At 52.0% G+C, this 137,092-nt stretch overlaps 7 protein-coding genes across 27 annotated transcripts; 4 read left to right on the forward strand and 3 right to left on the reverse strand.

Annotated features, from left to right (window-relative positions):
* Positions 1–339: 339 nt before the first annotated feature.
* Positions 340–15,797, forward strand: BAK1 (BCL2 antagonist/killer 1). Of its 4 annotated transcripts, none has more exons than XM_014872719.2 (6): positions 340–470; positions 4,011–4,104; positions 8,621–8,756; positions 9,193–9,339; positions 12,132–12,312; positions 12,763–15,797. In XM_014872719.2, exons 2-6 carry the CDS (start codon positions 4,029–4,031, stop codon positions 12,865–12,867), a joined length of 645 nt encoding a protein of 214 aa, XP_014728205.2. In that variant the 5' UTR covers positions 340–470; positions 4,011–4,028; the 3' UTR covers positions 12,868–15,797. The 4 variants fall into 4 exon arrangements, with proteins under 4 accessions (XP_014728205.2, XP_014728206.2, XP_088036423.1 ...); XM_014872720.2 differs by having other exon boundaries at positions 9,196–9,339; XM_088180297.1 differs by lacking the exon at positions 340–470 and adding an exon at positions 3,736–3,858.
* Positions 15,798–23,666: 7,869 nt separating this feature from the next.
* On the forward strand, positions 23,667–28,765 carry TSPO2 (translocator protein 2). Of its 7 annotated transcripts, none has more exons than XR_015808737.1 (5): positions 23,668–23,822; positions 25,041–25,249; positions 25,827–25,965; positions 27,181–27,436; positions 28,214–28,765. XR_015808737.1 is itself a non-coding variant. In XM_088180287.1 (5 exons), the coding sequence occupies exons 2-4, from the start codon at positions 25,077–25,079 to the stop codon at positions 27,361–27,363; spliced, it is 495 nt and encodes a 164-aa protein (XP_088036413.1). In that variant the 5' UTR covers positions 23,668–23,822; positions 25,041–25,076; the 3' UTR covers positions 27,364–27,408; positions 28,214–28,765. The 7 variants fall into 7 exon arrangements, 5 of the variants coding, with proteins under 5 accessions (XP_088036415.1, XP_088036413.1, XP_088036412.1 ...); XR_015808738.1 differs by lacking the exon at positions 28,214–28,765 and adding an exon at positions 28,022–28,212; XM_088180287.1 differs by having other exon boundaries at positions 27,181–27,408.
* Positions 28,766–35,248: 6,483 nt separating this feature from the next.
* On the forward strand, positions 35,249–42,401 carry APOBEC2 (apolipoprotein B mRNA editing enzyme catalytic subunit 2). Its single transcript, XM_014872880.2, has 3 exons — positions 35,249–35,469; positions 40,956–41,503; positions 41,867–42,401. The coding sequence occupies exons 1-2, from the start codon at positions 35,342–35,344 to the stop codon at positions 41,494–41,496; spliced, it is 669 nt and encodes a 222-aa protein (XP_014728366.1). The 5' UTR covers positions 35,249–35,341; the 3' UTR covers positions 41,497–41,503; positions 41,867–42,401.
* Positions 42,389–46,816, reverse strand: OARD1 (O-acyl-ADP-ribose deacylase 1). 3 transcript variants are annotated; one of them, XM_088180536.1, is made up of 6 exons: positions 46,538–46,816; positions 46,041–46,108; positions 45,230–45,374; positions 45,064–45,122; positions 44,264–44,376; positions 42,389–43,955 (listed from the first exon to the last, which is right to left on the reverse strand). In XM_088180536.1, exons 2-6 carry the CDS (start codon positions 46,074–46,076, stop codon positions 43,853–43,855), a joined length of 456 nt encoding a protein of 151 aa, XP_088036662.1. In that variant the 5' UTR covers positions 46,077–46,108; positions 46,538–46,816; the 3' UTR covers positions 42,389–43,852. The 3 variants fall into 3 exon arrangements, with proteins under 3 accessions (XP_088036662.1, XP_088036663.1, XP_014728360.1); XM_088180537.1 differs by having other exon boundaries at positions 46,575–46,730; XM_014872874.2 differs by lacking the exon at positions 46,538–46,816 and adding an exon at positions 46,392–46,493.
* Positions 46,817–47,013: 197 nt separating this feature from the next.
* On the forward strand, positions 47,014–62,826 carry NFYA (nuclear transcription factor Y subunit alpha). 9 transcript variants are annotated; one of them, XM_014872717.2, is made up of 10 exons: positions 47,014–47,128; positions 49,243–49,330; positions 51,226–51,312; positions 53,420–53,566; positions 55,512–55,643; positions 56,305–56,410; positions 56,847–57,013; positions 58,041–58,214; positions 58,812–58,913; positions 59,653–62,826. In XM_014872717.2, exons 2-10 carry the CDS (start codon positions 49,256–49,258, stop codon positions 59,704–59,706), a joined length of 1,044 nt encoding a protein of 347 aa, XP_014728203.1. In that variant the 5' UTR covers positions 47,014–47,128; positions 49,243–49,255; the 3' UTR covers positions 59,707–62,826. The 9 variants fall into 9 exon arrangements, with proteins under 9 accessions (XP_014728203.1, XP_088036676.1, XP_088036680.1 ...); XM_088180550.1 differs by having other exon boundaries at positions 51,226–51,309; XM_088180554.1 differs by having other exon boundaries at positions 51,229–51,309.
* Positions 62,827–69,333: 6,507 nt separating this feature from the next.
* On the reverse strand, positions 69,334–74,969 carry LOC106851018 (triggering receptor expressed on myeloid cells 2-like). Its single transcript, XM_014872711.2, has 4 exons — positions 74,841–74,969; positions 72,436–72,777; positions 70,935–70,989; positions 69,334–70,039 (listed from the first exon to the last, which is right to left on the reverse strand). The coding sequence occupies exons 1-4, from the start codon at positions 74,878–74,880 to the stop codon at positions 69,826–69,828; spliced, it is 651 nt and encodes a 216-aa protein (XP_014728197.1). The 5' UTR covers positions 74,881–74,969; the 3' UTR covers positions 69,334–69,825.
* Positions 74,970–76,262: 1,293 nt separating this feature from the next.
* LOC106850921 (polymeric immunoglobulin receptor) lies at positions 76,263–84,875 on the reverse strand. Of its 2 annotated transcripts, XM_088180278.1 has the most exons (9): positions 84,702–84,874; positions 83,111–83,437; positions 82,527–82,787; positions 80,885–81,208; positions 79,825–79,879; positions 78,979–79,094; positions 78,219–78,268; positions 77,640–77,758; positions 76,263–76,578 (listed from the first exon to the last, which is right to left on the reverse strand). In XM_088180278.1, the coding sequence occupies exons 1-9, from the start codon at positions 84,766–84,768 to the stop codon at positions 76,500–76,502; spliced, it is 1,398 nt and encodes a 465-aa protein (XP_088036404.1). In that variant the 5' UTR covers positions 84,769–84,874; the 3' UTR covers positions 76,263–76,499. The 2 variants fall into 2 exon arrangements, with proteins under 2 accessions (XP_088036404.1, XP_014728071.2); XM_014872585.2 differs by lacking the exon at positions 76,263–76,578 and having other exon boundaries at positions 77,309–77,758; positions 84,702–84,875.
* Between the last annotated feature and the right edge of the window lie 52,217 nt (positions 84,876–137,092).

Consider the following 137,092-nt stretch of genomic DNA (forward strand, 5'->3'; position numbering starts at 1 on the left):
AAGAACCGAAGATCTCCGGGAGAGCCCGGCAGGGAGGGTGGCACGGGGTGTGCGGTGCCAACCCCGCACCGGGCACCCCTCGAGCAGCTCAGAGCACCGGGACCGGGCGATGCTTCATCATCCCCCGAGCCCCTCAGGGAACCCCCAGAACCCCCCAAAATTCCGCCGGTGCTCCGCGCTGTCCCGCGCCCAGGTTGGTGCCTCTAGAGGGAGCTGAGTCCTGCACGGCTCCGCGCTCGCGTCTATCTATGGTCAGCGGGGTTGGGTTTCTAGTTGACTTTTTTTTTTTTTTTTTTTTTTTCCTTCTTCTTCTTTTCCCTCCTCCTCCGCCGCCTCGCGCGCTTCCTTTGCCCGCGCAGCGCTCCGGGCAGGAGGCAGGAAAAGGGAGCGGCCAGAGGGATGGAGCGGATCCTGGCAGGGATGCAGTAACTGCCGGGATACCCCGACCTGCTGTTCCTCTCCCGGACGCGGTGAGTGGCGAGGACAGCCCTGTTTCCCCCCTCCCCAAACTCTCCTGGGATGGGTTATCCGTGTTCTCCGGGCCTGGCCGGGGCAGGGATGGGCAGGGATGCACCGGCAGCCGCGGGGTGCGGGGGTTCCGGGGGTGCGGGGAGGGTGACAGCGACAAAGTTCTTCAAAGTGCGAGAAACCCCCGCGCCAAGACTGGAGGTCCCGCTCCGGGCGGGTTGCTGCGCCAAAAAGAGAATTTACCTCCCCCAAGAAGGGAATTTCCCCTCGTTTAACCGAGTTTTCTCCAGTTTTGTACGCGGTGATAGCTGCCCGCGCCATCACCCGCGCAGGGCCCGAAGGGCTCGGGGAGGGGACATCGCGCAGAGCTGTCCCCGCTGAGGAGCGGGTGACACCTGGCCCGCCACGCCCGGGCTGTGACCTGGGCACGGGCATGGCTCGTGTGGCTCTGCTGTCCCCGCGGGCACGGCATTGGGAGGGGACCTTGGCTGGAGGGATGCTGGGGGTCGTTTGCCCACCCTGGGGCCGTGCTGGGTGGGCAAACCCCAAAGTGGGCAAATCCCAAAGTGGGCAAACTGATCCTGTGGGATCTCTGTCCTGAGCGGGATCGGGCAGGGATGGGATCAGGAATCCTGTGGGATCCCGGATGGGATCAGGAATCCTGTGGGATCTCTGTCCCAGGAGGGATGGGATCAGGAATCCTGTGGGATCTCTGTCCCGGGAGGGATCCCTGCTCTGCCCAGCCTCGTGGAGTCACTGGCACGCACCAGAGCTACCAAAGCGTCCCAGGGGATGCTCCATCCATTTCCATGCATTCATAACATGTCAGGAGATGATTCCAGAACCCCGTGGCTGGGCTTGGATATAGGGATATATTGGATATAGGGACTGCAGCTGCTCCTGTGGATCCTCATGGATCTGCTTCCCTCCCCCACCATCTTCCCTGAACCCAGGGCTCAGGAACTTTGCTTTGGAGAAAAGCTGGGAGGAGTGATGAGTGTGACTTAAGACACCCAGGAAGTGTTTGAGACTTGTGAGAGGAGGAGACGAGAGGGAAATGAGGAGCAGTTGAGGCAAAGGTCTTTGTTTGTTTGACGAGGGGTGGGGGTTGCAGGAAGGTTCATTCGTGGCATGGCAGGTGCTCCTGATAAAGGTAAGAGCCCTGTGCCACCTTGGAGCTGCAGCTAAATCCCATCCAAAGTTCTGGCTGCTGCTTTTAACCCCTTGAAGCCTCCTGCAAGATCCTCGTAGGGTGGCTCAGACCCTGCAGCTTCCCTGACACTCTTTCTTGAGCCCTGACTCAAATCCTGGAGGGTTTTCATTTCCTGCAGCCCTGGGCTGTCTCTGGGTGTCATCTCCTCCTTCACACCCTCCCCTGTTCTCCAGCGTGGTGTTCCCATAACAAAGGGGGAAGGGGGAAGCTGGGAAGCAGGAGGAGAACGGGCAGCAGCTCTGGAACCTGGACAGAACGGTCTGAGCACTGTGACCCCTGCAGAGATGGGCAGTGAACTCTTCTGGGAGCCCACATGGGCATTTGGGGCCGGCAGTGGCTGGGGACAGCAGTGACAGGGCTGCAAGTGTCTCGTGTCACAGGGGCATATCCTGTGTCTTCCAGGGCCCAGAAGGAAATCGAAAACAAAAGTTCCTGCAGTGTTTGAAATGAAATGAAAGTTAAAAGTCATGAGTCATCCGCCTCTGGGTTCCCGTACTGCCCAGCCCACGCTCCAGGGCTCACTCCTCACAGCCCTCACCCCTTCTGGGCAGGAAAAGTCCCTGTCACCCATGGGCAGCCCTGGGTCACTGTGGGACACAGCCCTGCTGCCCCACAGGCCGAGCTGGAAAAGTTCCAGAGGCTCCTTGAGCTCTTGGCTGGGCGCACCCACACCCTCCCAGCATCCTGTGGCACTGTGGGGCACAGAGACAATTCCCACTGGTGCCAGTTCCCACAGCTCCAAGGGGCTGCTCCCAGCCTGGGAACAGCTCGGGGTCCTCCCAGTGCAGGTGGGCTCAGCCATGGCCTGGGGTGGCAGAGGATGAAGCACAGGAGGCTCCTCAGTGGAGGAGGAGATGGACACCACCCCAGGGGATGGAAACCATCCAAGGGATCTGCACATCCCAAGGGATCTGCATATCTCAGGGGATCTGCACCACCCCAGGGGATGAAATCCAAAGGATCTGCACCATTCTAGGGGATCTTCACCATCCCAGGGGATGGACACCACCCCAGGGCAGGGAATTCTGTGATTCTGAGAGCCAGGAGAGGCAGCTCTGGAGCTGGTCTGGGTGAGTGGCCAGCAGCTCTCCCCAGGGATTTCCCCTGGCCCCAGCTGATGATCCTCACTGTGTTCTCAGCTCTTCCTTGCATGGGGATGTTTGAGTTTGGGGAGGAAGGAGGAAATCCTGTCCTCCCATCCTCAGAGTGTAGGAAAAAGCAGCATTTCCATCCTGCTCACCAGGCTCAGGCCCCAGTGCAGCTGTGCCAGGACCTCGTGGTTTTCTAAGCCAGGCAGAGCCACTTTGCACTTCCAGCCCCATCCCAAGGAAAACGGGCTGTACTTCCTGTGTCACATTTATTTTTCCTTCTGAACAATTTCCTGTGTGATGCCATGAGCTTGAACCACGTTGTGCACTTCTCTCATAGCCGTGGATGGTTATTTATCCCTACACAGAGCTTCCTTTATTTTTGTCCAGGATGCAATTTAAATTTCGGGGTTTTAGGAATTGTGTCTCATCTCTGAGTTCAGGCTCGGAGCAAATCAGGAAAGCCCCCAACTCAGGCCTGTGGAACTGTGGGCTGGGAATATGCTCTGGAATGTCAGGCAGCAGAGAGGAGCTACCCTGGTGCCGTTAATCCTGACAGGAACTTCAGCCTCACCCCCAAACCCCTGGGGGTGAAGGAGCTCTGATGAGCCCTGAACTGCAGGTTTGGGATACCTGTGAACTTCAGGGGAAAGATGAGCTTTGTGTTTAGTGCTCATTTAATCTTCTGGTTTTTTGAGAGGGGAAATGTAAATAATTACATTACATTACATTACATTACAAAGGGGAATTAGAGGAAATTGGAGTCCTGGAGGAAACCAGGGCTCATCTCATGAAGATGTTGTCATGGCAGCTCGGTGTGGTCACAGCCAGGGAGTTGCAGAGATGCTGGAATTTTTGTTCCAGCCTTTTATGAAGCTCTGTGGTCTTGGTTGAGGAAGGGGTGGTGCAGCCCACACCTCTCTGAGAACAGGATGAGCAGAAACAGGAAGGAAGTCGATCAGTATGTGTGTGTGAGAGGTGAGGTGTGGGGTCCCTTTTTGTGACAAATGGTACCAGCAATGAGATCCTCCAAGAGGGGGAATCCAGGGAGGTGGAAGTGGACCCGGTGCACGCAGGACTCTGCATTTTGTGGGTACAGAATGAGCGTGCCAGGAAGGGAGGAGCCTGGCGTGGCAGAGATAAATCAGCTTTTTTGAGCAGTGGGCTCTGCCAAAGGGGATTCCTGGGGCTGTGAGGGACCACGGGGCTCCGGTCACTCACCATCTCCATCACTCTTCCAGGCGACAAACCTCTCTGCAATGGCCTCAGGGGATGAGGGGGACCCTCCACGGCTGGAGGGACGCCGGGGGAGCCACGGGCGCAGGCTCAGCTCAGGTAAAAGGTTCTGGGGTGCTCAGGGGAGGGAGCAGCTTCAAACCTTGACTTTTTTATTCATTGCCCTGCTGTGTTCCTTTGGCAAGATGGGATTTCCTGTCTCCAGGGCTTTTTGCAAGGCTGGGATAAAGTGAAACTGAATTGAACTGGGAGGTGGGAGATGCCAGGGACTTGGAGCACCCTGGTCTAGTGGGAGGTGGAATGGGGTGAGATTTAAGATTTAAGGGTCTTTTCCATCCAAAACAATCAAGGATTGTGTGCTTGGCATTGGATGGTCAGGGTGGGCAGCAAGGTGGGGCTGGAAGGCACAAGCAGAACAAAGTGCTGGGAGCCTGTGTCGTGTATTTCCTTCCTGAGCACGACAGAGCAGGAGGTGTTTGGGGTTTAAATCACAGAGGAAAGCAGATCTCGGGCAGTCTGGGTGGCCTTGGGGTGACACCAGGTCCCGTGTGCCCTGGCAGGGCAGTGTGACGAGCTGGGTCACTGTCCCCGTGTGAGCCCAGCCCAGCCCTGCCCCGGTTAATGGGTGAAACTGGGAACGGGGCCACAGGAAGCTGGAAAAACCCTGAGCTCCAGCTCATCCCAGCAGGATGAAATGTGACTCCTGGTGCTGCTGGGCAGGTGAGGAGGCTAAATCAGCTGAGTCAGCTCTGTCAACATCGGGATTGGGCCAGGGGAGCTCAGCCCAGCTCAGGGCTCTGCCCTGACAATGGGATTTCTGCTCTGCTCTTGCCTGGGCTCCTCTCCCTCTCTCAGTGCCAGGCCCTGTGGTGGCACTGGAAGGAAAATACCCATCCTTGCCATGCCAGAGTGCAGGAGGTACAAAAATCCACAAACAGGAGCAGCTGTTTGCTGATTTCCTGTCGAGGTCAGTGAGATGCTGATGTAAAAACCATTAAGAAGTCAGATTCTGAGCTCACAGTCCCAGTTCCTGTTTTCTTAGACACTTAGTGGCAGTCCCAGCATCCCTCTGTCAGGAGGAGCCAGGAGGAATGCCACCTCTAGAATTTGGCAGCAGCCTCGTGGGCCCCAGTGGGAGCAGGGATGTGCAGCTTTCACTGTGGGATTGAGGGGTGGAAAGAGGCTTTGTGGCAGGGATTGAGCCTGGATTTCATCTGGGGCTCTGCTTGTTTGCCTCTGGATGCAGCAGAGATTTCTCTCCTGCTCAGGGATTTGCTCAGGCATGGCCAAGGTGCTGCTGTTTGTGCCAAGGCCGGGGGGCACCTTCCTCCCCTGGTGTTTTTAGGATGAAGGCAGTGTGTGATGGAGCAGGAACATGAGCTCTGCTCACGAACACCAGAATCACAGCAGCTTTCCTGAGCCCAGTTCAGGACCTGGAGCAGAAAATCTCGCTCTCTGAGGGATGAGTTCCTGTCTCACAGCTCAGCTCTGCAGGGAGGCACTTTGGGGATGCTGCTCCTGCTCAGGCTGGGAAGGTGCTGGTCCTATAGAGCAGAGGGAGGGGAGGTTTTGTGGGTTTTGTGCTGTGCAGATTCCTCAGGTGTGGCCGGTGTCCTTCCCCCTGTCTGGAATCTCTGCTCCCCAGCAGGATTACACCAGCACAGTGCAGTGCTCACCCTGCTCACCCTTGGATCCTTCATGGAATCACTGTTAAAGGATAAAAGGAACCACCAGGGGCTGCCCAGCTCGCTGGGATCAACCCCAAACCCAGCTGCTCATCCCACACTGAAATTGCAGCTGCAGTGAGTGAGCTGGGCTTCCCTGGGGCAGGAATCTCCTCTTGCTTCCTGGGCCTGTTTTTTGTTTCCAGGCTGGAATCTCCCTCTGCAGGGAGTTGATCCCTGTCTCCTGGGCTCCAAGGGATGGGGTTTCACTGGTTTCACCCGTCCCTGTCACTGCCTGGAGTGGGTGTTTGGGGCTGATGGAGAATTTTGGCCATAGCTGCCAGTTTTTCCCACAGCACAGCTGCTCCTGGGAGATGGGAGCAGTGAGAAATGCAGGATTTCACACGGGAATGCAAGTGTTGGATGTTTGGGGCTCTCTGGGTCCGGGTAGTGCTGCCTGTGCTGTGGGCCCAGTGCTGAGGGAGCAGATCTAGAGCAGACAGGGAGCAGACATGGAGCAAACATGGAGCAAACAGGGAGCAAACGTGGAGCAAATAGGGAGCAAACAGGGAGCAGTTCCTCCCTTCCACAGATCCTGAGCTGCTCCAAACCTCCCCTGGGCGCTCCTGGCAATGGGAATCCACCAGGCAAACCCTGATCCAGATCCCTTGAGTGGGAGAAATCCCAGGACAATCCCAGTGGGTGCTGGGGGTAGCACCTGTGGGAAGGGAGGGGTGTCCTCCCGTCTTGGTGTTACTAAAAATAGCTCCCGGGATAAGCAAACCCAAGAATTATTTTTGTGCAGAGATTTCCTCTTCTGTCTGGCCGAGTGTTTGCCCTCCTCTTCCTGAAACTCTGACTCAGTTGGTTTCGTTTTCTGGCTCTCCTTGGAGCGTCACTCCCGGTTCCCAAAAAGGGAAGGATTTGTTTGCCACCAAACAAACTCGTATCTGAAAACAAAAAACAACCCCTGGAAACAGTGACAGGAGCTGTCCTTTCCCTTCAGCTCTGCTGGTGTCACCTGAGCATGGGACAGGGAGGTGGGACCAGCTGGAGAACCCTGTGAGGAGGATTTGATGGGATTTGGGGATTTTGGGGATGCCAGCACAGCTGTGCCTTCATTTCCCAGCCCTGGGCAGGAAGATCTCCGGTTGGAAATGCAAATTCTGGATTTATGGGATGGTGGGACAGGGTTTGGCTGCCATGGAGCTGCTGCTGGAGGTGCTGTCCCCTAAGGATGGGGAGATCCCCCAAACCCACAATCCTGCAGGATCCCCCACTCCTGCCCCTGCCCTGGCACCTCCTGTACCTGGGCAGTGTCTGGGTGCACCTGGAGGTGTCTGGGTGTACCTGGGCAGTGTCTGGATGTACCTGGAGGTGTCTGGGTGTACCTGGAGGTGTCTGGATGCACCTGGGCAGTGTCTGGATGTACCTGGAGGTGTCTGGGTGTACCTGGAGGTGTCTGGATGCACCTGGGCAGTGTCTGGATATACCTGGAGGTGTCTGGGTGCTCTATGAAAGGAGCTGATCTCTGATCCTGCCCCACCACTCCTGTCCCCGACAAATTTTTATATTGGAAAAGAACCTGGGAAGAGCAGTGTCCCTGTGGAGTCACTCACTGGGGCTGTGGGAGCCACTGTCCCTCTCCAGGTGCTTCTGGAGCAGCTGGAACCGAGCTCTAATCCAGAGCAGGTTCTTTCCCCAGAGCCATGGGATGTGTGTGATGAGGGATTGGTCACCGTGGGGCTGGGACACCTCTCTGGGGACTCCCTGCTGCAGGGGGGACACTGGGCATGTCCCTGAGACTAAGGGGACGGGGACACGTGTGTGGGGCTGGAGATGGTTCTGGGGGACAAGGACAAACGTGTGGGTCTGGAGAGCGTTTTGTGGGGATGTGTGTGTGGGCTGTGAGGGGACAGGGAGACACGTGTGGGTCTGGAAATGGTTATGGAAATGGAAATGGGCACATGTGAGGTCTGGAGAGGGTTGTGTGGGGACATGTGGGGTCTGGAGAAGGTCGTGAGGATGCAGAGACGTGTGTGGGTCTGGAGAGCATTTTGTGGGGATATGTGTGGGTCTGGAGAAGGTTATGTGGGAGCAGGGATGTTTGTGTAGGTCTGGCGGGCATTGTGTGGGGTCAAGGACACAAATGTGGGTCTGGAGATGGTTCTGTGGGTGTAGGGACACCTCTGGGTCTGGAGGAAGTTACGTGGGAACAGGGATGGGTGTGGGCCTGGAGAAGGTTGTGTGGGAACAAGTGTGGGTCTGGGAAAGGTTATGTGGGGACAAGGACAAATGTGTGGGTCTGGGAAAGGTTGTGAGAGTGCAGGGACTCCTGTGGGACTGGAGACGGTTCTGTGGGTGCAGGGACCTCTCTGTGGGTCTGGAGAAGTTGTGAGGGCACAGGGCCACGTGCGTGGGTCTGGAGAAAGTTGTTTGGGGACAAGGACATGTATGTGGGTCTGGAGAAGGTTGTGAGAGTGCAGGGACTCCTGTGGGTCTGGAGATGGTTGTGTGAGGGACGAGGACAAATGTGTGGGTCTGGAGAAAGTTTGGGGACAGGGACATGTATGTGGGTCTGGAGCTGGTTCTGTGGGGACAAGGACAAATGTATGGGGTCTGGAGAAGGTTGTGAGAGTGCAGGGAATCCTGTGGGTCTGGAGACGGTTCTGTGGGTGCAGGGACACGTGTGTGGCTCTGGAGCTGTCACATGAGCACATTCTGGAACTGGAATTCCTGGAGTGCCGAGCGTGACTGGATTCCAAACGAATTCAGTGAGGACTGATTGAGGCCGGGGATTTTTTGGGATTGCCGCAAAGAGCTGGCGTTGACACAAACAGCACAAACTCGGGGTGACAATGAGGGAACGGCCTCTCCCAGGTGTGAGAGTGGAGGGAGAGGAGGCTGTGCCATGAGTGCTGTCCTTGAGTGCTGTCCCTGTGTCTCTGCAGAGGGCCAGGTGGCGGAGGAGGCCGAGGAGGTTTTCCGGAGCTTTGCCTTCCACCGCTACCAGCAGGAGCGCAAGGAGCAAGGGGCAGAGCTGCCGCCCGACCCCGAGATCGAGCAGATCCAGCTGGACCTGAGAAAGTAAATCCCTGCTTCCAGCCCTCACCCCCAGCCAGGCTGTGCTCCTGAGCCAGGCCTGACTCTCCTGAGCGGGGCCTGACTCTCCAGAGCGGGGCCTGACTCTCCAGAGCCAGGCCTGACTCTCCAGAGCCGGGCCTGACTCTCCAGAGCTGGGCCTGACTCTCCAGAGCGGGGCCTGACTCTCCAGAGCGGGGCCTGACTCTCCAGAGCTGGGCCTGACTCTCCAGAGCGGGGCCTGACTCTCCAGAGCTGGGCCTGACTCTCCAGAGCGGGGCCTGACTCTCCAGAGCTGGGCCTGACTCTCCAGAGCGGGGCCTGACTCTCCAGAGCCAGTCCTGACTCTCCAGAGCGGGGTCTGACTCCCCTGAGCCGGGTCTGACTCTCCAGAGCCAGGCCTGACTGCCCATAGCCGGGTCTAACTCCCTGCTCTCTCCAGCAGCACCAACAGCCAGGTGGGGAAGCGCTTGGCCATCATTGGTGATGACATTTACCGGCGCTATGATGCCGATTTCTGCACCATGCTGGCGGGCCTGCAGCTCACCCCCAGCAACGTCTACAAGCACTTCAAGGAAATCGCCTCCAGGTAAAGCCTCAGGGCCCTTATGTCTTAAAATACAACCCACAGAGCTCCTTTATTAAGCTTAGAACTTCCTAATATCTTGCTGGATGTACTTTTCTGCAGGTTAGGGAGTGATTCTAGCCAAGCGTTAATACACATATTTGTTTTATTTGTCCGTGTTTTCCACATCTCCTAGAACTTTTCTGCTGGCAAATCTTACGGCTCTAATTGCAGTTCTGCTGTTTCTGAGACCTGCTTTTCATAGCTTTCTCAAAACTGTCTAATTTTAAGGATTCCCACGGAGAAGGGGACGGGAGGTCAGGTGTGGTCAGTGCTGTGGGTTAAACCCACGCTCTGTCTGTTCAAGCTTCACCCTCCAGCCCTGCCTGAGCTCCCAGCGAGTTTCCCGGGATGGTTCTTGTATTTTCTGCCTGTCTGCTCCTCCTCCTGTGCACTGCTCGTGTCATTGTCCCCTCCCAGGCATCCCAGCAGGCTGGGGTCCCTCAGGGGATGTCCCTGGGACACCTGGCCCACCTGTCCCAGCTCCCCTCAGGGGCACTGATGTGGCCAGGGCTCTGTTGGTTCTACCTGGAATGCCACGACCTTCCCAGAGAGAGGGTCCCATAAGTGTTCAGGGGTCTCTGGCGGGGTCCCATAAGTGTTCAGGGGTGTCTGGCAGGGTCCCACAAGTGTTCAGGGGTCTCTGGCAGTTCTCTGGCCACTGGGTAACCTCAGCAAGGTGGGCAGCCCATGGTCAGCTCTCAGTGGTTTCAGCTCAGTGATTTCAGCTCTGCTTTTGAGGTTATCCCAGGCCGACTCAGGGACAGAGAGACAGAAGTGTTGATTCCACTGAGATTCCTTTATTATCCAGCAGCTCTGTGAAGGGGGCCAGGGATGACAGCTCCCCTGAGAACTGGGGGGAAAACTGGGGTTTTTATGGGGGAAAGCAAGGGTGGTACCAAGGGGAAAGAGCAATGGGTTACAAAGGATTACCATGGGTAGCAGGGCATGGTGGGATCACTGAAACCTTTGGGATTGCTCACCATGATAAGGGAGAATGTTCCCACTTAAGGGGCATCTCTCCAGGAGGGTTGAGATGAGTTAATCACAGCCCGTGGAAGGGACATCCCTCCAGGGCAGGGCTGGGGCAGCTGATCTGCCTCCACAGGGCACAGCCAGCCCTGCCCCTGCTGCTGCTCCTGCTGCCCCTGCCCCGGGCTGGGACAGCCCAGGGAACAACCCCGGCCGTGGGCTCTGGAAGTGGGGTGGTCACAGAAATCATGGAAACATGGAATGGTTGGGTCAGGAGGGACCTTGAAGATCGTCTCACTCCAAGCCCTGCCATGGGCGGGATGCCACCCATGGGACCAGGTGGCTCAGAGTCCCCATCCAACCTGGTCCTCATGGACCACCTCGGCGTGGGGGCTGCCCCACGGGCTGGCAGAGCCTGCAGGGGACACACAGAGAGCCTGCAGGGGACACACAGAGAGCCTGCAGGGGACACACAGAGCCTGCAGGGGACACACAGAGAGCCTGCAGGGGACACGCAGAGTCTGCAGGGGACACACAGAGAGCCTGCAGGGGACACACAGAGCCTGCAGGGGACACACAGAGAGCCTGCAGGGGACACACAGAGCCTGCAGGGGACACACAGAGAGCCTGCAGGGGACACGCAGAGTGTGCAGGGGACACACAGAGCCTGGTGCAGGTGACAGAGCCTGGTGCAGGTGACACACAGCGCCTCATACAGGTGACAGCCACCCCAAAGCACAGTGACAGGTGAAGAGTGAGGGCACAGAGCTGGAAACTTCCTGCCAGGACTTGCCAAGGATACCTGGATTGAGGAGGCACCAAGGGGATCTGTCTGCAGGGAAATGTTTAGGTCAGGCAGTCCCTGGCACAGCCAGGACAGGTCCCTGGGTCCCTGTCCCTGGGTCCCTGTCACTCCTTCAAGCACCTCTGGCGGTGACAGCCCTGTCCCTGTGCCCTCCTCTCGGTGTTTGTGTCTATTCCCTTCTCCTCTCCAGTATTTGTGTCTAACTCCTTCCTTTCTGTCCTTTTCCTGCTCCCCTGTCCGGGAAGCAGCGCTGGCTGAGGCAGCAACACATGCAGGTAAATTAAATTAACCCTGTCCCTGTCCCACTCAGGTAAATTAAAGTTGGGGCTGTTTCCTCTTGTCCTGATCATGTTGCTCGAGATCTCCTGGGCTGGGCAACCTTTGCAGTGAAAATATTTTCCCAAATACCCAAACTCAATGTTTTGTGGTAGAACTTGGGGCTGTTTCCTCAATCCTGATCATATTGCTCAAGATCCCCTAGGCTAGACACCCCTTCCAGTGAAAAGATTTTCCCAAATATCCAAATGAAAGTTCCCTGGTGCAACTTGGGGTCATTTCCTCTTGTCCTGACCCCACTGCTCAAGATTCCCTGGGCAACCCTTCCAGTGAGAAGATTTTCCCAAATACCCAAACTGAACGTTCCCTGGTAGAACTTGGGGCTGTTTCCTTAAACCTGATCATTTTGCTCAAGATCCCCTGGGCTGGATACCCCTTCCAGTGAAAAGATTTTCCCAAATACCCAAACTCAATGTTTCGTGGTAGAACTTGGGGCTGTTTCCTCAATCCTGATCATATTGCTCGAGATCCCCCAGCCTGGGCAACTGTACCCAGAGGAAAAAAAAAAATCCTGTAATACCCAACCTAAGCTTTTCCTGGTACAATTTGGGGCCATTTCCTCAATCCTGACCCCACTGCTGGATCTCCCCCGGGCTGGGCAGCTCCGGGCAGGGATTCAGGACTCACCTGGGTTTTGTTGCAGCCTTTTCGACAGCGGCATCAACTGGGGCCGGGTGATCGCCCTGCTGGCCTTTGGCTACCGCATGGCCATGCACGTGTGGCAGAGCAGGGTCGGCGCCTTCCTGCGCCAAATCGCGCGTTACCTCGGGGAATTCATGCTGCAAAACAGCATCGCCAGCTGGATCGCACAGCAGGGAGGATGGGTGAGTGGGGCGGGGGCAGGGGAGGGGGGTTTGGGGGCAGAGGGATGGGTTTGGGGAGCTGGGGGGCGGGGGAATGGGATTGGGGGCAGAGGGATGGGTTTGGGGGCAGGGGAATGGGTTTGGGGGCAGAGGGCAGGTTTGGGGGCAGAGGGATGGGTTTGGGGGCAGGGGTCAGGTTTGGGGTCAGGGGGAAGGTTTGGGGCCAGGTCTAGGGGCAGGTTTAGGGTCAGGTTTGGGGTTAAGTTTGGGGTTCAGGGGGCAGAGGGATGGGTTTGGGGGCAGATTTGGGGGATTGGAGAGTCAGGGTTTGGGGGCAGGGTTTGGGGGTAAAGGGGCTCAGGGGGTCAGGAGTTGGGGGTCAGCAGGCTCAGGGTTTGGGGCTCAGGGTTTGGGGGTCGGGGTTTGGGCACTCGAGGGCACTGCCAGGACTGACCCCACCGTGTCCCGCAGAGCGCTGTCCTGCTCCGGGAAAAGAAACTTGTCACCGTATTCCTGCTGGTGGCAGCCGTTGGTTTGCTGGGACCCGTGGTGGTGCGGCGCTTCTTCACCTCCTGACAGGGCTGGGGACAGCGAGCACCCCCTGCTCTGCCCCACATCCCCCAGGAACCGCCAGGACAGAGCCTGGCTTGGGGCTGGGACCCTCCTGCTGCAGGGTCTGGGGTCTCTGCACCCCCAGGAGAGGACTGGAGGGGGGAGGGGGGGGCTCTGCTTTGTTGTTTGGTGCCTCAAAAAGCTGCTGAGGAGGGGGCAGCTCTGGGATGGGGACATCTTTGGGGTGGGACATTTTTGGGATGAGGATATCTCTGAGATGGGGCATTGCTCTGAGAGAGCATCTCTGGGATGGGAACATCCCTGGAATGGGGCATTGCTCTGAGGGCACATCTCTGGGATGAGACATCTTTGGGATGAGACATCTCTAGGATGGGACATCTCTAGGATGGGACATTTTTGGGATGAGGCGTCTCTTTTTGGGAGGGAACATCTCTGGGACCCCCAGCCCCTCTGGAGGAGCAGAGGGATGTGACGATGCCCCAGTGGCAGTGTGTGACAATGCCACTGTTGTGTCCTGCACCCCTGGGGCAGGAGCAGAGCCCCCTCCCCATCACTGGCAGCCCCATCCCCTGTGTTTGAGGGGTGATCCCAGCCCCGACTGCTGCTCCCCTGGAAATCCCAGCAGGGACAAACCAAGCGGGGCTGCTCCAGCTCCCCCTGCTCCCAAACCCAGCCCTGCAGCCTTTCCCAGCCTCTCCATGGATATCCCGACCCTTTTCCATGAAATCCCTCCTGCCCAGTGTTCCCTGGGAGGCACCAGCAGCTCCCCCAGCACTGCAGTGCTCGGACCCTGCCCTCCCCTGCCCACCAGTTGGGCTCCCTGGCTCTTACTGGGAGGCACTGGAGCTGCAGCCCATCCCTGGAGCAGCTCCATGCAGGACCAGGCTCCCCTGGTTCTGTTCCTGACTGATGCTTGAGTGATTTTGGGCTGAGGAGGGGACCAAGCTCCTCTCTCCCATCCCAAACCTTCCTGATTTTTGCCAGCCAGGGAATTCAGGGAATTATTCCCTGTCCTGCCCAAGCTGCAGGTGAAGGATCCCTCCCTCTTCTCCCCTTGCAGCTGCCCAGGCTTAGCAAGACCAGCCTGAATTTTTTAATACTCACATTTCTCCTGGCCCTGCCTCTTCTTTAACAGAATAATGAACTTTTGTTTGCATATCTGAACTTGTCATTTTGCTCCTGGCTGTTCCTGCAGGATCCCTTTTCCCTGATTGCAATGCTCTGGGCTGTGCTTAAGAGAAAAGCATTAAAATATTTCCTGTATTATTCCCACTCCTGCTTGCATGTGTTTGCCCCATGCAGGGCAGCACAGCTTGGCCATGCTCAGGTTTTTGTGGCCACAGCTCAGGTTTTGTGGCCACAATTCAGATTTTGTGGCCACAATTCAGGTTTTGTGGCCCTGCTGGCTCACCTGAGCTCCCCTGGCTGCTTTGTCCCCTCGCAGGTGCATTTCTCCACACAAAATTCCCTTTTCCCTTCTCTCAGCTTGGGATTTCCTCGGGTTTCAAGCCCTTCCTGTGCTGTGAACCAGTTTAACCAGTTTAACCAGTACGATATCCCCCAGCTCCTTTTTTGGGTTTAAACACCACCAGATGGAGCCTTTTGGCCACATTGAGTACGAACCACTGGTCGTTATTTCCTTTTTTTCTGCTAATCATCCCCTTGATTGACTTAATTATCATCGGTTCTCTGCTTGGGTTGTGTGTCAGGCAGGACTTTTCAGAGTCCTTGGAAAAAAAAAAATAAAAATCAATGCATCAGCTTTAATTCACTACTTCAGACACACTCCTGGAACTCCAATGGATCAGGGAGAGCTTTTGCTACTCATTTATTCTCATTTCCCAGCTAAAGCTTCCCCTTGCAGCTGTGAAGCCATAAAGGATATTTTCCAGATTTATGGGAAACGATTGAGCCATAGTGAAGTCCAGGACAGAGGGGAGAACTTTTCAATAGGTGCTGCACAAAGAAAAAATTCCATTTTATCCGTTTTTCTCAGGGGATTTGCAGAGGGAGGAAACTCTCAGGATGTCGGTGCCTCTCCTCCCTCTGCTCTCAGCTCTTCCTGGCAGCCGTTCCTGGGTGGAAAAAAGCTTGAACTGGGACTGTGCCCCAGCCCTGAAGGAGAAAAGGGCCTGGGGGGATTTCCTGATGCCAGGGGCTGCCCAGCAGGGGAATTCCTGGAGGGGGCTGGCAGGAGGAATTCACCCAGGGGGAGTTTATCTGGGAGGATTCATGGAAGAGGAATTCATCCAGGAGGAATTCACCCAAGAGGGATTTATCCCGGAGGAATTTATCTGGGAGAAAGCGCTGGTGCATGGAAAAGGGGTGAGAACCCAAGGGAGTCTCATTTCCTCCTCCTGAGCCATTTTTACACCTTCTGAGCCTCTTTGAACTCCAACTGAGCCCATTTGAGGGTGGTTTTTAATCCCAGCCTCTCCCAGCTCCTCTCTCCTGGCTGGAGGAGTCTGTCCCAGCTCTCTGAGCCCTTCCTGAGCCAGCCCAGGTCCCCAGGACGCTGCTCCATCCCTGAGCCCACCCTGCCACTGTCACCTCTGCCCCTTCCTCGCCCTCCTCCCAATGTCCCAGTGCACGGTGTCCCCTCCCCAGCCCTCCAGGAGGGGGACAGGGCAGTAAGGGACACTTTGTGGTGGCTCTGGGAGGGTGGGACAAGGACACGAACCTTGTTTTTCCAGAGGGAGAAAAGGGGAAATCCACAGGTTGTCCCAGCAGGAGCAGGGAGTGGGGAAGGAGGGACCTGCAGGTCACCTTTGGGCTGTCTGGGACACGCTGGGGTGGCTTTGACCTGAAAAAAAAAAACCAAACCCAACCCAAAGCAAACCCATTTTTTTTTACAAATAATCTGTTTTTAAATGATGTAATATATAAAAAATCTCTATGTCAAAATAAAAATGGTACACAGAGTGCAAACTCCCCAGGCTGTGTGCAGGGTTTGCTTCTAGAAACTTCCAGGAGTTTTGCTCCTCCCTCCACGAGCTCTCCAGACTCAGCTGCCTCCTTAATTTCAGCATCCCAGGTCTCCTTTCGATTTTTTTTTTTTTTCCCAGTGTGAAGAGCTAAGAGGGAGAAAAATGTGCTGCTGCTGCAGCTTCTTGTGCCATCCCTGAGCTGCAGAGCCTTCCTGGGAGAGGGGAGAATGTGGGGATGGAAAAGGGGAAATTGGGATGGAAGATTTTGGGGATGAAGAGGGGAATTTGTGGGCACGGAGAGGGAGAGATTTTTGGGATGGAGAGGGGAAATTGTGGGGATGGAAAAGGGGGATTGGGATGGATTGGGGGACATTGTGAGGATGGAAAGGAAAGGTTTTAGGGATTGAAGGAGGAAGTTGTAGAAGAGGGGAGTTTTTAGGGGGATGGAAAAGGGAATTGTGAGGATGGAGAGGGAAATCGTGGGGATGGAAGAGAGAACATTTTGGGGACAGAGAGGGAAATTGTGGGGATGGAGAGAGGAGGTTTTTGGGATGGAGAGAGGAGGTTTTTGGGATGGACAGAGGAAGTTTTTGGGATGGAGAGGGGAGGTTTTTGGGATGGAGAGAGGAGGTTTTTGGGATGGAGAGGGGAGGTTTTTGGGATGGACAGAGGAAGTTTTTGGGATGGAGAGGGGAGGCTGTGGGGCTCTGCTGTCCGAGCAGCTGCTCCACCTGCCCAGAACTGAAGATCTTTGATGTGTCCACACCCCCCAACAAGGACAGGAAATACCAAAGGAAAAATTCATCCCAGGGCAGGAACAGCGGGGTTCTCTGCCATAAAACACTCCAGGAAAGGTGTCCTGGGCAGGAAAACCCACGAGGTCCAGGAGCCAGCCTGGGCTGGGACAGCTGGGACCTGTCTCCTGTCACTGACCCCAGCAGCCACCCCAGCTCTGTCCCCTTCCTGCCCCACTCTGGGGGAGTTTTGGGGCCGGGCTGGAGCTCCCCGTGGGGCCCAGGGTCGTGGTGAGACCTTGGAGGCACCGAGCATCCATGGGTGCTGCAAACATGGGACACCTTCCACGGTCCCTGTGCCAGGAGCTGTCCTGGCTGGGAGCCAGGGCGGGATTTGGGGACTCTGTGGGACGAGGTGGCTGCCCCAGGGGGTGGCTCTGCTGTCCCCAGGCAGGACAGCCCAGCTGTCCCCACATCCATCCATCCCCAGGGCAGTGCCAGCACCCCAGGGCTCTCTGGGCTTGGGTTTCGGGATGCCAGGGATGGAACAGGGGGCACAGAAGGGGCAGAATTCCTGCCTGGATGGGTGGGACCACAGGGGCTGAGCCCAGAATGGATCCCTGGGAATTCTGAATGAATCCTTGGGAATTCTAAACCCATTCTATGCAGAATAAATCCATGGGAATGCTGAACCCATTCTGTGCAGAATTAAACCCTGGGAATGCTGAACCATTCCCAGGATGAATCCCTGGGAATTCTGAGCCCCTTCTGTGCAGAATGAATCTTTGGGAATACTGAACCATTCCTAGAATGAATCTCTGGGAATTCTGAACCCATTCTGTGCAGAATTAAATCCTGGAAATGCTGAACCTTTCCCAGAATGAATCCCTGGGAATGCTGAACCCGTTCTGAATTCCTGGGAATGTTGAATTCATTCTGTGCAGAATTAAACCCTGGGAATCTTGAGCCCATTCTGAGTAGAATTAAACCCTGGGAATACTGAATCCCTTCTATGCAGAACGAATCCCTGAGAATGCTGAATGAATCCTTGGGAATTCTGAGCCCATTCTGTGCAGAATTAAATCCCTGGGAATCTTGAGCCCATTCTATGTAGACTTAAACCCTGGGAGTTCTGAGCCCATTCTGTGCAGAATGAATCTTTGGGAATGCTCAACCATTCCTAGAATGAATCTCTGGGAATTGTGAACCCATTCTGTGCAGAATTAAACCCTGGGAATGCTGAACCCGTTCTGTGCAGAATAAATCCCTGGGAATGTGTTTGGGGCGTTGGGAGGCCAGGACAGAAGGAGGCTCTGGGTATAAATTGCTGCAGGAGGAGCAGGGGGCTCAGGCTTTCCACAGAATCCGCCAGCAGCAGATTAAGGATTGGAATCCAAATAAATATTTACCCCCAGGCCCCGGGGCTATAAATAACCTCCCCCCAGCTCTGCCAGTTTGGGATCTCTGGGATTCTGGAGGATTCCCAGTGCCTGGAGCTGCCTCTGGGAGAGCAAAGGGTGAACATAAAGGGAGCAGAAATGGCACTAATTAAAGAGGCAGCTGCTCCCCTAATCCACTTTGTGCCCTGCCCCAAACCCAGATCCCGCTCCTAATTAAATCACCAAAAAAATAATTAAGGCCACATTATCACTGCAGTGTTTGCCTTTGGCCATTCAGAAGGGATTGACCCCAAAGCAGAGCCAGGATCTGGTGCCAGTGTAGATCTGGAGCTGGAATTTGAGTCAAGTGCCTCTAAAACTGGGTCACACCCCCAGACCCCCGAGTTTGGTGGGAATAAAGGTTTTTCAGACTCCAAAACCCCAAACTTTTGTGGGAATAAAGGTTTTTCAAACCCTAAAACACCCAAGGTTTATGAAAATAAAGCTTTTTCAAACCCCAAAATACCCGAGTTTTGTGGGAATAAAGGTTTTCACAACTCCAAACCCCCCCAAGTTTTGTGGGAATAAAGCTTTTCCTAGGAGATTTCCAGGACACCAAGTGAATGGGAGTGGGCAGGAGCTGGGAGAACGCTCCTGCTTTGATCATTTCCCTTTTTAAAGCAGAATCCTGCCCTGCCAGGCACGTTTCCCTCATTGGCACATGCCTGGAATCCTCAATCCCTGGCTGGGATCCCACGGCAGGATCCCCTCCCTCCCCAGGGTTTTTTCCTGTCCCTCCATCCCATGTTTTATTTCTGCCCCCAATATCTGGGATGTGCTGCAGGGAGCTGACCTTGGGCTCCCATCCCGGGGGAACACGAGCCTGGGACTGCCCAGGACTGGGATCAGCCCCTCTGGAAGCAGCAGAACCTTCTGGGCATCCTCTGAGAACAGATTCCAGCAGCCCTTCCCTGAGCCAGGGGGGTTTTTTCCATCCTCTGAGCTGGCAGACAGAGGCTTCTCCTCAATCCTTTATTCCTAAAATTTCTCTGGAATCACGCAGGGCGAATCCAGGAGGAGAAAGCCCTGGAGATAAATCTGTCAGAGGGACAGAGGCTCGTTCAGGGCAGCTCCAGGGTGACAGGGATGGGGCTGGGCTCTGCTGGAGCAGGATCCAGGCTGGAATGTGTCCATGGATCCCGAGCAGCTCCATGTCTGTGCTCCCAACACCGCCCAGACCCTGGGGAATGCTCGGAGCTGCCTGCCCTGGGATGGAGCAGCCCTAAAGGCAAAACCTCGGCGATTAAAACCATCCCTGACTCAGCACAGGCCGTAAATTCACTTTTGTGCTCCCTGAAGGAGCCCGAGCCGTGCACGAGTCATCCCCAGTCCCCAATTCCCTCTCCAAAAACCGCGTTTCTGTTAACAAATCCCACTTTTCTGCAGGATTTTAAGCTTTATTTCCCTTTGCCAAGAATTCCCTGCCATCCTCGTGCTCCTTTTCACTTCCCATTTCTGCTCCAGCCCATGGGTCCCTGCCCATCCCTGTCCCTTGGGGAGGACCCTGGAATTTCCCCGTGGTGATCCTGGGATCCCATCCCGTGCCCGTGCGCCGTTAATTAGCGTGCGCCGTTAATTAGCGGGGCTCAGCTGCACGGCGCTAATTTGTTAAACTGCAGAGCCGCGGTCCGGCGGGGACAGAGGGGACAGAGAGGAGCTCCTGGAATTCTCGGGGCCTTTGGAATTCTCTCCTTTGGCTGCACAGGGGCGGCTCCTGCGGGGAGATCAGGGCGAGCCCCGGGCCTGTGTTATCACACCGGGCAGCTCCTGCCAGCCCCTTCCTGTCCCCATCAGTCCCTTCCAGCCCCATTCTGTCCCCTGAAACCTCTTCCAGCCAGCTCCAACCCCTTTTCATCCCTCGTTTTCCATCTCCCCCTTTTCCATCTTCTCCCCCCTTTTCCATCTCCCCCCTTTTCCATCCCTCCTTTCCCTCCCCTTCCCTCCATTTCCAGTCCCTGTGCATCCCAGCCCAGCCCGTTCCTTAGGCAAGGTTCCAGAACACACCAAAGCTGAACTTTCATCCCCAAAACTCATCCGTTTAAAAAATTCCCTCTAGCGGGGAGAAGCTGCAAATCCAATTCCCTGCTCGTTCCACATCCAGCCTGAAAGGCTGCGGGCTCCAGCCCACATGGAAAAAAAAAAAATAAACCTCAACTGGCCAGCTGGAAATTCCTGTATCCCTTCGTACGATCCAGGATTTTTATGTCAGCATCGCCAACAAAAAACAACAACAACAACAAAAAGTTAAAAATAGGGTGGTGCTTCGGGTCTGTTTTTATTTTTCGTGCCGCAGTGGTGTCGGGGCTGACAGGTCACAGGGATGGCCACGAGGGTCCTGCCTGTCCCCTGCCCGTCCTTGGTGGCAGCCAGGCGTGTCCCCATCCCTGCAGCCGATCCAGACCGCCTTTATTGCCGGTGTAAATCAGGGAAGCTCCACTGGCTTCCAGGAGCTCTGCAGATTTATGCCAGGAGCTGACCCGGCATCTCTATTTTCAAATCTAGGGCGGATTGAAATATGCTGGTTTTCAATAATATATTCAGGTTAACAGGGCCTTTCTATTTGAGCAATTAATCTCGCACGGAGCGAGCACCTCCGGGGACAACGTGCGGGGGTTGCTAAGAAGAGGAAAACAAACAGCGTTGTGTAACCGAGCTCGGCGTGTCCCACACTCCGCACGGAGCCGGGGCTCCCAAATCCCGAATGTCCTGAGCCGTGGGATGGGAGAGGGACAGGTCCCACTGCAGAGCAGCCTCGGCTCAGCGGGGTCACTGTGAAGGGACCCAAAGCAGAAATATTGGGGTGTAAATGCATGGGAGCAGGGGAAAGGCTGGAGGAAACATTTCCAGAGCATTCCCAGGGCTGTTCCCTGCTCCAGCACATGCCCAGGGCAGGAGGAACCCCAAAAGCACAAAACACATCCCTTGGGGTGGCTGTGCATGGATTCCTGCCACAGGTAAACCCAGGCTGGCTCCAGAACCCAGAGTGCCCCCAAAGAATTCCCAAAGCTGATCCTGCTCTTCCCTGAGCCGTGGGATGGGGACAGGTCCCACTGCAGAGCAGCCTCAGCTTGGTCTGGGGAAGTGAACCCAAAGCAGAAATATTGAGGTGCAAACGCTGTGCTGGAGGAAACATTTCCAGAGCATTCCCAGGGCTGTTCCATCCTCCAGCACATGCCCAGGGCAGGAGGAACCCCAAGGACACAAAACACATCCCTTGGGGTGGCTGTGCATGGATTTGTGCCACATAAACCCACTCTGGCTCCCCACAGACTTCCCAAACCCCATCCTGCTCCTTCTGCCTCCCCCTCGCTGTCTCCTGCCCAATCTCAGCTCCATCACCACCCAGTAACCACTGGCAGAGAGGCTCTGCCCAGCTCCAGCCCAGCCAGGACCCACAGCCTGGTGCCCAGGAGGGAACAGGAACCAGCTGGGAGCTACCTGGGGGCAAATCTCACCTTTTTTTTCTGTGTGAATCGGGAAGGAATTGTTCCTGGGAGGGACAGGGTGCCCAGAGCAGCTGTGGCTGTCCCTGCATCCCTGGCAGTGCCCAAGGCCAGGCTGGATGGGGCTGGGAGCAGCCTGGGATGGTGGAGGTGTCCCTGTCCATGGCAGGGGGTGGCACTGGGTGATCCTTCCCTTCCAAACCATTCCGTGATTCCCTGATCCCTTTCTTTACCCCAAAGCTCAGCAAAGACACAACTTTTAGGCCTGGAACTGCCCCTGTTATTTTCCCTTCTTCCCATTTTCTCTCCCCCCATCACCAGCAGCATTCCCAGCATCACAGATTCACAGAGCCTTGGGATTTGTCCCTCAGCTTCTCATTCTTCCAGCACATTAAATTCCAAACCAGCCTGGGCACACTGCTGCCAAGCCATCCAGTAACCACGGGACCGAGCTCATGCCCAGGGGGAGAAAAATCTCCAGCTGAAAATTGTCAAATTTTGTGCTTTTTGCTAGAGCTGCCCGGGGGCTGTGGAGGCAGCAGGGGCTGAGCTCTGCAGCACAGCAGGGCCTGACTCTCATGGAAACCATTCGGGCTCTTTTAGGAGCTGCATGGTTCCATGACACAAATTTCCAGTCACAAATAGCAACAGGCTCTGGGAGGAGATGCAGGTGGCCGGGCTGTGATTAATGAGCTGCATCTGTCACTGGAAGAGGGAATTCCACTGGACCAACCCATGGCAGGGCAGGATTCAGGCTGGCTGAAATTTTGGCTTTTTACAGAATTTTTTCCCCTCTTTTCTTTCTCCTCCCATGAATAAAACAATTTCCTTGGGAGCCCAGTAAAAGAGGAGATTTTCCTGATTCCTGTTGCAGCAGCAAAATCCCAGCGTGTGAGGAGCCAGCCCAGCTCCTGCCTCCATGAAATCCAGGTAATGACCCAGAACTGCTGGGAATTAGTGTTTCATTTTGGCAGCCCTGGCAGACAGCTCCCTAATGGAAATTGATTTCTGGCTTTGCCCTGCGCCGTTTCACACGCCCGTGGAACAGCTCCTTTCACCTGCCACGGCATTTCGGCCACAGGGCTGCACAGGGGGAAGCACCTGGTTAATTAATGGGGTGTTAATGAGCGCCTGGGGGCATGGGGAGGGTAGGACAGGCCAGGAGTGGGGCAGGGACACCCCATGAGTGTGACAGTGACACCCTGTGAGTGTGACAGGGACACCCTGTACATGCAGCTGGGACACCTCTGAGTGTGACAGGGGTGCCCTGTGTGACAGTGACACCCCATGAGTGTGACAGGGACACACCAAGAATGTGATGGGGACATCCCATGAACATGGCAGGGACACCCCTGAAGGTGACAGTGACATTCCATGAGTGTGCCAGGTGCTCCCCGCAGTGCAGCAGCTCCTGCCCTGTGCCCACCCCAGGGACACCCCGGGGCTCTGGGCTGTCCCCTCAGGTGGGGTAACCCAGGTGTGGAGCCGGGTCCATCCCGGTGGGGACAACCCCGAAGCCACCGTGCCCCTGCCAGGCCCCAACACTCCAAATTCTGGGTGGTTGTCCCTGGATTCCACCATCCCGAATTCCCAGTGATTGTCTCGGGGTTCCAGCACCCCAAATTCCCAGCAATTGTCCTCGGGCTCCAGCACTCCAATTTCCCAGGAACTGTTTCTCTGGGCTCCACCATCCCAAATTCCCAGTGATTGTCTCGGGGCTTCACCACCCGAAATTCCCCATGGTTGTCCCCGAGTTCCAGCACCCCAAATTCCCAACGGTTGTCCCTGGGCTCCACCATCCTCAATTCCCCGTGATTGTCCTCAGGCTCCACCACCCCGAATTCCTGGTATTGTCCCCGGGGTCTTCCATCCCAAATTCCCAGTGATTGTCCCGGGGTTCCAGTACCCCAAATTCCCAGCGACTGTCCCCAGGCTCCACCATCCCGGATTCCCAGCGATTATCCCGGGGTTCTACCATCCCAAATTCCCCATGGTTGTCCCCGGGCTCCAGCACCTTAAATTCCCATTAATTGTCCTGGAGCTCCAGCACCCCAAATTCCCAGCGATTATCCCAGGGTTCCACCATCCCAAATTCCCAGCGATTATCCCGAGGTTCCACCATCCCAAATTCCCAGCGATTATCCCGAGGTTCCACCATCCCAAATTCCCAGCGATTATCACGAGGTTCCACCATCCCAAATTCCCAGCGATTGTCCCCGGGCTCCGCCACCCCAAACTCCGGGCGATTGTCCCCAGCGGAGCTCCCACTTTAATCTGATGCAGCCCCGCCGCACCGCCCAGTTTGGGGTTTTTGGGTCAAAGCCCGGTTCCACCTGCGGCACTCGGGGACGGGACGCGCCGGTCCTGGATGTCCCAGCCCTTCCCTCGGCCAGGAGGAGCGAGGCACTGACCCAGGTAAGGCTTGGGCAGCTCCAGGAGCAGCAGCTGCGAGGCTAAAGGAAAATTTTCAACCCTCCTTCACCTCTGCAGCAGCAAAGAAATTGGGGAAAATCCGCTTTTTCCCGTATTCCGCTCCTGCGGTGCGCGTGGGAAGCAGAACTCGGCGGGGCTGGGTCGCGTTTAAAGCAGAACTGAATTTGGTTTTTTCAGTTTTTTTTTTCAGTTTTCAGTTGTTTCCTGGTTCTGTGGGTACTTGGAGAGTGCCATAAATTGTCAGGTGAAGTTGTTGGTTGAGGTGGAGCCCGGGGTGTTTGTTCTCGGTGAGGTATCGGCTTGTGGTGTGCTGACAATAATAACAATTAGCTGAACGTGCAGCAGAGTGTTAATTATGACCCGAAATCCCAGGCAGAGCCTGTTCGGGTCAGTGCCATCCTCAATTCCCGGCTCCGGGACATTTCCCTGGCTCAGAAGCTGCTCCGTGCCCGCTCTGCTCCTTCCTCCTGCATTCCTAAATCCCAAACCTCCCCAGGTGCATTTTGTGTTCGTGCTGACAGCTCAGAACTGCGCTCCTGGCGGCTCCTGCGAGCCATTCCTGACGAATGTTAATCGGGATTTAATTCCTGGATGGATCCAGAGGGAAGGGGAATTTGGGGAGGACGGAAGAGTGGCAGGTTCGGAGCTCTGCAGGGGAAGAGGCAGAACAGACACTGAATTCTGGACGTGTCCCGGTGTTCCCTTGCATTGTGTGGGAACATTTTTATTATTAAAGAAAATTTTCCTTGGTTTTATACAAAAGGAAATCCGTGAACAGATTCAGAGCCTCCCCCTGTGCCTCAGCTCCAAATTTGCACTGCTGAGAGTCCCCTCTGCCGTGGGTTCCTGCAGGGTTTTTCTGTCATAGACCTCTTTTAAAATAGAAATTAAAATAGAAATCCACGGTAAAAAAAATCATGGGGAAGTCTGAACGGAGTTTGGGTTTTCATCCTCAGGGCAGCAGAGGAGGGGGAGCAGCCCCCAAAATCCTCCCACCTGGCAGGAATATTGCAGGGAACTGTGAAAGAGTGGAAAACGTCCCAGCCAGGAATAATTCCCATTTCAGAGAGGGGCAGAGAGAGCTGAACACATTAAATCCTTTCCTGCCTTAGAGGCTGAAGTGGAATATGGAATTAGAGGACAGAAGTAGAGGGGGGAAAGTCCTTTAAAAGCCACGCTGTGACTTTGTTTTTAACTTAGAGCAGCAAATCAGCGATTTCAAGCCCCTGAGGGAGGATGTGGGCTTACACCGTGGGCTTCACCGTCCTGCCGCACGTCGGAGGATTCCTCGGCTGGTTCCTCAACAGGAAGGAAATCCCGGCGTGGTACGAGAAGCTGAAAAAACCTTCCTGGTGCCCATCGCGCAGGGTGTTCCCCGTGGCCTGGACCATGCTGTACACGGGCATGGGGTGAGTGTGGCACCGCTCCTGCCGTCCTGCTGGCCCTGGCACAGCCAGAGCGGCCCTGGCAGGCTCTGCCCTGGGCTCTGGGGTCACCTGGAGCAGCCAGGTGTGAGCCTGGCACGGGGGAGATGCCACAGCCAGCCGTGGCACTGGGCAGGGGGCAGGAGCCACTCAGGTGTGGTTTGGGAGGAGGGAGAGACATGGAATTATGGAATAGCCCGAGCTGGGAGGGGATCACCCAGAGCAGCTCCTGCCCCTTCACAGACACCCCAAAATCACCACTCTGAGCATCCCTGCAGCGGTGTCCAAACTCTCCTGGAGCTCTGGCAGCCTCGGGGCTGTGCCCATTCCCTGGGGAGCCTGGGCAGTGCCCAGCACCCTCTGGGGAAAGAAGAACCTTTCCCAAAATCCAACCCAAACCTCCCCAGAGCTGTCCCAGCTCTCAGAGGGCAGCTCAGCCGTGGGTGCTGCTGTGGTGCAAACTGCCCTGCAAACAAAGCCCCGGTGGGGAGAACACTCGTGCAGGGGGGACCGTGTCCCTGCCGGGGGTGGGTGCGGGCACTGACCCTGTCCCTCCTCACAGCTACGCCTCGTACCTGGTGTGGAACGACCTGGGCGGCTGCAGCAGCAAGGCCATCGTGCCCCTGGGGCTCTACGGGGCTCAGCTGGTGCTCAACTGGGCATGGCCCCCCTTGTTCTTCGGTGCCCGAAACCTGAACATGGTAATGGGGCTTCCCTGCCGGCTTTGGGGCGCTTTGGGGCTGCGCTGAGGGGAATTGTGTGGCTGGACAGGGAGTTTCAGCCCAGCCGCAGCCGCTCCTGCTCACACACAATGGTATCGGTCCCGTCCAGCCCCCGATAGCCGGGGCGGGGGATGCGGGGCCGGGCAGAGCCAGGGCTGCACCCCCCAGTTAAGGGTCCTGGCTGGGAGATAAAGTCCTTTGTGGGGTCACACCCTGAGTGACAACAGCGCTGTGGCATCGCTGGGGGATGGGGGGCAGCTCCCGGGGACTTATCGGGCACAGCCAGGGCGGGGCTGGGGCTCTGCCACACCCGGGCTGGGCCACCAGGCTGTGCCTCAGGTGCCAAGGGCTGAGGTGGCAGAGGCACCGATGGGGATTCGCGTTCCCACCTGAATTTTGTCACTCTGGGGGCAAAAGGAAAGTTTGTCCAGTGGCCACCACCACGAGCAGGCTCTGTGTGAGCGAAGGGGACACCCGCCATGAGCAGGGTGTTAATCTGCGGGGTTCGATAATGAACGGAGAACATTCATTAGGGTCGGCTGGTGGTGTGACACACTCCGATGTCGCTGATTGGAGTACGGGGACAATGCCCTGGGGTTTGGGGTCACTCCAGTCCCAACATCCCCATCCCTGTACAATGCCCTGGGGTTTGGGGTCACTCCTGTCCCATCTCCCCATCCCTGCACAATGCCCTGGGGTTTGGGGTTGTTCCAGTCCCTACATCTCCATCCCTGTACAATGTCCTGGGGGTTGGGGTTGTTTCTATCCCAACTCCCCATCCTTGCCTCATTTCCCCATCCCTGTACAATGCCCTGGGGTTTGGAATTGTTCCTCTCCCATTTCCCCATCCCTGTTCAATGTCCTGGGGTTTGAGGTTGTTCCAGTCCCATTTCCCCATCCCTGTTCAATGTCCCGGGGTTTGAGGTTGTTCCAGTCCCATTTCCCCATCCCCGTACAATGTCCCGGGGTTTGGGATTGTTCCTCTCCCATTTCCCCATCCCTGTTCAATGTCCCGGGGTTTGGGGTCATTCCTCTCCCATTTCCCCATCCCTGTTCAATGCCCTGGGGTTTGGGGTTTTTCCTCTCCCATTTCCCCACCCCTGCCCCATCTCCCACGCGTCCCGGGATATTTTGGCAGGCGGGGCGGGGCGGTGCCGTGGCCAGCCGGGAATCACCGAGCCGCGTTCATTGCAGGCTCTGCTCGATATTCTGTGTCTGGACGGGCTGGCCGTGGGCACCCTGTGCTCCTGGTACCGCATCAACCGCGGGGCAGCGCTGCTGCTGCTGCCCTACCTGGGCTGGCTGGCCATGGCCACCTGCCTCACCATCCGCATCTGGAAGGACAACCCCGAGCACAAATCGGGCAAGAGCGACTAAAGCGAGCAGTTCTGCCGGGATTTATTCCAGCGAAACCGGCCGGAGGTGAAGAGAGGTGGAAAAAAATCGAGGGGTTGGTTTTGGGGTTTTTTTTTTTTTTTTTCCTCTTCCTCCTTTCTCTCATCTCCATCGTGAGAGCTTGGTACCGTCCCCTCCTTGAAATTTCAGTGGTTTTGGGGCTCCAGCTGTTCCCTTCATGGTCAAATTCCAGCAGGGAAATGATCTGGAATAATTCAGGCTGGGCACCCCTCACCACTGCCACCATCCCCCCCCACCTCGAGGGCATTAATTACTGGCTGTAATTAATTGGTCACACACTCAAATCTCATCTCCTCTGCTGGGACCGAACCAAAATGGCCTTCACCTCTGCACACCCATTTTTAAAAAACTTACTTGATTTTTTTTTTTAGATAAATGGATATTTCTAAAAGAAATTACTCATTTTTTAATAAGTTACTTGATTTTTTTAAAGAAGTTACTCGATTTTTTTAAAAGAAATTACTTGATTTTTTAAAAGAACTTGACTTTTCAAAATTACTTGATTTTTTTTTTAATTACTTAATTTTTTTAAAGAAACATCTCCTTTTTTTTTTTTTTTTTTTTTTTTGCTCTTTGTGCTGTTGCTTCGTGTTCCTGTATTCCCTGGTTTGTGCTTCAGCTCTTTATCTGCCAGCAGGGATGGGCCTTGCTCTGCTGCTGGATGGAGATTGGGAGCATCCCCAAATCCTTCCCAAATGCTTCTCCCAAGAGGAAATTCCTCCCTTCCACCTCAGCAGAAATGAAAAACTCACACCAGTGCCTTGGAAGAAAACATTTCATTTAATTCTTTTTTTTTTTTTTTTTCAACTAGAGACACGAGAGTTTGTGAAATTTGTGAGCCTGCTCCCAGTGCCTCAAGGTTGTAATTAATTACAGAATTGGCAAAAAGCCCCCACTCAGAATCTTTAAATTAGGTGCAGTGAAATGCCTCATCCTGCAGCATTTCCATGCCATTGTTAATCAAGAAAAGTAAAATTAAAAGTAAAATTAAAGTAAAATAACAGAATTCCAAAGGAATGGGATGGAATCAGACACAAGGGGTGCATGGACTCATCCTTGGATTTCCATTTTCCTCAAAACCTGAGCTCTGGTTCTAAAAGAATTTAGATTCAGATTTAGAGCCAGAAATGTAAAAGAATTTACATGATTTTTAATTGCTAAAAGCATTAAATGCAAAGAGAAGGGGCATGTGGATTTTCTTCCTGGCACTGGCTGTAATTAATTGGGGCTGTAATTAATTTGGGTTGTAATTGAGGGTACCCCAAAGGGGGTGGGAAGGCTCAGCTGGGGCTGTAACATAAATTGTATTTGCTTTGAATAAAACAAGCCATTGTTTTTTTGGAGAATAAATAAATAAAAAATCCGAGTTATTCTCGCTGTACTGCTTTGGGGTGAGGTTCCCAAAAACTCAAGGGATGAAGGGAGGAGATTTGGGAACCCAAAATGTCCCCAGGGTCCCTCTGGGACACCCTCTGTAAAGGGGGGAGCTGCACCATGTAATGAGTGCCTTGTCTTCATTTTCTTCTGTCTTCACTCAGAGTCAGGATTAAAAACACCAAGGAGATGAATTTTCTCGTGCTCAGGCTTGGTTGTTTATTAAATTTTATCTAAAGTACAGAGAGTTCTGTAGCCACCAGCTAAAGGTGAGCAAAAAAAGGAGGTGAATTTAGCTACAAGGTCTTTTAAAGCTAAACAGTCCAACAGAGAATTAACACCTTTAATATTTATACTTTTAACCTAAGAACCAAACTCCTGTGACCCACACTGTGGGATTTTCTATCTAAAAAGTGGCACTGCCTGAAAGAATGAAGAAGGAAAAAAGAGACAACAACCCAAATCCTCCATCTTGTCCCATCCCTATTATTATATTCGAAAAATCCCAAATTCCAAACCCTTCACCACGGGACATTTCACACTTGTGTTTCACTCCAAGGCCTCGGGTCAAAAGCAGAGTTCTTCTGAGGGTCAGAAAGCTCCAAATTCCCTCCCTTGGGGACATCCCTGTGCCAAGCTCCTCTGTGCCACCACCCCAGATCCTCCCCGGGCTCACACCCAGCTGGATTTTGGGAGATTCTGAACCTTCCTGGATCCAACCCGGGCAGAGCTGGGGGCTCAACACGACAGAGAAACAAACCCTGGCAGCTGAGAGCGGCTGGAATTTGTAATTCCTGCTAAAATTTGGTGGTTCTGTCATTTTGATCCATTATTTTATCCCCCCTGGTTTGGGCTTCTTTGCCCAGGGCTGTGCTGTCCCAAGGAAAAGCTGCAGGAAAAGGTTGTGGAGCAGGAGCAGCCCCACAGAGCCCTGCAGCACCACTGGTGACATCAAAAGCTGCTGAAAAATTAAAAATTAAAAATAAGAAATAAAAAGAGAAATCCTATAACACTTCAGGGTTTTGTTTTTTTTCTGCCATGCCACTGCACTTATTTACAGCTTCTGTGTCTCCCAGGGAGTCTCTCATGCCAAAGGACAAATGTAAATTATTTCCCTCTCAAATGAAGGTGGGGTCTGGTTAATTTGGGGGAATTCAGGGTGATTTTGGCTCTGCCCAGCCTGTCCTGAGGGAACAGGGATGAGCAAGGCCATCCAGAGAGGCCAGGAGGGATTAAAGGATTCTTTATCTCCTTTTGGAAAGGGGAGAGAATTATTTAAATCACATTTAAATTGGTGGCTCTAGATCTGGCTCATACCTGCAACTCTTTAATAACATTTCCAATTAAATAGATGAATGCATATTTGATCAGCTTTCATAAATTGGGTCTATTTCCTCTTCCCACTTTTTCTCTGCAGGCAAAGGAAAATCTGAAATTAAGATTAATAGATTTTTTTTTCCACGTTTGCCCTCCCCATTTTCCCAGCTGCTGGGACTGGCTGCCTTGTTCTTGTTTTCCTTCCAGTTTCTCCTCCTCCCAGCCTACCTGGAAGTGCAGAAAGAGCTTTTCTTTGCCTCCTGCCTTTTCTCACAGGCAGCAAAAATAGCAAATATTCCTCCCTGTGCTATCCAGAGCAGCTTGAAATCAATTGGGAAAATTAAATTCAGTGAGACACCCTCCTGTATTAATATTTAAAGCATCGTTTGGTGCATTTGCTGTTTAAACAAATAGACTGAACCCCTTTGCATAAAAATAACTGTAATGACATTTCAAAGTCATCTGCAGGGTTTCTTGTGCAGTGCAGCCCCAAACCAGCCTTGGCTTCACAGAATCCTGGAATGGTTTGGGATGGGAGGGAACTTAAGGATCATCCCATGATCCCATTATCCCAATCCATCCCATTATCCCATCCCAATCCCATGTTTGCCTTTGGGATGGGCACTGTCGCACCCCAGGGATGTGCCCGGGTCCCCCTGGTTCCCAAGGGCTGTGGCACCCAGAGCTCCCTCTCTGCTGCTGCCCCTCACTCCCAACTCCAGCAGGACATGGAGGAATTTCCCATTAAACCGAGGGTGCCCCTCGGGCCCAGCAATCACTCCCTGGCTGCTGCAGCCACAGGATTTGTGCACAAACAATCCTTTATTTTCCTTTACTTTTCCCTTTCCTCCTTTCCTTTCCTTTCCTTTCCTTTCCTTTCCTTTCCTTTCCTTTCCTTTCCTTTCCTTTCCTTTCCTTTCCTTTCCTTTCCTTTCCTTTCCTTTCCTTTCCTTTCCTTTCCTTTCCTTTCCTTTCCTTTCCTTTCCTTTCCTTTCCTTTCCTTTCCTTTCCTTTCCTTTTTCCTTTCCTTTTCCTTTCCTTTTCCTTTCCTTTTCCTTTCCTTTCCCCTTTTTTCTCTCCCCGTTTCCATCCCCTCCTGTCACCCCCCAATTCTCAGCAGTCCCAGCTCTCTGGACTGAGTTTTCCCTGATTTGCTGCAGCCTGGAGCTGTGTTAAGGCACCCACGGAGGTGCCAGCCAGGTTTGTCACCTCCCTGCAGGTGACACAGCCACCCTGCCAGGCCGTGCCCCAGCTCTGGGCGCTGCAGGACAGAAATTCCTGTGCTTGGAGCTCTCTTTCCACCAGAGCTGCTCTCGGGAAGCTGCAGCAGGAGCTCCAGCCCTGCTGGGAGCTGTCATTAACTCCCAGTTGGGTTTGGGATTAATTGGGGAGGCAGCAGCGCCTGCCAAGGCTCCGCTCCCGTGAGCCAGGCTGGGAGTGAGAGCCGGGGGGGTTTGGACGGGAGGATGAGGCAGGGACAGAGGTGAGAACATCCCTCACCTGGGGCTCAGGACAGCTGGAGCATCTTCCACCAGGATTTGGGCACTGCCCAGGTGGGACAGGGAAGTTTCCAGCCCTCCTTGAAACCTTTTTGGTGCTGAGGGCAGGAGGAGAGGGACAGGTGAGAACAAGGAAGGAAGGATTCCAGGAAGGATGGAAAAATTCCAGGAAGGATTCCAGGAAGGAAGGAAGGAAGGATTCCAGGAAAGAAGGATTCCAGGAAACAAGGAAAGAAGGATTCCAGGAAAGAAGGAAAGAAGGATTCCAGGAAAGAAGGAAGGAAGGATTCCAGGAAAGAAGGAAGGAAGGATTCCAGGAAGGAAGGAAAGCTGTCGGTGTTTATTTGTTTGTGCCGTGGTTACAGCTGGAAAAAGCAGGAGGGGCTGGCTGCCCGGCAGTGTCTCTAGGGAGACGTTTGTTGGTGCCACCAGCTGTCCCCTCGGCATGGGGAGCGCGGCTGAGCCGTGACTCACCCGCCCAGGCTCTTATTTCACTCTCACATCTATCCCAAAATGTTCCTCCGGCCCCACAATGCCATAAAAGCTCCCTTTTCCTGGCACGGCCTGTGGCAGGCAGGTGTGGGTGATGGGAGAGGGAAGAGCCAGGTTAACTGCAGGAATTCCTGCTGCAAGGACAGGGACAGCACACCTGTGACCTGCAGGGACAGGGACAGCACACCTGTGACCTGCTGGGACAGCACACCTGTGACCTGCAGGGACAGGGACAGCACACCTGTGACCTGCAGGGGACACTGGCACAGGGACACAGCAGAGATCCCTGTTTGGGGATTAAAAAAAAAAAAAAGTTTGGGGATGAAAGCGCTCCAAGGTGCCTCTAAAGTCACTGAAGAAGCTGCTCTGGACTTGCAGGATCCCCAAAATCCAAAACTCCAGCAAAGCCTGGAAGCTTCTGTGGGGCTGTCCCTCAGCCCTGTCCTGTGTGTCCCCTGTGGCTGAGCCGTGATCCCCCCGGGAATGGGTGGGGGAATCTGTCTGTGAGGGGCTGAGGGAAATGGGGAAGGGTCTGGAGAATCCTGAGGGAGATGGGGAAGGGTCTGGAGAATCCTGAGGGAGCTGGGGAAGGGTTGGAGAATTCTGAGGGATTTGGGGAAGGGTTTGGAGAATCCTGAGGGATTTGGGGAAGGGTTTGGAGAATCCTGAGGGGAAGGGGCTCAGCCTGGAGAAAAGGAGGCTCAGGGGGAATTTGTGGCTCTGCACAACTCCCTGACAGGAGGGGCCAGCCGGGGGGGATTTGGGATCTCATCCCAGGGAACAGGGACAGGAGGAGAGGGAACGGCCTCAGGCTGGGCCAGGGGAGGCTCAGGCTGGAATTTCCTCATGGAAAGGGTTGGCAGGGGCTGCCCAGGGAGGTTTGGAGTGCCCGTCCCTGGAGGTGGCACCTGGAGGTGGCACTGAGCGCTCAGGGTGGGGATCGGGCACAGCTCGGGCTCGATGATCCCACAGGGATTTTCCAACCTCAGTGATGCTGGGATTTTATGAACTAATTCAGAGCCAGCTGGATAAAATATGAAATCAATGGGGACGGGGACAAGAGGACAATACAAACTCTGGTGGGCAGGTGCCCAATTTGGGGTCCCCTGAGCTCTGCTGGGAACCCCCTGGGGACACGTTTGGGGTCACAAAGAGGCAGCAGAGCCCTCACCCACCCCCAGCTCCAACGCAGCAGCTCCGTGGTGCCCTTTTATATTTTTGGCTGCAGTGGGGGGAGGATCGTGGCCGGTCCAAGCACTGCCCTAGAAGGAGCTGGGGAGCAGCTGGGAAGGGCTGGAGAGAGGGGGAGCCTCGGGGCCACATTCCCCAGATTAGATTAGAGCTCGGCCCTCGGTGGGGCCAGGCTAAAGCTGCAGCAAAACTGGGAGCCCAGCCATGAAGAGCTTCCAAAAATAAAGCAGAGTGGGTCAGAGGGACTGGAGAGGGGCTGAGATGCTGCTTGAAAATATCAGGATTAGGAGGAAATGAGCTGTCAGTCACTGGGAGAGGATTCCCAGCCCAAAAGCAGCCCCTGAAATGTCAGAGGTGACAGCAATTGGACAGGGGAGGTGGAATTTGAGCGTTGTCACCACACAGGAGGCAAAACATCACCCCTGGCCTGCAGGAAAGTATTTCAGGCTTAGAAATAAATAAAATCCTGCACCGTGGAAGATATATGTTCCATGGATAGGATGTCTTGGAATTTGTCAAATCCTTGGTTGGGGCTGTCACCACTGCTGGCTTTATCACCTCAACAACACCACCTAAACAACAACTCATCCAAGGGCTGCTCTGTCCCCAAAAATCTGCATCCATGGTGGCACTGGGGAAAAGCTCCAAAGGATACCCAGCACAGCAAGGCAGGGTGATGGCAAAGGGGCTGGGAAGAGCAGCCAGAATTAATTATCTGTGATAATTTGTTATTCATTTTCTCTGATGATAAAGGACCTGCCCGATGGTGTGGATTTATTTCATTTTGTGATGGTGCAGCCTCATCCCACAGCTCTAAAGAGCTGGATTTAACAGAGTCACAAAGGCTGCTTGGCTCCAAAGCAGATATTCCCAGTGATTTGATTTTTATGGAATAGCTCTTCTCCTCCTCAAACTAAGAGCAGGTTTTTCCACTAATACTGAATGAATATTCCATCAAATTCAGCTGAATATTCCATCAAATACAACTGAATATTCCATCAAATTCAGCTGAATATTCCATCAAATACAACTGAATATTCCATATTTACTCAAAGTTTGCTGCTGGTGGGTGCTGAGCAAAGTGCAGAGCCCACAGTACTGGAGGTTTGATTTCCAGTGTGCTTTGATTCCAAAATCCTGCACAGCCACACTTTTCCCACCTCCTTTGCCCCATGGCATTGGTCCCTGGGAAAACCTCAGCCAGGTTTTTATTAAACTCAGCTCAGGCAGGATTGATACAAACTGTAAAGGATTGAAATTGAGAGTGAGGAACAAAAAAGAGAGGGAAAAATCCCCTCAGACCTGGATATACCCCAGTGCTCTGGGAACTTATGGAACACTCAGGAATGGGGAGGAAATGCAGAAACATTGGAATTCTGCAGAAAATGCAGAACAGTGGGAGAAGCAGCACTGCTGCCCACTGGGAATTCCAGCTGGATTTTCAAATATTTGGGAGAAGGTTCTGGCTTGGATTTAGAGCTCCAAGGAGGAGAGACCTGCACGAGCAGGGTGGGAGGAATCACAGATCTCCTGCTGGGGTTCTCCAGGTGATCCAGGAAGCCAAACCCACCAAACCCAGGGATTTTCCAGCAAAACAACCACGACTCCTTCCCCCTCTCGCCTGAGGCAGGCCAGGCTGGGCTGGTCCTTCAAGGTCAGCCATGGGATGCAGGGGCAGAGGAGGGAGAGGCTGTGGGAGCAGAGGGAGCCCCGTGCCAGCCGTCAAAGCCAGGGGATGAATACACACCCGAGCTTCCAGGATTTTCCATCAGGGAAAATGACGGGCTCGTCCCACCCGCCGTGAAGTTGTCACTTGGTTTGAAATTAAAAGAGGAGCAAGAGGGAGCTGAGAGGAGCTGGAGAGGGGAAGGAGGTGACACCTGAGAGCCTTGGGTCACCCAACCCCATCCAGCCCCTGCCGCTGCCGCTTTGTTCCATATTTAGTTCCCGACAACTGTGCCTGGGGCAGGAACTCCCAGCTCTGTTTTCTCTCCTCCCTCAGCTCCCAGGGCTCTCAGAAATTGCTCTTTCTCTCTCCCAGTGGCCACAGCTCGGTCCCGGGGAAGATGGCAGAGAAGCAGGAGGAGCCCAGCAATGCCCAGAACGGGGAACCCGACAACGCCGAGGAGGGCGAGGGGAAGAAGAAGAAGAAGGTGAAGAGGGAGGACCTGCCACCCTTTGAGATTGTGACAGGGTAAGAGATTGGGATTGAAAAATGGAGTTGGGGGAGTCCAGAGAGCTCTGTCTCAGCTTTTGGGTCGGGCAACACAAGCGGCATCTTCTGCCCGCGTGTTTCTGAAATGGTTTGGATTTATTGTGGGATTTTGTTCTAAGTTTTCCTGACTTTTAGAGGATGGACTCTCAGCAGGCAGGCACAGAAGTGCACTTGTTTTATAGGAACAGCTCTGTTCCTGCAGTGCTGGTTCCCTCCCAGCCTGCTGATGGGATGGGGATGGAGGGGCTGGCTTTGATGAGAGCTCGCTATCGATTTCTTGCTGTGATCAATGGCTCTTGTCTGAGAGTTTCTCCACCTGTGGATCAGGAAAAACACCCCTGCTATGGCTGATTGGCTTGATGGGCCTGAGGGACAGATTTTTTTCAAGAGACCTAAAGGTTCACATTTTCAAGAGCTCCACAGCCACAGCTGGAACCTGACTTTCATAAAGAAACCAAAAAGCCCAACTTGCAGAAAAGCTCCAAAACAAGAGGCAGTTTTGAAGGCAGCAGGGCAGCAGGGAGCCTGGCCTTTGGAAAAGTGGGATATCACAGGGATCTGGGGGGAGTGAATTCTCAGCCATAATTGACAGCTGCAAGTAGGAAAAACCCTGCTCCCTGTAGGAACAGCAGGATGAGTCCTTCTGCCCTAAAATTTCTCTTATCAGTCACCAAAGGAATGTCCCAGCAAATAAACCAAACCCAGATTTCTTCCTGCTACTTAAAAGTAAAGCTCAGACCTCCAAAATATCCCCTGGAATTTTTCTGCTCTGCAGGTGAAATCTGGCTGCTGGTTCTGACCAGGATGAGTGAGGCAGGACAGCACCCCGTCACAAAATTGGTTTCCATTCCTGCCCAGAGGAGGAATAAAATCTCCATTCTCTTCTCAAAATGTGACTGCTGTGAAAAAAAAAAAAAAAAAAAATCCCTTTTTGGGGTGGTCTCTGTCACATATAATCATAGAAATAAATGATTGGCTTTTAAGGAGAGAACATCCCTCTGCTAGGAATGGAGCTAAGGCACCAGAATTTGTGGATAGAAACCACCAGGCCAAGTTCTGAACACTTAAAACCTGTTCTAAAATGAATTTTAACGAGGAAATTGGGTATTCCAGCTTTGGAGCCCTCAGCCTGCAGTGAGAAATGCTGAAGGACTGAGCAGGATGTCCAAACTTCCCTGCTAAGCACAAAGCCCTGGGCTAACCATGGCTGAAAATCTCCCTCAACACCATCCTGCAATTAAATCCTTTCTTGGAATGCCAAGGGTGTTCCAGGATTTAACAAAATTTTCCACCCTGCAAAGGGGAGAGTGAGGAAGCAAAGTAGAAATCCTAAAGGATCCCCAAAGAGCTACAGAAACCCCAGAGACTGTTTTATTTATTTATTTTCATTTTAAGGGGGACACCAGGAACTCAGGCCAGGCCTTGCCCTGGGATCACCACGTGGCTTTTCCCAATGATTTACAAATTCCAAGCCAATCAAGGCAATTATGGGAGTGATGAGGAAACACAACTGCAGCCAGGGAAGAAGCACTTAAACCCAATTATGCTGCATTTCAGTTTTAGCCCTCGGATTAGGGGCATCTCAGGACTCCCAGCCAAGTTCTCACTCAGCTGCTCCAGGAGGAGTCTGGCTTCCAGGAATCACTGGGAAGCCAATTACTCTCTTTAAGAATATTATCTTTTTTTTTTTTTTTTTTTTAGCTGAACACAGCCTGTAATCCCAATCTGGGAGCATTTCCTGCCACATTTATTTCCATTTTTCCCCAGGCATAAATGAGGCTCCTGGTAGGAATAATTCCTTGTTGCTTTTTAAATAATCCCCATTTTTATTGCCTCATTAGATGTTTTCCTTCTCTCCTGTGTGACAGTGCCAGGGTCACACTGGGTAACTGCTCTTTCCTCCAGCCCACCTGATTTCAGCAACTTCAATCCCAGACTGAAGATTCTGCCTCAAAATTTCAATTTATTTTTGCTCTCAATATGATCTATCACTTTGCCACCCAGGGAAAACTGATAAATTAGGTTGGAGCATTTAGAAATCCCCCAAAAATATCATTTAATGATGCTTTTCAGGGACGGTTCCAATTTTGACCTTTCCTATCCTCAGGTGAGCTGTGCCACCTCGGGGGGTTATATTGGGAATATTGGGGAATTCAGTGCCTGTGAACAGTTTTAAAATGATTTCCATAAACATTTTCACTCTCCACACCCCCTGAGAGGAGGCTGGAGCCAGGTGGGGATCAGCCTCTTCTCCCAGACAATAGCATGGGGGGAAATGGCCTCAAATTGTGCCAGGGGAGGACATCAGAGGGAATTTCTTCCCAGAAAGAGTTGCCAGGCATTGGAATGAGCCCTGAGTGCTGTTTCTATTCCTTATTGGAACATTATTAATTGAGCTAACGCAGATTCCAAATGGCTGGGAGCAGAACTGAGGTGAACATCCCAGCTAAGCTCAGGCACACGCCGAGATAAGCAATAAAATCCATCTGGAAGGGCTGGTAAATGCAGCTCCCAGTCAATCCAGCCTTCAGCTGTTCCATGAAAACCCAGAGCCAACCTGGTCACTGCTGTGACCCCTTTGCTGTCAGAGTTAAATCAGGGATGAAATTCCCTGTGCCTCTGATGTATTTAAAAAGCTGATGTTATTGTGAAACCACTCATTGCAGGCATCGCTCTGGAATGGGTGTCTCATGTTTGCCCTTCCAAAAAATCATTAATTAAAGAATCCTTAGGCAAAGAGGCAGTGATTATTCAGGATACCAAGCAGGAAAAGTGCTATTATTGGAAGCACATGCATTTTTTCCCACTCTTTTCCATCACTTTCCCTTCCCATCTCCAGAGCCATCCCATGAGATGTTCCATCACGAGGTGATCTTGAAATCACAGAAGGGACAATAAATTAAAAGAGTAGGTGAAGTGAAGTTTTTCAGTAGGGACTCCAGCAGGAAATCCACTTTTTCACAGCAAAGTTGGATTTGATGCTGGATATTTTATAACCTAAACCTTGGAATACAGAGAAATTCAGGGCAATGCAGTGATTTGTGCACGGTCCCACAAGAGTGTGACCCTTCCCAAAATCTGCCTCTGAGCCTCCTCTCTGCTCTGTTTCCAGGCTGAAGTTTTTCAGGAGGGACTCCAGCAGGAAATCCACTTTTTCACAGCAAAGTTGGATTTGATGCTGGATATTTTATAACCTAAACCTTGGAACACAGAGAAATTCAGGGCAATGCAGTGATTTGTGCACGGTCCCACACAGGGCTGAGCCACAGTGTGACCCTTCCCTGCTGGAACCCTGAGAGTTTTAAACTTTCTGACCCTCAAAAAAAAAAACCCCACTGCTTTTGACTTGAGGCCTTGGAGAAGGTTCCAAGTTTAAGTAATGGAATTAGAATCACAGGTGTGTAATTTGTGTAAAAGTGTGTAATATCACATGGTGAAGGGTTTGGAATTTGGGGTTTTAGAATATAGTAATAGGTATGGGACAAGATGGAAGTTCTTAAATTGTCTCTTTCTTCTTTCTTGTTCCTTCTTCTTCTTAGTTTCAGGCAGTAGGTTTTGGTTGGTTAGAAAATCCCACAGTGTGGGTCACAGGTGTTTGGTCATTGGGTCAAAAGCATAAATAATATAAATGTTAGTTTTTAATTGCATAATTAGGCTTTAAAAGACCTTGTAACTAGATAGATCTCCCAATATTTTCTTGCTTTAAGCTTGTTAGCTAGAATTGCTGCAGAACTCTCTGTACTATAGGTAAGAATTAATAAACAACTGAGTCCAAACAAGAAAGTCACATGGTAAAGGGTTTTAAATTTGAAGGTTTTATAATACAGTAATAGGTATGGGACAAGATGGAGGATTTTGGGTGCTGTCTCTTTTGCTGTTCATCTTCCTTTTTCTTCTTAAGTTTCAGGTTGTAGTTTCTGGTTGGTCAGTCAGTGTCACACTGAGAGTCATGGGAATTTAGTTTTTAGGTTAAAAGGATAAATAATATAGGTGTTAATTCTCTGGTTAGCTTTAAGAGACCTTGTAGCAGTTGGATCTTTCTCCATTTTCCTCACTTCTAGCAGGTAGCCAGAACTGCTGTTGAATGCTCTGTATTTTACATAAGATTTAATAAACAACCAAGCCCGAACACGAGAAAATCCATTTCCTTTGTGTATTTTTTAATCCTGGCTCTGAGTGAAGGCAGAAGAGACTGAGACAATGCACTAATTAAGTGGTGCAAAACTCCCACTGCTGTTACACTTCCCAAAATCTGCCTCTGTGCCACATGTCTGCTCTGTTCCCAGGGAGAAGTTTTTCAGCAGGGACTCCAGCAGGAAATCCACTTTTTCACAGCAAAGTTCGATTTGATTCTGGATATTTTATAACCTAAACCTTGGAACACAGAGAAATGCAGGGCAATGCAGTGATTTGTGCACGGTCCCACAAGAGTGTGACCCTTCCCAAAATGTGCCTCTGAGCCTCCTCTCTGCTCTGTTCCCAGTGTTATAAATGAGAGACAAAAGCCTCGATATTCAGCAAAATTTAGATTGTTTTATTTGATATACAAAGAGCAAAGCAGTGCTGGGGAACGTGAGGGGTCACTGCTCACTCCACGCCCCACCCAACCTCGGTTTGCAGCCTCTTCTTACACTGTGGGCTCTCGGTGTGATCAATAATTTTTGGGGTTTTTTGTTGTCATAAGCAGTGGTGGTTGAATAAACATCCTTGTAGAGAACCACCAGAGTTCTGGGAGTCTGGTCCTTGAGATGAGCAGCATTGATCAGACAAAGGCAGGAAGGGCTGTTGGGAAGGCTGATTTTGGCTATTGGGAAGGCTGAGTTTGGCTATTGGGAAGGTTGATTTTGGGCTATTGGGAAGGCTGAGTTTGGCTATTGGGAAGGCTGAGTTTGGGCTATTGGGAAGGCTGAGTTTGGCTATTGGGAAGGCTGAGTTTGGGCTATTGGGAAGGCTGAGTTTGGCTATTGGGAAGGCTGAGTTTGGGCTATTGGGAAGGCTGAGTTTGGCTATTGGGAAGGCTGAGTTTGGGCTATTGGGAAGGCTGATTTTGGCTATTGGGAAGGCTGAGTTTGGCTATTGGGAAGGCTGAGTTTGGCTATTGGGAAGGCTGAGTTTGGGCTATTGGGAAGGCTGAGTTTGGCTATTGGGAAGGCTGAGTTTGGGCTATTGGGAAGGCTGAGTTTGGGCTATTGGGAAGGCTGATTTGGGGCTGTTGGGAAGGCTGAGTTTGGGCTATTGGGAAGGCTGAGTTTGCAAGCTGGTAGCCAATACAACTTATTTGGAAAACATAATATAAGATAACATAACATAATGTAGCATAACAAGGTGATTTTAAACAGAATGATTTTATCATATAATTTCCTTTATCTAGTGTCCATGCTTCACTTCAGAGCTTAGCATTCTGGTTTATACAAACCCCGATGCTTTTGTGATCAACACCAATCTTTTATCAATTATCACACCAGGGAACGCCTCCCAGCCATCTTCTTCAAATTCCAGTTCAGGAACGTGGAGTACAGCTCGGGCAGGAACAAAACCTTCCTGTGCTACGTGGTGGAGACGCAGGGCAAGGAGGCGGTGACGAGCCGGGGTTACCTGGAGGACGAGCACGCGGCCGCCCACGCGGAGATGGCGTTTTTCAACACCATCCTGCCCACCTGCCAGGCCGGTGCCCGCCACGATGTCACCTGGTACGTGTCCTCCAGCCCCTGCGTCACCTGCGCCCAGAGGATCTGCGAGGCCCTGCGCAAGAACAAGGGGCTGCGCCTCACCATCATGGTGGGCAGGCTCTTCATGTGGGAGGAACCCGAGATGCAGGCGGCCCTCAGGAGCATGAAGGAGGCCGGCTGCAAGCTGAGGATTATGAAGCCTCAAGACTTTGAGTATGTGTGGAAGAACTTTGTGGAGCAGGAGGAAGGGGAGGAGGCCAAGTCCTTCGTGCCCTGGGAGGATATTCAGGAGAATTTCCTGTACTACGAGGAGAAGCTGGCTGAGATCTTGCATTGAGGCTCAGGTGAGTCACTCATTAATTCCCCTCTAATTGAGTTTCCAATTTCTCTTAATATTGCTGGAGTTCTCCTTCCACAGCAGTGTCCACAGTTTGTTGGACAAACACATTCCCAAGGGATTCAGTGCTTTTCTATATTCTCCTCCAGGAATAAATAAAAAGGTTCCAGGATCACCCTGCTCCTCACAGGGATGAAGCTCAGGACAGCAGAGAGAGGAATGGAGATTGGAGGGGATTTTACTCACAGCCCAAAGTCTAACCCTAAAAAACACCATTAAAGGAAACCTCAGTTGTTGCAGAATTCCCTTTTCTGTGAGGTACTGAAGAGTCACCTCTGAGTCTCCAGGATGTCTCTTTTTCCCTCCCCAGGATCAGAAAGGATCCATGAAGAGATGTGACAGACCTGGACACGTGGGACAGTCCTGCTTCCCCAGGCTTTGATTCCAGCAGGATGGAGAACCAACCTCTGGGAGACAAGGCCCTGTGGGACTCCAAACACACACACACACAACACAGACCTCTGGTGTTTGGAATTTTTTGGGTGTTTTTTGTTCCTCCCCCTCCCTGCCCCAACCAAACCCATGCTGTGGTGAAAGGGATGGCAGTGATCCACAGGCAGGCTGTGGGATCACATTCTGGGAATATTTCATGGGAAGAGATCTTAGAACAAAGCTGCTGGTTAGATAAATGCATTAGAAAGGGGAAAAGAAAGGGATTTAAGGTGAAAAAGAAGTTTTCTCCCTTTGTTGTCCTCAATAGTCAGAGCTGTGATTTAACTCAGGGCCAACAGCTCTCTTCCAAATCATGATGGAGCCCAAAAACTCGGTATCAAACAATGATGTTTGGGATATAAACCTGGGAAAAGCAAAGTGAAATAAAATGGGAAGCCACTGCAAAAACCAAAGCACTGTTTATTCCTTCTTCTCTACTTGCAAGAAGTCCTAAATTGAACCTGACAAGTCTGAGTTCAAGGACATCCCAGGACAGCCACACAGGGAATATTTTGTAGCTGGGAAGGGAGAACTAAATGCCAAAAAAATTTCCAGAGTACACACGAGTGTTGGAGAGCAGGATCGTTTTCCATGTAAAACAAAGCTCATGGGGATGCCATGAATAAGGAACCAGAACAAAAACCCAGACACAAATAAAGGGAAAGGACTGAATCCATGAGCAGCCTCAGTGCCTGTTCTGGATCAGCTCATTGCTCCAAATTCCTCTTTGTCCAAGGTTGTTTTTCCCAGCTAAAGCAATTCCCCACCAAACAGATTTACAAAATATGGGCAAGGAACAGGGAGAGTAAGGACAGGGAGATCTTAATCAGGATTTGCAACAGCAAAAAGCCCCACAGAACTGAGTAACCAAGGAAATCCCATTGGGAACCCTGTCATGCTACAAATTTCCCAACTCTCATGTCCCATTTTTATATTTCTTCAACACACCTGGCACTTTTCTGAGCATTCAGAATGACAGAAGTCCAAAAGATTTGTTATTGTGGGAGGGTAGGAAAGCAAACACGAAGGAAATGTCTGTGGCAGCTCCTCAGTCCTGGAACAAACTCTTCCAAATCAGTTTTCCATGCATCTCAGGAACCAGGGGTGGTACTGATTTGTTTTTGTTTTGGGTGACAAACACCAACCTTAGTGTAACACCTGGACTACAAATGCACCGAACAAAGAAATCCCACCTCAAACTCCATCCTGTGAGATTTTAGAGCACACCAACCTGTTTGGATCCTCACCAAACCAAGCTCTGCAGATTATAAATTATAGAGCTGCTGTATAAACACACCCACCAGATGTATTCACTCCCCTCCAGCATTCCCTGCAATGCCAGCCTGTCCCCAGAACAGCCACAGGTACCAGTCCAACAACAGGGCACTGTTTATTTAAACATCACACCATGATCCTGAGTGAGCACGATCTCAACAAACCCAATTCGTGGCCAGAAGGGAGAAAGGAAACCGTTCCTCCTGTGAGAGCAGCTGAGTGACCCGAGTGCCAGGCAGGCAGGACATGGCAAAGAGAACAAAGCAGAGGTGGCAGCGCTGCCTGGGGCAGCTCACCAGCACCAAGCCAAGCAGAAACCCCGAGGCAGCGGCTCCGTGTGACTGCGTGGAGCCCCAGTGACACCTGGTGGCTGCAGGGACACACTGGGAGCTCCCCGAGGGTGTTCACAGCGCCGCTGCCTCCTAATTAACAGCCCCAAATGAGCTTCTCTGGAGCTTGCTGCTGCTGGAAGCCACTGTCACTGTCACACACGTGAGTGACACCAGAACGTTCTCCCCACACAGGTCCCCCGTTGTCAGTTCACAGGTTCTGCTCCCAAAATTGGGGGAAATGGGGATCTTTGTTCTGCTCACAGGCTGTAAACTGTGATCTTGATGTCAGTGTTGTCAAACACTTCCTCAAGGATGGCTGACACCTTTTCCCACTGCAGGCCATCGAGTCCACATCCAATCCTGGAAGATAAAGCAGCAAAAGAGCTGATGGAGCATTGTGCTGTGCCCAACCAGCTGCACTTTGAGGAGGCCCTGCCTCAGCTCCCCATAAACCCTCAAAACATGAGGAGAACAAGGAAACAACTCCAATGTGCTTTGCTACTATTGAAATGCACAGGGCAATGCAAATTAGATTTGCCCAACTGAACAGGGGAGTTGGATGGAGGTGGATGCTTGAATTCTTATTTCACAGCAGGAGATCATCCCCCAGATATCCTTCTGGAAATTAAACACCCCAGCATTGGCATTCCAGCTCCTGAGCCCCTCACCTGGGCATGGAGATGTCAGTGACTCCATTGTTCAGGCAGTGAGCTTTCATGGCTTCCAAACTCTTCTGCATGTTCTCATACGTGGGCTTGTGAGAAACCTTCTGCTTTGTAATCTACAGAAAAATAGAGAAGCTCAGCAGTGCCTTAGGCACGACCTCTGCAAACTTCTGTCTGTTATAAATGCTGTTACAAAACACACATTCCATGATAGCCAAAACTCCATGCCCAGACTTGTCTCTGTGGAAAGACCTGAGCAAAGAACTAACGTTTCTTAGCTTAAAACACTCTAATTTAGCAGCCAGTTCTGTCCAGGTAAAGGTGAAATGCAGATGCACAGAACAGCTTGGCTGCTCCTCACCAGCAATGTCTGAGGGTACATCTCTTATTGAGAAGAACATTGCAGTGCCCAAAGGGAGCCAACAAGACACAGACAATTTACAAGGGCCTGGTGTGATAGGAGAACAGGAATGGCTTCACATTGCCAGAGGGAAGGGTTAGATGGGATATTAGGAAGGAATTGTTCCCTGTGAGGGTGGTGAAGCCCTGGCACAGGGTGCCCAGAGCAGCGTGACTGGCTCAGCCCTGAAGTGTCCAAGGCCAGGCTGGACAGGGCTTGGAGCACCCAGGGATAGGGGAAGGTGTCCCTGCTCAGGATGAGCTTTAAGGTCCCTTCCCACCCAAACCATTCTGTGATTCCCTGATTCCATGAACATGACCAAAACCCCCACAGCTATTAATGCCTGATATGTGACAGAGTTTAGCTCCAGGTGAGTGCCACCCAGTGCCACCCCAGCCCTTACCAGGTAATAAATGTACCGCTCGTCCCTCTGCAGAACTGCCACCTCCCCCGTCTTCTTCTCTAAAGCACAAAAATCAAGGTGTTTTTAAAAGAGCCACACTCCATAACCCAAGCATCTCCAACACCCTCCCTGCTGGAAATCAGGAGCTCCTTCAGGCACCACTCACTTTGATCCAGGAGCTCCTGGACGCCTCCAAACTTCTTCTTGAAGAGCACGGCGATGCCGGCGCCCATGCGGCAATCCTCGCTGATGCAGTGAGCCAGGGCATCCGTGCTCGGGCACGAGAACAGGTCCCCCTTCACACACCTGATCTGCACAGCAGGGGCAACAAAACCTCCTCAGACAGCACACCTGGGCACACAGGGCTCTGGGGAGCAGGGACTGGGCAGCAATAGGGGCAGGGTTTGAGTACGCTGTGCAGGGTGCAAGCGTTTGAGCTGGCACGGGTTACAAACCCAATATAGAGAATTACAAACCCCACAGGCAGACTTACAAACCAAATTCACAGCACTACAACCCCAACTCATAGAATGGCAAACCCAATATAGAGAATTACAAAGCCACTACAGAGAATTGCAAACCCACTACAGAGAATTACACATCCCATACACAGAATTACAAACCCACTACACCTTCTCAACAAGATCACTAAGGAGGACCACGTGCCAGCTCAGCAGGTAATTTTACAAAATCAAAGCTTATAAGGGTAATTATGTGGCAGAGAGCACAGCTGGATTAGTGAAACCCCTCCAGCAGCACCAGTCTGGAGGTGCTCAGGCAGGCAGGTGAGCTCTGTGCTGCTGCACAGATTCTGCCCCACTGACATTACACACAAAAAGCACACAGAATTCAGCACCGACAGCCACTTTGCTCCCAAAAGCTGCAGGACGCAGGCAGTGCCGTGCTGTCAGGGCTGTGATGAGGGGAAGGCTCTTTGCACAGACAATAATATCCCATGTAACCCATTTCCTACGCACTCTCTCCTCCTGATCCTTGGAGAAGTGGGTGGCCATGGTAACGTGGGGTATGGAGAAGGCTCCTGCGGCTGGAAAGATGAGAGAAAAACAATTATTAGGAACCTCAAGCTAGGCAGTAAGTGTGTTAGAGGGGGCGAGGGTAAGCCTGATTGATCTGTGACAGCGGGACAACCATGACACCCCTGAAGATACCAGTCCCACTGCGCCTACAGCTCTGGCCCGGGAGGAGGCCCCAGCCCTGGGTCACCGCACAATAGGCACCGCCAGGCTGCTGCCCTCCTCCTCATCACCATTATCACCCTCCTCCTCCTCCTCCCCCTCCCACCCCTCAGGGCCGCTCGGCCGCCGCACCCGCGGGGCGCACAGCGATCAACCGGGCCGGGCCCACGGCCTGCGCCACGCCGAGCCTGCCCAGCAACGCCCACATCGCTCCGGCCGAGCCGCAAGGGCGGCCCCGCCTCACGGCCACACGGCCCCGCCTCACGGCCACACGGTACCGCCTCAGCCCTCACGGCGGCTCCGCCTCGGGGGGACCTTGGCGGTATCGCCTCAGCGGCCCCGCCTCGCGGCGAAATGGTGGATCCGCTTCTCGGAGACTTGGCGGATCGTCCTCAGCCAGCACGGCGGTATCGCCTCACACAACACGGCAGTAAAGCCGCACACTACACGGCGGTATGGCCCCACACAACAAGGCGGTATGGCCGCACACAACATGGCGGCTGCACCCCACACAACATGGCGGCCGCGCCCCACACGACATGGCGGCGGCGCCGCTCCCCGCGCGCGCGCGGGCGGGCGGATCCTCTCCATGGTCGCAGCGCGGAGCGTTCCGGCCGGGGGGCGGAGCCCAGGGCTGGGCGGGGCCCGTCCCGCGCCTGCGCGCCACGACCCCCGCGCAGGCGCAGCGGCGTCGGGCAGGCCGAGGAGCGCGGTTGGGCAGACGCGGCCGGGCGGGGCCCCGCCCCTCGCCCCCTTTGTCCGCGGTTGGGCGCCATTTTGCGCGGCGGGCGAGTGCGGGCGCTGATTGGGCTTCGGGGCCCCGCGGCGGAGCCAATCAGCGCGGGGCGCGGACCGGGCAGCGCGGCACGGTGAGCGCGAGCGGCCAATATGGAGCCCCCGCGCGCCGGGATTGGCGGGGCCGCGGCCACTCAGGGGCTGAGGGGGGAACCGGGGCCGGGCCGGGCTCGGCCGCGCTGGGGCTGCGAGCAGCGGGCTCGGGGACGCCGCGGTTGGGCCGGGGGCGCGGGGTCGGGCGCCGTAGCGGGGCCCGGCCTTTTCCCCCGGCGGTCCCGCAGCGCCCCGCCCTGCCCGGGAGCCTCCCCGCTGGCAGAGGGGCCCGGGCTGCCCCGTCCGGTGTCGCTGTGCGCGGTGCCGCCTCCCTGATGTGTCCGGGCACGCGGTGCTCCGGCAGCAGGGCCGGGCCGGGGCTTCCCGCACTGAGACGACGGCGCTGGGTTATCCCTGCATTCCACAAGGAGTCAGGGCTAAGCTGGGCTCAGCGTGTCGTGCTCAGCCCGCCCCCGTTAAAGCCCGGCCTAGGGGTGGGCGTGCGGCTCGGCGGTGTCCTGCGAGCAGCGGGACACGGCAACAGAACCGGCTGTGCCCGTCTGGGGCTCTGCTCCGGGCTGGACACGGGCACGGGGATGCTCTGCACATCCCGGGCTGCTCATGGCTCTGCTTTGCTTTGGTGTGGGGTTGGTTGGTGAGGGAACTGTTCCCGCTGCAGCTATATTTGTAGAAATATAAATTATGTATCTATATATAAATATTTGTATTTTTGGAGCTCCAGGAATCTGATGATCCTAATGAGTCCCATAAAACTCAGTATATTTTTAATATATAAAAATATGTACACTTACAGTCTCTATATATGTGTATATTTAAACTATACATATATAATCTATATAAATATGTGCTGCTGGAACTGGAGCAGTCCGTGGTTCCTGGAGCATTCCCGGTGAGGAGGAGCTGCCCATGAGCTCACTGGGGGAGGAGCTGCCATCCTCTGCCATTGATTGATCCCTGATCTTTAATATTTAACTTGGCCACTCTCTGTTTAATGAAGGGATGAGATAATCCCTCGGAGCGTGAGGATCCAGCACTGGTAGAACCTTGTCCAGAACTTGCTGGGATTACAGAGCCGTTAATGTTTTAATTAAAGATTTTAATTTAAGGCAGAAGTGAAGTATCCGGTGTGAAATTGAAATGAGCAGCATTTTCAGAAGGAATATTTATCTTCTTTTATTCTGGCTGTGAAAAAGTGTCAGGAAATGGGCAAAGGATGGAGCTCAAACAGCAGCAGTAACCACAGCAACGGGTACAGAGAGTCTGGGACTTAATCCTGCCAGCATTCCTTGAAAAACTGAGGGAGCCAGAGGTTTTGTTGCTTTAGATTTGGAAAATTAACGTTCCAGGCTGTGTTTTCTTTCAGCAGAGTAGCAGGAACTTGTTCAGTCGTGGCATAAATCAAACACCTCACTCGAGCAGGAATTCTGTTGTCGTTGGGCCAGTGAGGAGAGAAGCAGTGGCAGGGAAAAGATGTTTTTATTTCAGCACAGTGTCGTTGATGAGTGCAGGGAAAGGGCCAAGGAGTGAGAGGCAGCAAGAGGATGGAGGTGCTGGGAAATCTGCTGGTGGTTCCTAAAATCCACGAAGGATATATTTGAGTATATAAATAGTTCTTTAGAGAAGAAATTCCTCTCTGTGAGCGTGGGGATGCCCTGGGTTAGGAGCTGTGCCTGCCCCTGATCCCTGGAAGTGTTTAAGGCCAGGCTGGAGCAGCCTGGGATGGTGAAAGGTGTCCCTGGCCACCCAAACCATTCCATGAGAGCAGGAGGAGAGGGAAGAAGAAGGAGGAGAGCGTGGTGTGCAGTGGGAACCGAATTCTTGAAGTGCAGTTTGGTTTCACACCTAAATGTTGCATTTCCTGAGGCTTTTCCAGCAGTGACACTCCTGGCTGGAGCCCAGGATGTGCAGACTCAGAGAACTGGTGGAGTCCGTGGAATCTGGGACAGAATTGAGGTGGTTTTGCTGCTCACTCGGGCTGGATGTGCCTGAAGTGCCCCCTGTGTTTATTGCTGGGATGGAGCAGCTCTGGGGGAGCTTTGCTCCTGGTTTGCTTGGCTTGGCAGCTGCAGGGGGAGAGGGGCAATTCCTGAGCCTGGGGACAGCACATCACCTGATTTTTTTGCTTGTCTTGCAGGGGCTGAGGCAGCATGGAGCAGTACACAGCCAACAGCAGCAGCTCCACAGAGCAGATCGTGGTGCAGGCAGGGCAGATCCAGCAGCAGGTATGGAATGTGGGGATGTGGGAATTGCATCCCTCAGAGGGGCACAGCAGCACAATCCTGATCCTCCTGGGTACCTGCTCACCTGACTTCTGTCACCTGGGCACTGGTGGCACCTGCCTGGAAGTCAGAGTAAATGTGGTTTTTAAAATACACGTACTGTATTTTAAAAATAAAATAAAATTTAAAAAATGTACATAAAATTAAAATTAAACTGCAGTGCAAGTACCTGAATTTCAAGTGTACAAAGTACCCGAGTGACCAAATGTCAGTGTAGCAGGGAGTTTTCAGTGTTTCAGGGAGTTTGCAAAATGGTAGTGACATGGGGAAAGTAAAATATAAAGACATATAAAAATATATTACAACATCTCTGAAAATGGAGCAAACAGAATATTAACAGAAACAATTAATTGTCAACAAGAAAAATTCTCCCAAAGTTGAAATAGATTTTGTTGAGGCCCACAGAGATTTCCTCCAGCTTTATCAAATGAACATTTGTAGAGATTCTTTGTTTCAGAACAACAGGTGGAGCAAAACAAACACACAGAACAGGAATTGAACCAACCATGCAGCTTTGGATGAACTCATCCATCCCACGAAGAAATTCATGTTTCAATGTGCAAAATACCAGGGCTGAGTTTTGAGGACTTACTGATTTTGGCTGTTAAGCTTTCCATATTCAGATTTGGGGCTGTATTTTCAGCTGCTGCTGAATTTTTGTTGCATTTCTGTTCTAGTTCAAGGGGGTTTGGTGGTTTGCCATGCATCCCTGGGTGATGTTTTCAGGGAGATCTGCTTTGCTTTGGCCTCAGCAGGGACCAAATCCTTCCACTGGGTTTAGCTGGAGTTGACTTTTTCAGCCAGAACAAGATTGCACTTGAGATTAAAACATTTTATATTAAGGATTATCCAAAATACCTGTTTGCAGCAGATAAGCAAAGATGTAGTTGGTTTATTGACATTTTCTAGAGAAATGGAGATAAAACCATCTCTTGGCTTTCATTTGCAGTACAACTTCTTAAATCCTGTGTCTGACATGAAACATTTTGCTGAAATAATTTGTTTTACCAGCCTGTTGCAGCACTTGGGAGGGAGCTGTGCTTCATCTCCCCATGCTAACAGTTACTGGGAATATTTTGGGACTCTTAGCAAAGAGGCTAAAGATAGAAAAGGCTTTTAGCTCTGTCTGCTCCTGCAGCCTGTCCAGACTGTCCCTCGGGGTCACTGGTGGGCAGACACTGACACAGGGGTGGCACAGATGAGCTCAGACAGGGACAAACCAGTGTGCCCAAAATCTGGAACCCTTCACAGTGCCAAACCTGGCCAGTGAGCAGAGTAAAACCCTGAAACTGAGCTTGAAATCCTGCAGAATTTTCCCTCATGTTCCTTCTGAGTTGGGATATTGAGGCCAGAAACTTCAAATCTGAAAACCCTGAAACTGAGCTTGAAATCCTGCAAAATGTTTCCTCCTGTTCCCTGTGAGTTGGGATATTGAGGCCAGAAACTTCAAAACTAAAACCTTGAAATCCTGCAGAATTTTCCCTCGTGCTCCCTGTGAGTTGAGATATTAAGTCCTGAAACTTCAGAACTAAAATTCTGAAACTGAGCTTGAAATCCTGCAAAATTTTCCCCTCCTATTCCCTGCGAGTTGGGATATTGAAGCCTGAAACTCCAAAACTAAAACCTTGAAATCCTGCAGAATTTTCCCTCCTGTTCCCTGTGAGTTGGGATGTTGGAGCCTGGCAGTGCCACATGCAATTCCAGGGAGCTCCATCCTTAGGTTTGCCGAAATTCCCATTCCTGCTGTTCCTGGAGCAGTGTGTATGAACCCCACCCCCCTGTCCCAGCAGTGTGTTGTGCATTTCCATGTTTCAAGCTGTCCCTGTTCCTGTTCCCAGCAGCAGGGAGGTGTCACAGCTGTCCAGCTGCAGACTGAGGCCCAGGTGGCATCGGCCTCAGGCCAGCAAGTCCAGACCCTCCAGGTAGTGGTGACCTCTCTGATTGTGTTTCTGAGCACTGCATGCCCCTCCCCAGCACCACATATCTAATGCTGTGTTTTCCCAGGCTTTCCAGGAGGAGCAGTGGGATGTGGAGCAGGAATCTCTGCTGGCTGCTGCCTGTAGGGTTTGCCATGGGCTTGGAGCTGTTCCCCAGTGGTTCATTTCTGTGGTTCAGTACGATTTCAAAGTTAAAAACGCTAAAATGAGTCAGGATAAACCCCAAAGATTTCCTGTAATTCTAAGGAAATGAGGGTTCTGAGCTGCTCCCTGAGGAGGGCTCTGCTTTCCCTGCATGGGACAGACAGAGGTGGTGCCAGAGCCTGAGCTGGGACAGTGGAACCTTCTCACCTGTGACTGAAAGGGCACCTGGGGACAGCACTGGCCTCTGTGGCACTGAGAGATCCAGTTTCTTATTTACCTGTGAACAACACAGGGAAACCCAGGAGCCATGTGAATCCAAACAGAGTTTTGGAAAGAAATCAGTTTCAGTGTGAAGTATTTCCTGTCTTGCAGCCTCCACTTCTTAACTCACCCAGGCTTTCCAGGAGCCCTTGGCAGAGCAGTTGTCAGACCCTGGGCAGCCGTGGCAGTTTTGGACTCAGTGTTCTGGGTTTTGTTTGGTTTGTAATTCTTCAGGGCAGGGAGGTTCCAAGGGGCTGGGATGGTCCTGCCAGGTGCAGAATTAACACAGCATTTTTTATGTTCAGAGTTCAAATCTCAAAAACTGCCTGACCTGGATTGCTGGGCTCACTGGGGCCTCTGGTTGTTGTTATGTTCTCCCCACCATTTTTAATTTTTTTTTCCCCCTATTTTGCCTTGCTCTGATTCATTAACAAAAATCCTGGAATGTCTTGTTTTCCTTTCTGCTTCTTGGATATTGTGCTGCTGCCTGTGCTTCTCTGTGCTGACCTGAGCATGCTCCTCCCTGTGTGATCCAGCCCAGGGGCTGAGGGCTTTGGATGGGACATGGACAGGCTGAGGGACAGAGTGGGGACCTGGAAACTCAAAATTCCCAGGGCAGGATTTGGCTCCTCACCCCCAGGAACTCGGTGACTTTACCATATTGTGATGCTCTTGTTCCTAAACAAATGGGATTTTGTGATCCCCGAGTTCATGAGACTCATTTTGCATTTAGGCCTTGAAGGCAGAGAATTTTTCAAGATGTGTTTGGGGAATTTGGAGATTTGGCAGGTGAGGGGGTTCAAACAGAGAGATTTTCCCCTTGATTTTCTTTTCATGGGCCTTTTTCCCAGAGAGATACCAGGTCTGAGAGTCCAGAGATTCTCAGGCCAAAGTTACCACAGAATCCCAGACTGGTTTGGGTGGGAAGGGACCTTAAAGCTCAGCCAGTCCCAACCCCAACACCTTCTCCTATCCCAGAGTGCTCCATGCCCTGTCCAGCCCATCCTTGGACACTTCCAGGGATCCAGGAACAGCCACAGCTTCTCTGGGCACCCTGTGCCAGGACCTCCCCACCCTCACACATTTATATTTATATTTATATTTATATTTATATTTATATTTATATTTATATTTATATTTATATTTATATTTATATTTATATTTATTTATAATTTCCAGTCTAAGCCTTTTTGGGCCCAGAAGTGGCTGCTGCTCATCCCACTTTGACTTTTCCTCCCCGAACTCCATTTAGTCTTGCTCCAGTTACAATTTCCCTCAGTAACCACAGAGTTTCTCTCAGCACATCCCATGCTCTGTGTCAGTTTGGAAATGAGAATGTTGTAGGCATGAAATTGGAGAGAGCTGAAACCACCTCTGTCAGAACAGAGTCTCTCAGTAGGAATTAAAAACGAGTAATTGTGAGGTGAACACTGAAGTTTTTTTATCCCACTTTGCTTTTGGGCTGTGCATGAAAATAGTTCTTATGGCTGAAAAACGTGGTTTTCATGCTTTATAACGACTGGACTGCAAAAGCAGCAGAGAGTTCCCTAAACCCACAGCACATCCTACAACTCACAGCTGCATTGAAGCAGCTCAGTGCCTGTTCCCCCATTCCTCTACCCCCACGTGGGCACAGGTGAGCTCTGGGGCTGCTCTGGTGGGTTTTTCATTGTTGCTTTGTTGTTTGCAGGTGCAGGGGCAGCCTCTGATGGTGCAGGTGAGCGGGGGGCAGCTCATCACCTCCACGGGCCAGCCCATCATGGTGCAGGCAGTGCCCGGGGGCCAGGGCCAGACCATCATGCAGGTGCCAGTGTCGGGCACACAGGGGCTGCAGCAGGTGAGACACAGCCCTGGGGGGAAGGAAATGGGTTTGGAAAGAGTTCTCAGGGCCTGGCAGAAGGATCACACACCTGTGTGCAAACACAGATAAGAGGTGTTTGATAAGAGATGAGATAGGACATCTTATATATAAGATATGTATATATATATATGTATATAAGATGTGTATAAGATGTATATATATGTGTAAGATATATATATATATAACTTATCTTATAGGATAAGATCTTGGAGATAAGAAATGCTGACTTAGAAATGCCATGGAACAGGACAGATGTTGTTCAGAGAGAAATGGAGCTAGGAAAAAAAGTTTCATAGGATGGCCTTGCAAATAAGACTAAATAAGACTATTTCTTTGGAGAAATAGAACTATGAAATATGAACCATGTAATAGAACCCACGAGGGGTGATTTTAGGTGATTGGCTTCAAGGTATTTTACAGCATGATGTGACAAAAGCTGACAGGCCAAGAAATGCTAATGCTGTGTTGTAATTAGGAAATAATTGGCTTCTGGTTGTGATGGTGTGAATTATAACATCTGTATTGTCTCACCCTTCATGTGAGACTGAAAATGGATTAAAAGTTGTTTAAAACACCTCTCAGTTGCCCCAGCTCTGGGTCAGAAAAGAGCAAAATCCAACACCCCTGGGGGCACTGCACAGCCTGGGGACACTTTGAGATGCTGCCACTGCCACACAGAGCTCAGCACCCCAGAACCAGCCAGAGGAGGTGCTTGGTGGCTCTGGTGTGGTGGGAATGAGTGCAAGTCCTTTATGAACTCAGTTTTTATGTTTTATGGCCTGGTACAAACGTTTTCCATCAATTTAGATTGTTTTAGATCAAGCTGGGTTGGTTTGGGGTTTTTCATCGTGGAATGATTTGGGTTGGGTGAGACCTCAAAGCTCATCCAGTTGCACCCCCTGCCATAGGCAGGGATACCTTCTCCAAGAGCAGGATTTTGGATTTTTGTTTGTTGGGATATTTTATCTGGCCCTTGCAGTGTAGCTGGGGATCTGGTACCTGTTCAATTTATGGCTCAGAAAGAGGATTTGAAACAAAATTATTTAAGAAAGCTTCCTGCAAGTAACTTGTGCTTGAGCCCCTTTAATATGTGATGGCTGAAGGGGAATTTAAACATCCCTGTTGCACAGAAGGCAGTAGTGAAGGAGGTTTAGAAAATGGATTTTTTTGGAAGTAAATACTTGTTTAAAAGACAGTTGGTGAATTTAAGGAGGTGGTCGAAGTGTTCCTCAAAGGCAAAGTGAAGAACTGTAACCATGGCATAATGAAAGTGTCCTGATGATTTAGGGTGGGATTTAGGAATCCAGCACAGTCCAGGAAGGTAAATGATGTCTTGGTGTTCTGAGAGGTTTATTTAATATTTCCTTTGTTGAAAATCACTGTAATTTGTATGAGGTTCTTCTCAGTCTGGTTGGTGGAGGAAAATCCATAGCTGTGTTTTTAAACACAAACTTCAAACCATATTCCAGCTCTTCTTTTTTTAATCTAAGAATGTTCCACAGTGGTGCAAAGACTCTGCAAAGCTGAGGACAGTTTGATATATCCCAGAAGTACTTCTGAGTGCTGGATAATTAACACCCCACAGATGTCTTAAATCTTAGTCCTCCTCTTCCACCTGACTATTTGTTCCCAGTGGATGTGAATAATTGATTTCTCCTGAGTGATTTATTGTGTAAGCAGTGCAGAAGTGCTGGAGCACAGTGACACAGCACCCTGCTCCCTCTGCCCTGTGTGGCTGTGTCACAAGGAGCAATCCATTAAAACTCCTCATTTTCAACTGGAAAAAAAAAAGAGAAGAACTCGCTGCTTCCTTTTTCTGTGCAACACTAAATCACCCTCAGAGATGACTTGGTCATGCTGAGGTGAGGAGGGAGAAATCAGAGGCATAGTTAATGTTCCTTTCTGACTCTTTCTTCCACAGATTCAGTTGGTCCAGCCAGGTCAGATTCAGATTCAAGGTGGGCAGGCTGTGCAGGTACAGGGGCAGCAGGGCCAGACCCAGCAGATCATTATACAGCAGCCCCAGACTGCAGTTACTGCTGGCCAGACACAGGTAACTGCACCAGCATGAAAGGCTTTTCTGCAGAGGAGCAGGAAGAGAAACTTGACAAATGAACTTAAAATGTGGTTAAGTGAAAAAAAAAAAAAAAAAAAAAAAAAGGAATTATTAATATTGAGGAGAACTTGAGATGAAGTGTCATGTTTTTGTAGTGTTTCATACATGACTCTGGGGCAGAAAAATTAGATTGCATGTTTTTCTCCATCGTGTTTCTGTATTTTATTGGTTCGTGGTTGTTTTTGTCTCTTTGTTGAATTTTGAAAACATGAAGCATTGCTAATTCCATACTTGGGCCATTGTGTGCAGTAGTCCAGTCACACCTGGGGTTTCTGCTGATGCTTTTGGTTAGGGCCAAAATTCAAATTCGGAGTAGAACAGTTCTTTCTGGTTCACAGTGAGACAGGAAACCTAGAATTTGTTTATTTTTTTTTTTTTTTTCATTATTGAACTGTTGGAAAAAGCATCTTACATGTGCTTCAGGTGTTTGATCTCCAGGTATTTGCTCTGTGCTCCAGCCTATTTCTTACTGCTGCTAACGAGGCAACAGAAATAGACACCTGGAACACCTCAAGCACCATGTGTTCATTCAGCAATTGTAACCACTGGAAAAAAAAAGGGCGATTTGTAACATTTTTGTGCTCTTTGTTTTGTTCAGACCCAGCAGCAGATAGCAGTGCAAGGCCAGCAGGTTGCCCAGGCTGCTGAAGGCCAGACCATCGTGTACCAGCCTGTGAATGCTGATGGCACCATCCTGCAGCAAGGTAGGAGGGCTGGGAGGAGCCAGGACACCTCTTGGAGAGGCTTTTAATTTATTGAGGTGTTTGTGTGCTCTGCAGGAATTCATTCCAGGGTTCTTTCCCCAAAAACAGAAAATCTCCTTGTCTCTGGCAAGGGCTGGTGGAATAAAACCCTTTAATTTTGCTTTTCCACCTCAAGAGTACATAGTTACTCACAGTGAGGTTACAAATGCAAAAACCAGGAATTCTGCTGGAATTTAATGCCTCACTTCAACACTTTTCCTGACTCTCTGCATGTTTTGGAAGGATGAATGAGTAAAGCACAGAAGTGGGACTAATGCTGTTCCCTTCTTTTTGTGTGCGTGTTCTCGTTTCTTTTTTTTTTTTTTTTTCTCTCTCTTTTTTTTTCTTTTCTTTTTTTTTTTTTTTTCCTTTCCTTTTGTGTTCTACTTCCTTAAAGTTACAGTCCCTGTTACAGGCATGATCACCATTCCTGCAGCCAGCCTGGCTGGAGCCCAGATTGTCCAAACAGGAGCCAACACCAACACCACCAGCAGTGGCCAGGGCACGGTCACAGTGACACTGCCAGTGGCTGGGAACGTGGTCAATTCAGGGGGAATGGTCATGGTAGGTGTGAAATTCCCACTGCAGCCTCTGGAGGCTGAGCTTTGAGCTGTTTGTACTCAGATCTAGCAGGATTTTCACAAGGGTAGGGATAGGACAGTGGGGATGGCTCTTAAGCTGAAGGAGGGCAGGGTTGGGTGGGATTTTTGGGAAGGAATTCCTCCCTGGAGGGTGGGGGAGGTCCTGGCACAGAGAAGCTGTGGCTGCTCCATCCATTAGGGATCCTAATCCAGGTTGGAGCACCCTGGGATAGTGGAATGTGCCCCTGCCCATGGCAGAAGGTTGGATGGAATTGGGTGATCCTTAAGATCCCTTCCAAGCCAAACCATCCTGACAAACTCTTGGCTGAGATTCAGACACTGTGGTCAGTCCTCTCTGTAAGTTCCATCAGTTTAAAGTTTAAACAATATAAATTTTCACCTTCAAAGGCCTGGATCCTGCTGTCATCTTTGCTCTGGATTTTCTCTCTCCCACAGCAGCCCGGAAATCGAGAAACTGAAATCCAAACTGAGCTGTGAGCTGATGAGCAAAGATTAAAATAAATTGAGTCACTTCTGGTTTTCTTGAGGATCCCTTAGGATTTGTTTCCATCCTTTATAGAGGCTTTTCCTGCCAATTCCTATTTTTTGTAGTGTGAGCCTCTTGAATGTTGTTGGTCCCCACTAGATGTCAGCAGCTCTGCAGTGTTGGCTTAGAGATGCTCTAAAATGAAATAAGAAATAATCCAAAAGAAAGGGAAACACCAGCCATGTCCTGTTTGTTTAATTGTCCAAGAAGCAGCAACACAGTCAAGGAATTGTATTGAAATTTTCCCTTTATCAGGAAAACCCATCAGAACTGATAAAGAATTGATTTATTTAATTTGGTTCTGCACTTTGAGAACAGCTTTATTGCTCCTTTTCATTTAAGTAGCTGCATTACCTGAGCACTTTGTGTTTCAATATTGAGGTTTTTAACGAGCTTTTTTATATGTGTTTAATGACCTTTTTGTGTGCTGAGCTGCATGAATTAAACCATCTCCTCTGTACAGATGGTGCCTGGGGCTGGCTCAGTGCCTGCCATCCAGAGGATCCCTCTGCCTGGAGCAGAGATGCTGGAAGAGGAGCCCCTCTATGTCAATGCCAAGCAGTACCACCGTATCCTGAAGAGGAGGCAGGCACGAGCCAAGCTGGAAGCAGAGGGAAAAATCCCCAAAGAGAGAAGGGTGAGGATCAAACTCACATCTAACACTCAGATCTTGCTCTGTGACAAAGGCACAGAATCCCTGCTGGGCTGGAAAATGAGGATTAGAGTCTTGGTGTTCCTCAGTTTTGCAGTGGTTTTGGTGTTAATCAGCTACATCAGTCAATGTTTTCAAGTGTCTTGAGGATAATTCTGATACCTTTGGGTGTTTTTGGGAGTGGCTGGAGTTGTGTGTGAGCATGCCCTGACTGTCAGCATGGTGTGTGTGGGGCAGGGATGGATGGGGACTGGGAATTTCCTCTGGAGAGGCAGTGAGTGGGAATCTGTGGGGCAGGACTGGGAATTTCCCCTGGGAAAGCAATGACTGGGAGTCTGGGATAGGGGATCAGTGGGGACTGGGAATTTCCTCTGGGAAAGCAATGACTGGGAGTCTGTGGGGCAGGGGATAGATATGGACTGGGAATTTCCTCTGAAATGGCAGTGAGTGGGAATTTCCCCTGGGAAAACAGTGACTGGGAATCTGGGATAGGGGATCAATGGGGACTGGGAATTTGCCCTGGAGATGCAGAGAGTGGATGAGTGGCTGCTCCCTCACCTGCTCCTTCCCTCCCTGTCTCAGAAATACCTGCACGAGTCCAGGCACAGGCACGCCATGGCCAGGAAAAGGGGAGAGGGGGGTCGCTTCTTCTCCCCCAAAGAAAAGGACAGCCCTCACATGCAGGTCAGTGGGGTTTGGGGAAAATCCCCTTCCAGCCCTTCAGGACACACAGCAGAGGGGTCTGTGCTGCTGTGTTTGGGTTTTTGGGCTTGGCTGCTGACCTTTATCCCCCCCTCCTCTGAATTTTTCAGCCTTCCCTGCCTTTAAATTTATTGGGAATTGGGAATAAAACCCTCCTGTAACTGCTTGTGGAGAGCAAGGGAGTTAAATGACAATAATGTGGATAGAAGTGTGTTCACTTTGTAGTTGTTAGGATAAATAAGTGCACACAAACATTCTGTGTTTGTAAAACAGCCTTTCTGGTTGGGTGCTGGGGTGTTTTTTCAATTAAAGGTAGAGACACCTTATCTTTACATCTGATGGGAAATTGAAAAATGGGAATATCTGATTCTTAGCTGCATCTTGATTTGTGTAAAAGGCATTTTTCAAAGGGATGGCCACAATGGAGTAGAATGAACAGGTTCAGTGGTTGCTTTAGAGCAGTGCTTTGCCTTTAGGGAATGTTTCTTATTTTGAACTAAAATCATTCCTAAATATTGGACCAGTGCAAAGTCTTTCTAAATACCAGAAACAACGAATTAATGGAAGGTATTTGGATTTTTGTGTCCCTGGCCTGTAAAATCCAGGAAAAAGACATTTTTGAAGATGAAGGGAAGTGCAGGAGTGTCTCCTCCTGTAGTTGTGTGTGATTCTCTCTGCTTCATGGAAAAATTGTGGAATTTCCAACCTTTTGTGTCTGCAGGATCCATCTCAAACCAACGAGGAGGCAATGACACAGATGATCAGGGTCTCCTAACCCCTGCTTCCAGGGAAAAACACCTGAAGGGAATTCCCATCCCTCCTGCCAGCCTGTCCTGCCTGCCCAGAGTGTCCAGTGAATCCTGGAGTGGGACAATCTCCATGTCACAGCCTGTCCTTTTCCACAGAGCAAGCACCACGTGTCGAGGACGTGCTTGAGGTTTTAACTCTACAAACAGAACCTTCCAGACTTTTCCTTGGTGCCCTCTCCTGATCCAGCACAGGGAATTCAGAGTCTGAGCACTCATCCCTTTGATTTTTCCTTCCTTTTCCCACCTGGATCCCAGTGGCTCAGTGCAGCTCAGCCCTGTCCAGGGACAGATTCCAGCTCCTCCTGTGCTGCCCCACAGGCAGAGATTTGTTATTCCACCCACTCCTCACCCCTTTGGACTCGGTTTTCCCTGAGCTGGGCCCTGCTGTTGCACTTCAGACCCTGGCAGAAACTGAAGGGGATTCTTTTCAATTCCACCTTGTAAATGTGTAAAGAAGCTCTTCTCTGGGAAAGGTTCAGCCATGCAAACAATGCTAGAAATAGTCGAGGTTACTGCAGGACTTGATGTGTTGTGTCTCTGTTGCAAGTGGGGGTGGGAGAGGGGGTTTGTGGGGGGGATTGGGTCAGTAAATCAGTCTCTGGGTGGTTTTGGGTGTTCATTGCCAGTATTTGTTGCTTTGGAAGAAAACTGGATTTGAGTATAAAAAGGATTGAAACTTTTGAGTCTCTTCCAAAGGATTTTATTTTTGTTGTTGTTTTTGTTGTATTTAAATCTTCTTTTCTCACCTGCCAGTGAAGTCCATGGTTCCTCCAAGAGATGTGGAACCCTCAGTGTCACAGTGGTGGCACTTGGCCATTGCTGGGATGGAGTTTCTGATGCCTGAATCAGTTCTGCAATTCCAGAGTGAGGGATGGATGATCCAGGACAGCAGCAGCTGGGGCAGCTCAACCTGAGGTACCTGAAAGACTCAGCAGATATTGAAGGCAGATATTGATGAACCTTTCATGCTTTTTATAAATTAAGCTCTTAAAAACAAAAGAAAAGTAGCACTTAGTGAAGGAGCAATACTTACATTATTAAAAAATAGGATTTTTCCATGACCTACAGCTGGCTTTAGGCTGAGCATCTCCACAGACCAGAGCTTTAATTTCGATTCTAAGCCTGCTCTGTTATAATTTGAATTTTGGTGATGGGAGCAGTAGTTAAAAGCATTTAACAGGTGATGTCTCCCCATTCCACTCCTGTCCCCTCCCACCTCGATGAGCTGCTCTGGGGATCATCTGCCTGCTGGATTTTCCAGTTTTTGTGTCCTGTAGCTCAAACTGCATCACAGCAGTGAAGTTTGGGGTTGGGAATATTGCTGGGTAAATGTGAACCTGGCCAGGTGAAGCTGAAGAATGAGGAATTTTTGAGGAAATGCAGGCAAGGATGGGTGAGGATGGGTTAAATTCAGTGAATGCTGATATCAAGTGACAAAAAAAAAAAATGCAGCTTGAAAATTATATTTCCTCCCATGTTTTTTAATTTGGCTAAAGACAAAGTGGAGGACAAATCAGCAAGTTGTAGGGGAGTGGGAGGATACAAAACAACAGAGCCTGGAAAATTCTATTTCCTTTGGATGAAAGAAAAATATTCCAGCTGAGAGTATGGAGGAGAAATGTTGGATCCTTGTTGTGAGCAGGCAATCCTGGAGGAAGAGGAGCCTGTCCAGGTGTGGGGATGCCCTGTGGAAGGACAGGGGGGTCAGCAGAGGGGTTTGGAATTGGCTGCTGGCTCTGAGTGCAGCTCAGCTCCTTGGTGGGAATTTTGGTTCCTTGTCCCCCTCCCCACAGCTGGAGCAGGGAAGGAGCTCAGGGACAGCTGCAGGAGGAGCTGACCTGGCAAATAAACTTCAGTTTTTGTCCTGAGTTACACCAATAATCTCACACTCTGCTCACAACTCTTAATTAGCATTTATTTCTGATATTTATTGATTTATTTCAAGGGCGTTTTTAACATCAATGGCATTGTCAGGGCCTCTGGTTGCTTCTGCCTTCAATCCTTGCCCAGTTCCAGCACAGTGCTGCTTTTCCTCAGTTCAGTTTCCTCCTGCAGCATTTCCTGGGGTCTCCCCCATTTCAGGGACATGAAGCTCTCCTTAAGGGATTTTAGTTGGGTTTGCAGCATTACTGTAAATATTTTTTTTTTTTTTTTTTTGGAGCATCTGTACATTTTGTTGGTGAAATATTTGTGTGCTGGAGTAAGAACCTCTCCATGATGTTTTTTACTCTTCAGTTGATGGTAAATCTCTGTCCTGAAACATCTTTTTGAGAGCTGGAAGTTTGGGAAGCAAGATTATAGCTCTGACATAGATTTTGTTTCTTTTCTTTTTTTTTTTTAATGAGTAATTACTTTTCTTAAAGAACTTGTAAACTTTTTTTTCCCAATATCCCTTCATTTCTAGGTTCTCTGATCTGCTGTTGTAGGTTGTGTGTGAAGAAATACAGATTTGTGTTCTAGAAAGTCTTATTGTTAATATTTTAAATAGTGATGTGAAAGCCTGAGTGCTCCTGTCCTATTTTTATTTGTTTTGTGTTTATTTTATCACTGTGTTTATTTGGTGAGAGGTTGGAGCCAGCAGTCAACACCACGGTACCAAAAATATCTGCTTTGTATTCCTGGGAAATGGGTTAAAATTGGAGACACGTCCAGTTCAAACCTCCCTAGTAATTAAATGAGAATTCTTTATAGATTGGCTACACTTGAGCAAAAACTCCACTTTAAAGAGTGGGTGAGGATGAAAGAAGAGGCTTGGGGAGAAATGTGTTTGATTGACCCAGAGCAGTGAAGCATCAAACCCATCAAAACCCAGATTTAAAGGAGTGTAAAGAACAGGATTTTGGAAAAAAAAAAGGTCCTCAAGTGATGCTAAATGCATGTTAGAAAGGGGAAAAAATAAACTTTTCTTTGTGAAGGGGCGTGGGAGGGTCCTGAGCTTAACATAATGTCAGGCAAAGTTTGTACATAGATCAAAGTTTTTAATTTTTTTTATATGATGCATTTTTTCAAGTGTATTTTGGTCTTTAATAGATGCAATTGTAAGTACTGTGTACACTCTCCAGCTAATAAAATTTATAAACTGAGAAGCTTTTAATCTTTGTTGGGAATGTTGTGATGGGGTGTGGGGAGGGCAGGGGGGGCTTTGGGGTGGGGGGAGAGACAGCCCTGACCTGTCCTGACACAGGGATGGATGATGGATGATGGATGGATGATGGATGATGGATGGATGATGGATGGATGGATGATGGATGGATGATGGATGGATGATGGATGAATGATGGATGATGGATGGATGGATGATGGATGATGGATGGATGATGGATGATGGATGATGGATGGATGATGGATGATGGATGATGGATGATGGATGGATGATGGATGATGGATGGATGATGGATGATGGATGATGGATGGATGATGGATGGGTGGATGATGGATGGATGATGGATGGATGGATGATGGATGATGGATGGATGATGGATGGATGATGGATGATGGATGATGGATGATGGATGGATGATGGATGATGGATGGGTGGATGATGGATGGATGATGGATGGATGGATGATGGATGGATGATGGATGATGGATGGATGATGGATGATGGATGATGGATGATGGATGGATGATGGATGATGGATGGGTGGATGATGGATGGATGATGGATGGATGATGGATGGGTGGATGATGGATGGATGATGGATGATGGATGGATGATGGATGATGGATGATGGATGGATGATGGATGGATGATGGATGGGTGGATGATGGATGGATGATGGATGATGGATGGATGATGGATGATGGATGATGGATGGATGGATGGATGATGGATGATGGATGGATGGATGGATGATGGATGATGGATGATGGATGGATGGATGATGGATGATGGATGATGATGGATGATGGATGGATGGATGATGGATGATGGATGGATGATGGATGATGGATGATGGATGGATGATGGATGATGGATGATGGATGGATGATGGATGGATGATGGATGGATGGATGATGGATGATGGATGGATGATGGATGGATGGATGATGGATGGATGGATGGATGATGGATGATGGATGGATGGATGATGGATGGATGGATGGATGGATGATGGATGGATGATGGATGGATGGATGATGGATGGATGGATGGATGATGGATGGATGGATGGATGATGGATGGATGATGGATGGATGGATGGATGATGGATGGATGATGGATGGATGATGGATGATGGATGGATGATGGATGGATGATGGATGATGGATGGATGATGGATGGATGGATGGATGATGGATGGATAATGGATGATGGATGATGGATGGACATCCCTGTCCTGACCCCCTGCCCTGGCCTCACCATGAGCTGATGCAGTGTCTGCAGTGAGTGAATGTCCTGCTTGTTCAGATAACACCCAGTGGAAATCCCTGCTGCTCATCCAGCAGCTGCCAGCACCAACCATCTGTAGAAATTCAAGACCACAACTCAAATTAAGACGAATAAAAAACATAAATTAAAACCACAGCCAAGAAACACACACGCTCTAAAAAGGCAGACTCAAGAAGCAGCCATGTAAAACAATTCTTGGAATATAAAAAAGGGTTTATAGAAAAGTTTGAAAATGTATAATAGCTCAATGAATATGCAATAGGCTAATAAATTTACAGGAAACCCCAAAACAGCAGGGGTGCTGTTTGTTTCTTTTTATCTCTTTGTCTCTTATTATCTTTTATTAAACCTTTAAAAATCTACCAAAAAAACCCCTTTGTTCTTGATACTGTCATTGTTTTTTAGCTCAAACACTGGGCTGAATGAAGACCTTCAAAATGAGCTTTTTTTCTGTGTTTTGGCACAAAAAGACTTTTCCTCTTAGGAGGATTGGGTGGGCTTTGAAAGCTTTAAGAGACACAGAATTTCCCAGAGTCCTGCAATCCCTGTGTGCATGCTGCTCTTCCCAGGATTGGCAGTGCACACTCACTGCAGTATCAGAAACAGTTAATGGAAGAGTTCAAATTGACAAGAGATAATTCATTGTACAAACTGCACAGCAACATTTCAGCATCTCCAAACCCCCAGAGCACAAAGCTGGGAGTCATCAGTTCATTCCAGAATTGGTCAATGCAGGGATGATCACAAGAAAACCCCAAAGCAACCAAACAATCCAAAAAGGAAGGAAATGACAGAGTGTAAGATCAGGACAGGAAATGAGGAAGAAATCGGTTCCTTTAGTTATTATGATTTAATTTTCTAGCTTTTTTTTGTTTCAAACAATTTGCAGTAGAATAATAAAATCACCTGGGATATAATGGTGAAAAAACTGGTATTGTGTGGCCACATCAAAGCAGCCAACAGAATTTGCTTTTCTCTCTCACCCTCACCTTCAGCTAATAATAAATATTATTATTATATGTATTTTACATAATTAATACTTTTTTAATATTTTATTAATTTATACAAAATTATTATATTACTGTTATTATTACTATTATTTTTATTACCATTATTATTATTACTATTACTATTATTATTACTATTATTACTATTATTATTGTAAAAATTATACAAATAAAATAAATAAAAAAGAAACTCTCCGAGTTTATCCAATCCATGGATTTATTCCCTGCCTTTTCACTTCCCTTCCCTCCCCTGCCACCCAACATCCAGGCTGGAGTGTTCCAGCAATCCTGATATCCAAAAATTAAACCCATTTTTGTGCCCTTTTCAGCATCCTCCGTCTCCAGCTCATGGAATTAAGAGGAAAATCGCAGTCAGCTGAATTTGGGGATTTATTCACAATCCCTGAGGGAGGTTTGCTCATATCACCACCATAACAGGATTCTGTAGTTGGATCAACAGGGGTGTAATTTGTAATAAAGTCAAGCTAGATTTATCCTGGAGCACGGGTGTGTGTTAATAAACAACAAACAGGGAAATACAGAGTTATTTCTTTGTAAAACAAGTCAATACCTTGGAGTGTAAATTCCACCCCAGGAGCTCAAGCTGATGACAGTTTAGATTATAAAGTAGACAAATATTTTCCAAGAATCCCTTTGTTTATTAGAACATGTCAAACGCATTGCTTGTTTCTCTGAGGCCCAGGAAAAAGCTCATAGGTTTAAAATAAAGCAGATTTTTATCAGAGTTATCAGAATGGGCAGTAATTAACACTTTTTTTTTGTGATTATTTAAGTGCAGAGGAAGCAGCTCCTTTGGCCTGGCTGTGATGCTGTATCAGCTGCTGCCAGGCACAACCAGTTCCTTTATTTGGGTTTGTAACTCCCTGCTATTTAAAAATACAAGAATTTGGCAAAGCAAATGCACCACAGATTCCCTCTGGGTTTGCCCAGGGTGCTGTGCTGTTAGAAAAGTGCAGTTTATTTTCTTATTTTCCAGGGGAATTGTGCATCCAGGTGTCTCCTTTCCCTCAGCAGCTGGGTACAAACCAAGCTGGGCGGTTTTGACTTCTGAATATCAGCCTTGGTTCATCTGCAGCTGCAAAGATTTCCTCCTCGTCTCATGAAATTGGGGAAGAGCAGAGAGGATGTGTGGCAAAAGGGAATGTGAGCTCAGAGAAGTTTAGGAAACTTGCACAAATTGCATTTCCTAAGGCTTAAGGGACTGGGCAGAGTCAGCACATGAAATATTTGGGGTGATTGCAGGTACAAAGTTCTCCTTCGATGAAGATTTTTGATGTTCCTGCAGATTCAAGGCCAAGTTAATGATCAGCATCGTGGATTTTTTTTTTTGTTATTACCACGAGCAGAAAGAAGCAGCGTTGGATCCCACAAAAGTGGGGTTTTTGAGCTTTCTGTGCTGTCTGGAGAACACTGCTTTTGACCTGGGGAAGGTTCCAAATTTGAGTGATGGAGTTAAAATCACGGGTGTGCAGTGAAATGGAAGTGTGTGATTTCACACGGTGAAGGGTTTTAAATCTGAGCTTTTCATAATATTGTAAAAGTATGAGACAAGATGGAAGATTTTGGGTGTTGTTTCTTTCTGTCTCCTTCTTCCTTCTTCTTCCTGGTTTCAGGCAGTAATTTCTGGTTGGTCAGTCAGTGTCACACTGAGGATCACAGGAATTTGGTTATTGGGTCAAAAGGAGAAATAATAAAGGTGTTAATTCTCTGTTGGGCTGTTCAGCTGGATCTGGCTCCATTTTGCTCACTTTTAGCTGGTGGCTACAGAACTCTCTGTACTTTAGATAAGATTTAATAAACAACCAAGCCTGAACACGAGAAAATTCATTTCCTTCGTGTTTTATAATCCTGGCTCTGAGTGAAGACAGCAGAAATTTCAGACAAGCCGCTAATTAAGTGGTGCAAATAACATCGCCCCGTTAGAAAGCAGAAGGGCTGGGACTTGCTCACACCCAGAAGTGGCTGCGTGTGCCTTGAAGGAGGTGTCAGACAAACAACAAACCCAGGCACCTTTAGCCTGGGAGCTCCAGGAGGAGCCTCGTGCCCGCAGGGGATGGATGGAATTGTTGGATAATCCCCTGGAGTGGTGAACCTGCATTAAAAAAAAAAAAAAAAAAACGGGGGATTTCTGGTTGGGGTCTGCCAAAGTCCATCCCTTTTCCTGCCGTGAAGGACAGAAACTTTTTTGAGTATAAAACTTTGCCTTTCCCTGCTCGTTCTAACCCTGACTCAGTCCCAGCTCATCCCTGCCTCCCTGGCCAAGGGGGCTGTGAACACCCTGGCTTCTGGGGTGACAAGCTGCAGGGGCAGGAAAAGCAGCCAAGAGGATTCAGGAGTTTCTTTAACTTCGAAAACCTTTTCCTTCTGCTGGAGGTGAGGAGGAGGAGGAGAACAGCAGCCACCAGAGCAGGAAGGAACAGCCCCAGGAGGGCACAGGGCCTGCAGGGAAAACCAGGATATCTCCATTCCTATTTACCACGATGGGGCTCATCCGGGAGGGGACTTGGTGTGCTTTACACTGGATTTTGTTTCCAGGATAAAAATTGCAGGGCATCACCCCTGCTGTGTCTGTCACAAGGGGGGATCTGGATCTGACCCACGGCCACAGGGGATCCCTCCCTGCAGAATATTCCTTGGCCTGGTGAGCCTGGGGGAGGCTCAGCAGCTTGGATCCATTCCAAAGGAATGCCAGAGGGCTCAGGGACATCCCTCAGCAGCTTGGATTCCCCTCCTGCAGTGCCACCATCCCTCACTGGGATGCACTGGCCCTTCTCAGGGTCTATCTTTGATCTTCCCCTTGGAAAACAACAACGAGCAGGTGATTTTCCCACATCAATCCACCCCTGGGCACTTCTGCTATTGATAAATCAGCAACTTTTCCTCCTGCAAAGATTCAGATTGCTCAGAGCCTGTTCCATCTGCTGGGGTAAATATAAAATTTCATTTATCCATGAAGCCAAGCCAGGCTCCCACCTCCACAAGATGGCTCCAATTTGTTTATCCCATTAGCACGTATCAAAAAATCTGTTTAAAAAAAAAATAAATTCAGGAATTATCTGTGTCTCAGGAATTTTCCAGGCTCCGAAGAGAGCTCTTTAGCACTCACCTGTAATCTTTCTTGTCAAGCAGTAAGAAATGGTTGACTTTTATCAGATCATTCATTCTTTGATTAACTCACCCCAAACTTCCAGCTTGATGCTGTTCCTTAGTTTGTTTCTCCCCTGGAAATGGCTCCCAAGATGATCTCCTGAGTCATTAAGCTGCAGTTTTCTCAGCTGCACTCTAATCATATTCCATGAGAACTCATTAATCATTCCAGCCCCTCCTGCTTTAATGAGACTTTGATCAGAATTGCCTTGAATTTGGGACAGCATTTTGCACCAAACACTTGGAGTTTCCTGTTGGCCCTTACAGGAACACTGAGGGACATGGAGTTCCTTTTTTTTTTTTTTTTTTTTTTGTTTTCCTACAAAAAGCCCCAAAAGTTCTGATGAACCTCGAGTTGTGATTCATCAGGGGGGAAGACAGGAAAAAACAACCCCATGGAGTGTCCAGGTCACCCAGGACAGGGACAGAGCCAACGTCAGCACACAGGGAACAGGGGAAAAGAAAGACAGAACAGCCCCAGAAATATTTCTGTCCCAAACCCATTTGGTTCTGATTAATACAATCCTACCAAATCACATTCATTGTTTTTGATGGTAGCCAGTAAATTATTGATTTCTTTTTATTTCCTTGGAGATATTTTATTTCAGGTGGCAAATTCCTCTCTGTGGATGCAGTCGTGCAGCAGGTCAGCTGTCTGGACCAGGAGAGAGCAACAAACACAGATTTTTTTTCCCCAAAAGTTGCTGATTTAAGGCTGAGAACCTCCCAGTGGTGAGAGGGAAAGGCTTCAAAAAGACAAAAGATGCCAGATGTCCCACCATGAATTTCAATTTCTGGACAAAACACAGAACTCCTCTAAAAGTGAGAACCTGAAAGTGTAATTAAAATAAACGAATTTCAGCCATTGTGAGGTTGGGCTCTGAGCTGCTGGCCCTGGGTGTCCCTGCCTGTCCTGCTGGCTCTGAGTGCTCCTGGATGTTCTGAACACCCCAGGGTGCTCCAAGCATCACCTCTGCTCTGGGACACGACCGTGAGCTGGTGTCCTGCAGGAATCCACAGCAAGCCAGAGAATCAGCTGGATTTTATTTCGCTTTGCAGGGGAAAAGAAATGTGAGTGCCCGTGGGTTTGGAGGCTGGGAGAGGGAGAAGAGCAGAGAGAAAATTCTGAGCTCAACAAGTCCCTTCAGAGAGGAGCAGCCGGCTCGGGGCTCCCTTTCCTGGCGTGTCCTGCTCTTCCTCACTCCTTTCCACAGGGGCTTCCTCCGAGCATCCCCCCCAGGGGCCAAAGCAGATTTTGGGAGCTGCTCTTCCTCACCTTGGAAAGACAGAGCCTGTGCCCTGGCTGTGCCCTGGGGTGACAGGAAACTCGTGGGTGTCCGTTCAGTCCTGGCAGTGCTGTCTGGAATAACTGCCCGGGGAGGAGGTGATGAAGAGGATGGGGACGTCCCCTCTCCAGAGTGACAGCTTCTCCCAGGCTGTGCTCAGTAGCGATCCTTTTCCTCTGGCAGGTGGCAAACGCCCGATTCTCCTTCCCCAGGGGTTCCCTTTGGCTCGGCTCATGCAGAGCTCTCCCGGGAGAGGCCAATCCCCCCGTGGCCAAGGCCAGCAGGGAATGGCAGCTCCTGCTGCTCACCCGGGCTCGCCTTCTGCCCTTTCTCCCTTTTCATCCTGCTGTGGGCGACAACACAGAGCAGCACAGCCACCGTGAACTTGGCCACCAGGAACCCAGCCAGGATGTAAAAAACAGAGAAATCCACACCAGGAGGGGACCTGTGGGGAGCCACAAGTGCAGCCATGAAGGGGATGGCCCAAAATTGGGCTTAGCTCCAATGCAAGTGCAGGTAAACACGGCTTAAGGGGAAAACCCTGCAATAGTGGTGAGTAAAAAAATCACCCCCAGAATCCTCCAGTTCTAGGATGTTGATCATTGCCAGAAATTTCTCTGCTTCCCTTGTGATCATTGGTTCCTTTTTGCTGCAGTCATTTTAATATTCCTAATTGCCCTTCCCAATTGGATCCCCTCCCAAAACTCTGCCCTAATTCCTCCCCTCCTCCAAGTTTATAAATACCCCTGCCATGCCCTAACACCTAAAAAATAAATGTCCAGAGCCGAAAAAACTCTTTATTGAGTTTTCTGCTCTGTTGTTGTTGATCTCGCAGTTATTGTTGTTGTGTTTTATTTCCCTTGTTACATATATATATATCAATAAAGAATTGTTGTTCCTACCCCCATATCTTTGCCTAAAAGTGAAAATTAATTAATTTCAAAATCATAGTAAAGTAAAAGAAAAGGGGGGAGTTATACTCTCCTTTAAAAAAACAAAACCCTGTCTCTTTTAACAAATACCTGTCTTTCAAACCAAGACACACCTGCTTTTTGCCATTTTGCCCTCCTGCACGGATCAAACCTCCCTGTTCCATCTTTCCTGGCTTGTTCAGTCCAAACTGTTCAGCTTGCTGTTTGTTATTTTCTAGTATTAAAATTTTTTCATTCCCGAACAATGGGGTCAGATTTTTTTTTTCTGCATAAAATCAGCGAGTTCAGTGAAGCCTCTGAGGCCAATAGCCAGGCTAGGAAGGATCAGAGGTTACAATCCAACCTTGAGAAAAATCTCCTGTAGTGCTGCCTTAGTCCTAGGGGGATTAGAGGAGTTTTGGGGCTCACCTGGAGATGCTCTGCACGGCTCTGGGCTCCTCTGGCACTTGGGTCACCAGCTCAGCTGTGATGGAAACACAAGAGTTTAGAGTGCAGGTGTGTGGGGGTGATGTTCAGGTGGGCAGGTAGCCCAGGTGAGATGGGGCACTGAGGACATCAAAGGTGTCAGATGCCCTCTGACACTGAGGGCACGCTGCTGTAAATCAGGAATAAAAAGAGGCAGTGAAACACAGAAACTCCTCAGAGTGACACCAAAGTAGGTGTTGGCTCAAGTGGGCCCTTGGCAGCTGCAGACACCCGTGAAATTCCAATAGGAGCCTGTGAAATTCCAGCAGGGACCTGTGAAATTCCAGCAGGAACCCGTGAAATTACAACAGGAACCTGTGAAATTCCAGCAGGAACACATGAAATTCCAAAAGGAACACATGAAATTCCAATAGGAACACATGAAATTCCAAAAGGAACACATGAAATTCCAGTAGGGACCTGAGAAATTTGAAATTATATCAGGAATCCGTGAAATTCCATCAGGAGCCTGTGAAATTCCAGTAGGAACCCGTGAAATTCCAGTAGCAACAAATGAAATTTGAAATTCCACCAGGAACACATGAAATTCCAGTAAGAACTCGTGCAATTCCATCAGGAACACCATGAAATTCCATCAGGAACCCCTGAAATTCCACCAGGAACCCATGAAATTCCACCAAAACCCCATGAAATTCCAACAGGATCCCCCTGAAATTCCACCAAAACCCCATGAAATTCCACCAGGAACCCCAGAAATTCCATCAGGAATCCCTGAAATTCCACGAGGAACCCATGAAATTCCACCAGGAACCCATGAAATTCCAACAGGATCCCCATGAAATTCCACCAAAACCCCATGAAATTCCACCAGGAACCCCAGAAATTCCATCAGGAACCCCTGAAATTCCACCAGGAACCCCAAGAAATTACACCAAGAACCCACGAAATTCCAGTAGCAACAAATGAAATTTGAAATTCCAGTAGGAACACATGAAATTCCAGTAAGAACTCGTGCAATTCCATCAGGAACCCCATGAAATTCCACCAGGAACCCCTGAAATTCCACCAGGATCCCCATGAAATTCCACCAAGAACCCATGAAATTCCGATAGGAACCCCTAAAATTCCACCAGGAACCCCATGAAATTCCACCAGGAATCCCATGAAGTTCCACCAGGATCCCCATGAAATTCCACCAAGAACTCATGAAATTCCACCAAGAACCCCTGAAATTCCACCAAGAACCCATGAAATTCCACCAAGAACCCCCTGAAATTCCACCAGTAACCAATGAAATTCCACCAAAACCCATGAAATTCCACCAAGAACTCATGAAATTCCATCAAGAATCCCCATGAAGTTCCACCAGGATCCCCATGAAATTCCACCAAAACCCATGAAATTCCACCAAGAACCCATGAAATTCCACCAGGAACCCCAGAAATTCCCCCGGGATCCCTCCAAACTCCCCCCCGGGCCGTACCTGCCAGCACTTCCAGCCGCACCTTCCTCAGGCTCCTGCTGTCCCCCAGGAACTCGGTCGTGCACCGGTACAGCCCCGCGTCCTCCTTGCGGAGTCGCCGCATGGTGACGGTCAGGAGCCCGGCGCTGGCATCGTCCCGCAGGGTGGCACTGCCCCTCCTGGCCCGGGGGAAGGGCAGCCAGGCCGGGGGGACACTCAGAACCTGCTGGCACCGGTCCCGCTCCAGCTGCCGGCACCAGCTCTTCCCCCGCCACCACTGGCGCGGGTCGTAGGAGCAGTTGACAGAAATGGTGTCCCCCTCGACGGCGGCCAGCACGGTGACATTGTCTGCGACACACGGAGCTGAGAGGGACACAGGGATGGAGGAGAGAGGGAGGGAGGGATGGAGGGAGAGAGGGACAGAGGGATGGAGGAGAGAGGGATGGAGGGAGAGAGGGATAGAGGGATGGAGAGACACAGGGATGGAAGGATGGAGGGATGGAGGGAGAGAGGGAAAGAGGGAAAGAGGGAGGGAGGGAGAGAGGGATGGAGGGACACAGGGATGGAAGGATGGAGGGAGGGATGGAGGGATGGAGGGAGAGAGGGATGGAGGGATGGAGGAGAGAGGGATGGAGGGATGGAGGAGAGAGGGATGGAGGGATGGAGGGACAAAGGGATGGAGGGATGGAGGAATGGAGCGGACAGAAGGACAGAGGGACGAAGGGACAGAGGGATGGAGGGACAGGTGAGCCAAGGCTCTTCCAGGTCTATCCCTCACTGTGGGGATGCTGAACGCCATTTTCATTCTCTGGTGATGTCACCTGTAGGGCTGTCACCTATGGGGCTGTCACGTGTAGGACTGTCACCCATAGGGATGCCACCTTTAGGACTGTCACCTGTAGAGTTGTCACCCACAGGGCTGACCCCTGTTGGGCTGTCACCCATAGGGCATCACCTTTAGGGCTGTCACCCATAGGGTTGTCATCTGTAGGATTGTCATCTAGGCTGTCACCCACAGGACTATCACCTGTAGAGGACTGTCACCTGTAGGATGTCACCTGTCCACTTCCCCTACCAGCCCAGTGTCCTCAGATCTTGGCTCAGATATTCTGGAATTTGTCCCAGTGACACCTCCAAACCAGTGCCCTGCTCACTGGTTCCTTCTGAATCCCACTCTCAGTTTTCAAATCCAGTTTAACTTTTTTTTCTACCCTATCCTTTAATACCTTACTAATTTTAACCATGTTGACAACTGGTCTTTGCTTGACTTTTTTTTATTGTCTTGGTTCCTCATTTCTAATTCCCATTCCTCTTTGTGACAGGCAGAGGCAGAAGGGACAGTCTGAGCTATAAATACTTGCAGAGAGACGTGCAATGTGGTATTTGTGGAAATCTCTTACTTCTAGTTAAAAAAAAAGTCACAGGCAAATACTTCTGTGAGACCATAAGTAATGATAAAACAGAAGTAAATTTAAAAATAGGCTCTTGTTAGGACTTTGTGCTGGCTGAGCCTTTTGATAACACTTCTTACAATAATTTCAACAATTCTAAGTGAATTGCAAACTAAAAAATATGAAGTTATTTCTGCTTGACTAGAAGAAGACCTAAAATTGATCTGTGCTCAGCAAGTATCCAACACCCACAGGGCTTTATCCTGATGTGTTTCTCCACTGGGGTGTTCCAGTCAGGGTTTACCTCATGGAATATCCAGTGCAGTCCTGTTCAATCCCTCCAAAACTCCTTAACTGCTTCTCCTGTCTCCCCTTCTTTCCCCAGCTCTGCCCCTCCAGCCCCACAATTCCCACAGCACTGCCAAACACCTCTCAAACAGAATCACTGAAAGATTCCCTGACGTCCCTCTGGAAATGTTGTGTCATTTTCCTTCCAACCAATTCTGCTGACAGATCACAAACTATTGGTGTTCCTCACTGGGCAAAGTACAGTGAACTTTTCCCAAACTCATCCCAATTTTTGGGACAGGTTCCTTGAGTCTGAGGATCTGGGCTCCCCAAATCACTGCAGAGAGCCCCAGCTGTACCTCGGCTCTCATTTCACATGGACATTCCTTTCCAAGCTGGAAATCCACACGTCTGGGATTTCAGAGCTGTGCCCTTCACTGGGTTTCAATCCCCTCCCCCTGGGCCCTGCCTGAGGTCATTTGCATCTATGTAAATCCCATTTCCTAACGCATACAACCCAAGATTTTGCAACTTCACAGGACTTTTGTCATCAGTGGTTCCTGTTCTGACTCAAAAGGATCCATGTGGGGAAATCTGGGAGCACGGGGATCACCCTTCCATGGGTGGCCCTTTAGTACATAAAGGGGAAAAGGGAAAACCCTGAGGATGGAACCTTCAGACAGAGACAAAGCTTTGCCCCAATCCTTCACCCTTTACCTGAACCCCAAAGCCACGTGCAGCTCTTACCTGCCAGGAAGACCAAGGTGAGGTGCAGGAGCTTCTCCATGGAGCTGAGCAGAGGAGGAACAGGAGAGGAGCCAGGAGAGGAGCAATGCTGGCTCTGCCCATGGGCAGCTCCTCTCCCCCTCCTGCCTGTGCACAGGAAGGAAGGAGCACAGAAACTTGGCATCTTTTCCAGCCTGCACATTGAGCAATTCTCCAGGCATGGGCATTGCTCTCGTGGCCTGAAAATTCAGGCATCAGCATTGCCCAGTGCCAGCCACAGCTCAGGCAAGCTGGGATGGAGCAGCACGTGGTGGCCTGAAGCCACAGCCTGGCTGGCTGCTCCCAGGACTTCATGGAATCATGGAATCATGATCATTGGGTTGGGGGGACCTTAAAGCTCATCCAGCCCCACCCCTGCCATGGCAGGGACACCTTCCACCATCCCAGGCTGCTCCAAACCCTGCCCAGCCTGGCCTTGGGCACTGCCAGGGATCCAGGGGCAGCCACAGCTGCTCTGTGCCAGGGCCTCCCCACCCTCACAGGGAAAAAAATTCCTTCCCAATATCCCTCTGGTAGTGGTGATGACTTGGGGTTTAGCTTTTGGATTTATTCAGGCTCTCTGCTGCTTGGTGTGTAACTCTGAAACTCCATTTCAGGTGTTAGGAAGGTGTTAGTTAGGTATTAGTAAGTTCTGTTCACAGAGGAGTTGGACAAAACAATCCCTTCCCAAATGGAGAATCAAGGACACCCAGCACCCAAAAATCATTAAAAAGTGCCCAAAGTGCTTTTATGATAAAGTACCCAAAAATCATAAATAACAGTGAGGGAAAGGGGGCAAGCCAGGGGGCTGAGACTTCATAACCTGGAGCTGTAATTGGACAATTAACCCCGATATGTAAATGAACCAAAACTTTTAAAAATGTAAAAACTCCTGACCGGGATCCATCTTCAACCTGGGTGCAGCCCTGGCCGGGCTCTTGCACTGCCCAAGGTGAATCCTTTTAATAAATTCCTATTTTATTCCTTTTGCTCTGCTCCAGGTCAGCCTTTCCACACATCCCCCTGTGCTGGCACTCCAAGCACGATGGTGCTAATAAATCCTGATAAATCATTTACAGGAGCTGTGCATGGGGGGAATTTCTGGAGAGCTGAAAGGGAGGCTCTCGTGGTGGCTCTGGCAGCACCTAAGGGTGAGGGAGGACAAGGACATCACCCCCTGGGTTTTCAGCAGAAAGAGGAGCCTGTGCATGGAGCAGCCTTGTCTGAAACCCAAGCACACACACAGCAGGGCAGGGACACTGCTCTGGGAGCTGTGGGTGCTTTAAACCAGCCCTGAACCCCATTCTGTTCTGTACTGGCACCAAGGACACAGGGGCTCTGCTGGGGACACAGGAGTGCAGCCACAGACCCCAGAACATCAGCAGACTGATGAGGCTGGGCTGCTGCTTTTTCATTTTTCAGGTGATTTATTTCCTTGGAGATCTTCCATGAAAGTACAAATAGACCCTGGTTTCTAAACTGGTGTGGTGCTAAACCTGCAGGCCTGGCCATTGCTAAATGTGCCTTTCCTCGAGTTAGTGGTTAAGAAAATGGGCCCTCAGTGACCAGGAATTCTCTGTCAGGTGACTGATTGCAGTTTTTGCTCCTTCTTGTTCCAGTGAGCACAAATCAGGATTCTCTTCAAGAATCTTCCCAAAAATGCCTCTCTTCCACTCCACTGTTTTTTGCTATTACTCTTCCACAGCTTGAGCCAGTGCACCTGCACGAAGAGCAAATTGTTGGGGCAATGTTGTGCTGAATGAACCATTTCCAGAACCATTTTCTTTTTCTTTTCTGTCAGGTCAACTCTGAAAATCTTAAAAATTTTCCATCAGCCTCCCTGCTGCAGCCCTGGCAAGAGAAGCCTGTTGGATGTGACTGGCCTGGCAATGAGGGCTGGTTCAGACCCCTCAGCTCTGTCACCTCCAGCAGGGCTTGGGGCAGGGAAATCAGGAGCCAGAGCTCCTGGAGAAATGGAGCTGAACCCCATGAACCCATTTCATGGACCCATGAACCCATTTCGTGTTGTTCCCCACACGACTGCAAAATAAAATGTGTCATTTGGAGCATTTCCAGCAGGGACAGGGAAGTGCAGGAGTTGGTTCTGCTTATTCTGAGAATCCAGCACTTGCATCCCCAGCCCATGCCATGAAAAACAAACCCAGCCACAGCAAGGTTCGAGTTCCAGCCCTGCAGCACTGGAATGAGTTTGCTTGGCCACAGCAGCTGAATTTTGGGGGATTTTTTTTGGGATTGGGGCAGGGTTTGTACAGGGACACAGCTGGAATACCCTGGAATGAGTTTGCTTGGCCACAGCAGCTGAATTTTTGGGGATTTTTTTTTTTTTTTTGGGATTGGGGCAGGGTTTGTACAGGGACACAGCTGGAATATCCCACCCAGCCATGTCCAGGCCTCCCCTTTTCACAAGGCCAGGCCTCCACACCTGCCCCTCCAAGACTCTGCACTTTAATGGAATTGGAAAAGCAGACGAACAGGAGATCCTGGGAATCCCCCAAAGCTCTGTGTGACCCGAGGCAATCTGCCACGAGCGTGGCAAAACCTCTGCTTGGCCCTGAAACAGGAGGGAGGGCTAAAAATGCTCAGGCAACCCCACACACACGACAGCAAAACTCAGCTCCATCCATCCACACACATCCTTCTCCTCCTTCCCACTCTGTTTCCAGCTCTTTCCCCCGTTTCTGGCTCGTTTGGGACCCTGTCCTTCATTCCCTGCTGCTCCCTGGGGACTGTTTGAAGGCAATGACAGCATATTCCACACACTGGGGGTTCCTGTGAGCCTGGCTGGGCTCCACGTTGCAGTAAAGAGGATCCTCGGGGCTGGGGAGGGATTGCACATCCAGGTTGATGTGAGAACTTCCCCTCCTCCCGGTGCTGCCAGGCTGGGAAAAGAAAGGAAAAGTTCTCGTTAGCATGAGTCAGTGCCAGGCCACTGCTGCTGCCAGGAGAAGGAAGATTTTCCCAAAAAGAAAGGAGAAGCTGTGTCAAAATTTACCTTTGGTCATCACAGAGGTGAAAGAACAGAGAACTCTTTTTTTTTTTCCCACCACCTCACCTGGATACAGGTGATAACCTCATGCTCTGACCCTGTTTGTTACTCATTGAGTCCCTTCTCCAAATTTGTTCCACGGGGTTTGTTCCTGCTGGAGTTTCCTCGCATTAATTACCCCCCTCTCTCCCTCCAGCCAGGAATATTCCTCTCTCTGCTGACATTAAACACCATTTCTCTCCTGGTTATGACCAAACTGAGCTCCAAGCTCCTCGCCAGGTGGGTCTGGCAGCTGCTCCCACACTGCTGCTCAGGGATTTGGCACCGTGGGGGAAATGTTTCATTTTCCTTACCTGTGCTGTGCCCTCTGGTCTGTCTCTGGTGTCCTCTGCTCCTCTGTTACCTTTGGAATGAGACAAAACCAGGGGGTTTAGATGAAGAGAAATCCATAGAAAGCTCTGAGGAGGTTTGGGAAGGCTGTGGGATTGCCCAGTGATGGGATCTGCCTCTGCCCCGGGTCTGGGGATCTCTTTACCCTCTTTACTCCTCTAAGGTGTTTGCACCTGCAGGCTCTGGAGGAAGCTGGGTGTGATTTATTGTGAGGGGAGGCAGGGAGGAGCCTGCCTGGAGCCCAGCCTGAGCTTCTCATGGCACTGGCAGTGAGCTCACCTGGGCTGTAGTGAGCTCACCTGGGCTGCAGGGAGCTCACCTGGATGCAGTGAGCTCAGTTGGGTGCAATGAGCTCACCTGGGTGCAGGGAGCTCACATGGAGTGAAGTGAGCTCACCTGGGCTGCAGGGAGCTCACCTGGGTGCAGGGAGCTCACATGGAGTGAAGTGAGCTCACCTGGGCTGCAGGGAGCTCACCTGGATGCAGTGAGCTCAGTTGGGTGCAATGAGCTCACCTGGGTACAGGGAGCTCACATGGAGTGAAGTGAGCTCACCTGGGCGCAGGGAGCTCACCTGGGTGCAGGGAGCTCACATGGAGTGAAGTGAGCTCACCTGGGCGCAGGGAGCTCACCTGGGTGCAATGAGCTCACCTGGGCTGCAGGGAGCTCACCTGGGCTGCAGGGAGGGATGCTCTGCCCTGCTGGGACAGCCCCAGCTCCACGTACCTGTCCTGAGCAGGAGCCTGTAGTGCCTGACACCCAGGGCTGTGACAGTGACGAGGGCCAGGAGGAGCAGCACGAGCAGCACCACGGAGAGGATGAAGAAGGTGCTCCCACCGCAGCTGGGGGAGAGGAAGGGAGTTACCAGTGTGGGATGGTTGAACAAAAGGGACAGGGACGGGTTTTATGTGCTCAGTCCAAGCACTTGGGAGGAGGGTCGGGTTCTCCTGCAAGATCTCCTGCAGGATCCTCCATCTATGACACTGGGCTGATCCACAAGGGAATAAGAGGCACTGGGAACCTTCCCTGGTTCCTGATTCTTGATTTTTCTACTTGGCTGTATCTTCTGAGCTTTTCCTAAACCATTCTCCAGGCTTTCTCCACTGTTCAAAGCTCCAAGCACAATTCCAGGCTCTCTGGAGCAGGCATGATTCTGCTCTCAGGTGCTGCTGTAGCATTGATGGCAGCAGATGCACAAAGGGGGAAAATTCTGTCCATTTAACTGGTAAATGGAATAACAGCAGCCAGGGACTGTCCCATTGTTAAATTCTCAGACAGGAGGGAGCAAAGTCGAGGCTGAGGGGCAGAATCTGGGGGTTCTGTTCACGTGAAGTGCAGAGCCCAGAGACAGAAGGATAAAGAGGCACCTGCAGAAGGCTGAGATGTGATTTTACCAATCTGCCTCTTCCTTTGGAATTAGGGTTGGGGCAGAAGGGGAGAGCACCTTTGGTGAGGATCCTGTCATATCCAATTCCTCTACAGGAGCAGCCAGAGTGCCCAGGTACCTGCCCCAGGTGTACAACACGAATAACCTGTGTGTGCCCAGGCTCAGAGTCTCCTCTTAGGCCTTACCTGGATTCACCCAGAAGATTATCTTCACTTCTCCTTTTGGTGCCTGGAGACAGGGCTGCAATCAGAGACACGAGGAGAGGAATGGTCACTGTGGGGCTGCTCTGCATTCAGCAGTGACCCCTCTGCCACTGCTGCTCCCCTGCCCTGATCCTGTGAGTTCATCCACAGCGTCCCAGTGTCCCCTCCCTTCATCTGCACTGCTCGTTCTTAGCTCTGCAAGAGCCAGGCTGCAGCTCTGCCATGGCCAGGGGCCTCAGTGCCTTCCCCTACCATTAAAACATTGTCTGAAAGAGAGCCCAGAACTCACAGATCTGTAAAATTCGAGTCTAAAGTTGTTCCCTTGACAACCCAACGAAGGTCATTGAAAGCCAAAGGATGAATCACACAAAAGGGGCTATAAAGTCACTCTAAAGAACTGATATCAAACACTGGGTGACAGAAACCCCTCTCAGGGCAGCTGAGGCTGCTCCCAGGTTAAGGAGGAGCAGCACAGCACCGGTGTGGATCTGCTCCCAGCCCTGCTGCTCTTCCACAGGGGGATGGCCACGAGGGGATCCAGAGCCTTGGGGCGTGGGACACATCTTGAGAAAGTAAGAAAATTACAGCCTGAAAAATATTCCAGGCTGGAGCTTCTCAGCTCTGTTCCCGGCCCATGAGCTGGTCCAGCTCAAGGCCAGGGAGAATTTCTCCCAGGGTGAGAATTTGGTCAAAATAAAAAGGAATTAATAACAAAGATAGAAGCCCTGTTGTGGTGTGTGCCCAGGCCCTGGCCATGGGGTGTCTTCTCTCTGAACCAATCACCTTTTCTCTGCAGGGAGTTGCAGTCCTGCTATAAAACCAAGTGTGTTTCTGAATAAACTTGGCTCTTTCTTTTCTATTATAAAAGACGCCCATGTAGCTGTGCATCTTATTTCTGTCGCACTTAGAGGGTTAAAACCCCTTTCCAGGGCTGCAGAGGGGTTTGGGCAGGCAAACACAGCCCAGGTGGGGTAAGCTGGGCAGTGCAGAAGTGCAGGGCAAGGAGCGTGGAATGCACAAACGCTGAGAGATCCGTACCCACCCCTGGAAACGCTGAGCGTGATCTCCTCCATGCGGGACAGAGCCGAGAGCTCCTGCAGCGCACACCAGTACACGCCCGAGTCCTGCGGCTGCAGCTGCCCCATGGTGACAGTGACAATGCCCTGCTGGCTGTCATCCTGCAGCCTCACCCCTTCCCGAGCCGTGCTGTTTCCCGCTGGGGGCTCGGAGCTGCTGGTGACCAGCACGTTGCACGTTTCCCCCTCCATTTTGCACCAGGCTTTGGTGGCAGCCCCGTAGTCTGCGACCTTGTAGTGGCACTGGACGGAGACGCTGCCCGACTCCTGGGCTGTGAGCTGCTGGGTCCCTGCAAAACAGCCGGGATGTGCTGAGAGCCCTGAGTGCTGAGAGCCCACCCCACAGCGGCTGCCCCTCCTGGAGCTGCAGCCACACAACCACACAGCTATATTCCAGTTATATTCACCTTCACACACCCACACAGCCACACATCCACACATCCACACATCCACACATCCACACATCCACACATCCACACATCCACACATCCACATATCCACACATCCACACATCCACACATCCACACATCCACATATCCACACATCCACATATCCACACATCCACACATCCACACATCCACCTTCACCTTCACATCCACACATCCACACATCCACACATCCACCTTCACCTTCACATCCACCTTCATTCACCTTCACATCCACACATCCACACATCCACCTTCACCTTCACATCCACCTTCATTCACCTTCACCTTCACATCCACACATCCCCACATCCACCTTCATTCACCTTCACCTTCACATCCACCTTCACCTTCACATCCACATATCCACCTTCATTCACCTTCACATCCACACATCCACACATCCACCTTCACCTTCACATCCACCTTCATTCACCTTCACCTTCACATCCACACATCCACACATCCACCTTCACCTCCACATCTCCATCTCTACCTCCACACCTCCACCTTCAGCTCCACCTCCATGCATCCACACCTCCACACATCCACCTCCACACATCCACCTTCACCAGCACACATCTACCTTCACCTCCACCTTCACACATCCATCTCCACACACCCACTTTCACCTCCACCTCCACACATTCACCTTCACCACCACACATCCACCTTCACCTCCACTTTCACTTCCACACCTCCACCTGCCCTAAGCAGAAGGGGACTGCACCCAGATTCCCCATGCAGAGGTGTCATAAATTTGGGGGTCCTGTCCCCCTCCTCTGGTTCCCTCAGGGTGGGACACTCAGCCCATAGGGTCTGGGAGGGTTGGTGGTTGTGGGGTCAGACCAGGAGCAGTGCCTGACATGGGGGAGGGTCCCAGCAGCACCCAGTGGGAACCAGTGCTGTGGCCTTGTGGGAAGCAGTTGGGGGGAGCAGCCCCATCTGTGGGACCCACAGGAACCTCCCCTGAGCCTCTGCTGGCAGGGCCAGGCCCGAGCTTTGGCTCGAAGGTCCTATGGCTAAGTTGCCACTGTGTGTGCTGGAGGGATGGGCAGGGGCGGTCACCTGGGCTGAGACCTGGCCACACCCACAGCTGGCTGCCAAGGAGGGGCTCACTCCTGGGCGGTGAGGGGGCAGCACGAACCCACCCTGGGACACTGAGAACAGGGCAGGTACTCACTCTTGAACACAGAGAGCACGACCTCCGTTGTGCGCTCGGTGCCCAGTGCACACCAGTACACTCCAGAGTCCCAGATCTGCAGCTGCTTCACGGTGACAGTGGGAGTCCCTTGATCATTATATTGGATTAATGCTCTGTCTTGCAGGGATTTCTCTGCACTCCTTGAGGATGTTTTTCTCTGCACTGTGCAGAAAGTCCCCCCTCTCTGGCACCAGGCTGGGCACTGCACTCTCAGCGTGTCCAACTCCCACAGGAGCAGCTCTGTGAAACACCAAAGGTGGGCACTGCCCAGTCAGTGCTGGGCACACGGGCACCTGGGACAGACCAGGAGGTCTGGGGCACTCCCTCAGGAGAGCCCCTCATCAGGGCAGGGGCAGGTGGGGCAGGACACAGGGAGCTGGGAGCCAGCAGGACCTGCCAGGTCTGAGGGGTTCCTTCACTCCCCGTGCGGGAGGGACAGCAGGGAGTGAGGCTGGGGGGATCAGGGGAAGCTGCTCAGCTGTGGGGAGAGCAGACCAGAGCAGGAGAAGGAATGAGGTTGCTTCCTGACAAGGCTTGGCTTTGGGTGGGGTACAGGTACTCACCCTTGAAAACATTCAGGGAGATCGTCTTCATCCGTTTGTATCTAGGGTAATAAGCACAGAAATACGTGCCTGAGTCCTCTGCCTTGAGGTCGGTCATGGTGATGGACACAGCCTTACTAGTGGTGTTATCTCTCATTTGAATTCTCCCATCCCAAGTTTTTTTCTCGTATTCATAGTATATCCGCAATAGTTCTTGACATTCTCCATTTTTCTGCAGGCACCAGTATTTTAATGCCTGGTCAGGAGACCTCAGGTTATAAGGACATTGGATGTACAGAGTGTCCCCTTCCCGTCGTCTGTGGGCTTCAGAGGTTTGGCCTTGGAGACCTGGAAGGATCAGATGTGGTGAGGGAGAGGAGAGCTGATCACAGAACCACAGAATCACCCACAGAGTCACAGAATCCCAGAAGCACAGAATCAACAAGGTTGGAAAAGACCTTAGAGATCACCAAGTCCAGCCTATGTCCTAACACCACCGTGTCACCCAGACCATGGCACTCAGTGCCACATCCAGTCTGCTCTTAAACACCTCCCTGGGCAGCCCCTTCCAATGCCCAGTGACCCTTTCTGAAGAGGTGCAGGGCTGCCCACAGGGAGGGACATGGAAACTCTGCCTCCAACCTTCCCCTGGGGGCACAGGTGGCTGGAAGAACTCCAAAACCCAAAATCCCTTCCCCATGCTGAATTCACCTGCTTGTTAATGGGAAGGGCAGTGTTGAGATTTGAGCTGGGGCTGCAGCTGCGGTCTCACAGCCAAGCACAGGGTGCTCGAGGTGCTGGACCCTCAAACCATGGGTGACACTGTCCACAGCTGTCCCCTTGTCCCTGCTCCTCCCTGCAGGCAAACGGGGGCCGTGCCCTGCCCACACCATCGTGGGGCTGTGTTTGGGAGGGTGGGAAGGAGCAGAGGGGAGCAGCCTGGGCAGGGAAGCAGCTGCCACTGCCACATCCCAGCAGCTCCTGGCCACATCCCCAGCCATGCCAGCGGCTCCTGGACACATTCTCAGCCATGCCAGTGGCTCCTGGACACATCCCCGGCCATGCCAGTGGCTCCTGGACACATTCTCAGCCATGCCAGCGGCTCCTGGACACATCCCCGGCCATGCCAGTGGCTCCTGGACACATTCTCAGCCATGCCAGGGGCTCCTGGCCACATCCCCGGCCATGCCAGTGGCTCCTGGACACATTCTCAGCCATGCCAGGGGCTCCTGGCTATGGGGCTGTGCTGGCTGTGGGTTCATTGCCCACCCACCACGTGCTGGGAGCTTTGTGCTCCCTGCAGGGCTGTGAGGGACCCGTGGTGCCCTGGACACTGCCCTGAGCCAGCACGGCCACCAGAGGAGCTGAGCAGGGCCGGTGAGGTGGGACAGGCTCTGAGCTCCCAGCATGGATCATTCCAGCAGCCTGGAGCAGCCAGGGCTGTGTGCTGGGAGCTGGGGCTGCCCTTCCCTGCCAGCAGCAGCAGCTGCCCAGAGCACAGCCTGGCTGGTGCTGGAGGAGCTCCCCGGGCAGAAGGAAGTGGGGAAGGTTGTCCCTGTCCCTGTCCTGTCCCTGTCCCCATTCCCAGGGACACACCGAGCCCTTTTCCTACCTGGGAAGCAGAGGGGCAGCAGGATCAGGGCTCTCAGCTCCATGGCCATGCCCCAGGGAAGGGGCATCACACGGTGCCCACCGTGTCCTGTGCCAGCGTGGGTGCCCTGTGACACCTCCTGCCTGGCAGTGACACAGCTGGGGGAAGTGCTGAGCTCTTGCCTCAAGCGGAAACGCCTCCCCGTGTTTTGTTTCAACATTTAATATGAAGATAATCTCACGGTGCTTTTGGGGAAGTGGCAGACCCCAGAACACTGTCAAAGGCTGCTGCTGCTCCCGCCTGGTTGGTGGCATTTGTTTTGTCACCCTCCTGTCCCCCTCAGCCTGTGGTGAGGTTGACCCACCTGGTTCTTCTTCCTCCCTGGCTGGTGGGACAGAAATGTTCCAGCTTTTGGTGTCACATAAACTTCTCTGTAGCCAATTCTGCACCCAGGTGCAATTCTGCAGGCCTGGGTTCAGCCAGGGCTGGGAATGGGGAATGGCTCCTCCTTCCCCTCAGCCCCCCTGAGGAACTCAGCCTCCTGCAATTCCACACAAAGCCAGCACTGCTGCCACAGGCACCTGTGGAATCCTCCAGGTCAGTCCTGGAGCTGCTGTGTGTGCATCCCACACCCAAAGTCCCCTCTGGTGACAGCTGGCCCAGCCCTGGGGGCACTCCCATGATCTTCCACATCTGGTTCTGTCCCAAACAGCTGCTTTGGCAAGCAGGAGCAGTGTCAGGTCTTATTTGCCTCGAGGCCAAGCTCCCCTGGCTTTTCTGTCTCTGGGGGCTGTAAGGATGCTGGGAAGGCCTGGGCTTCCCTCTGCTCACAGACACCTGCTGGGAAGGACGAGAATTTAACAGAGGAGCTGTGCAGATATCCAGAAGGTTCTGTAGGAACGAAAGCAAGTTTTGATATAGAAGAAAAGAATTGCTGGGCCAGGGTAGGAGCTGTGGGTGGTCAGGATGGTCGGGAGTGATGGAGAGATCTCTAAAGCCAGGTGCTGGAATTTGTGGGTTATTGCAAAGGGCGTGGGTGAAAGGCCCTGCTGGGAGCTGCCAGCTCGGAGCAGGCTGTGAGAGCAGGAGGGCAAGAGGGAGAGGAGTAGAGAGAGAGCAGGGGGTAAGAGGTAAGAGGGGTAAAGGTGGTAAGAGGGCGAGGTTCCCATTACAATCAATCTTCTTCTGTGTTGAATATTCAAATTTTCACTCACCAATCCAATCCAAGATACAAATCCTATAACATTTACACACAGCCTATAAGAATCACTACATTACCAGAACGTGTTACACTTTAAACTTTAAAAACCACTCTTTGGACTCTCTTTACCAATCCAGCAGGGTCTTCTCTGCCCCTTGGCCCTGTCTGCAGGCACAGGGGGTTGTTCAATCAAGAGGAGATTCTTTTCAGCTGCCCACACTGTTGTTTTCTAGTTCAGTAGCTAAGGTTTGCCTTTCATTTCCATCTCGCTTATAGTTTCCATAGTCTCAAAATCTTTTGCCAGGCAATCATATTTATAAGGTTTTCCATTTTCATCTTCCCCAACAAGCCAGCCTGACTGGGTAAGGAGAAGACAAAGAGCAAAGGGAGCTGGAAGGGGCTTTTATGGTTTAGAGCAAAGGATAAACCCACCTCAAACAAAAGATCTTTTTACCAAACAAAAAGATTTTCACAGGTAAACAAGAAAGCCAATGTTGCAAGTAGAGAAAAGATCTCAAAAATTTCCACTGCAGAACAAGTCCCAAAGTTTAACATGTGGCTACTAACTGCAATGATTGGCTAGTCACTGACATCATGTGGTGATTTCAGCAGTTGGGATGGGTTATATGTAAATGTAAAAGGTGTTGTGTGTGATGGTGATTGGTAGCCATGTGTTAAGATGCTCTGTAATGAAAAGCATAGAATGCATTGCAACCAGAACTAGAATGGGACTCCAGAATTGGACAGAATTCACCCAGCAGCTCCGGGCTCACCCCTGACCCCCATGAACAGCATTTCAGGAGCCGGCTCAAGCCTCTGTCTCTCCTCAGGCTCTTACAGACACCCTGTGCTCCCACACGGGGAATTGTGTCCCCAGCACCAGCAGGGCTTGGCTGAGCCCCTTCTGCCTCCCCTGCAGCTCCCCGTGTCCTTCCCTGCCCTTGAAGAGCGAGAGCAGAGCAGGAGCCGCCGTCCCCCGGGCCGGTACCTGCCCTGCTCCAGCAGAGCAGCACACCCAGACTCCACTGACACCCCTGCTGCAAAGAATTTCCAATTATATGAATAAGCAGCTTATTAACAATACATTCCGGCTAATCATTTTGTGCTCGATATCTCCGCATTGTCTCGTCCCCAAATCCCTCTCTCATCAGGCACTCGATGCGCGGTAACGAGAAGGGGGAACACGGAGAACAAACCCCAGGAGTCTGCAATTAGTTCAGTTCCTACAACTCCTCCAAACCCAGCCAGGAGCTGCTCCCTCAGCCCTTCCCGCGGTGTTTGCAGCGTCCATGGGAGGTCCTGGCCGAGGGGAGAGGCTCTGTGGGGTGAGGAGATGCCTGTCCACGGTGGAGCAGCAGGAATGGAATGGAGTTGGTCCTCTGACACAGGATCGATATGGTTTTAATTATAGAATCACGGCGAAGGAGATGAATGTTGTCTCAGGGGGTCACTTTATCCAGCCCAGTGACACAGCAGGACCAGCCCTGCCCGTGTCATTTCCAAAATCTCTCTAAGCTGTAAGCTGAGGTTGCAGCGTTCTCCTGTTCCAGCCCCATCTGAGGACTCCTCCCAGCTCTGCCTCTCCCTGTTCTTTGATGCCTTGGTCCAATTTGGAGCTTTTTGTACCTCGGAGATCAGACCATTCCCATTCCTCCCCTCAGCCCTTCCACTCCAGACCGACTCCAGACGGTTGCATCCCAAATATTTTGATTTTTCCCTCCTCAGCTCAGCGTTCCTGACAGCTCGGATCATTTCCCCCCTTTCTCTGAACTCCGTTATCAATCCACCTCTTCCCTGACTGTCTCCTTGGATTCCTCAAAATTCTTTGGAGCTAAAAGACGGAGCCATTCCCTTTCTGCCGCTTCCAGCAAACCCTGGAATTTCAGATCACTGCACTCAATGATTTTGGTTGCTGTCACACCCACAAAAGCTGCTCCGGGTGAGACTTTTCTCACAGTATCGAGGTTTTGGGGTTTTTGGGGGGTTTTGGATCAGCGGGGGCTGCAGTGGCGGGGCGAGGCCGCCAGGGGGCGGGGGTGGCTCAGGAATGAGCCCCGGTGGCACCGGCGAGTCCCCAACGAGCCCGGGGCCACCGGGAGCCACCAGTGCCACCCTGGCATAGCAATGACACCTCTCAGAGCCACCAGTGCCACACCTGCCATAGTGGGGACACCTCCCACAGCCACCAGTGCCACCCTGGCAATGCAAGGACACCTCTCAGAGCCCCCAGTGTCACCACTGGCATGATGGGGACACCTCTCAGAGCCCCCAGTGTCACCACTGGCATGATGGGGACACCTCTCAGAGCCCCCAGTGCCACCCTACCATGATGGGGACACCTCCCACAGCCAACTGTGCCACACCTGCCATGGTGGGGACACCTCCCACAGCCCCCAGTGTCACCCTGGCATAGCAGGGACACCTCTCAGAGCCACCAGTGCCACACCTGCCATAGTGGGGACACCTCCCACAGCCACCAGTGCCACCCCTGCCATGGTGGGGACACCTCTCAGAGCCACCAGTGTCACCCTTGCCATGGCAGGGACACCTCCCACAGCCCTGGGGCTCCAAGCCCCGTCCAGCCTGGCCTGGGGACACCTCCAGGGTGGCCCTGGTGGCTGTGTGAGGGGCCCCTGCATTGCCAGGGTGGCACTGGTGGCTCTGAGAGGTGTCCCCACCACAGCAGAGGTGGCACTGGGGACTCTGGGAGGTGTCCCTGCTGTGCCAGGGTGGCCCTGGGGGCTGTATAAGGTGTCCCTGGCATGGCAGGGGTGGCACTGGGTGATTTTTCACATCCCTTCCAACCCAAACCATCCCACGATTCAGATATTCTTGCCTCCCCTGCAGTGGGCTTTAAAAGCTGCTTCTTCCCAAAACTCTGAGCCCACTGCAGACCCAACCCCTGACTGCTGAGCTGGGGGGACCCTGCAGGCCTGGGGACATCAGCACGAGCTGCATCCCCAGCACAGGGACACAGAGCAGCCCCTCACCCTCAGCAAGGCTCTGCAGGGACGAGAGGCTGTGGGGAATCCACCCCAAAAAATCCCAATAAAGGGAATACTGGGATCAGGAGAAAAGGGGAATATTGGGATCAGGGAGAAAGGGGAATACTGGGATCAGGGAGAAAGGGAATACTGGGATCAGGGAGAAAGGGAATACTGGGATCAGGGAGAAAGGGGAATACTGGGATCAGGAGAAAAGGGAATACTGGGATCAGGGAGAAAGGGGAATATTGGGATCAGGGAGAAAGGGGAATAATGGGATCAGGAGAAAGGGGGAAACTCCCAGGATTTCCTGTCTCAGGAAGAGCAGGAGCAGTGAGAGGGAAGCAGAGAGGGAGGCTGGCACAGGCAGGACCCCCAGTGGGGTGTGGAGGGTGTGGACACACTGGAGCCCCACTCAGAGAGCCGGACACGGGCTCAGGGCTCAGCTCTGGAGCAGAAGAGGCCCCACAGCAGCAGCTTAGTGAGGGGCCTGGTGTTTGGTCTGTTCCACATCAATGGGGCGTCCAGCTGTGGCTGAGGATGAAAGCAAGCGAGAGAGAGAGGATTAAAGGCTCCCAGGGTCTCCTCTAACCCGCCTAAGACTCGCCAAGAGGGCAGTGTGAGGCTTCAGGAAGGCTTCTTCATATGGAAAATATTATGGGAGGGAGGGAGGGAGAGAGGAGGGGGAAGGGAGCAGGGGGAGAGGGAGGCTCTGTCCAGAGCGTTCTGAGGGAGGAGTGACCACTAAAGGGCTTTTGGGGGCTTTTGGGGGCTTTTGGGGGCACAAGGGAAAGTGGCTGTGCTGGTGAGAAAGCAAACTCTGCTGGTGGGGCACAGGTGAGAGGAGTTTGGGAGGCCTGGAGATGGGAGAGCCAGGCAGGAGGATGAGAGAGGGATGAGAGGAGAGGGGAAGTGAGGGATGGAGAGAGGGGAGAGGTGGCAGGGAGGTGGTGGAAGGCTGGCAGGGAGTGACTCTGCTCCCTGCTGGGGTGTCCAGGTGGGAGCCCCTGCTCTGCTCCCAGGAATGTTCCAGCCGTGGGGAGCACATTTGTGTCCACAGTGAGACATTCTGCACCGAGCTTCCAGGCAGGTTTCCTGTCAGAAGGGGGGTGTGGAGCCCTCCAGCCTCTGGGGCAGGATAATCCCGGGAGTTAACACCCAGCCCTGCTTATGGCCAGGATTGAGGGACCTTTCCTGCCTCCTGTTCTGGCTGCCACCGTTTCCCTGCCTCCATTCCTGGGATTTTCTGCTCCCCCCACGTGTGGCATTCCTGCTCTCATTGCCTTCCTCCCCCTGAGATCTCCCCGGCATCCACAGGCTCTCACTCCACTTCCCTCCTTGATTTATCCCCAGTGACCTTCCCAGCCCTCATTTCCAGCCGTGTGAGCTCACAGGGCACTGGGGAGGGCAGTTTGTCCTTCCCTCTCTGTCCTGCTCCTGCTCACACCACGGTGGGTGTGCAGCACCCAAACCTGCAGCACTTCCCTCACACCAGGGTCAGGGATGTTGGAAGATTTGGGCTGAAAAATTCAGCTTTTCCACTTCCACCTCCTGCCAGGCCACCTCCCAGCATCCCAGGCTGCTCCAGCCTGGCCTTGGACACTTCCAGGGATCCAGGAGCAGCCTCAGCTTCTCTGGGCACCCTGTGCCAGGGTCTCACCAGCCTCACATGGAGAAATTTCCAGCCTGGCCTGGGTTGCTGTGCTCTTGGCCATCGCTGCAGCAGCTGGAGACATTCCAGATGGTGCAGAAATTCAAAATGCAGAGCTGGGAGATGTGTCCTGACCCCTCAGTATGGACACACCTGCCAGGTGAGGGCATTTCTGTGACCACAGGTGTCCTGGTGCCTCGTGACTCCTCCAGGAATGAGTGGAGTTTAACAGGATCACTTCTCCCTCCTCCCTAGAAAACACTTCTGAGTCTCTGCTCCAGACTCTGAGCAATTTCAGATGAGAGTCTCAAGGTCTGGTGTCAGAGGAGCAGCCACCCCAAAGGTGCTGCCGGTTTTTGGGACAACAGCTCAGCTCTGCTCCCGTTCCACCCCACCCCGGCTGCCCTGACATCCCAAAGCTGAGTCTCTCCCACACTTTTCCTAAAGAGTTGGCAAAGCGTTTTGCCCCCTTCCCTCGCCCAGCAGGGCACAGATCCCTTTGCCCCCAGTCTGGAAATTTCCCTTCCTGTCCCTCCCTTCCCTGCCTTCCTGGGGAGCCAGCGTGGATGCGGTGCTGCCTGTCTGAGCTGCTTAGTTAAGAATAATAAACAAATTCCTAAATGGAAGGATATTCTTTAAACCTGCCTTGTGCTGCCTGCCAGGGAATGCAGAGCCCACCTCCTGTCCCCCTGCAGCCCCGGCTCTCCTGAAACCTGAGCTGCTTCTCTGTGGAGCTGCACCGTGGCCTCTGCGTGCACCTTCCCCCCTGACCCCGTCTGCATTCCCTGTCCTTTTCCTGACACGCTCCCAGCCAGCTCCTGGCTCACACTGGCCCCAGAGAGGGGCTGGTGGTGGCACTGCCACTGCCACAGCTGGCACTGCCACAGCTGGCACAGCTCAGAGCTCCACACAGCTGGCCACGCCATGGGTTAACACAGGGCATCGTGGAATCATGGAATCATGGAATGGTTTGGGTTGGAGGGACCTTAAAGATTGTCCAGTGCCACCCCCTGCCATGGCAGAGACACCTCCCACCATGCCAGGGCTCTCCCAGCCCCGTCCAGCCTGGCCTGGGACATTCCCAGGGATCCAGGGGCAGCCACAGCTGCTCTGGGAATTCCGTGCCAGGGCCTCTCCACCCTCCCAGGGAACAATTCCCAATATCCCATGTGACCCTGTCCCCCCGTCCCCCTGTCCCTCTTTCCCCCTTTCCCCCTGTCCTTTTCCCATGTCACAAGTCCCGCTGTCCCTCGGTCCCTCTGTCCCCCATCCCCCTGTCCTTCTCCCTTGTCACAAGTCCCCCTGTCCCCCTGTCTCTCTGTCCCCCTGTCCCTCTGTCCCCCTGTCCTTCTCCCTTGTCTCAAGTCCCTCTGTCCCCCTGTCCCTCTGTCCCCCTGTCCCTCTGTCCTTCTCCCTTGTCTCAAGTCCCTCTTGTCACAGCCCTCCCTGATCTCACCTGTTCTGCCTCCCCACTCCCCTCTGCAGCTCCTCTGACCCGGGGCTGTCTTTCCTTTCCTCCCCCCTTTTACTGAGATCTTTTCCCACCTTGTGCTGCTCCTTCCCCCCCTCTCAGCCCTCCCAGTGTCCCCTCTTTTCCTCCTGCTGGCCCATTTTCCTCATCCCAGCCCTCCCAGTGTCCCCTCTTTCCCTCCTGCTGGCCCATTTTCCTCATCCCAGCCCTCCCAGTGTCCCCTCTTTCCCTCCTGCTGGCCCATTTTCCTCATCCCAGCCCTCCCAGCCCTCCCAGTGTCCCCTCTTTCCCTCCTGCTGGCCCATTTTCCTCATCCCGGCGCTCCCAGCCCGCAGGAAGCCGATGTCAGTCGGAGGCTGAGCAGTCCCTGGGACCCCCTGGCCCTGCCACACTTTTCAACCCACTTCTCATTTTTCTTCTCCTCCTCCTGTAATTTATTGTTTTCGGCTCTCCTCCTCCTCAGCTCCTGCTGAAGGGAACTCATCCCCTGCCTCTTCCCTCTCTTTGCACCTTGAGGAACAGGGAAAAACCCATTTTGCTCCTTCCCCAGCTCCCATTCCCCTTCCACCCCCACAGCCTCCCACCTCCCTTCCCAGCCCTGAAACCTTTCCCTGGTAGTGTTGCTGTAACTGTTCAATTAAACGAGCAATTACAAAATCAATCAAACCAGAGCAGAGGGGGGGCACGGCTGGGGACAGGGACGGTGCCAGAGCCCGGGGGCAGCTCCAGGGCTGGGGACACCGAGGACAGGGTGGCACTGGCACCACCAGCCTCACCCCCCTCCCTGCAGAATTCCCCTGCTGAGAAAACCCTGGAAAAGCTGCTGGTGCTGCCCGTGGTTTGGATCAGCCATTCCATGATTTTTAACGGGAGAAATCCACTCGTGGATGGGTTTATCTGTGATTTCTTGGGGTTTCTCCCGCTGATTTCCTTTTCCCCTTTGCATGGGCGTTCCTGGAATTGCTGTGTCCCCTTTGTCACACGCTGTCCTCTCACCAGGTGACACTCACAGTGTCTCACTCCCCTCTGTCTCCTCGGAGCTACATCCATGATTCCCACTGCTGGAATTCCCTCCCAACACCCACACCCCTCTTGGTGCTGTCACAGCCAGCCTGGCCCTGACACAGAGGGACAAATCCTTCCAAACTCATCCCAAACAAAGCAAGATGAGCTGGAAAAGGAGTTGGATTAAGAAGAAGCTGCACAAAGCAGATGAGTCTGGCTTCACCTGTGGGCAGCTTTCCCAAGGAATTCAGCTTTGGCACCAGGAGACCCAAACCCTGCTTTACACCATCACCACCTCATCCCTGGACAGGCTGAAACCGAGGGGAATTTGGGATGGAGAGGACGGGAAAGGCTTTGCAGTTTTTTGGGAAGGCATCCATGGAAGGAGCAGCTCCTCGGGATGATCCATCAGGAGCACACCTTGGTCTCCCTGCTGCTCAGGGAAAACCCCTCTGGATGGAAGGGAATGGGGCTGGAGCCATTTGATGAGGAGCTCTGATCCCTGATTCTGCACAGTCAGAGCAGCAGCATCCCAAAGGTTTATCATTCCTTTCAGAGCAGGAGTCTGGCAGCATTCCTGGGGCAGGAGTCCAGTTTGGCTTTCGTTTTCACTGAGCAATCCCAAAAGTGTCACCCTGCAGGTCCCAGGGAATCAGGGCTGTGCTGACACTGCCCAGTGTGGCACAAGGGACAAACCCATTTGCCAGGATGCTTTCAGGAGATCCCCATCCCTGTTTGTTTCGTTTTTTTTTTTTTTAGTTTGGTCACCCCCAGCTCACCAGAGGTTGCTATCTATTAAATATTGAAGATAAACACACAACTTCCCTCTGTTCCCATGTCTGAGGTTTGGTGCTGCTGCAAAACTCCTCGATTTCCACACCCACCTGGGAACTCTGGATCAGGAGGGCTGGAAAGGCAGGAATTTGGCACAGGGTGGGTTGATTTTCGTGCCCCTTATCAGCCTGGTGCCAGGTTATCTCGGACTGTGCTGATACCATGCAGGGTGGATTTACTGGGTGTGCCCACGGCCTTGGTGTTTGTATAAATCCATGGAAATCTGGGGCTGCTTCCAAGATCTTTAAAGCCTGAAACATCAGCCCAGCTGTGCAGGTGATACAGGTCTGCAGGTGCTGCTGGATTTGGATTCTTTAATCTTCAATAATTTGGGAAAATCCTCAAAGTTTTGTCCTTTGGCTGTCAGTCCTAAATAGATTTTAGCTTGTGACTCTCACACAGGTGCCCTCCCTGGGAGCCTTTGGAAGATCAGCCGAGCCTGGATGAGATTCCCATTTTTTTTTCTGGTGGGTTTGGGGCCCAAATTTGGGGCTTGGGAGAGGAATCATTATGGGAATGATCTCCAATGGCAGGTGGGACAGGCAGGATGTTATTTCCCAAACCTTTTGTCCCAAAGTCACAGCTCTGTCACCCACCCCTGGCTGTGCATCAAGGCACGGCCAGGAAGGAGCAGATCCCATTTGGGAGGGAGGAAAACCCTCCTGGGCTCTGTGGGCAAGCAGCACATAAAGATTCCAAATTCTCTGGAATTCCAATTTCTCTGGAATCAGCCCTCTGGGCTGAGGGATCCCCACTGCAGTTCCCAGTTTGCTGGAGTGGGATGGGGGTGGATAATGGACCTGCACATGCTCCCACCTGGGAAAATTCTGTCTCCAGGGAATTGACTCATCCATCACCTCGGGGGTCTCGCTCCTGACTTGCTGCAGGATGAATAATGGGAATATTTTGGGGTTTTTTTTTACAGTGAGGCCCTGGCACAGATTGTCCATGGAAGCTGTGGCTGTCCCTGGATCCCTGGAAGTGCCCAAGGCCAGGCTGGACAGGGTTTGGAGCAACCTGTGATGGCAAAAATATAAAATTTCATCCCACCCCATGACAGGGGTGGCATAAAATGATTTTTAAGGAACCAAAAGGAAAGGATTCCCTCAACCCAACCCATCCTGGCATTCCACAAACACCCAAGCCCTGTGCTCCCAGATGCCAGCCTGGCATTCCTGCAGCCCCTGTGTCCCTGTGCAGTGCCAGGGGCTGTGTGGGGACACGGCCACGTCCCCGGGTGGTGGCACCACGGACGAGCCCCTGGCCATGTCCAGCTGCTCTTTGCCATCTATATTTGGTCAAAAAATGACTGGGAATTGTTTGTTTGTGGCTCCTTGGAAACTCCCCCCCCCCCCTGGAAATGGCTCCTTTTGTTTGGTTACTCGGGAAAAATATTTTCTTCTCCTTCTTGCCCTGTTTTGAAACACAAAATAAAATAAAAATAAAATCCAAGCTTTAAAAAAGCCCAGGAATATCGTGGAGTGTCACCAGGCTCTGGCTCTGCCCCTGGGCTCTGCCTGTCCCTGACACTCTGCTCCACCTTCCTGCACATCCTGACAATGGAAACACCATTTCAATGTCCTCCAAGTTTCTCTTCCCATTGAAAGAGGGGATTTATTCCCTTTTTTTTTTTTTTTTTTTTTTTTAAATCAGAATTAATGTGATTCTAATGTGTTCCTTTTGATCTTCAGGGGATTTTTTACACTGATGATCCCTAATTTCGAATTTTTTTTCCCCCTCTCTCCTTTTTTTTTTTTTTTTGATTTTAATTGTTTTAAAAAGCTTTAGCAAAAAAAAAGGGGGAGAAGGAAAAAAAAAAAAATCCATCCTCCTTCTTTGGCACATCTTTAACCTTTAAGTACCTCTGGAAAAAAAAAAAATGTTTAAAATATATTATACATTTTTAAAGAGGGTGCGTTTGACAGGTCAGTCTCAAACCTCTCTCTCTTTCCTTGCGCTGTGTTGGAATAAGACAATTTTGCAGCTTGGATTTTTTTGACAGTTAAATTGCAATGTAGGCAGAGGGTGGAATAGGGATCCTGTCTCTTTAACTCTCGAACTAGACAAAGACTTTTCCCCTCTGAGAGCTGAGCCCGGGATCAGAACTGTCAGATGATCTCGCAGCACTTGGGAGAGTTTGCAAAGTCATAATTATATCTTTTAACCTGTCTTGCTCTTTGCAAAAGAAAGGTCCTATTATATTGAAATGAGATTATTAGCCATCAAATACTTTCTTTCTTGGGATTCTTCTTTCCTTAAAAAAAAAAAAAAATTATATATATATATATATATAAATTCAAATACCTTAACTACTTTGCAATTGAATTTTTATAAGATTTACTTTTCTCTAAATAAATGTTCGGGAGCAGCTGGGTTTTTTTGTTTTTTTTTTTTGCAAGTGTTTTCAATATGCAGATGCAAAAAAAAAAAAAAAAATCAGACTAAATGTCTGAAATGTCACCTGGATAATTAAAGGAAGGTAAAGTTTCAGAGCTCAGTTCAGGTTTTTTCCCTAACCCTGGTGCTTTTCCTCATTTCAATGCCAAAAATATATTTTCCCCCCGAAACCAAGTAATTTCCAACCTTCCATTTTCTCTTTATTATTTTTTTTTCTGTGTCTTTTCTTCTTGAAAAACATGAAAACGAAACCCCAAATAACTGGAAAAGTGTTGTTGGGGTTTTTTTGTTTGTTGGTTTTTTTTGTTTTTTTTTAATCCCTGCAATTGAAATCCCCACATTGAAGTGTCAGTGTGGGCTGGAACAAAAGGTGATTTAAAGGAACCAAAGTGTCACCAAAATCACAGGAAAATCCCATCCCAAATTCGAGGCAAAAACCTCTTCAAGGAGCTCAACAGTTACAACAGTCACACCCAGGCAAAATTGGGAATTTGAGATTAGGAAAGGGCAGAAATTCAGCACATTTTGGCTGAATAAAGACTGAAAGAATAGAAAAGAATTGAAACCCACAAAAAATCTGGGGCTGATCCCAAAATCTCTGAAGCCCACGAGGATCCTTCACCTGCCCAGTGGCTCCAGCAGCCTTTACTGGGAGGGACTGGGGGCTTTAATGGGGTGATTAAAACGCTGTCATTCATGGCCTTGTAATTCAGATTTTGTCACCCTGTCCTTTAGAAACTCCTTTTTCAGGGCCGTGGATAAAATTCCATCCTGAGATTAAATTCAGATGGAACAAAGGGCTCCTTCCCGGGGCAGACTCCCAGGGTGACAGCAGATCACCACTGCTTTATGGTTTTTTTTTTTGTTTGTTTGGGTTTTTTTTAAGGCATTAAAAAATTAAATTTTTAAAAATAATTTTTAAGATGCTCTGTGGGGTCTGCAGGAGTCTCCATCACTTCAGCAGTGTGAGCAGTTTAAGACAGGAATTGTAAAGTTACTCCCAGTTTGTGTCTGCTCCTTGTCTGCTGTGTTGGGTGCACACCTCAGTCTGGATTTTCTTTTCTATTTCTTTTGTATTTTGTATTTTCTCTTGTACTGTATTTTGCACTTCTGTTGACCAAATTCTGCTTTTTTTTTTTTTTTTTTAATTCCAAAGCCTGAAAAAAAACGAAGTCTTTAACCCGTAATTAACCACAGAGAAATCTCCTCACACACAACCCAGGTGAGTGCCAGACCAACCCCACCCAGGCCCTGATTCAGAACCAAACCACCTCAGGAAAGGGGTTTTTGGTTTTTTTTTGTTTTGTTTTGTTTTGTTTTTTGGGTGGGGGTTTTTTTTGGTTTTTTTTTTTTTTTTTGTTTGGTTTTTTTTGTTTTGTTTTTGTTTTGTTTTGTTTTTTGTTTTTTGTTTTTTGTTTTTTGTTTTTTGTTTTTTTGTTTTTTGGGGTTTTTTTGTTTGTTTGTTTGGTTGGTTTTTTTGGGTGGGTTTTGTTGTTGGGGTTTTTTTGGGTTTTTTTGGGGTTTTTTTTGGTTTTTTTTGTTTTTTTTTGTTTTTGTTTTGGTTTTTGGTTTTTTGGTTTTTTTTGATGGAAAGAACATCTTTCAGGACAGGAAAATTTGGGATTCACTGAGCTGCACACCAGCACCTGCTGAATGTTGCAGAAACCCAGGCAGGGGCTCTGTGCCTGCAGAGCTCCCCAGTGTCCCTTTGCTATCAAAACCTCTCCCTGCCTTACCTGCTTTTAACACCCACAAACCAAACCTGCTTGAACCTATTTCAAACTAAAAACCAGATCTTTTCCCCTGGTTTATAGAACAAAACATTCCAGAGGTGAGTGGACACTCTCAGCAGGTGCTCTCTGTCCCCCCCACATTTTGGTTTTCCTGCTGGGGCTGCAGCTCCGAGTTCAGGCTTTGCTTTCACTGCTGCATTTTTGCCCCTCTGCTTCTTTTCCAAGGGGATGAATTCAGAGCAGAGAGTGGCAGATATTCATGGAGTGCCTGCCTGAGCTGCCTTCCATCGTCCCTGTGTGCTGGGATTTGGGATTTGGGATTTTTGGGGAGGCAGGAGGTGAGAGCAGAGAACCCCTTCAACCTGTGGGGATTTGCAGTGGCCCCCCCCTGACTCACTGGAGCAGCCTCACTTTACACCACCAAGGATCTCACTTGGAATTCTTCAAGGCTTTCCAGTTGCTATCATAAATATCTCTTCTTTTTCTTGGCAATGAAGTCACCTAGAGAGTGGTTCCAAAAAATTAAAAGAAGCTGTTGGCAGATGTGTCTATTAGTTTGAGCTGGAGGGGTTTGGGGGGTTTTTTTGGAGGCTTGGGCTCAGATGTGGTGCAGCCTGGAGGCTTCTGGACATCCACAGTAGCTTTACCTTTGGCTGGGCTGCTGGTGCTGCAGGAATGTGCTTTGTTGAGGGATAGGAGAGGTTTAAATGAGAAATCTGGGAATTGGGGAAGAATTCCAATTGTCTCGCTGCTGACCCCAGTGAATTCCTGAATCCCAGGCATGAATGTGTGTCAGGCCATGTAAGCACGAGGTGATATCCAGATTTGCCTGTTTAAAATATAAAATCCAGCACCAGAACCAGCCAGGAGTGCCAAAACCAGTCAGGAGTGCCAAAAAAACCCCCAAACCAAACAGCCAGGAGTGCCCAAACCAGTAAGGAGTGCCAAAAGAAACCAGCCAGGAGTGCCAAAATCAGCCAGAAGTGCCAAAAAAACCAGCTAGGAGTGCCAAAACCAGCCAGGAGTGCAAAAAAAACCAGCCAGGAGTGCCAAAATCATCCAGGAGTGCAAAAAAACCCCAGCCAGGAGTGCCAAAAACAGCCAGGAGTACAAAAACCAGCCAGATGTGCCCAAAAAATCCAGCCAGGTGTGCCAAAAGCAGTCAGGAGTGCCAAAAGCAGTGAGGTGTGCCCAAAGAAACCAGTCAAGAGTGCCAAAACCAGTCAAGTGTGCCAAAAAACCCCAAACAAAACAGACAGGAGTACATAAAAAACCCCAGCCAGGAGTGCCAAAAATAGCCAGGAGTGCAAAAATACCCCCAGCCAGGTGTGCCAAAACCAGTCAGTTGTGCCAAAAAAACCCAGCCAGGTGTGTCAAGGAAACCCAGCCAGGTGTGCCAAGCCCAGCGTGCCCTGGCTGTGCTCTGCTCCCACTTCCAGGGGATGTGGAATTTCCCTGTTTGCTCTCCTTTGGCAGCCCTGGAGGCTCTGGAGAGTTTCCTTGGAGTTGAGAGTGGCTTTGCAGAGCAGGGCTGGGAAATGAAACGAGTTTTTGTTTTGGAGAAAGGAGGTTTTGGTTGGTGGAGCTCACCCCAGAGGGACCCCACGCGTGTCCTGCTCATCCTGTGCTCACATCACCTACAAAAATCAGTGAAACTCTGCATAAACTCCCAGCTGGAGCTGAAATTATCTGGATTTTATGATTTGGCCCTGGGAAACCATCAAAGCCTTCTGCTCCATCCCTGGTGCTGAGTTAAGCTGACCCTGGGGGCTCAGCTCACCCCTCTCCCCATGAGTGCTGCTCTCCTGGGCTGTGCCAGCCAGGAACCAAAACCACCAGGAGCTAAAATCCCACAAATCCCATAAATCCCATAAATCCCACTGCTCCTGGTGGTGCCACCCTTCCCGATGGGCATCAGCCAGGATGAGGGGAGGGAGGATTTGCTGTGGGCATCATTCCCTTTGTCAGGTCTCCGTGGTGGCCTGGGGGGGTTGGTGTGGGCTCACAGAGCAGCAGGGGAAGGATTTGTGTTGCCGTGGCCTCTCTGGGCAATACCAGCCCCCCAAACTTTGCTAAGTGGGTTTATTTGATTGATTTTTTTTTTTCCTCCAGCAGCTCCACTTCTTGCTGCCAAGCCAGCCCTATCACCTCCAGGTACTCAGCACTTTCCAGGCTGGATCAGTGGGCAATTGTTCCAGAAACACATGGAACTCCCCCAGCCTGCCTCTCTCCTTCTGTTGTCTCGTGTTTTCATTGGATTTTTGGGGTTTTTTTTTGCTTTTTTTTTTTGAAAATTTTATTTCAACCTTTAACACCCCCCCCCCCAGAGATCCGAGCAAAAAATAGCACGAATAAGAAAACAAATTCTATCATAATTTTTCTCCAGGCCAGGGAAATAATTGCCCGGCGTGCTCTGCTCCTCCTCCCCAGCCCCGGGAAGGTTTTATGAGCTGGAGCAGCCACTCTCTCAGGAGGTGCTCGAGAGGAAAAGGAGCCCACAAAGCCAGGGCCGTGTTTTCCATCTGCTGTTTCCCCCCGTGGAAGCCAGGCTGGGGCTTAGCCCAGGTGGTCACAAAGCCCCAGGTCATTGCCAGGGAGCTGAGCTGACACCTGGTCCTGCTGCAGTGACCACTGGACACAGCTCGGTGCCACATTTTGGGGTTGACAGGCCCTGCACAATAATCACCTCTTAACTCCCCCTCCCTCCTCGGCTCTGAGCTACAGCAGACGGGAGATTTCATGTGCCATAAATGTTTAGATTGTGCCTGTGTGTTTATAACACTTGCTCGGGGTGGGACTGGAGCAGCTCTCACTCAGCAGCAACACCTGATGCTGGGGGAAAGTTTTCCATCACCTCACAGGGACCATGGAACAACCCCTGGGCTGTCCTTCCCTGTCCTCCTGCTGGAAAACAGCAACCAGAGCAACGGGAGGGGGATTTCATGGAGCTGCTGCTCCAGAGGATCCGGGAAAAAAATGTTCTGCTCAGGTTGGGATGGGAAATTTTGGCAGGTCCCTCGTGTGGCTCAGAGGTTCCAGGCCTGTTCAACATGGAATCCCAGCCTGGTTTGGGATGGGAGGGATCTTAAATCCCATCCCATGGATCCCATCCCACTGATCCCATCCCATCCCATGGATCCCATCCCAGGGACAATTCCCACTATCCCATCTTGCTCCCAGCTCCATCCAGCCTGTCCCAGGGCATGGTTCCCCTTCCAAGGGTGGGATACCAAAAGCAGAGGATCTGAGAGCAGCTTAGAGTGCAGCAAGGGCACTAAAGGGGATTTTTGGGAGCCCAGCTGGGCTGCCAGGCTCTCTGCCATAAGGCTCAGGCCAGGCTGTGCTGGGTTGGACTGGGCAGACTGGGAGGCCCTGCAGGGCAGGCCCTGTGCCCAGCCCAGGGAGCCCGGGGCTCCCAAGTGCTATGGAATTTTTTGGGGCTTTAATAAATGTGTTTTTACCAATGTTTCTTTAGGGAAAAATGTTTTTCTTTTGTTTCTCTGCGTTGCCTCTTTAGGATTTGCTGTGGAAGTGCAGCCAATACTTTGAGCCCTGGATCTTTTTTTCCCCTGTCCTGTGCTTTCTTTTTTTCCTCTCTTTTTTTTTTTTTTTTTTCTTTTGGAGAAGAAATAAATCTCGGGTTTTAGTCTCTTCCCTTGCTCCTATTCCATCTACCTGCTGGGTTCTGTTCTGTGGATTTAGAAACAGGAAAAATGACTCCATGGCAAACTTGGGAAGGGTTTTCCTCTCTGGGCAGAAGGTTTGATATTTGTCTTTGCTCCAACCTTTTTCCTGGAGCCTTTAATCCTTCTCATAGTCAGAGATAAGACATCACCAGAGATGGATAATAAGGGATGCCCAGTTTGGAGATTATTGTTCCTCTTTAAATTTTGAGTTTGGTGCAGCGAGGACTGGAATAAAGTAGGGAAAAAGAAACCAAACAAAAACAGAGAAAAAGAGTGAGAAAACCCTTCCTCATCTTGTTTTAGAATCAGCAGATGGAAAGGAAACATAAACTCAATTTTATGTGGATTATAAGGCACCTATAAAGAGCCATATGAACTGAGACACTTGGCTCTGGTACCCTAATGATACCTATGGAACAATATGTGAAACCTATTACACTCTCCTGGCTGGGTGTGTGTGTATATATTTATATATATGGACAGAGAATGAGCGAGGGAGACGAAATATGGGGCCTTTATTTTTATTGGCTTCTGCGAAGAATAAATTACACAGCGAGGGCAAGGTTAAATTATTGTAAATGTCTGTATGAAAGGCATCACTTAATTATTAACAGTCTGCTACAAATAAAAGGTACAGATGCTAAAATGGCCTGACCTGCTGGACTGGGGGGGTTGTTTAAAGTTGGTGCTGAGGCCCACAGCTGACTTGTTCTGTCAGACAGGCTGGAAAAAGCAGCAGGGTAAGGTTTCATGGCAGGGTGGCTTGGAGCCCTCTTTAGCAGATGGCAAAGGAAGGCTTGGAAAATGGGGCAGGGGAGGGTGGGAGAATTCTGAAATCAAGGGGAGACCTTTGGGAGGAGGGACGAGGCTCAGAACCACCTGGATGGGGGAAAGATGGAAACTCCAAGAGTAACTCCCTGTAAATTCTGTCTCTCTGCCTCATGCCTTGCCCACAAAGGGCAAATCCACAGTGGATTTGAGCTTCTTAAAGTGGGATTTGGAAACTCACCCCTGTCCCGGGTAGGAAAAGGTTGGAATCCCTTTAAAGAGGGGGCTGCACCTGAGCAGTCTGAAAAAGGCAACTCCCAGACAAAACCATGGAATTTTCACAGGGAGGCTGCACCTAACTGTGAGGGAAAAAAAAAAATAAATTCTGAAACTCCAGCAGTCTATAGGAATGAGAGGACTCAGTGGAAAGCTCTCCTTTGCACTCACTGACCAAATGAAAGCTGCTTTTGGCAGGGAAGGGGCCGGGTGTGATTCCATGCTCAGCCTCGGGGCCAGATGGAATTCCCTGGGCTCAGCCCCTGCCCATCCCCACCCTGCCCTGCCCTGCCCGCTCCAGGCACTCCCTGGTGGAGCCACAGCATCATCTCCCAGGGACAGACATCCAGCCTCGCTTCAGACCCCAAAATCCTGGGAATTTGCTGCCTCCCCCCTCTCTGAGCCCTTCCAAAGGCTCCATGTGCCAACACCACCGTTTGCTCGTGTGGAAAAACAGGATGGTGAAGGAAACACTTGGTGTGAGCTCAGTGCTGATGGATTTTAAAGCAGTGAGACACCTGAGGGGATGGGGACAAAGAGGAGGAAACCAGAAAATCACTCTCCAGTGGTCCCCACCCCTGTCTTTGACACAGAGCTGTGTAAAGCCACATCACGTTATTGCCCTGAGCTTTCACCTCCTGATTCCACAACACGAAGACACGACCAAAGAAATGCCAATTTCCTCTTCCATGGTACTGAAATTCCCATCAGTGGCTGTGTCTCTGTTTCCTCTTCATCCTCCTGGCTCTGGCTGCTCCTGCAGGAACGGGCTCAGGGATGCCCTTGCCTTTGTTCCAAGGCTCGGCTTTGTGGAGAAGGTGTTGAAGAAATTACCCCAAAAAAGGGAATTTTCGTGTGGTTTTCCATCACCTCAGACTCCTGCACGAAGGTTTGGGAATATGAGCCTTGAGCTGGGGAAATTTGAAGTCCAGGTGGAGTCTGGTTGGATGGAATAAGTGACAGGTAAATTCTCTGCTCCACAAGATTCCTCCCATCTCTGTTTTACCTTTGTGGGAGTCTGATGCTTTCCCACACAGCCCCTCGATGACAGCAGAGCAGGGAAACACTTAACCCACGGCTTCTTTGATTCCTGGTGCTGTAGGCAAGAGGAGCAGAGGCTTTTCCCTGCTCCTGGCAGCCAGGGATGGAATTCCTGCCGGGGGGAAAAGCTGCCTCCGCAGGAGGCACATCTCGGAACAAGGGCGAGCGTGTCGTGACCAGGCTCCAACAGTAGCACAGCCTGCTCCAGACCCCATGGGCTGCTCAGAATCCCGATCCCTCACATCTCGTGGACTGCCTTGGCCCCTCTCCAAAGGCCCTTGGCAGCCGTTCAAGGCCTCGCAAGGTGCTGAACACGCCGACGTTCCTTTTGTCTGCGGCGTGTGTCGGGGGGGGGGGGGGATGGATTAGCCCGGATTCCCTGCTGGAACCGGGCTGGGATTTGGCTGGAAAAGTCGGGTAGAGCTGCAGGTGAAGGATTATGGGGCTGGGATTTGGCTGGAAGGGGCAGGTAGAGCTGCAGGTGAAGGGTTTGTAAGGTGTGTGTGTGGGGATGGATTACCCCGGATTTCCTGCAGGAATAGCCCTGGAAGGGCTGGGTGGAGCTGCAGGTGAAGGGTTTGTAAGGTGGGATGGATTCCCCCACCTTCCCTGCTGGAATGGGGCTGGGATTTGGCTGGAAAAGTCGGGTAGAGCTGCAGGTGAAGGGCTTGTAAGGTGTGTGTGGGGTGGATTCCCCTGCTGGAATGGGGTTGGGATTTGGTGGGAAAAGTCGGGTTGAGCTGCTGGTGAAGAATTTGTCTGGTAGGGTTGGGTAGAGCTGCAGGTGAAGGGTTTGTAAGGTGGGATGGATTCCCCCACCTTCCCTGCTGGAATGGGGCTGAGATTTGGCTGGAAGGGTCAGGTAGAGCTGCAGGTGAAGGGTTTGTAAAGGGTGTGTGGGGTGGATTACCCTGGATTCCCTGCTAGAATAGGGCTGGGATTTGGCTGGAAAAGTCGGGTAGAGCTGCAGGTGAAGGGTTTGTAAGGTGGGATGGATTACCCCGGATTCCCTGCAGGAATAGCCCTGGAAGAGCTGGGTGGAGCTGCAGGTGAAGGGTTTATAAAGTGGCTTCACCTTGCTGGGAGCTGCAGCTGCTCCTCCCAAGGTTTCTGGTGGATGATCTCAGTTCCACTCATGGCTGCAGTGTCAGAAGGCTCTGGGTAAAGCCCTGGCAAAGCATCAATGTAGTGGGTTTTGTTATTAAATTGAAATTTTAAAAGAAGAAAAAAACCTTGAAATTTTTGGAAAAATACTCAAAAACGCACATTTGAAATTTGAAATTTCACTAGAGCTTTACACACCACCACATTCAGGAATGTGGATGAGATCAATCCAGAGCAGGACAGGGATGGAGAAGTTGTTGTGCAGCTGCAGAGTGGGAAGGGCTGGTGGTCACTGCTTGGGGCTGCAGCTGCAAAGGGGTCCCTGGTGGTTGGTTCAGTGGGGTGGGGGGAATTTTTGTGGTTGGGATTCAGCGGGGAACACCACCAGGAGCTGGGGGAGGGATGGGAAGGAGACTCCGAGTTTTCCAAAGGTGCAGGAGCAGGGCAGGGATGGGGCAGGTGTGTGGGAAGGAGCTGCTCCACCAATTCCCCATTCCCACCGTGTCCCTCCTGAGGAGAACCACGGCTGGGGATGAAACTTCCAGAGGCCCCAAAACCAACCAAAAAGGGATTTCCAGAGGCTGCAAAACCAACCAAAAAGGGATCTCCACCACAGCGGGGGGAGAAGCCCGGCCAGCCCCACCTCGCAGGGCCGGGCTGGATGCTTGGAATGTGTTTGCTCTGGGGGGCAGCGCTGCTGGGTTTGTAACCTGAACCCTCCGCAAATACCTCCGGGGCAGACAGGTCCCTTTCGGGCTGTGTTTATTTAATAAAGAGCCGGTGAAGTAACTGCAATTTCATTGTCAATTTACTAATGCGTTACAGTTATGTTTCTGAACCTCATTGTTTGGGCTCAGGAGCTCGCGGTGCCTGGCCAAAACTTTCCTTTTTTCTCCCCCTTATTCCTCCCCTCAAGTGTAAAACACGTTTTATTATGACTAGAATGTCTTCTATTTATCAAAAACTGGGATTAAAACCCTTGACTCCCCCCTTCCATGCACATATCCAACTTGGCAGCAGGTCAGTGATTAACCTCCTGAAAAACCTCACTTGCTCACTCTTTTTTTAAGTCTTTTTTATTTTATTTTATTTTATTTTTAAGAGAGGTAAAACCACGCACGTTTGTGCACACGCTGACACATAACACACACACATTTTAAAAGTTCAGCTGGGAAGAACAGAATGGAAATTCTGGCTGGAAAAGCCACGGAGCTGTGAGTCTGTGCTCTGGGAAGTCTGACTACGGCTTCCTACTTTTTGGGATGGAAATGTGGGGTTTGAAACACGATTGTACATTCTTAATAATAATAATAATAATAATAATAATAGTACCCAAACAACCAGCCAGCCCTCCCCAACAGGGAGTGGAAAAGAGAAATGATGTTTTTGGGTAAAAAAGGGGAGAAGGTGGCAGAGCAGCTGCTGAGTTGTTTTGGGTTTGGGAAGGGATGCAGAGCAGTGGGGTCACTCTCAGCTGTGCTTTGGTCGATCCCCTGTCCCCCACTGGTTTATTTTCACCAAGGATCCTTGCAGGACAGGACTTTCCCCCTCTCAAAGCTGTGGGAAGAGCCTTGGGTTCATCAAGTTTGACTCCAGGGCTGCTGTGGTGCTGGGGGATGTGGGAGCAGGGTGGCACATTGGGCTCCAGGCAGGACACCGGGACCTTTCTGGGTTCCTCCCAGGTGATGTTTTTGTTCTGGAATGCTGCAAACTTCCCTATCCCACATTCCCAGGTACTGGGGGGGGGCTTTTGGGAGCAGGCCAAGCTCGGCCTGGCTGATTTTTGTCAAAGGATTTGGGGTTTCACTCTGCCCAGGATGCTCCAGGTGCTGCTCCTGGGGCAGAGCTGTGCCAAGGCTGTGCCACTCGGATGGTGGAGCTGCCCATGGATGTCTCAGGGTTGTTTGAGCTGGGTTTATCTCCCTTTTGGGGCCGTTTGAGCCGGGTTTGTCTCTCTCTTTTAGGGCTGTTCGACCTGGGTTTGTCTCTCTCTCTTCTGGAACCATTTGACTGTTTGAGCCAAGTTTGTCTCTCTCTTTTGGGGCTGTTTGAGCCGGGTTTGTCTCTCTTTTGGGGCTGTTTGAGCCGGGTTTGTCTCCCTTTTGGGGCTGTTTGAGCCGGGTTTGTCTCCCTTTTGGGGCCGTTTGAGCCAGGTTTGTCCCTCCTCTCTCAGGGCCAATTGAGCCGGGTTTGTCTCTCCCTTTTGGGGTTGTTTGAGCACATTCTGTCTCTCCCTCTCAGGGCAGTTTTAGCAAGGTTTTTCCCTCTCTTTTGGGGCCGTTTGAGCCGGGTCTGTCTCTCTTTTGGGGTCGTTTGAGCCGGGTTTGTCTCTCTTTTGGGGCCGTTTGAGCCGGGTTTATCTCTCCCCCGCACTGGATCCCGCTGCTTTCCCCAGAGCCCCTCCGAGCGTGCCCGGGCTCCGGATCCGAGCCCAGCCAAGCCCAGCCCAGCTGAGCCCAGCCCAGCCCGGGGCCGTGACCTTGCCGCTGGTCCCGGCTCTGCCCCCAAAGCCTCCGACCGAGCCCTCGGGGCCCTGCCCGACCCAGTCGTGCCCAATTACATGGGGTGGCTTCAGCGGGGACCCCTCGGCCTTTGAAGCTGCCCTTTAAGCCAAGCCTAGAGCGCAGCCCCGGCCCCGGCGCAGCGAGCGCGGCTCGCTCGGTAATGAGAGGGAAGATTTCTGCTAATCTCCTCCTAAATGAGGGGCTAATTCCTGCAGCAGAAACTTGTCAGCTGCTTGTTAACAGCTCTCCGACCCGCGCTCACGTGGCCTTCATTATTTTTAGGAGCTTTTTTTTCTTTTTTTTTTTTTTTTTTTTTTTTTTTTGGGGGGGGGGGGGTTGGGGTTTGGAGCAGAAGCGTAAACTTCGCTTAAGCTGAGCTCTTTTAACAACCCCCGGCTTAAATCCGATGGTTTGGGAGAGAAATCCGGCAAAAAAATCCAGCAGCGCTCGTAGTGGGGGACGTTTCGTATTGAATTTTCCCCTTTTTTTTTTCCTTTTTCTTTTTTTTTTTTTTTTTCATTTTTAAATGTGGAAACTTTTAGGCACAATCCCGGCCCTGTGTTTAAGTCATTAAAACATCTTTAAGCATTTTCTGGTTTGAGTTTTCTTAGCAGCAGTCCTTTTCCTGGAATGTATTTTATTTTTCTTTTAAGTTGATGAAAAAAAAAAGAAAAATAATAAAAAATAAAAAAAAAAAAAACCCGCCTCTTGTATTTCCAGGCGATTTTTCTATTTTTTTTATTTTTTTTTTTTAAGGGGAGTGAGGAGAGGGGGGTGGAGAAGGTTGTGGGATGAGGAAAGTGAGAGAACAGGGCCCTTTCTGTGCTTTATTTCTAATCCGCAGGAATCCATTTTAGCCTTTTACGGCTGTTGCACTTGCTGACAGGATTTACATTCTCCGTATGTTATCTGAAACATCACAATCTGCGGCTCTGGGATTGTTTCATGCCTGGGTTAAAAACACGCCGGAGCTTCTGGGAGGCTGCGGGGAGGGAAGAGCAGGGAGGGAAAGCTTAAAAAAAAAAAAAAATAAAATAAAAAAAGGGGGGGGAAAAAAGAAGGGAAAAGTGAGAGCTGAGCAGTTGGAGGGAGCTGCTCAGGCAGAGTTCACGGCCCAGACAAACTGATGTTCAAGGGGAGCACGGAGGGTTTTAGATCCTTTTAATTCCAGCCCTGTTGGAGCACAGTTGTGGGCAGGGAAAGCAGGGATGGAAAAACCCACCCTGGGCTGGCTCTGGCTGAAGCCCCTCCGTGTTGAGCTGGGATGGAATCACAGAAAGGTTTGGGTTTAAAGGGGCCTGGAAGTTCTTCCAGTCCCACCCCCTAAAATATTCCATTATCCCAAATTGTTCCACGCCCCTTCCAGCCTGGCCCTGGGCACTTCCAGGGATGAGGCAGCCACAGCTTCTCTGGATATCTGTGCCAGGGCCTCCCCACCCTCCCAGGGACATCCATGGATTTAAATATCCACAGATTGAAATAGCCACAGATTGAAATCTCCCCTCTTTCAGTTTTTCAGTCGTTCCCCCTTGTCCTGTCACTACACTCTGGGGATGGATGGATGGATGGATGGATGGATGGATGGATGGATGGATGGATCCAAAAACTTTCTTCTGGCCTTCATATCAAGACTTCCTCAGAATAAAACTTGGGTTTTGGTAGAAACCAAACTAAATGCCATTAAAATCCAACTTTGCCAAGCATTTGTTGAGGAAAGAGCAAACACTGAGGACGTGGTAACAATTTCCCAACAGCCTCAAACATTGCTGTGCCCACCCAGGTATCCATCAGTGATCCCAGACACTCATCCCTCACTCTGTCTCAGCCTGGATACCCCAAAAATGCCCAGGCTGGGCTGTTCTCTGCATCCCCTGCTCTTCCCCACCTCTGGGCTGTGGCTCTGAATGCACAAGGAGGTGCCACTCCACATTGTTGGTTTTCTGCTCATGACCAAGCTCTAAGCTCTTAAGGTAGGGACTTCAGCTTTTTAATAACTCACAGGAGAACCCAGGGAAAATGTAAGTTTTATGGAGTCTAGAGAATATTTTTAAAGGATTTAGATGTCTGGAAAAAGTGTCTTAGGAGGTTTAACTGCTTTGCAGTGGAAAAAAAAAAATTAACAAATATTCTTATTTCTTTGTTAGTCCCTTTTGGGGCAAAGCAGCCACCACATGTTCTGGGCAGGGCTGTGATCCCAAGGCTCTGGGCCAAATCCCAAATCCGTGCAAGGCAGCCCAGTGCAGGTGGGGTGGGCTGGAGCTCGGTCCTGTGTGTGTTTACAGCTCTGTAATCACTGGGGGTGTGAGAGATGATTATTTTTGGGGTGGTGTAAAACCCGCTGGGCTGTGAAAAGCTCTGTTATCCGGGATCCAAACAAAGGGGGATTGGGGCTGGCCAGGCTCTCCTTGTACCCCCCTCTCTGTGCTCCATGCTGGTTTATCCTCTTAGGATGGAGCCACCTCTGCAGGAGCTGGATCATGGCTGGGCACAGCTGGGCCTTTGTGCCAGAGCAGGACGTGGTTCCAGCTCAGGAAAAGGGAATTTCCCAGTGTGGCACTGGCCCAGCCCACTCCACCTGGGATAAATTCACAATTTCCTCGTGGAAAGGGTGGTCAGATACTGGCAGGGGCTGCTCAGGGAGGTTTGGAGTCCCCATCCCTGAATGTCACACCCAGAGCTCTGGGCTGGTGACAAAGCAGGGGTTGGGCACAGCGGGGTCTGGATGGCCTTGAAGAGCTTTTCCAGCCCCAGAGGTTCTGGGATCCAGTGGGACACATCATGAGCTCCATCCCACGGGTGTCCCTGCCAGTGTCCTGCACTCACATCCCTCCCTGATCCCAAGCCTGACCTGGAACTCGGCTCCTGCCTCCCAGGTAAGAAGGAGAGCGGGTTTGGATCAGATCTAAGGAATAAATTCCTCCCTGTGAGGGTGGTGAGGCCCTGGGATTGCCCAGGGAAGCCCTGGATCCCTGGCAGTGCCCAAAGCCAGGCTGGACACTGGGGCTTGGAGCAGCCTGGGGCAGGGCATGGAATGGGATCATCCAGCCCATTCCAACCAGCCCATTCCATGGGTCCATGAACACCCAGCACCCTGCCTGGCCATTCCTGTCCCCCCTTGGCTCACCCGTGGGCACCCCCAGCCCCATTGCCAGCAGGAGTTGTGTTACTCCCCCCATCCCTGCCAGTGAAAGAACCCACCTGTGTCTGCGGGGCCTGCCTGGGATTCCTGGGAAACTCTAACCTCTATTAATACACTGAATTATTCCTTCATATGGCAAAGCACTTATGTAAACCGATCTCCTCCCGCCTCGGAGGAGGCTCAGATGGATCTACCTGCTCTCGGGGGGCTCCCAAACCCTCCACATTCCTCCACTGGCGCTGCTTTTTCTCCCCCCTTGCAGGAGGACGAGCGTGTGCTGGGAGAGGGCACATGATGGGAAAAGGGGGAGAGAGGAGAAGGAAGGGAGGAGTGAGATCAGCGGGATAATCCGAGCCCTCTGGAGCAGCAGCAGGTTGGGGAGAACATTTGAGAACATTTGTCTGTCTCTCCATCCAGTTTTGCCGAGCTGGTGTCTGAGCCAGACCTCCCCAGAGCTGGAGTAAATTAGGCTGGGGTCAAGTGGGCTTAGCTGTCATTTACACCGACACCTTTTTATGTCACAGCAGCTCCTGGCGTGGCCAGAGCTCCGGGAATGGAATCCATGGAAATGAGAACCAGGCCCGGGAGGTTCCTTTCAGCAGTGGCAGCACCAGGGATTCCCAGCCAGCAGCACTCAGAAGCTGTGGAATCGTGGGGCTCTCCTGAAATTCCTCAGTTTGATTGTTTTACTTTCTTTCTTGGGGTTTATGGCTTCTGCCCTTGGCTGCAAAGGCTCAGAGGGGGATTTTGAAATAGGAACAAACGAGGGAAAAGATCAAATGTGTCACGAAATCGTGGGACTCCAGCAGATGGGGCTCAAAGAAAAGAATGCCAAAATAGCTGCGGGCTGGCAGTGCTGCTGGGTGTCACCTGTCCTGGGGGGCAGGAGTTCCAGGGGGAAAGGTTCCTGCCTTCCTCCTGGCTGCCACCTGCATGGCACTGAGAGCCACAGAATGGTTTGGGCTGGAAGAGACCTTAAAGTTCATCTCCTTCCATGGCCCTGCCATGGGGACACCTTCCCCTATCCCAGGTGGCTCCAAGCCCCAATGTCCAACCTGGCCTTGGGCACTTCCAGGGATCCAGGGGTAGCCACAGCTGCTCTGGGCACCCTGTGCTGGGGCCTCTCCACCCTCACAGGGAATATCCCAATATCCCATCTAACCCTGTGTCTGACAGTGGGAAGCCATTCCCTGTGTCCTGTCCCTCCATCCTTTGTAAATATTCCCTCTCCATCTTTCCCAGGCACAATCAGGCCACGCTGAAGCTTCTCTTCCCCACATTGAACAATCCCACTTGGCAAAATGTATTTGAACCTCTCAGGGCATTCCTAAAGCAAGAATTCCTGGATCCCAGCTCCAGCTGCCAGGATCCAATGGTGGCTTTTGTCCTGGTGGGAAGTCAGGGTCACAAATGATCCCAAAGCACTTGGAGAGTCTTTGGCTTTTCCAACCCAAGAGCAGAACAAGTTGGAAAAAGAGGAGTGGGAAGTTCTGCAGTGTTTTACCCCTCTGCTCCCCAACAGATGTTTTGTTTGGGTTTTGGGTTTTTTTGTTTTTTTTTTTTTTTTTCCTTTTGCAAGCAGAGCTGAGGTTTGAAATTCCACCCACGTTGGGAAATTCCAAATCCATTTTCCATCTCTCCACTCACCCTTTCTGCACGGCTAAAGAAAAGGGATTTTGGAAGACTTTTTGCTTTGTTAGGACCAGGTTAGAATTCAGCCTTTGGTCAGTTCTGAGAAGAGAGAAATGCCTGCAGCCCCAAAATTCAGCTGTGTAGGATTTTTCTGTCCATACTTGGATTGAATTAACCTCAGGTGAGGCAACAAACACAGCAGTGCCCCAGAAATGCTAGAAAATGAGGCTGAAAAATGAGGCTGGAAAATGAGGCTTCTCTTGGCTCCACAACTGGCTTTGTCCTGCCTGCATTGTCCCTTCGTGCTGGTGACATTCCTGCCTGGCTCTGTCCCCTCTCTGCAGCACCAAGCACAGCAGGGACCTGATTTCAGATCAGATTTGAGATGGCACCACCAAGCCAGGCTGTCCCTGCAGCCCAGGGCTGGCCAGATCTCCCCCTGGGACTGCTGCAGGTGATGCTGCACTGGAAGAGCTGCCCCAGGACCTGGAGGTTCCCGTGATTCCTGGAGGTTCCATGGCTTTGGATGGAGCCAGCCTTTCTGGAAGGGGTGGCTCTGGTCACTGCAGGGGATTGGGTTAAGTCTGGACAAATGGAGACAAAGGAATTACTGAGCAAAATGTCCTGGCCTGTCTTCTGCAGGAGGTCACCGAGATGATCTGTTTGTCCCTTCTGGCCTTTAAATCCACTAATCTATTTTCCCTTCCAGGAACTGGAACTGTATTCTGAGAACAGCCCCTTAGGAAAAGAGAAAAAAGCAGGCAAAGGAGGCCTTTGAAAAACAACAGCAAAGCAAAACCCCCTTCAAGTACAAAATAAACTGAGGTACGAGGTGCAATTAACAATGCACCAACAGCAGAGCCTGGAATGTAAATTGTATTTAAATAGGGCTGTGAAGAATGTTTCAGTCCCCTAAATGGCTTCTCTCTCCTGCTGCCTTGAACCTCCAATCAAGCCCTGCCTGGGAGTAATTTGGGGCTGGAAATTGTTGCCACACGAACAGCTGAAGGCTGGCAGGGTCACCGGCCCCCCGTGTCACACCCTGTCATTTTAGATTAAGATATGCAAAGGCGACACGGCTGCGAACTTTCCCTGGGCTGTGTCCATCCCCTGGCTGCCAGGAGAGGACGGCGTAATTGGAGTCAACTGCTTGATTATGATAATTGCTACTGTCTGGGGGAAGGAACAGCCCGTGCCTGGAGCCCTGCTGCACCTTTGGGGTGCTCTGCCAGCAGATGGGACTGGCACAAATTCCCCTTTTCGGCCCCTTGACCTCTGCTTGACCACTTGTTGACTCCGGGCAGGGTCACACGGGGCTTGCTGCTCCTTCTCTGCTTCCCACCAGAGGATTGGGCTGAAGGATTTATCCCCTCGGAGGGAAAAGGGCTTTTTGGAACGATCCCCACGGCACAAGTGGGAGATGAGGTGCTGCAGATTTCCCGCTGGGATATTTATCGGTTTCCATTGTGCAGCAATCTGTGGGAAATCCATGCAGGAAGCTCTGCTGGTCAATCTGTCACAGCCTGCCCCCATTTCCATTTGCTGGGAGAGCAGGGATGGTCCTGGAGGTCAAAGCACTGGCATGGCAATGAGGGGCAGGCATTGGGATTTCAGAAAAAATTAACAGGATTTTGTAGGGTTCCCTTGAGAAGCAGCAACAACTCCTTCTCTTCATCAGTTTTGTTTTCAAGGCTTTTAAATGGTTTTGAGGTCCTGGGATAGAGAGGGAAGGATCTCAGGGTGAAATCCTGAGGAAATGCTGTTGTATTCCCAAATCCACGCCAGGTTTGGGCTCTGAGGCTGAAGCCTTGGAGCCGTTGGCATTTCCAGGGGGAGTCAAACACTTCCATAGCCCTGGGAAGCTTGGCAGCAATTTCCTGCAGCACACTCCTCAGCCCAGGAGTGATGTTAGGCAGGGAAAGGCCCTGGAATGGAGATCACATCCATAATTAAGGAATTGTTGTTAATTCCTGGCTTTTATTTATTAACATCAACCCTCACCACAAAGCTGCTGCTGTGGAGCAATAAGCACAGCCAGAGCTCCAATAATAAAAGACAACAAATCCATCGGATAATTGTTTCCTTGGTGTCATAAAAGCTGACTAAAATGGCGAGGTTTAACGTTAAAAAAGCAGAGATCTCTGAGGAAGGCGTCCCTGTCAGGATACCTGGGTTTCTGGGACAGAACAATGGGATAAAGGGATCTCATTCAATCTCCAGGAGTGCCCAGCCCCAGCTGCTCCAGGACAGGGTGCTCTGCCCTTGTAGCACTTAAGGCAATGACTCAAGACCCCGTGGCTGAGGGCTGTGACACCACTGATCCTATTAATTTATGGGATAATCAATCCTTTGGGAGAGGTTCTTCCTAATCTCCATTAGTCTGAAGTTGCTTTATCCCTTTGCAGCGAGGAATTTTACATCCCTTTCCTAAAACTCCATCCCCGTGATTCTGGGGATCATTTATTTCAATTTCCGTGGTTTTGTTTTCTTTGTTTTTTTTCCAACTCCTCGGGAATCGCTCGGGGAATGAGCAGAACAAGGCCTGCAGGTGAACTCTGCTTCTCCATAGAAGCCCAGATCTTTCTGACAGCTTTGTTTAACTTCACCAAAAAATTGCCAAAATACACTCAGGGCCTGTTCTCTCACTCCATTTTCAGTTTCAATAGGAAACTCCAAGAGCAGCTGACAAAACCCCTTTCACACTCTCCTGATTTTCTTTTACCAAACCCTGATTCCTCACTCGCTGCCAGCAATTCCTCCTTTTCCACCCAGGAGCTGCTGCTGCTCTGCTGGAGCTGCAGGTGTGGGGTCAGGAGCAGGACAGGGAACTGAGGGCTCTGTCCAGGTGTCCAGCACAGGTTGGGGCTGCAAAACGGTGCCTGTGTTCCCGGAGGAGCTGCTGGAAGTTCTCTGGGAGCTGATTTGTGCCAGGGGGAGAAGTTTTGCAGGGAGAGCACAACAGCCCCTGGCCGAGCTGCTGTGGGGGGACAGTGAGGGATGGGGTCCCCCAGCACCCCCCGAGCTGGGTCTGAGCCCCCCACATGTGCTGGACATCACTTAAACAGAGCCATGAGCTCAGGGAGAGGCAGATCCAAGCCCTGGGCACTCGGGAATGTGGGATGAAGGATGCAGGGATCAGCGGGATGGATGCAGGAATCTCTCATTTCTCGTGGCCATCACGAGCAACTGGAGTCTGGAAATGTTAACCAGGAGGTGATAGAACATTGGTTTTTCTGGAACTTTCCTCACAAGTGCGAAAGCAAACCCCGAGCCCAGGAATGTGACTGTTCTTCCTTCTTTGATCACAAGTCAAACATGAAGGAAAAGTTTCACAACCCTTCGGCACTCAGATGTTGCCTCGTTTCTGTGGTGCTGGAAGCAGTAAAACAAACACCCCCCTCCCCAGGCCAGCCCTGGGGCCTCGCAGCAGGAGGGAAGGAGCATCACAGAATCCTGGAATGGTTGGGCTTGGAATGGGACCTCAAAGATCCTCTTGCCTGGCAGCAGCTGTGGATGATTTGGGAAACAGAGCTCTGCCCTCACCTGCGGGAGGTGCCCTCACCTGAGGCAAAGGAGCTTTTCCCCTCCCTTTGGAGGTGGGGCTGAGGATGAACCTCCTCTGGAAATTTGGGAATGCCAAATGCTGCCTGAGAGCTGCTCCTTGCTGCTGCCCTGCTGCACTCAGGTGTCTGCCAAGAGAGGCAGGAGCCTCTTTTTAAAATGGAGAATGTAAAGCTCCTCCCTCCAAATTATTAAATTTTGAAATTAAGGGGCTCTCATGCAAAGATATGGAAATAGGAATAACAGTTCTTTACCAGGAAAACTTAAAACATAGTATTACAAAAAAACAAACCCAAAACACTGACTGAATCAAAATACAACCTGACCCCCGTCAGTCAGTCAGGGTTGGTGCAGTCCCATTCCATGGTGGCTGCATCCTCCTGCAGTGACAGATGTGGTTCTGCTGGAGCAGGGCTCCTGCACAAGGTGCAGTTTTCCTCCAAAGCTGCAGGGATGATGTGCAAGGCTCTGGTTTTCCTCTGGGATCCAGTGGGAAAAGGCTGCTCTGCTGTTCCAAATCTCCCCTTTGATCTGGGTAGGAAATGCTCGGCTCCTGCCCTGGCTGGAGCATCTCCCAATGGGATGATGGAATTTGATCAGCCCTGCCCTGGGACTGCATGGCCATGGACAGGAGAGATCTCCTGGAGGGAGGATGGGCTGTGGGAAGGATAAAGATCCAAACCCCAGCTGGTTTAACAGCTGGGATAGAGCCCACACCTCTGGTTACAGCCTGCATTGCAACCCAAGACAGCAGCACACTCAGCTCCGTGTCCCCATCCCATTGTCCCGTGCCCTCCTGCAGCTGCAGGGGCTGGGGTGACGTGCTGCTCTGCATTAATTCAAACCCTGGCCCAGGAGGAGCTCTGAGCTTGCTGTTACCCCAGGATGGGCTGGTTGGTGCTGGAAGTGCCAGCAGCAGTTTTGGGACGTGGTTGCCCTGTGGCTGGGGCTGTGGTGGCACCCACGGTGACACCCTGGGGTGATGTCCCATGCCTGGGCCAGCTCAGCCTGCCTGCAGAGGTGCTGCTTTCTAAGGCAGCTTTGCCTAAATCCCAGTCCGAGGTGGACACAGAACTTCCCTGGCCAGCTTTGATGTTTATCCAGAGCTGGGAAGGGAAGGGAAGGGAAGGGAAGGGAAGGGAAGGGAAGGGAAGGGAAGGGAAGGGAAGGGAAGGGAAGGGAAGGGAAGGGAAGGGAGCCTGGCTGGCTGAGGAAGCACGGATGGAGCCCAGCTCTCCTGAGAGCCCAAGCAGCCTTAATCCAGAGCCCACCACGGCATCCTGCAAATCTCAGCTCCCAGAGCCCGTGGTGGGAGCAGCAGCAGCTCCATCTCCCACCTCCTCCCATCACCTCCCTCCTTCCCTCCCCGGTGTGAGGGACAGGCACAGACAGGGGGCAAAGGTCAGGTGTCCTTGGAGCATCACCTCCAAAAAGGTGGCGGGGTGGGGAGGAGGCGTTTTTTCCAAAAAGAGCCAAAAAAAAGGGGGAGAGAAAAAAAAAAAAAGAAGAAACACTAAATGCATCAAATAATAATAATAAAAACCCACCCTTTTCTTTGAGGCTCAATGTATGCTGGTGCAGTGCTTAGGGGATTAATCTCTTAAAAAATAAGTGCCATGTGAGTAGACAGGCAGTGATTAAGGTTTTAACTGATCAGTCTGCGTCTGACAGTGAACCAGCTATTATCTTAACGGAATCAAACGAACATTCAGAGCCTCTGCTCAGCCCCAAACATGAAAGGAGATGTCATCTGCTGGCAGTTGGCAAAGCCGCAGGGGAAGGGGGAGAGGGAGAAAGGAGGGAAGGCAAGGAAAGCAAAACAAGGGTGAGAAAAAGGGGGAAAGGAGGGGAAAGAGGGAGAAGGGCTGAGAAAGGATGGAGGGGTGAATAAAAGGGAGAAACGGAGGGAAGGAGACAAAAGGGAGGGCAGGGGAGGTTTGGAGGAGTGCTCTGCTCTGGGGTTCCTTCCCCTCCTGCTTCCCCAGTGGTTTGGAGCTGCTCCCTGAGCCTTTGGAGCCCTCCCCAACCCTTGCCCTGCCTTTTCCCACAGCGGCCGCCAAGGTCTGCCCTAAACCAGGGAGGTCTGGCACTCTTGAACCTGAGGTCAAAAACAAGAGGGAGGAGAAGAATGGCCTTCAGGCCAGAGGAAGAAACCAGGGCAACCGGGCTCTTATCGAGATAAAAGGGCTTTATCTCAGAGCACTTCAACAAAACACACAGCCCTGAGAGAAGGGGCTCTGTCAAGTGTCCAGCAGGGCCACGTGGGAGATCCCAAATCCCTGAGGGATAGAGGGGCTCATTCCTTATGGGGAGACCCCAAATCCCTGAGGGATAGAGGGGCTCATTCCTTATGGGGAGACCCCAAATCCCTGAGGAATAGAAGGGTTCATTCCTTAGGGGATCCCTGAGGGATAGAGAGGTTCATTCCTTCAGGGAAACCTCCAGTCCCCTTGGGATAGAGGGGTTCCTTCATTAGGGAAGACCCCAAAGCCCTGCAGGATAGAGGGGCTCATTCCTTAAGGGAGACCTCGAATCCCTGCAGGGTAGAGGGGTCCATTCCTTAGGGAATAACCCAAATCCTGCAGGATAGAGGAGTTCCTTCCTTATGGGGAGTCCAAATTTCTGAGGGATAGAGGGGTTCACTCCTCAGGGAAAACTGCAAATCCCTACAGGACAGAGGGGCTCATTCCTTAGGGAATATCCCAAACTTTTGCAGGATAGAGGGGCTCATTCCTTAGGGAAGACCCCAAATCCCTGCAGGGATTCCTTACGCTGTGCAGACCCCAGAGCTGGGGCAGGTTTGGGTCTCTGAGGATGGAGGGATTTACCTGGGAATTTCCCCTGGGATGTGTTGGGAGACTGAAATGGAGCAGTTGCAGTCCCCAGTGCAGGGGAATGAGGGCTGGCAGAGGGAGAGGCTGCCTGGCAGAGAGGCTGGAGCTGCCTGGTCGTGTTTGTATGGTCACTTCACATCAAGGGAATGCCAGGATTGATGGACTCGAGGGTGCAGGAGGAGCTGGGACTGGAGGAGAGGTGAAACAAGGGGGGTTTGTTCAGCCAGGGCTGTGGGACTGGGCTGGGACAGGACTGGGACCAAACAGGGGGGAAAACAAGGAGCTGGAGAGGAGATGGAGGAGCCCTGGAGCTTGCTGGGATTCCTGTAAAAGATTCCAGCAGGATTATGGCACAGAGAAGGGAGGGTGGGTTCTGGGTTCCATTCTGGGTTCTGGTTCCATTCTGGGTTCTGGGTTCCATTCTGGGTTCTGGGTTCCATTCTGGGTTCTGGTTCCATTCTGGGTTCCATGGTTCTGTGTTATCCATGCTGGAGAAAGGCAGCAGGGCTGGAGGTCCCAGTACCCCAAATCCCATGGACGTGCAGCCCCCTGGATGCCTTTGGATGCCCTTTGGATGCCCTTTGGATGCCTTTGGATGCCTTTGGATGCCCTTTGGAGCAGCAGCCCCTGGCACAGATCCACATTCATTCACAGGTTAAAGGCTCAGAGGCAGTGCCCTGCCAGACCCAGCAGCCCTGGGGTGTCCAGGCTGCAAATCCCAGCCACTGATCCCCTTTTCCAGAGGGGCTGGGCCCGGCTCCAAGGGCTGGATTTCTGTTTGATCCCTTTGGGACTCAGCCCTGTCTCTCCCTATTCCCTCATAACCCTTTCACTGGAAAATACTCTGTGCCAGAAATCCCCTTTTCGGGGGAAATATCCTGCTCTCCACCTGCCTGCCAGGCTCCCCTTGGTGCTCCCTAGGATTTGGAGCTCAGTGGAGCTCAGACCTCAGGTGTCCACCCCCACGGATCCCTCCCATCCCACACCTGCACCCCAGAGCATCCCAGCCCAGGGAGAACCATGAATTTCCCCGGGTGCAGCCCCCTCTGCCAGGCTGTTTTTGCTCTGTGCTGTCCCTGCTGACTCCATCCGTCTGCCTGGTGCTGCTGCTCCGTGCCAGGAGGGCTCTGGGAGCGCCAGGGTCACGACTGCCCCATTACAGGGTGAGATTTATCCTTGGCAGGTGTGCTGCGGGATGCTATATTATCCAGGATTATGAACTGTAACAGGATAATCTCTCTAATGTAATTCAAGCTCTCGACATGGCTTATGGCTCCTTAATGTACCTCAGACTGAAGAATTACAAGAACATTTTCCCCCCTCCCTGCCTTGTCAGCTCCTAAATGATTTAGGCAATCGCCTGAAGCCAGATCTTGGCCTCCAGTCATAACTCAGAGCAGTTCAGTAAATATGATGGGGAAGGAGTTTTCCGGGCTTTGCTCTTTCTTCCTTCCACTCTGCTCAGCCCTTGGTGAGCTGGGGAATGAGCAGGGAGAGCTGGGATGCACAGGGAGTGAGCTGGGACTGACAGGGAATGAGCTGGGACTTACAGGGAATGAGCTGGGACTTAGAGGGAATGACCAGGGAGAGCTGGAGTACACAGGGAATGAGCTGGGACTCACAAGGAATGAGTTGGGAATGTTGGGACTCACAGGGAATGAGCAGGAATACCTGGGATGCCCAGGGAATGAGTTGAGACTCACAGGGAATGAGGAGGGAGAGCTGGGATGCACAGAGAGTGATAATGGAGAGCTGGAACTCATAGGGAATCAGCTGGGACTCAGGGAATGATTTGGAACCCACAGGGAATGAGCAGGGAGAGCTGGGACTCCCAGGGAATTGTTTGGGACTCCCAGAGAATTGTTTGGGACTCCCAGGGAATGGTTTGAGACCCAGGACACTCAGCCCTGCCCTCACCTCCCCATCATCCCATCCCCTTCCTTCCCTCCTGCCCTCAGCTTCCAGGGTGGATTTCTGCCCCTGGAGGGCACGGGGCATTCAGCGGGTCCCCTCTGGGGAGGGCTGTGCCTTGTGTGACCCCAGGACTGTCCCCCTCAGGACATCTCCCCTGCCAGCCCGAGGCCGGAGAGGGGGAGATTTCCCCAGGAAATCCTTTCCCGTGCCTGGACGTGGCACTGGGCCCCTCTGAGCAGCAAAAGCAGCCCCTTCCCAAGGACTGTGCCACATCCCGGGAGAGGAGACCCTCCAGAGTGCAGAGTGGCAGGATCAGCTCTCTGCTCTCAGCAGCAACACGGATTTCCAGCCACCTGAAGGAGGAGTTTTTTCCCCCCTCTCTCTCTCTTTTCTTTTTTTTTTTTTTTTTCCCCTTCCCTGGAAGCTTCTGCAAGACAGAGCCTCATAAATCTCACCTCCCAAACCCCTCAGGCGGCCGGGTGTCTGCATCCTCTCCATCTTCATTTCTTTTCCCTGCTTTGATGCACTGGGAGGCGGATGTGCCGTGCCAGGAGCCCAAGGTGGGAGGTGGGAGCTTCTGTCCTCTCTGTCCCTGCCGTGCCACGTCCCTGCTGTCACCTTGGTGGCACCTGGGGTGTCCTGGTGGAGGCTTGGAGGGGCTGTCCTGGATTTTCCAGGGGCTCCTGTGGTTCAGAACCCCTCAATCAGTGGGAATTCTGCTGTGTTCCCTGTTGGGATTGTCTGCTGGGGTTCCCTGTGGGATAACTCAGCAGTAATCAGAGGTTTGGTGTAAAATCAGCCCCGTGCAGGTGCCTGGTTGTTCCTGGGGTGTCCAGGCTCGCTCCATGCCCTCCTGTTAAGCCAAGAGTTAGAGTTCTCATCTTCTCCATAATTGTGTCTGTTCATGGCTTTGATTTCATGGTGGATTTTATGGTGCTGATTTTAAGTGGAATGAGGATCATTCCCGTGGAAAAGACAATTAAGGCAGCCCCTCCATCCCAACAATCCTCTGGGCTGGGGAGCTGCAGGATCCCAGCTGGGACCTGCAGGAATCTCCTCTGGAGTCCCTGTCCCTGCTCAGCTCTTCCCTCTCTCCCGGGGTCTTTCCTCCCAATCCCACCGTGATCCCTCCTGCTGCTGTCTCGGTGACCCCGAGGACAAAATCCACTTTGTAAACGGGATGGGAGGGGAGGAAAAAAAGCAAAAGAGGTGAAAAAAAAAGCAGTGATTAAGGACAGGAACTGCGGGGATACAAATTCCACCCGGCCACAGACTTCAAATAAACACCAGCTCTGCAGATGATGTGGAAAAAAGTGATCCTGGAAAAAAAAACAAAAACCAAACACCTCCTTCAGCATTCCCGGCGTGAGGCCTCGTTACCTGTTGCTCTGTGAGCCTGGCAGGTGTGTGAAGAGCTGGGGGGAAGGAAAAGGAGAATGTGCAAAAAGGAGGAAGAGGAAGAGGGAGGGGGGAAGATGAAGCCTCAGGCAAGGGAATGGTCGAGCTTTTCCTGGGAGAGGGGAGAGAATTCCCTGCGAGCACATCCCTGCCTGCCCACCAGCACCCACTTTGTGCCCTGGGCACCCTCCGTGCCCATCCCAGGGGGGAAAATCCCCGAGGAGCTGCCGGGAGAGGCTCAGGAGAGGAAAACAACCCTGGAGAGAGGGAAAGCAGAGGGACGAAAGAGAGAAACAGGGGATGAGGCGCTTTGAAAAGGAGCGAGCTGAGCTCGGTGACTCCTCCAAAGGACACGGGAGCACGGGAGGGGTGGCAGGGGCGGGACAAGAAAGCGGAGTGTCCCCTGGAGCTGTGGGGCAGGGGTGGTGGCAGTGTAGTGGCAGTGTGGTATCAGGGATGGTGGCAGGGTGGTGGCAGTGTGGTGGCAGGGTGGTGGCAGTGTGGTGGCAGTGTGGTGGCAGGGATGGTGGCAGTGTGGTGTCAGGGATGGTGGCAGTGTGGTGGCAGGGTGGTGGCAGGGATGGTGGCAGTGTGGTGGCAGGTATGGTGGCAGTGTGGTGGCAGGGTGGTGGCAGTGTGGTGGCAGGGGTGGTGTCAGGGTTGGTGGCAGGGTGGTGGCAGTGTGGTGGCAGTGTGGTGGCAGGGATGGTGGCAGTGTGGTGGCAATGTGGTGGCAGGGTGGTGGCAGGGTTGGTGGCAGTGTGGTGTCAGGGATGGTGGCAGTGTGGTGGCAGGGTGGTGGCAGGGATGGTGGCAGTGTGGTGGCAGGTATGGTGGCAGTGTGGTGGCAGGGTGGTGGCAGGGATGGTGGCAGTGTGGTGGCAGTGTGGTGGCAGGGTGGTGGCAGGGATGGTGGCAGTGTGGTGGCAGGTATGGTGGCAGTGTGGTGGCAGGGTGGTGGCAGTGTGGTGGCAGGGGTGGTGTCAGGGTTGGTGGCAGGGTGGTGGCAGTGTGGTGGCAGTGTGGTGGCAGGGATGGTGGCAGTGTGGTGGCAATGTGGTGGCAGGGGTGGTGTCAGGGTTGGTGGCAGGGTGGTGGCAGTGTGGTGGCAGTGTGGTGGCAGGGATGGTGGCAGTGTGGTGGCAATGTGGTGGCAGGGTGGTGGCAGGGTTGGTGGCAGTGTGGTGGCAGGGGTGGTGGCACTGTTGTGTCAGGGATGGTGGCAGGGATGGTGGCGGTGTGGTGTCAGGGATGGTGGCAGTGTGGTGTCAGGGATGGTGGCAGGGATGGTCGCAGGGGTGGTGGCAGTGTGGTGGCAGGGTGGTGGCAGTGTGTGACAGTCCCCGCGGGCAGGGCAGTCCCCGCAGCTGTATTTACTGTTGCTGTTTGTTGTCGCCCTGGCAGCCTCTGTAATGTGAATTTTCTGTGTCACTGGCTGAGAGGATTCCAGGCAGGTTTTTGATAATGTGGGGTTTTTGTAAACCAGGGGTGAGAGAAGGGGGGGAAAGAAGCCACAGGCTGGAAACTGCTGGGCCCAGAGCTTTTAACTCCTTCATCACCGAGTGAGTTTGGCTGGAGTTTGTGGATCCAAATCCAGGGATTTGGGGCGGGTTTGGAGCCATAAATGTGATGTTTCCACCACACGTCCCTTCACAGCAGCCTCAGCCCATCCTCAGCTCCCAGCATCAAGCAGTGACCCCCCCGTTCAGCATCTCCCCCCATCCCTGCCCTCTCCCTGCATCCCCTCCCGTGTCCCTTCCCCACCCACCGCTCGGGAGGGATTTTTGTGTCCAACCCCTCCGTTCCTCAGTTTCCCCTCCTGGAAAAGGGGCGACAAAAAGCCGTGCCCAGCTCATGCCATCGGTCCTGGGGGTGGCCAGAGGCAGTGCCAGCTTGCCCAGCTGCCAGTGAGAGGCTGCATCCCCTCAGCCCGAGGCTTTTGCCACTTGAAAGCCAGACAAGGAAATTGCAGCGGGTTTGATCTCTCCATAAACAATCTGGGAATCCAAGGGTAATCCTGTGCTCCTTTGTTTTCGGGCAAACAGAGCAGCAGCATCGGTCCCCTCCCGGCTCTGCTGCCACAGCCCCGAGCCGCGCTCAAAGGCGGCTCCAGAATCCCTCCCTCCCTCCCTCCCTCCTTCCTTTTTCTCTTTCTCTCACTCTTTCTCTCTCACTCTTTCTTTCTCTCTTTCTTTTTCTTTCTCTCTTTCTCTTTCTTCCTTACTTTTTCTTTCTTCCTTTCTGTCTCTCTTTCTTTCTCCTTTTCTTTTTCTTTCTCTTTCTTTTTTCTTTTTCTTTCTTTCTCTTTGTCTCTCTCACTTTCACTGTTTCTATTTCTTCTCTATTTCTCTTCTTTCTCTTTCTTTCTTTCTCTCTCACTCTCTTTCTCTCGCTCTCTCTTTCTCACTGTCACTCTTTCTCCTTTCTTTCTTTCTTTCTTTCTTTCTTTCTTTCTTTCTTTCTTTCTTTCTTTCTTTCTTTCTTTCTCTCTCTCTTTTTCTTTCTCTCGCTCTCTCTCACTCTCACTCCTTTTCTTTTCTTTTCTTTTCTTTTCTTTTCTTTTCTTTTCTTTTCTTTTCTTTTCTTTTCTTTTCTTTTCTTTTCTTTTCTTTTCTTTTCTTTTCTTTTCTTTTCTTTTCTCCCTTCCCTTTCTCTGCTGCTCGGGGTGATGTGTGCAGCCCCACAGGAGCTGGGCACGGGAAGGAAAAGCTGTGGAGGAACTGGCGAAGCATCCTCAGACCTGGCTCTGCCTCCCAGGTGGCACCTCCGGCTTAACCTCTTCCTTCCTGTGACACAAAAGGCGATCTCCGCCAGCCTTTGCCATCTCCTCCCAAAGGATTAACCCTTTGTTCGGTCACCCACAGGAGAAACAGGGACTTTCCTTCTTGTCTGGTGCCTGATTTCCAAGTGCCTGTTGCTGTGACCTTGAATGGGACAAAGAATGAGCCTGGAGTCCCTGTGGCTGGACAAACATGGGATTTCCACGCCTGGATTTCTGTGTTTCCCACCAGCCTGGATTACTTCTGGTCACCCTCGGTCCCTGTAGGGAAACTGAGGCACCAAATTCTCTGGGACCAAGCAGCAGAACAGCGGTGGAGACCAGCTCCATCTCCACTTCCCCCACACCTCGAGGGGTCTCAGAGCTCCCTGAGCCCCCCGGGTCACCTCAGTTGTCCCAACCCTCGGGTTTCAGCTCCCCTCACCCGGGCAGGAGCCGCCTGAGCCCCTGAGTGACACTTGATTGACAGAGCCAATTAGCCAAACGAAGGCAGCTGCATTCACCCTCAGCAGTGGGGGAGGAGGGGGAACCAGAGGGGAAGCCAGAATCCAATTCCTCTCCCATCAGGCGTGATTGCCGGTTTTGTTTTATTCTCAGCCTGGTTTGTTCTTTTTTTTTTTTTTTTTTTTTTTTTTTTTTTTGTTCTTTTTTTTTTTTTTTTTTGTGGAGCCGCAGCCTCTGGATGCCATTCAAACGGGGCTCGAAGCCTCTCCCCGGGCTGCCAGGGAGCTCGGCAGGGGTTGGCATCACCTGGGCACGTTCTCGCAGCTCTGGGATTTCCCCAGGTGAAGCGGGGAACTCCTCGTGCCGTGACACGTCCCAGATGAAAGCGCCATCTCTTCCTGGCCCCTGGGCACGGGGGATGGAGCCGGGGGGATGCCCGGGGCGGGCAGGGCTCAGGTGGGCACGGAGGGAACTCCCAGGGATTTGTGCGTGTCCCTGTGAGGATGAGGAGGGCAGGGGGAGCACGCTGAGGACAGGCTGTGCCCGGAGTTCGTCTCTCCGGAGATCTGCGTTTCTTCTCCCCCGACGTTCCTTGACTCATTTCCTCAGCTCGCAGGCAGATATTTACTTAACCCCGCGGCCGGCTACGCCGAGTTTGGGGGCTGCGGGTGCTGTCCCTGCTGCCCTGGTGACACGTGGGGACACAGGCGGGTGGCAGGGTGCCCGCAGAGGTGGCACCTCGCCGGTGCTCCAGTGGGCAGCAGGGCACGGTGCCAGCCCCAGTGACACTCCTGTCACCCACAGCACGGACAGATGTCCCCATGCCAAGCCCAGCTGGTGCAGGTGACAAATCCCCCAGTGCTCGGTGCCCACCCCTTGGGTTGCATAAATCATCATGGATTTCGGTTTAAAACACACGGATTTTTGTCACCTCCCTTGCGCTGGGGACACTCCAGCGAGGCTGGGGCGCTGCACAGGAAGGAGCCCCCTCGCTTTTGCCGAGGCTCTGGGGGTGGCCAAGGCCTGTCCGTGACCTGTCCCAGCCTTCTCCCTTCCCAGCTGTTTTTCCCAGCCCAGCCTGAAGCCGTTCTCCCTCAAAGCTCGCCTTGTGTTACAATTCTGGGAGCCAAAGCCTCTTTGATGGGTGGAGAGCCAGCCCTCACTGACCACCACCAGGCTCTGGACAGATCCCAAAGCTTTTCCAGCCTGTGACCACTGTTGAAAGGGTTCATTTCTTCCCCTAATGAGATGCAGCCCTGGCTGGGGGCACCACAGCATCTGCTCAGCAGCTCGGAGCAGCCAGGCTGAACAATCTGGGCGAGGGACAGCGAGGAGCAGACTCAGCCAGGCCAGGGGGGTCACCCAGCCCCTCCTGCAGCGCTTCCCTGGCTCCTGCCAGCGGGATCCCAGCCAAGGAACCTCCAGGAACGGTGACACTCGGGTGGGGTGGGTGGAGGAAGGTGCAGAGAGCTCAGGGTTGGCATGGCCTGAGTGTCAGCACTGGCTCAGGGGGAGCATCCAGCTGTGTCACCTGTCAGCTCAGGTGATGGTGGCTGAGACTGGGACAGTGGTGGCCCTGCAGGATGGGGACAGGTGACACAGCTGGATGCTGTGCCACCCCTGCTGACACTCAGGCCATGCCAACCCTGAGCTCTCTGCACCTTCCTCCACCCACCCACGCCCACCCCACCCGAGTGTCACCATTCCTGGATGTTCCTCGGTTGGGATCCCGCTGGCAGGAGCCAGGGAAGCGCTGCAGGAGGGGCTGGGTGACCCCCTTGGCCTGGCTGAGTCTGCTCCTCGCTGCCCCTATCCCAGATTGTTCAGCCTGGTTGTTCTGAGCAGATCCTGCAGTGACCGCACAGAGAGGCACATGCACAGCTGGCCTGGCCTGCAGAGAGCTTCCTCCTCCTCATCCTCATCCTCTTCCTCCTGCTCTGCTGGCAGTGGCTTCCCGAGGGCAGGGAGCTGGCAGGAATTCCAGCAGGAGCTGCCTGTGAGCTTCCAGCTGGGAGAGGCACATGGAAACGCACCGGGAGCTTCCCCGCAGCCAATTCGTGCCCCAGCTCAGTGCACATGAAAAAGTCATTCAAGGAGCCACTTGAAAACAGCCTCGTGCTCCCCTGGGCACACTCGGGGTGTCAAATGATTCCCAATCATCCAAGAAAGTCTGATCAGCCTTGGATGGATGGAAAGAATCCGGCTGACTTAGTGAGCTTTGGATGCAGCCCGGAGTTATTAGGAAGTAGCTCTCAAAGGCTGCAGCAGGCAGCTGAGAGAAGTGAAACTCTACCCAGGTGTTAGAGATCCTTAAACTGGGAAGGAATTTTTCTTCCCCTTGGCTCTGGAACAACAACAACAGCACTTTTTTTTTTTTTTCTTCTTTGCTCTTTTTTTTCCCCTTCCAGCCTATTTCAGAGCAGAGCAGGCAGGCACTTCTCCTCCTCCTCGTCCTCGCTGGGGTTGTCTGGAGCTGTTTAAAGGCAGCAGTGGGGGCTGTGCCAAGGGTTTGCCCCTCTGCCAGCGGATCTGCCACAGGCTGTGCCCTGGGGCAGTTCCACCGTGGAGCTGCAGGAAGCAGGAACGCTGAACTCACCCCACAGCCCGGCCTCTGCCAAGGGGACTGTGCAGAGAAGGAGGAAACTGGCAGCAATCCTGGAAATTTAAAGCCCTTCCACTGCCCGGTGCTTTAAAATAAAAAGTATTTGTGATAAATTAATGAATTAATATCGCTCTGCCTCCCTGAGTCATCGCAGTCGCTCTCCCTCTCCGGGGATGGGATCCATGGATAAACACAGCTCTGGGCCTGGCCGCCCCAGAGCACGGGGAGTGTAATTCCCCTAATTCCCCTGATCCCAGGAACACGTCCCGGAGGGGCTGTGGCTGCCAGGGAGGTTCCTGCTCCGCGCTCGGGCTCTGCTGGCTCGTGCGGGTCCTTCCCGGAACGCGCCTGCCCGGCTCGAGCGTTTCTGGGAATGAGGTCCCAGCGCTGTTGGTTTGGGGAGCCTGCCAGGATTGGGGGGGATTGGGGGGAAAACAGCGAGGGGCCCCTGCTTTGCTTAACCCCTTCCCTGCCAGCGCCAGCGTTGGGAATTTCCATAGGGACAGAGAGAGAGATGGGCCCTGCCCGGCTCCACAGCAGGGAGCAGCACCGGAGCCTCGTGTGTCCATCCCGCCCTCGTGTCCAGCCACGCCACCACTGAGGGCGCTGCAGGGGGAAAAAAAAAAAAAAAAAAAAAAAAAAGGGAAGGACGGGAGAAATTTCCAGCTCAGACCAAATCCGAGCTTTGCAAATCGCAGCCCATCCCTCACGGGTTAAGCGAGCCTGCGTGTGCTAAGGTCAACACAGGCTGCACCTGCCCACGGGCTCCTGTGCAGGCAGCACAATTGATGGCTTGTTCCTTTCAGGGTTGCCGTTGGAGCGCGGTGCCCAGGCCCCGGGCCAGCCTGCTGATCACATAAAATATTATTTGTGTTTAAAAATTCCAGTAATTGACTATGCACCGGTTTTTTCCGAGCCTTCTGCCAAGGGCAGTAAAAATCAAAATCCGTCCCAGGTTATTTTCATCATGCAAATTCCCATTTCTGTAAACAGGAGTGCGGCGCTGGGAGCCGGGGCCGGCGGCCGGGCTGGACGCCAGAGGGTGGCGGGTGTGGAGCAGGGGGAGGGACAGGAGAGGGGACAGGAGAAGGGACAGGAGAGGGGACAGGAGAGGGGACAGGAGAGGGGACAGGAGAAGGGACAGGAGAGGGGACAGGAGAGGGGACAGGAATGGGGACAGGAGAGGGGACAGGAGAGGGGACAGGAATGGGGACAGGGATGGGGACAGGAGAGGGGACAGGAGAGGGGACAGGAGTGGGGACAGGAGAGGGGACAGGAGAGGGGACAGGAGAGGGGACAGGGACGGGAGAGGGGGCAGGAGCAGGGGACAGGAGCAGGGGGAGGGACAGGGGAGGGGACAGGGATGGGGACAGGAGAGGGGACAGGAGAGGGGACAGAAGGGAGAGGTGTGGGGACAGGAGAGGAGACAAGGGTGGGAACAAGAACAGGGACAGGAGAGGGGACAGGAGAGGGGACAAGGGTGGGGACAAAGGACAAGGACAGGGGACAGAAATGGGGACAGGAGAGGGGACAGGAACAGGGACAGGAGTGGGAACAGGTGAGGGGACAGGGGCAGCCCAGCAGTACAAGGTGCAGCCACTGAGAGCTGTCCCAGCCAGGCCCTTCCTGTCCCACAGGGGTTTGGATGTCCCCATGTCCCTCCTGGGTGTTCCATTCCTGTGTTTTCCACCCCTGATGTCCCAGCTCTGCAGGATCTTCCTCCTGGGGCTCAGCATCTCCGTGCCTGCTGCTGACCCCGAGCTGCTCAGCCCCTGGGATACCCCAATCCCAGGGATCTCTCCCAGATCAGCCAGGCTGGGAGAAGGGAGTGTCCTGAGAGGGGAACTCGGTGTTTCCTCACAGAAACCCCTCACAGGCTCTCTGGAATTGGCCAGAGGGAAGTTTTGGCTGCTCCCAGGATGGAGGGAAAGTGCTGGGCAGTCCCAGCTGGACCCCCCCAGTTTCTCACCCCCCCAATTCCAGCACCTTTGTGCACACAAACCCCTCGGGGCTGGCCCAGGATGCTCCAGTGATGCTTTGCAGCCATCCATGGGCACCACAGGAGATGTCCCAAAGCAGGATTCAGGCTCCACGCCCTCCTCGGAGCCTCTTTAGCCAAACCCGAGTGTTCCAGGGCAGGACTGGTGCTCTCCAGACTCTGGGAAGTGACAGGTAGATCTGCAGGGAATCCCAGCTATTTGCAATTTCTAGAGACTTTGAGGTTTTGAGGTCAGGGTTAAGAAGTCTAGAAAGCATCGCCAAAAACCCCAAAACTTCTGAAGTTGCATTAGAGATGGTAACAAGCTGTGAGTGTGCCTCGGGGCATGCACCAGCAGCAGGCTGAGGCTGGGGCCATCAGCTGGATGAATTCTCCCATTCTCCCTCCTTATGAGACCTCTTTGTACCCATTTTGGAAACTTGTGGGAACAGCTGAGGTTTGGGGTAGGACACAGGGCCACAGAAGCCCCTGACCTACTTGGAAATGGCATTTTTGAGTTCTTGTGGGCCTTTTGGGCTTGCACACATCAGCAGAGATGACATTTTCTCCTCTTTAAGGAGAGGGGCGGGAGCCCTCGCGAAGAATTCACATCTGTTTTGGAAACAAGTCAGCGCAGGAAAAGTGCCCACATGGAGCAGAAATGTGGTTTTGATTGTGCTGCACTCTCCAGAAAGGAGGGCTCGCATTTTAAACTCTATTAGACAGAATAATAACAGCTCACAGCTCGTCTGCCTTTCATCTGGCCCTGCTTCCCCAGCCTCTCACTCCCACTGACATCCAACCACCTCTGCTGCACCCTGGGCATGGGGATCAGCAGCATCCACCCAAAAACCCCTTCCAGCAGGCAGGCAGGATGGATTTCGGGATCCCAAAGGTTTCTATTCCCTGCACAACTCAAATCTGGGCACCCAGGGAACAGTAAAATGTACAAAGGGAGGAGATGGAGAGAGATTCCTAAGGGAAGGAGTGCCAGGACAAAGGGGAATGGATTCCCACTGCCAGAGGGCAGGGATAGATGAGATTTTGGGAAGGAATTTCTCCCTGTGAGGGTGCCCAGAGCAGCTGTGGCTGCCCCTGGATCCCTGGGAGGTTCCAAGGCCAGGTTGGAGCACCCTGGGACAGTGGGAGGTGTCCCTGCCATGGCAGGGTGGGACTGGATGAGCTTCAATGTCCCTCCAACCCAAACCATTCCAGGATTCTCTGAAGGGCTACAGGGAGGCCCTGTTTTATTCCTGGTGGAGGAGCCCAAGGAAAGACCCATCTGCTCCCCAGGTCTCTGCCTTGGAGCCCCAAATCCATCACCTGTTGGATCTGGAGTTTGGGTGTTAGAGGGGGACAGGGCAGCTTGCTCTGGATCCATCCTGGTTTTCCAGCGAGTGTTGGCCCATGGGCTGTTTTTGTGTCAAAAAGAGGAATAAATCCATGCATTATTCTTAATTTTAAGGTGATCCCTGCAGTCTAACTCTTGGCTAATTACTTTGGCTGCATTGTAAACGTGGCGTGATTAATAGCCACGGATGTGTGTTTAACTGAAACCTCTCACGTTTGGAGGGAATAATAACAATAATAACTTTTTCCATCCATGGAGATCTGGACCACTTATGATAATTAAAATTGCATGACACTGCCAGTGAGGGTCTTGAGCTACTTTCCAGTTACCCAGGTAATCCTCTTCTGCCTCCCATTATTGCTCCAGGGATCTCAAGTGGATACTGGAATTTTATGTCATTTTTCCCTTGTCCTCCTGGACTGCTGCATTGCTCTGTCATGGAGCTGATGGCACGGCCTGGAGAGGCATTTTTGGGGTGTATTTGGTGCAGATTAACCAGTCCCAGCAGCGTGGGATCCTCCTGGAATCCCCGTCGGGATGGAGCAGGGTGGGTGCGCTCGGGATCCGCCGGAATTGGAGGCAGCAGAGGGGCACAAATCTGTTCCAGGAGCAGCTCCAGCTCTGCCTTGAGCATTTCCTGGGGTGTGACCGGCCCGGGGTGTGACTCAGGCCGTGCAGGGGCTCCCAGCTCACGGCTCAGCCGCTGTTTATCCGCTGGCAGGGATGAGCAGGCTCGGCTCGGGAATCGCGGGAGGCTTTGTACAAACAAGGAGAGGAGAGGCAGAGGGAGGGCTCGGGGCTGGAAATACCGGCTGTAAACACGACACGTTTCACACCAGGACACCTCGGAGCTGGGTGATCCAAAGTCACAGACGTGGAGCAACAGGGAGGGCCCCGCGCGCCCGCGTGGAGAGGAGCTTTCACAATAAATGATTAAAGCATGGTTCAGATCCCGTCAAATGGAACGGTGCTAATCTAATCACAATCCATCTGGCACTGCCACATCTGTCCCAACACCTCCACCTCTTCATTTTCAATCAGCCTTAAATAGTACATAATTATTAATGTCTCCCCGCCTGTCAGACGGCGCGGGGGATTCACTTATCTCTCACGATCGGCGAGACACAGACGGATCCAACGCCAGGCTCGGGGGGCCAAGGAGCCTTTTGCCCTTGGGTTCATCATCCCCTGGCACTGTTGGGGCCTCAGAGTCACCCACAGCCCCTGGGGTTGGCACCAGCCCTGGCAGGCGGCAGGGGACGGTGCCAGCGGTGCTCAGCTCTCCATCACCACTGGCGGTGGGCAGGGAGGGAGGCTGGGGCTGGGAAAGGCCAGGAGATGCTCCCGGCTGCAGGAGAATATTTCAGGTGCAGGGGAATATCTCAGGTGCAGGAGAATTTCCCAGCTGCAGGAGAATCTCCCATCTGCAGGAGAATATTTCAGGTGCAGGAGAGTATCTCAGGTGCAGGAGAGTATCTCAGGTGCAGGGGAATATCTCAGCTGAAGGGGAATATTTCAGGTGCAGGAGAATATCCCAGCTGAAGGGGAATATCCCAGCTGGAGGAGAATATTTCAGGTGCAGGGGAATATCTCAGGTGCAGGAGAATCTCCAGCTGCAGGAGAATTTCCCAACTGCAGAAGAATTTTCCAGCTGCAGGAGAATCTCCCAACTGCAGGAGAATATTTCAGATGCAGGGGAATATCCCAACTGGAGGAGAATATTTCAGGTGCAGGGGAATATCTCAGCTGCAGGAGAATCTCCAGCTGCAGGAGAATTTCCCACCTGACTGGCTCCACCTGGGCAAGGCTGCCCTGACCTGCTCTCTGGGGACCCGGTGTCTGCTCAGGAAAACCTCACAGACAATTCACCTAAATCCTCGTGGGCTGCTCCTCCCAAACCCAGAGCTCGCTGGCATTCTGCAATCGATTTTTTCAGCCCTTCCAAGACCCGAGCCAGCAGCAAAGCCCCAGCTGCAAACAGCTCCTGTGTCTGGGGTAAAACCTGGGCTCAGAGCTCTCCGTGTGGGCTCCTCGCAGTTCTGGGCCACACTGAGTGGCCAAACTAAGCAGCCCAAGGTTTTAGCAATCCTGAGGATTTTTCTGGTGAGTCTTCCTAAATCTGGAGATGTTTAAAGCCTCAGGAATCATGTGGTTATGTGAAAATCTCGTCTGTTTCCTCTTTTGCAAAAAAAATATTTTCTTGTCCTTGTGGCTGAGATAAAGCTCAAAAAAATGAACTGGAGCAATGTGAAACCCAGAAAGTAAACACTGGGTTTTCTTCAGGATTTTTAAGCTTATTCCCTCAGGTGGGAGGGAGGCAGGAGCTGTGATTTCCTGATGGCCAGGATTAAATCCTCCTTCCCATCAGGCACTCAGGCCCAAACCTCTGCCCCTACCCAAAAACCTGCTTGGCTGAGCTCAGCCGAGCCTGAGCAGAGCTGGACGGGCAGCGCTCAAAACCAGCCTTGAAGGAAGCAGAGCCGAGAGCAAACACCTCGTGCAAGCTGAGTGAGCCAGGCCTGGATGTTTACAGAATAAGTTACCAAATAACCAGTGTCTTGGGGATGGCTGGTGAGCCCTTGGAACAAATATTCCCTTTTTCTGCCGGGCGCGATCGATGTGCAGCGGGCGCGCGGCGCTCGGGGTGGATTTGGAGGTTGAAAGCGAACTCGGTCGCAGTTCACAGTTTGTTCACAGACAAATCCTGCTGCTCGGCTTGTTTGCAGCTCTTTCTTCTCGGAAAGAGCCTGCTCAGCATGTCCAGGTGAGGCAGAGCTCCCGCATCACCCTGGGCATCTAAAGCAGGGAGTTAAAGGCAGAGCTGAGGGGGGAGAGCTGAGCTGTGACAGGGATGCTCCTCTCATCCCTCTTCAAAGCCGTTGGGTGTGAATTATTCCCAGTGCAGGGATGGAGGAGCTCAAGGAAAGACCCATCTGCTCCCCAGGTCTCTGCCAACGCTGCCTTGGAGCCCCAAATCCATCACCTGTTGGATCTGGAGTTTGGCTGTTGGAGGGGGACAGGGCAGCTTGCTCTGGATCCATCCTGGTTTTCCAGCGAGTGTTGGCCCATGGGCTGTTTTTGTGTCAAAAAGGGGAATAAATCCATGGCCTCTCTTGGCTCAGATGCAGAAGCTTGGGAAATGTGATTTCCAGAGCTCTGGTTGGTTTGAGTTTCAGGCTTGTTGAGGTCTGGAAGGAAACAGGGAGGACAGAATGAAGGAAAGAAGGAAAAAAACAAATTCCAGCTGGAACCCATGGATGTGACTCAGGTATGGGCCAGGTGCTCCATTTGGGGATCCCTCCTGTCTCCTTGAGCATCTGGGATGATTTTGGGGACCATTTTTGTCCCCACCCTAGAAAGGTGTCCATGAAGGGGGAAGGAGCTCTACTCTGCTTTGCTGCCCTGGAAGCTTCCTTGGGTTTTGGGTACAAATGTGGCAACAGGGAGGGGACAAAGGCCTGGAGTGACAGGACAGGGGGAGTGGCTTCCCCCTGCCAGAGGGCAGGGTTGGATGGGATCTGGGGAAGGGATTCCTTCCTGTGAGGGTGGGAAGGCCATGGAAAGTGCCCCTTCCCATCCCTGGAAGGGTCCAAGGCCAGGCTGGACAAGGCTTGGATCAAGCTGGGCCAGTGGAAGCTGTCCCTGCCCATGGCAGGGGGTGGCACTGGATGGGCTTTAAGGTCCCTTCCCACCCAAACCATTCCATGATTCTGGAATCTCCAGTCTGGCATCAATGTGGAGACCCTGGGGCTGCACATTTGGGTTCCTCTCCTGTTCCTGCTCCCTGTCCCCAGGCTCAGCTGTGCCCGTGCTGCACCAGGGGGCACAAACAGGAGCCACGACCCCTCGTTATCAGGGAAACCCCTTGGACAGGGAATTCCCTGAGGATCGCGGGGGAATGGGATGCAGCGGGATGGAGTGTGGGGTGTGATGCTACCCCAGCTCCGCTCCCTCTTGTTCCCCTGGTTCTTCCCGATGGCCCCGGTCCCCCCGGGCCGCCGCCAGCAGAGGGCACGGTCCGGCCTGCGGAGCTCCCGGAGCTCCCGGTGCTTCCCGGTGCTTCCCGTTCGCCGCTCCCTTGCCCCGCTCAGCCCGCGGCTCTTCCTCCCTTTCCTCACCCTTTCTTCCCTTTTATTGTCTCCATCATCTCTGGACACTGCTTTCACTTTGATCTCCAGAAACTTTGGCATGGCTCCCAAAACAAAGATGTGTATTTTAGGGGGGAAAAAGAAATAAAAAAAGGGGAAGAAGAGCAAAGCCGAGCCTTTGTTCCCGCAGCTGCTGCCGTGCTGCAGCAAAGCTCACACAGGTATTAAACACTCCCATTGATCCAGCAGCCGGCGGGCCCGCGCTCCCTGCCCGTGCCAGGTTATTTACACCAGGAATAATTCGGTTCCTGAGTCTCGTTTGGGCTCAAGAGAAATCAGATGGAAGCAGAGTGAAGAGCTGGAAGAGGTGTGGAGGGACACGGGCCGGGACAGGAGCAGAGTGAGGTGCTGGGATGGGGCTGCGCTGCTCCCTCCCCATGGATACCCTGGGGACAATCTGAGCCCCATCCCCATCCCCAGCCCTGCAGCTCCCCTGGGACTGTGCCTGGGGACCTGGGACATCCCCAGAGGGCACCGGGGGAGCCCTGGGGGTGCCCGAAGGGGTGGGAGCATCCTTCACTCCTCTGGGGTATCCTTTACTCCTATGGGATGTCCCTCACTCCTTTGGGGTGTCCCTCACTCCTTTGGGGTATCCCTCACTCCTCTGGGATATCCTTCACCCCTCCAGGGTGTCCCTCACCCTTCTGGGGTATCCCTCACTCCCCCAGAGTATCCTTCACACCTCCAGGGAATCCCTCTCTCCTTCGGGGTATCCTTTGCTTCTCTGGGGTATCCCTTACTCCCCCGGGGACTCCCTCACCCCTCCAGGGTATCCCTCCCTCCCTCCCTCCCTCCCTCCCTCTCCCGGGGTGATGCCGGACAGCCGGGAGCGATGGGGGAAGGCCTGGGCGGGGGGCACAGGGCAGGGGCTGCTGCCCTCTGTGCCAGCGGGGCCATCCCTGCCCTGGCCACGGGCACCTCCCAGGGCTGAGGGGATGGAGCTCGGCCGGCGGGGACCGCAGAGAAATCGGGGAGTGGGGTGGGGTGGGGGGAGAAGCCGGGGCATCGTCTGGCTCCCACATGTGCCGAGGTTGTTAGGAAGATTTATAGGGCCGAATGCGGGGCTTTTTCTCTTTGGCTTTATAATAATACATTAGGCTTTTAACCTCTGACCGGCAGCTCTGGGAAGGGGATGGTGCAGGCGGCACCGGGCGGCTCCAGCCCCGCGGGGAAGGGAAAGGAAGGGGCTGCGGGCACGGAGGGGTTAACGAATGGAGGAATGTGAGAGTTTAGCGAGAGGCGTCGGCTGTCTTGAGGTCACCTGTGAGGGATTAGGCGGGCAAGGCAGACAGTTGTTGTTTGAGGACTGTCTGAGGCCGGGGAAGGGGCGCAGGGGAGGCTCGGGGGCTCCCGCGGGTGGGATCTGCCCGTGCTGGAACCCGGCTGTCCTCCCTGCCCGGGGGATAAATCCATCACCCTTTGGTGAGGATATCCCCCCAGTCGTGCTGTGCCAGAGCCCAGGTGGGCGGCAGAGGTGCTGAGGAGGAATTGAAATGTTCCAGGATCCATCAGGGCTGTCCACGATCCAGCAGGGCTCTTCTGCACATCTGGGCTCCTTCCCACAGAGCTCCCTGCAGGGAGGATCCTCAGCCCAGCCCGTCCTTCCCAAAAGGAGCCTTGGCCCTGTGGAACTGCCCTACAAAAACCCCTTTTCCCTGCACTGGGCTGAGCCTTCACTGCTCGTGTTTGAGCTGCTGGAAACACAAAATTGGGTGAGCAGGGGGTCCGTGATGGACCAACAGGTTCAGGAGGGACTGACCCAAGGCTGCTCTGTGACACTTCCCAAGCGTTTCAAACCAGCAGGAATGTCTCCTGTATCCCCACTCCTGGGTTAAAACCCACCTTGATTCCCTGCTGGGCTCACAGACTCCCCCAGACCGAGGGGACTCACCAGGAAATGCCCAGAGAGGCTTTGGGGCCATCCCATGGGAAGCCCCATGGCCTCTGGGAAGGGTCTGGTGTGGCTGTGTGGGGCAG

The sequence above is a fragment of the Sturnus vulgaris genome, chromosome 29 (genome assembly GCF_052056855.1).
Source record: "Sturnus vulgaris isolate bStuVul1 chromosome 29, bStuVul1.hap1, whole genome shotgun sequence".
Taxonomy (NCBI): Eukaryota; Metazoa; Chordata; class Aves; order Passeriformes; family Sturnidae; genus Sturnus; species Sturnus vulgaris.

Coding starts and splice junctions, on each gene's coding strand:
- BAK1 (XM_014872719.2), top strand. CDS start 4,029: ATGGCCTCAGGGGATGAGGGGGACCCTCCACGGCTGGAGGGACGCCGG. Junction 4,105..8,620: donor CGGGCGCAGGCTCAGCTCAG/GTAAAAGGTTCT, acceptor GTGTCTCTGCAG/AGGGCCAGGTGGCGGAGGAG. Junction 12,313..12,762: donor TCGCACAGCAGGGAGGATGG/GTGAGTGGGGCG, acceptor CGTGTCCCGCAG/AGCGCTGTCCTGCTCCGGGA.
- TSPO2 (XM_088180287.1), top strand. CDS start 25,077: ATGTGGGCTTACACCGTGGGCTTCACCGTCCTGCCGCACGTCGGAGGA. Junction 25,250..25,826: donor ATGCTGTACACGGGCATGGG/GTGAGTGTGGCA, acceptor CCCTCCTCACAG/CTACGCCTCGTACCTGGTGT. Junction 25,966..27,180: donor GTGCCCGAAACCTGAACATG/GTAATGGGGCTT, acceptor CGTTCATTGCAG/GCTCTGCTCGATATTCTGTG.
- APOBEC2 (XM_014872880.2), top strand. CDS start 35,342: ATGGCAGAGAAGCAGGAGGAGCCCAGCAATGCCCAGAACGGGGAACCC. Junction 35,470..40,955: donor CCCTTTGAGATTGTGACAGG/GTAAGAGATTGG, acceptor TTATCACACCAG/GGAACGCCTCCCAGCCATCT.
- OARD1 (XM_014872874.2), bottom strand. CDS start 46,467: ATGTGGGCGTTGCTGGGCAGGCTCGGCGTGGCGCAGGCCGTGGGCCCG. Junction 46,109..46,391: donor GATCGCTGTGCGCCCCGCGG/GTGCGGCGGCCG, acceptor TCATCTTTCCAG/CCGCAGGAGCCTTCTCCATA. Junction 45,375..46,040: donor CCAAGGATCAGGAGGAGAGA/GTGCGTAGGAAA, acceptor CCTGCTGTGCAG/ATCAGGTGTGTGAAGGGGGA.
- NFYA (XM_014872717.2), top strand. CDS start 49,256: ATGGAGCAGTACACAGCCAACAGCAGCAGCTCCACAGAGCAGATCGTG. Junction 56,411..56,846: donor TGGCACCATCCTGCAGCAAG/GTAGGAGGGCTG, acceptor ACTTCCTTAAAG/TTACAGTCCCTGTTACAGGC. Junction 57,014..58,040: donor ATTCAGGGGGAATGGTCATG/GTAGGTGTGAAA, acceptor TCCTCTGTACAG/ATGGTGCCTGGGGCTGGCTC.
- LOC106851018 (XM_014872711.2), bottom strand. CDS start 74,880: ATGGAGAAGCTCCTGCACCTCACCTTGGTCTTCCTGGCAG. Junction 70,990..72,435: donor GCGGCTGGAAGTGCTGGCAG/GTACGGCCCGGG, acceptor TTTCCATCACAG/CTGAGCTGGTGACCCAAGTG. Junction 70,040..70,934: donor GCCGTGCAGAGCATCTCCAG/GTGAGCCCCAAA, acceptor GGCTCCCCACAG/GTCCCCTCCTGGTGTGGATT.
- LOC106850921 (XM_088180278.1), bottom strand. CDS start 84,768: ATGCCCCTTCCCTGGGGCATGGCCATGGAGCTGAGAGCCCTGATCCTG. Junction 81,209..82,526: donor CGTGCTCTCTGTGTTCAAGA/GTGAGTACCTGC, acceptor GCTGTTTTGCAG/GGACCCAGCAGCTCACAGCC. Junction 79,880..80,884: donor CACGCTCAGCGTTTCCAGGG/GTGGGTACGGAT, acceptor CTCTGATTGCAG/CCCTGTCTCCAGGCACCAAA.